This window comes from Mustela putorius, unplaced genomic scaffold (assembly GCF_011764305.1).
Source record: "Mustela putorius furo isolate JIRA1106 unplaced genomic scaffold, ASM1176430v1.1 tig00000407_pilon_pilon_pilon, whole genome shotgun sequence".
Taxonomy (NCBI): Eukaryota; Metazoa; Chordata; class Mammalia; order Carnivora; family Mustelidae; genus Mustela; species Mustela putorius.
This window is the reverse complement of record NW_025421373.1, coordinates 13506357-13613827: the sequence shown is the minus strand read 5'-3', so window position 1 is coordinate 13613827 and position 107471 is coordinate 13506357. Positions and strand designations below refer to the sequence as shown.

Here is a 107471-nt window from a genome sequence, read left to right as displayed (position 1 = left end):
GAGAAAGACACTCAGATTCTAACTTGAGCAAAATTGGATGGAATGATAGCAGAATGGGTTAGGGTGTTGAGGGAAGTTCAGAGGCTTTCCTGAGGTTACCAACTCGTTGGTAGCAAAACAAGGACTAGAATCCAAGTTTCCTGCCACTCATTCCAGTACTCTATATCATACTAAGTTAACTTTTCTTTAGGAATTCCTGTCAATAGTATTACATCTGCATCACACAGACACTACATAGATCTATTTCGTGCTTAGGAGCCCAATTTTCAGGAGCAGTCAAATATTAATTTTGAGGCTTTAAACAAGGGCAGCAAATGCAAATGCCTTCAAAGCCAGGAAGTGAAAGATGGGTGAGAATCAAGCTTTATGATCAAGAGAATGGGAAGGAGGGCCCTTTTGATGCACTCACAGGGTTCATCACCCCTAAATGCATTCAGAGTTGATTTTAAAAATATTTTTAATCGCTTGCCTGCCAATTAGGACACATTTATATGCAGTGTACCAAATCCTGCTAATGAGATGCAAATATGTTTGCTAACACCCATTAAAAAGAAACAACAGGCCGAAAATAGAGTCATTTTTCTTCTGCTAATAACTTCCTTGTCCTGTACCACTTCTGCCTATAATTTTGCACAACATTTTATTTGTCAGATGAGATGCTGCCTGATCCATGAAGCTTTGAATAAAACCAATTAGATCTTTAAATATACTTGTTGAAATTTTTTCTTTAACATACCTTATTTTGCCTTTGAGCATAACCAAAAGATAAGCAAGTTTGTTCAAGGACTCTACTGTGGTTCAGCCACTTAATGAAAGTGGCAATGTGTTTCTAATTGCAAAAATATTTATATGTGAAATAGAAGTCAAAATTTTATTCCATAAACAAAGGGCCAAAAGAATGCCATGCTTAGGGACTCCTGGGCTGCTCGGTCAGTTAAGTTCCGAGTCTTGATTTTAGCTCCGGTCATGATCTCAGGGTCATGAGGTAGAACCCTACGATCTCAGGGTTATGAGGTAAAGCACTACATGCTGAGCATGGAGCCCACCTGAGATTCTCTGTCTCCTCTCCCTCTGCCCCTCCCCCATATCCACCTCCCCCCACTCCCTTGTGTACTCCCTTTAAAAAAAAAAAAAAAAAAAAAACAGGAAGGCCAATGATGATGAAATACTGTGATCCAGGAATTATAGCTAATCCAACCTTTCACAAATAAAATCCAAATAAATTAATTGGATTATCTTGACTGATACATTTATTGTTCCCTTGAGATCCATGTCAGGAACCCTCAACCTCATTACCCAAGGAACAGACAACAGAAAGAGGAAGAAAAGGATGACCACAAAGTAGAAGCTTCCAGTGATGTATGAACATGTGGGTATTCAACAAAAACCAATGGGAAAAAAATGGTTTCATAGAAAGAACTATTTTGTTTCTGTTTCCAGAAATTGCTTAATGCTTAAAGAAAATATTTATTTTGTTTATGTTTCATCTGGGAAGCCATTCAGCTTAAATTTTTCTTGGCAGTTTTGTAATTTATAAATGCATTAATATAGAATCAAATTTGGCAGGATATCAGTATAATGCACTTTTGACAAATTCCCTGATAGTCTTTTATATGCTTAATTTTTGAAAATGTATTTAATGAAAGGATAAAGATCCATCCATTATGTAACCCACAAAACAAAAGAGTTAAATAAGAATGAAATATCTTGAAAACATATGACCCATAGGACAGTCATATCAAGTTAACATCTCAGATATCTTACTATCATTTTTGTATCTACGATTTTTGTAACATTTCATTTATTTATTTACTTTTGACTCTCAAAGTATCTGTTGTAACTTTATTTATTTACTTCCCTACTTCTTCATAAAGGTAGACAATTTGGTTAATCTATTTCTTCCCGTATTTTGTTATAAACAACACTTTAATGAGACTATGTGAAGATGACTGTTTCTTTCCACCTGCTGACAAAAAAATGGACATCAAAAATATTGTTGTGCATGTAGAATATCAATTGTTGACTTTGCAACAGTTCATAGGAAAAAATCTGAGGCTTTTAGGTGATGGCAATCTTAATGTGAGCCAACACTGTAATCATTACTCCGTTTCTGCAGTTACCATTGTTACCATTGATAATAATTACACTTCTTCTAATCAAGGTAGTATTATAAGATTACCCATTAAATAAAAACTTCATTATAAATGCATAACAGTGATAAACAAATTTTTTGCATATATTTTTAAAGTTGTATTTGTGCTTAAACTGATCTTAACCAGATATTCATGAACCAGAAAAAGAATTAAGTCTGGATTAGGCCTGAATACCTACTGAACTTCAGGATAGAACCAGAACAAATATCTAGATCAATTTCTAGATGGCTGATTAGAAACTATAATACCGCATACATTTTAGACAACTAGAGTCTAAATGAATACAGAGATGAGCAAAGAAGTCTTGCCATGAGCAAAGTCTTTTTTTAAAAAGCTCACCCTATATAGAGAGAGCAACTACATTTGAGATTCCAAACTTGGGTCAAGCTAACCTGCTGGCTTAGAAAATAAATCTTTGCTATTCTCCCAGCATAATAGATCCATGTTATCAAAATAAGGTCTGGTTCCACAATGAGGATTCCAGCATACGGGTAAAGGCAAGTGTGAAATACTAAGAAAGAGACATGTGCATAGCAAAAGAGAAAGAAAACACAGACAAATATATGTACTTATACACATAAATCCTACACAAGAGAAACTTACAAATAAAAATTCCAAAACACATGAGAGGATGTGAAGCAAGGGGAACCATCTTATACTGTTGATTGGGAATGCAAACTGGTGCAGCCACTCTGGAACACAGTATGGAGGGTCCTCAAAACATTAAAAATAGAACTTCCTCATGACCCAGCAATTGCACTACTAAGGATTTATCCAAAGGATACAAAAATGCTGATTCAAAGGGGGATATGCACCCCAATGTTTATAACAGCATTCCCAACAATAGTCAAATTTTGGAAAGAGCCCAAATGTCCACCAACTGATGAATGAATAAAGAAGGGGTGTGTGTGTATGTGTGGTGTGGTGTGGTGTGTGTGTGTATAATGGAATATTAATTAACCATCAAAAAGAATGATATCCTGTCATTTAAGATGACATGGATGGAACTAGAGGATATTATGCTAAGTGAAACAAGTCAGAGAAAAACAAATACCATATGATTTCACTCATGTGGAATTTAAGAAACAAAACAGATGAACATAGGGAAAGGGAAAGAAAAATAAGATTAAAAACAGAGAGGGAGGCAAATGATAAGAGACTCTTAACTAGAGAGAATGAACTGAGGGTTGTTGGAGGCGAGGGGGGGATGAGCCAAATGGTTGATGGGCATTAAGGAGGGTACTTGTGATGAGCACTGGGTGTTGTGTGTAAGTCAGGAACTACTAAATTCTGCTCCTGAAAATGATAGTATGCTATATGTTAAGTAACATGAATTTAAATAAAAATCTGGAAAAACTAGTAAAAAAAAAAAAAAGATATACAGATGGCAAGTAAGCATATGAAAAGATACTCCACATAATGTATCATCAAGGAAATGCAAATTAAAACAAGATAGCACTACATACCTATTAGAATGGCCCAAATCCAGAACACTGATGACACCAAATGCCGGCAAGGATATAGAGCAAGAGGAACTCTCATTCATTGCTGGTGGGAATACAAATTGGCACAGCCACTTGGGAAGATGGTTTGGCAGTTTATTACAAAGCTAAACATATGCTTCCTATACACAATCCAGCAATCTCAAAGGAGTTAAAAATTTATGTCCATGCAAAATTCTGCACACAGGTGTTTATAGCAGCTTTATGCATAACTGCCAAAACCTGGAAGCAATCAAGATGTCCTTCAGTAGGCAAATTGACAAATCAAAGAAGTGGAAACAGTGAAAGAAGCCAATCTGAAAAGGCTCCACACTGTATATTTTCCAACAACATGACATTCTGGAAAGGACAAAACTATAGACACAGTGGAAGGATCAGTGGCTACTGGGATCAGGGGAGTGGGAAGGTAGATGAACAGGCAGAGCACATTTTTAGAGAAGTAAAAATACTCTGTATGGTATTATAATGATAGGCCCATGCTATCACACATTTGTCCAAACCCATAGAATATGCAACACTAAGGTGACTCTAAGGTAAACTGGGTAGATTTGGGCGATTAAACATCAATGTAAATATATCCTTGGTTTTAAAAAAAATTAAATTAAATAAAAAGCATACATAAGAAAAATAAATATCATAAAGCTCACAAAACAGGAGGCATTACTTTGATATTATCCAAAATAATATCAAATATTAAAAGATTCTAAGGACTTTAAAATCTCCATAGAAAAAAATTTTTTAAAAATCTCCATAGAGATGAAGAGGAGAAGAAGCAGGAGGATAGTAATATTAGTAACAATATCAACAACAAAATAATAGCTGCTCAGAAATACTGAGCACTTCTGTCACTATTCTAAAGTGGACTTTACTACAGCAAATCAATGAGAAAAATAAAGGGGGAAATTGCCATTTTTACCTGACCCCCCATTAACCCAATAAAAGGTCTGCTTAACTTCTCAACCTCTTGACTTCAGATTCCTCAAATACCTCAAGAGGGGAAAAAGAAAAAAAAAGATTATACCAAATGCTGAACATTCTTCTGTGAACTCCTACTTTCTCCCCTGAGGCTTGCTCTCATATCTATAAGGCAAAATCAATAAATAATAAATAATTAGGTAGCAAAAACAGGAAGACGTGAATCACAGTAAATAGGGCTAGAGGAAAACTTATAAAAATGAAAAATACAATCACAAATAAGAAAAAACAGACTAAGTATCAAACTGATGAGAGAATTGGCAAATCGGAGGACAGGAGTTAAGAATTTACCTAGAACAAAATGTGGAGCATAACAAAAAATAAAAACTTTAAAAATATTGTATACAGAGAATAGCTCCTGACACAATATTAACAGATAAGAAGCTCTGACATGTACCTAATAATTGTTCTAAAATCGAAGAATAGAGAACATGGCTAATGATTTCCCCGAATTAAAGGAAGACGGGAATTATCAGAAAGCAGACCTGTGATCCCACGATAGAACAAATCCAAACAAGCCCACACCTAGAAACTTTTAAGATTGCTATTTCCACAGCTCTGAACACAGCTCTGAGGGTCTCGTGTGGGAGGTCTGTTTCTGGCAATGGTGATGCAGTTTTTCTCAAATGAAACTTCCAACTGAGAACAGCTAGGACATCTGGATGATTTGTTCACAGAATTTGTAGAAAAGCATCAGAACAAGGATCTCTCATACCCAGACCCAGGCAGAGGACAGAGGCCGGAGAAGTGAGTGCCTCTTTGTAAGGTATTTGCCAGCTCAGAAAATGGCAGCAGACAGGTTGAGAAGCTGAGTAAAACCTTATAACAGGGAAGTTTGCACAAGTTGAGTTCCGAGACCATAGGAAAATAGAGACCCTGATAAATATCCCAAGCTTTCGGTTGAGCTTTTAAGAGCTACACCCTAAGAATAATCTGAATTAGACCACATGGAGATCCATCATGGTCAAGAGGCTGAAAAGCAAAAAACAGAAAAAAAGTCTTGAATGCTGTTAAGCAGAAGAAAAAAAAAATCCTTCAGGAGCATCAATTAACCTTCAAGTTGACTCCTAAACAGAAATAAGGGAAGCCAATGATGTAATATTTAGAGTCGTAAAGGACAGGAAGAGAACACCTGCTAATCTAGAATTCTACAGCAAAAATATCTTCTGAAAATGAAGGTGATATAAAAATATTTTCCAAGAATTGAGCATTAGCAGATGTGCCTTGAAAGAAATAACAAATGTTTTCTTTAGCTAGAAAGAACATGATTGAGGTGACAAGGCTAATATGTGGGTAAATGAATATGGACTACATAATCATGTGCATGAGGATTAAAATAAAATATGAAGAAAAATGAAGAGAAAACATATGAAAATACCATTACATACTTTGAGAAAAGGATCAATGAGGTTAAAATGTCCTAAGCCCCTGAGAACCTGAGTGGCTCAATTGGTTAAGCAACAGCCTTCGGCTCAGGTCATGATCCTGGAGTCCCAGGATCAAGTCCCACATCAGGCTCTCTGCTCATCAGGGAACCGGCTTCTCTCTTTGCCCCTCGCCTCTTTCATGCCTGCTCTCTCTCTCAAATTAAAAAAAAAAAAAAAAAAAAAGTCCTAAGGTCCAGAGAGTGGTAAAGGTATTAATTTTTATATTAAGTGATTTCAGGATACAGATTATAACCTCTAAATCTATACTAATTAATAGTAAAAAAAAAAAAAGCATATACTAACAAGGCAATGGAGGTGCAATGATTAAAAATATAATGTAGAGACAATCAAAAGGGGCAAAAATGAATCAAGAAAAAAAGACAAGGACAACAAAAGGCTAATCACAAGATAAATTTAAAAGCCTATCAAGAATTTCATTGAATAAAAAACAACTATATTGTGTCAGTTTGGGTCCCCCAGAAAGCAGGCACCAAGAAGAATGAGAGGTACGCAAGACTCCATGGCAAAAATAAAAGGGGAGAGGAAAGGAGAGTGTGGAGGGAATCTGCTCACACTACGGATCTGACACCTGTGAAGACCTCCCGAGAAGGTCTCAGCCGGGCTGAGATGGGGCCCAGAACCCTCTGCCCAGTTCCCGAGTCACACCGTGGACAGAAGAGGCTCAGCTCTGGTACCCCTGCCTCACTTATCCATGCCTGGGAGCGGACCAGCCAAAGAATGACCTTAGGCTAAGTGCGGTGACCCATCCCAAAGGAGTAGAGGTTGTCTGCTAATGACGATCCTTGCAGCAGCTTCTCTCTTAAAGAAAGATCTGAACAATATACCTGTGAGATACCACAGTTCGCCATTCATCCCGCCTCGATATACATCTCACACGTTCAAAGAGCAGCTCCTGCGTGCCTTCATTCCTGAGGTTAACTCTGTTCTTAACATTAATCTGGAGGAAGCAGAAGAAAAGGCAGCCTCTGACTCCTAAACAGAAATAAGGGAAGCCAATGATGTAAATATTAGAGTCTTAACATTATTCTGAATCTGAGGCCACATCTTGTGCTCGTTGCGTTCCTCCTTCACCATCCATTTTTTTCGCCCTGAGTAAACTCCACACCCAGCATGGAGCCAAAAGTGGGGCTTGAACTCACAACCCCAAGATCAACACCTGAGCTGAGATCAAGAGTCAGAGGCTTAATGGAGCCCAAGGCTCCCCTCACCATCCATTTGCAATTCCCCTCCCCATCAGCGATCATCTGCAGGTTTTTTTTTTTTTAATTTCTTTTCAGTTTAACAGTATTCATTGTTTTTTGCACCACACCCAGTGCTCCATGCAATCCACACCCTCTCTAATACCCACCACTTGGTTCCCCCAACCTCCCATCCCCTGCCCCTTCAAAATCCTCAAATTGTTATTCAGAGTCTCTCATGGTTCACCTCCCCTTCCAATTTCCCTCAACTCCCTTCTCCTCTCCATCTCCCCTTGTCCTCCATGCTATTTGTTATGCTCCACAAATAAGTGAAACCATATGATAATTGACTCTGCTTGACTTATTTCACTCAGCATAATCTCTTCCAGTCCTTTCCATGTTGCTACAAAAGTTGGGTATTCATCCTTTCTGATGGAGGCATAATACTCCATAGTGTACATGGACCACATCTTCCTTATCCATTCGTCCGTTGAAGGGCATCTTGGTTCTTTCCGCAGTTTGGTGACCGTGGCCATTGCTGCTATAAACATTGGGGTATAGATGGCTCTTCTTTTCACTCCATCTGTTTCTTTGGGGTAAATACCCAGTAGTTCATCTGAAGGTTTTAGTTTTTACCTGCTAATAGGACCCATTCCTGAGAGGCCTGAGACCCTGGTAATCAGACCTTCCTCCACAGGTAAATGTATTAATTTACATTATACTCTAAGGACTTACTGACAATGTTGCTGCATTTGTTCACTCACAGCTGTAGTAATCAGGTAAGGGAGTAAAAACCAGACCCAGTTGGATCCCTGGCACCCTCCATGTGTTTCTCCTGCCCCTAGGGTATATAAAAGCAGCCCCACTTAATCAGTCTTGGAGGGTTCACTTCGAGCTCTACTGTCTCAATGCTGGACGGCATTCTGTCCCCTCTGGCTTTCGATGTAGCAGGTCTCACAGAACCCAGGTCATCATAGGAAATGAGGGGTGCACAGTCACTTTGTCCCCATGCTCAATTCTTCCACCAGGACTCAGGCACTCTCCAGGAGCTTTTTTCTCAAAAACATGTATAATTCTACACCATACATGGCTCGGTCTTGCTCCACCATACCAAAGGCACCTGTTCTAATTCTTCCAGTGAGGCTTGCAAACTCCATGATGAATTTTTTTTTTTTTCACCTCAGACACATATTTCAATGACATGGTGTTGACTGGATTATATGGCCAAGGATCAAGAGTTGACAGCTTTCCGTGTTAGTGTATGAGGGCTGAAGCACAAATGCAAGGTATCAAATACACTGCTTCCCAACGCTGAGGAGGGCCACTGGCCTTGGGCAGCAATCTCTCTTGGACTTGGGGATATTCTGACATATCCCTGACTACATCCTCTACGAACTTTTCTGAGCTGTCATATCTCTGCAAACATGTGTTTCTCTCTCACCTGCTGGAGAACCTGAGTCTCTCACGTGGTAGTTATCTATTGCTTGTCCTGCGCAACATGGTCCAGGAGCTCAAGATCTCTGAACTAGGTGATGATAGGAGGCAGGAGAGTTAACATGGCCTTGGGGCAAAACTTGGAATGAATTGTTGTCCACGTGGATGCAAATTATTTCTATCTTATTGAAAATGGAAGAGAACACATTTGCCAAATAAAAGGCCACATAGAATATACCTGAGACATTATTACTCTGCCCTCCCAAAGATACCACATCTGGCTGGCAGTTGCAACTGGGACAGCTCCCTGGATGAGAGTGAGCAAGTCCACATTCACTAGCATCCATCAGGTTTCTGCAAAGGTCAGGCTGTCTAATTAGAGGGATATGAGAGGAACCACTACCTGTGGATATTTATTTAAGTATTTAAAGATTTTATTTATTTATTTGGGAGAGAGAATGAATGGGGGGAGAGGCAGAGGAAGAAGCATGCTCAGCAGGGAGTCTGATTTGAGATTCAGTCCCAGGACCTGAGATCATGATCTGAATTGAAGGCAAACACTTAATGGACTAAGCCACCCAAGCACCCCTCCCCGTGGATATTTAGATCTTTAAATTTGACACAAATATTTATACCCCGTTCCCCAGGATTGTCTTATATTTAATATCTCATCTGCATCTTAACATGGCTTCAGAGTCTAACATTTGTCCTTCCCCACCATTGTAGCTCTTAACCCACAGGCTAAAAACTCAATGTGAGGATTACTCCAGCTGCCAAGGGTGTCAATTCCAACAATATACTCAGTGACAAGGAAAAGACCCATTGTAGGGTAGGCTTGGGCCAGGACTCAATTATTACCTAGCTCCTATGTGTCTCCGCTCTCACAGAGGGGCTCCAATGAGGCTCTATGTCAACTCAGACCCTGTGTCCTATAATCCTCAAAATATTTTGACATCCTTATTTCCCCAGTGTACAGTAACCCGGGTGAATGGCTCTCAGTCTCACTAGGGAAGGACTGGAGGTATTTTTCACAGGATAAATTTGCTGTGGCATTGCAAGCTCCTTCCTTTTGACCTGGCCATCCTGTGACTCATTGAATTCCAGATCTGAAAATTGGCTGAGCAAGGGATCATAATGACATTTTATTGGGCCACTGTCCCCTCTTGCTCCTGTACTCTTTCCCTCTTCTGATGGTGGCTGTAAACAACATTCTCAGTGGCTGCCCTTCTTGGCCATAATTGGTGGCCTTAATGAATGGAGTGTCCCACATAATACAATTTTCCAGGGGGCTGCTGACCTCACATAATATATCTATTCTGAGATGCTTACTTTCCTCAGTCTTTTTGCTTTCTCTAGAAACTGCCTCAGCAACTCAAGCATTTCAGTTTCATTCAGTGTGGGCTACTAATTTCTCATTACCCCATTCCCTGGGGTCCTTGCCAGGGTGTTAAAGCTCTCCTAAACCACTGAATTCTTGCTTCTGTTGTCTCACATTCCAACCACTAGAAACAATTACCCTAAGAAATAACCCTTGAAAACTGAAAAGATTTCAGATACAAACTAAAATACTTACAACTTAAATAATATGATACCATTGATTTTCTTTAAATATTCAAAGAAAAAAGGAAAATCAAGTGTTATGCATGGAGAAGGCTAGATAAAATTAGAATGCCAGGATGTTGGTAAGAACCAAAGCTGTGGGCATGGCTGGCTCAGTAGGTAGAGCGTACGACTCTTGATCTCAGGGTTGCCAGGTTTGAGCCCATGTTGGTTGTAGAGATTACTTAAACAACAACAATGACGACATGAGAAATGAAGCTGGTTGATAGACTCACAAGGATATGTGTGTGTTTCTTATTACATATTCTCTTCTTTGTGTATATTTGAAAATTTCATTTAAAAAAAATAAACACCAAAAGGAAATTAAAGAATGCCAGATCTTTTATTTTCCCTTGGAGTTTCAAGGAGACAACATTTTTAGATATTTTATGCAAGATAGAAAGGAACGTTTAAATGTAATAAGGTTGGACAACATGAAATGAGAAAGCAAAGGAAGAGAAGAGAAGGAGGAGGAGAAAGGGGAAGGAAGAAGGAAAGAGGCAAGAAGGGGTATCTTACTAGAATAGGGGTGGTGGGGATCAAGACTTAACTGTCACTTACCCCCCCCCCACCCAACCAACATTTCCTTTTGGACAGGGCCGCAGTGTCGGAATCATGTGGCTGGACCAGATGTTGTGTAAGAGGACTCTTTGAAATCTCCTAGGTGGCTACATGGTCTCGGGTAGATGAGAGACTGGGGTCCTGGAATGCCCAACAGCCTCAAGCACGTTGCCTTCAAGATACCATGCCCATGCTGAAGATGGGATGTAACTCCCTTTGCATAAGGGGTTCTAACAGGCAGTCAGGGTTGAGGTCCACCAGATTAGGAGATGAAGGTGTAGACCCTGTCCTTCATAGGTAGGCTGCCTTGGATCATGATTGGGAGCATTGTTTTGGAGTCAGATGGCCTTGTGTTCTGGTCATGTACCTGTTGTGGGCCTCACTCCTCTTCGCTGTGAAATGGAAACAGCCATGCCTACCTTGTGAAGGTGTGAGGGGTGAACCTAATACAAGTCACTGTGTTTGGAAAGCTTCTCGGGTGCTGCTTCCTAGATAAGTGTCCCTTGGAGGTAGCTGTTGTTATTTTACAAAAGGTTGTTGGGGCCAGAAAAGCCTTCCCATCCCAGAGAAATAAATCTCTAATCATGAACTAGTGTCACAGATGAGTAGAGATCTCTGGGGATTTTCATAGGAACCCTCAGCTTCTACAGGAGGAGACTCTCGTCTGCATGGTTATAAGTGTGGCCTCCCCCCTTTCCACAGCTGCCTGTATCAGGTTATAAAAAGGGACATTCATAAATGTATGAGAAAATGAAAATCAAGAGCACAATGAAAAACAAACATACCTCATATTGTTAGAAAAAATTAAATCTGACAATACCGACTGTAGGGAACACTTATCAATGGGATCATTTATATGCATCTGCTGGGGTGTAATTAAGACATTTGAGGAAATACTTTGGAATTATATTGTATAGTTGAGCAGCCAGATACTCTACTATCTAACAAGTCTACTTCTAAGAGTATAACCAATACAGATTCTTGCACATTTTGCATGAGGTCATGGGAAAAGTTCACGTTATTTCTAAGTTATCATAGCAAAAAAATGGAAATAGCCAGAGTGTAAAAAAAATTCATTGTAGAAAATTTGGATAATATGACAAACTAAAGAATAAACTATAATTACATCATCCTCAGTGTTTTTTTTTATAATACTATAATACTATGCATGCGCTTTTTCATTCTATCCTTTTGATTTCACATATAAGCTGATATTAAGTTGGAATGCACAGTTCAACCACTTCAGTTACTAAAACATTGAAACATTTCCATAGTGGCTAGAAATGGTTGCTGTCCCAAGCTTTCCATATACCTATCCTGAGTTTGCCTTGGCTTCCACCCCTAGGACCCTTAGACACCCTCATATTCTGAAACTAAAGGAATATGGGTGACACTGCCAGAGGCTTCCAGAAACTCTATGCTAGCTTAGTGCACCCAATTGTACATATTAGCACTAGTGCTATACCAGTTATTTACAGTTATTACCGTGTCATTAATTTTTTAAATAATTATAATGTCTATGTTGTGATGAAGCCATAATTTATTCAATTATCTCCTTATTGAAAAGGTTTTTTTAGAAGATTTTATTTACTTATTTGAAAGTGAGAGAGAGATAGTTGAGCATGGGAAGGAGCAGAGGAAGCGGGAGAGAATCTCTAGCAGATTCCCTGCTGAGCCAGGAGTCCGAAGTGGGGCTTGATCTCACCACCCCAAGGTCATGACCTGAGTCAAAATGAGTCAAAAGAGTTGGATGCTTAACCAGCTGAGCCTCCCATTTGCCCCCCAAAATTGGGGGCTTTAAGATAAAATATTTAAAAATATTTTTATTTTATAAGTATCACTGTGATGATAATTTTATTCATAAATAAATTTCTTATTTATGAAATCTGGACTAGGTCATATAAGGATGAATAATGCTAAAGCCCTCAGTATACAGTGCCTAATCTTGGTAACTTTTTAAATTGAGTTGACTTGAAAGAAATAAACAAGGAACACCAAAGACCCAAAGGTTCTAAAAATGTAAAAGCACACCAGAATGAGGATTTTGAAGGCAGCTAAAAGGCATAGGTACAGCACTTGAACATTTTAAAAGAACTTTCTCATGTATTGTTTCCTTTGATACTCAAAACAACTCCATAGGAGTTATAGGACAGATATTCCCATTAGTAACTTCTCCAAACAGTTAGTTATTAATTTATAGAGTTAAGACTAAGTCAGACCTGTGGATGCAAATGCACTCTTCGTATTCCTCAGTTTTCAATTTTATATAATATTGTATATGTACACTAATTAATACTAATCCCTCTTATTGGATGTTGCTGAAATTCTACTCTCATCTTTGTGCATAACTTTGATTTTACCAAAAAAAAAAAAAAAAAAAAAAAAGCCGCTCAGATCTCATTCTGACTTTAACCAGATAATGGCTATACTCTGCTCAAAGTCAGGTGACCTCCATCCCACGCTCATAAATATACTCCAATGGCTGATGAGATTAAACAAACAGACGGATAATTTTCCTCTCTAATATAATAAAAGTGATTATATCACTTCTACTCAGTTAGGAGGAAATAAAAATTTCAGTGCCTTAAGAAAGGAAAATGTGATAAATAGGCTTAATGACCCTGGCAGAGAGGAGATATATTCCCAGAGTTGTTTTTTTCAGTTTGAATAGAACGTCCATTGGGGCTTATCCTTCCATTCTGCGTCACCAACACAAACTGGCATCCTTTCCTAGCCAAAGCCTATATTCCTTAGCACTGAGACTATCCCCTCTAGAAAATGGTGTTTGTTTGTTTGTTTGTTTGTTTGTTTGTTTGAGGGGAATCTGATGCACCTTTGACAATTCTGCCCTGACAACAAATTTGTTTCCATCCAGTTCTGTGATGTCAATTTGGTTTCAAACACCTCACCTCATGTACCCTCAGCGGACAGCATCTCCCTGTTATTTTAGACTTCAGTCTGCTGCAGGCTCAGAGCTCACCCTGGTGTGTCTGTAATTCATGTTTATTTTTAGAGTTATGCGACTTTCATTAGAAATCACAAATCTATCTTAACCCAGCTTAGACTCTTGTTCTGACAAAAATGTTCATGCCAGGAGAGTTTCAATGAGGAGGCTTTGAAAAATAATTGAAGGAGCTCTTCCTGGGGAGGTTTGATGATGGTGGGATGTGTTCATGGGTCTCCCTCATGCGGAATTAAAAGAGCTCTTCGAGGTATTTGATTTATGCCACCAAACAATATCAAGTGAGGGCTCCTTTAAAGATAGAGATTCCAAAATGCTTTTGATAAATAAACCACAGCCACATAAAGCCAAATGAAAAGATACTGGAAAGAAAGCATGTTTGAAGAGAAAAGGACTAACATTCATTAAGTGCCCACCAGGTTCCAAGTACTTTCTGTGACACAGGAAATAGGTATTGTGACTGTCCCTATTTTATTTTATTTTTATTTTTTTAAAAGATTTTATTTATTCATTTGAGAGAAAGAGAAAGAGAGAGAAGGAGTAGGGAGACGGGCAGAGGCAGTGGGAGAAGCTGATTCCCGGCTGAGCAGGAATCCCCATGTGTGGCTCCATCGCAGAACCAGAGAACATGACCTGAGCTGAAGGCAGAGGCTTAACTGACTAAGCCACCCAGGCAGCCCCACTATCCCCATTTTAGAGTTGACAAAACTGAGAAAATAAAGAGCACAGCCAGGATGTAAATCCAAGTCTGTTTAAATTTCAAAAACCATTGATTTTTGTAGCGCGCATCCTGAATGAGAGTATGATCAACCTTCTAGAGGTAGATTGCATTAAGATCCCCAATTTGTCACTGCTTTCTGCATACACGCTCTTTGCCGTGTAAGCTTCTAATACCCTCTCACTGCAGGCAGAATAAGGCTCCATCTCAAATCTAGTCCCAACCACGTGACTTGCGTTGGCCAATGGGATATTAATAGATGGAATAAAGCAAGAGGTGGAAAGTGTTTACTTGAAATCATTTGCTTGATTGGGCTTGGCCTCTTTTACCACCACCAGCCCAGGGGGAGGAGGAGAAACCTACAAAACAAATCCACCCCGCTGGGATCAGCTGAACCCAGCAAGTTGCAGGCACAGGAGTGAATGTAGCCAAGAATGGCAGAACGCCCTGCCAAGTCTAGTCACTCCCTGCCAAATTCAGCTACCCCAAGCCAATCCGCAGATCTGTGCAAGCAAATCCTGTTGTTTTAAAACACTGATCTATGGGATGATTTGTTACAAAACAGCGTTGTGACAATAGCTGACCAATCTACCCCCATACCTTGTCCCAGCATGGAGCAGGAAATGGGTTGTGTTTTTCTTTTTAATCCTACAATTGTGAACCCTACAAAAGATTGAATGTTTCTTCTATGCACAATGAAGGAAAACCTTTTGGTCAAAGGATTAATCCTAGGAATATTCTGTAAGAGCTCTTGAAATATTAAAATGTCAGCCACAGTACACATGGAAGCAATATCTAAGTCCCAAGATCACCAGCTGGTTGGCTTCGGAGAATATAACCCCATTCCAGGGACAAAGGGGACATTTTTTTAAATAAACATACAATGTATTATTAGCACCAGGGGTACATGTCTGTGAATCACCAGGTTTACACACCTCACAGCACTCATTATAGCACATACCCTCTCCAATGTCCATAACCCCACCGCCCTCTCCTCTCCTGCCCCCAGCCACCCTGTTTGTTTTGTGACATTAAGAGTCTCTTATGATTTGTCTCCCTCCCCATCCCATCTTGTTTCATTTATTCTTTTCCTACACCCAAAATCCCCCATGTTGCATCTCTACTTCCTCATATCAGGGAGATCATATAATAGTTGTCTTTCTCCGATTGACTTATTTCGCTAAGCATAATACCCTCTAGTTCCATCCACATCATCACAAATGGTAAAATTTCATTTCTTTTGATGGCTGCATAGTATTCCAATGCATATATACTACATCTTCTTTATCCATTCATCTGTTGGTGGACATCTAGGCTCTTTCCATAGTTTGGCTATTGTGGACATTGCTGCTATAAACATTCAGTGCACGTGCCCCTTCGGATCACTACTTTTGTATCTTTAGGGCAAATAACCAGTCGTGCTATTGCTGGGTTGTAAGGTAGCTTTATTTTCAAGTTTTTGAGGAAAATCCATGCCGTTTTCCAGAGTGGTTGCACCAGCTTGCATTCCCACCAACAGTGTAGGAGAGTTAAAGGGGACATGTTTTTAAGAGACACAGGCAAGCGGACACTCCCAAGGGAGAGAACATATAAAAATGTCAATCTATGAAAATTACACTGTAACATAACTGATAGATGCAAAAAAAAAAAAAAAAACCAGATAAAGTTTAACTAGTTTTGTCTTTTATTCCTACAATTTCATAGAGAATCTCTCTTCCCCTAAAGAACTTACTTAATTCTCACAGAAGAGGGAAAAAAAAGACAGCATGAAAATAAATAGATCAGTTATAAGTTCATCTTCCTGTGTTGCTTGATATGACCTTGTCCTACCACTCAGGGCATGCTTCTGTCTCACCTGTTCCTGAGAGCCTCTAGTCCACTTGTTCGAATAAGACTTTTTTACTATATAACAAACTTTTACCCATGCTGGGAGGCTCAGCTCCAATTCTTGCTCTTCAATAAAAAGCTCCATAAACTATTCTTTCTAACCTAATGACTTGCCACCAGCCAAAAATGATCTCTGCCCTACAGTTCTCTCCTGGAAATTTATTTGCATTTAAAAAAAATAGCTCTTAACACTTCACAGTTGGGTTTTGAGGAATTTTATGCATTTTGACCCCTCTGCTAAGCAACAAGTCATAAACTGAACTGCCTCCACAGGTCAGAGAGGGGTGATGCCTGGGTGGCTCAGTCAGATAAGCAAGTGTCTGTCTGCCTTCGTCTCAGGTCTTGACCCCGGGGTTTTGGGATCGAGTCCCACGGCGGGCTCCTTGCTCAGTGGGAAGCCTGCTTCTCCCTCTGCCTGCCACTCCCCATGCTTGTGCTCACTCTCTCTCTCTCTGACAAATAAATAAGTAAAATCTTTAAAAAAAAAAAAAAAAAGAAAAGAAAAGAAAAAGAAAAAAAAAGAAAGCACAAAACATTCTGATAACTAAGTTTGGCTCACAGGTCTGTAGGCTACAACATCCCTTACTGGGCATTTTTTGAGGGTCATTCATGGTGAGTGCACTTCCATTTAAACTTCCTGTCCCCCATAATGATGACATCTGATATTATCCATTGCAGAGTAAAAAATAAATAAATAAATAAATAAATAAATAAAACTAATTTTTTACTTGACAATAATCTGTCACTTTATATCAAATCTCTTCTTAAAAATAAAAACCTCTTGTCCAGAGTCAGTTTACGGGGAGGTCAATCTATAAGGTCTTCTTTGTCATCACTAAGATAAATTAACTCATGTTGCCACATCTCCTTCCTTACATCAACCCTACAAAAGTAGACAGCACACTTGAGGAGAATTTTGAAAACATTCCTCCCAGAACAGACTTAACTCTTTGGAGCTGTCTGGACCAAACAGGAGCGGTCTCATTGGGCAACAAATTGATCCAGATTGTTAAATCTGAGTAAGTGAAGATGTTATGCCCAGAGTTTCTTTCTTTCCATGTGGGTTTTGTTTGGCTTTCCTGGTTGGTACAAAGACTTGCTGGTATCTATGACAGGCTCTTCCCCAAAGCTCTTCTGCCATCCCTAGAAGAGACCCTTCTTCTCAAGACAAACATGAGGCACCCCCCATCCCCACATTCCAGCTCCCAGGAGGAGAACGAAACAGAGCTCAGCCTCCTTTCCTTCTAAAGGCATGACCAAGAAGCTCTACAGAACTGTGGTTACAAAAAATAAACCTTTTAGAATTTCTTTAAAAAAAAAAAAAAAGGGAAGAGCCCAGGAGCCCAGGCAAGGACAACTGCCAAGGACATACAATCTTCACAGAGAGCATCCCAGAGCTCCAGAGAAGGAATGTTCAATACAGGGTTGTACAGGCTTTTTGCTAGATGAAGAGTTAGAATCACCACTACTAAGGACATTTTATTTTGTGCTTTTGGTATGTACCAGGTCACAGGCTATGAGAACAAAACTTAGGGAGACTTGGATCTTTAGTTTGAAATATTTCTTTTAGTTTATTTGCTAACGAAGCAGATATACAATGTGTGCTACGTGAGGGCAGGAATGGAGTCCCTGCTTTGAAGTTCAGTAGGTCACTCTCACCTTGATAAAAGTAGAACTTCCCAGGGAGCCTAGGAGCAGGGCCCACAGACATTAAAAGTTGAAAACTTCCTTTATCAGCCTCTCTGCTCACATCCTACTCTCCAGAGTATTGTCACATGGTTCCTTAGTGGAAAAGAAAGCTGGGGAATGTATCCGTTTAAAAAAAAAAGATTTATTTATTTACTTGACATAGAGAGAGAAAGAGAGCAAGTGCACAAGCAGGGGGAGTAGCAGACTCCCTGCTGAGCAGGGAGCCTGATGCAGGACTCGATCCCAGAACCCTGGGATCATGACCTGAGCTCAGGGCAGATACTTTTTTTTTTAAGATTTTATTTATTATTTGACAGACAGAGATCACAGGTAGGCAGAGAGGCAGGCAGAGAGAGAGGGAGGAAGCAGGCTCCCTGCTGAGCAGAGAGCCCGATGCGGGACTCGATCCCGGGACCCTGAGATCATGACCTGAGCCGAAGGCAGAGGCTTTAACCCACTGAGCCACCCTGCAGAATATATTCTTTAAAGATCTATTGCTACTCAGCTAAAGCTTCAAATACTACAACAGAAGAGAAAATGTATTTAAGAGACAACTCAGAGTCTCTGTAATATAGAGCGAGAGGGAAACATTTTGACAAGTTTTAAAGCATTGATCCACTTTCGTCAATACATGTGAGCTGATAAGTAAATATGTCTCTACATAGTTTGTGTTTTTTTTTTAAAATAAAAACCACTCCCCCCCCTTACTTCCACTAAGTAAATATTGAAGAAAGGTATTTGGAGAAAAAGAAAATTTAAGACAAGACCATAGTTTAAGACTACCTGAAATGGCCAAAGGATTTGACCCAGCCTTTTCCTTGCTAACCACATGATTAGTATTGGGTAAACTTCATTTTGAAATGAAAGGGGGTGAACTTCACACGTGAGATGCAGGCAGAAGATCTATATTTATTCAATAAGTGGTTAGTGGTTATCTAGTGAGGGGCCATAGCAAGGCATGGAGGATGGAAATGGATAGGGAAGCATGCCTGGTGCTCGTCTCCGTGGAGAGAAGACAGACATCAGTCACAATCACACAAATAGAAGTGTGATTACGAAGGGATAGACATGCAGTCAAAGTGGACACAGAGCGCAGGGCAGTACCCTGGCCATGGGGATATGAACATAAACAAGCGCTTGGGGCACACAAGAGACTTCTCCTTTCACACTCTCTCCCCAACTCCATGTCTCTTTGTGTATCTTTCATTTTAAGGAGAGACCCAAGGGGTTCCCCCGAGAACATGCTACCCAGAAAGGTAGCTTATTAGCTTCCAGGCACCAAAGCTACACCTCTCATCGAACTCTGTTGATACAGCAATTAACTTTTATTCTAGTCTAGTTTTCTACCAAAGAATCCATACAGCCTGTGTGAGTAATAGAAAATAGTTCAGGGATGCGTTTGTCTCAAACCATGCTCTCTGCTTATCTCGTGGAAGTCTTATTGAGTGTCCAAAATGATAATTGATCTCATTAAAAGCATCCCAACAGTCAGGGCTCAGCAGAAATTGAGGAGGTGCTGGGAAATTGCCATTGCTCTGCCAAGATGCTGGGTCTAAATTTAAAAAGGCAGGTTTTCCCTGATAGGAGACTGAGGGACAAAATAAAGTAACACCTCTGGATTATCTATTATCCAGTATTTTTGAGAGAGCTGTGGTTTTTATTTTCGTTACACACACAGATTTTTGAAATTTTATCATTACTATACCGTGACTACTCCTTTTACAACGTCCCACTCAAGGCCCCCTGCCTTCTAATTGCCCCCTTTGCTCTCTGCTGCCTCCTCCACTACATCCAGATGCCCCAGGATAACATTCACTCCATTCTCATCTCTGCCTTCAAGCTCCCAGAAGTACCCTGTTCTTATTCTACTCCCCAGTGTTCAGCAAAAATAACACAATTTTTAAATACTCAATTAATTCCGTTTTCTAATACAGGAACACCTGCTGGTTTTAATAAGAAAAATAGCAAAGGGGATTATTCCTGAAGTCAGGAGATGAAATGGCCAGGTCCATGGAAGACTTGGCCTCATCAACAGTAAAGTAGAGTTGAGAACAGCTATCCTTCTTTACCTTGTGGGCTTTGGATGAGACGAAGTATATGAAAACATTTTGGAGAAGACAGCACTCTTATCTAGGAGCCCAACATGAGAGAATAGAAATGTCTTTGGATGTGAGATGTCTTAAAGACGCTGAAAATCTTATGTTCTTAACTTTACTCCTCCCTCAAATCTCAATATAACCTAGTTTATCATGATCAAGAAGTTTGCACTTTCATTGTTGTTCTTTTAGATTGAGTATTGGGTCTCCAAAAGTCCCTCTGACATTACACGGATCTATGCAGTATTGGTAACAACTGAACCTCAAGGGTAGACCCAAGGAGAAGGTTATCAGGATATTCCATTCTGTTCTTGTCAAATGGATGAAATACCTTAGAGAAAGAAATCCAACATGAGTAAATTTGGACTGAAGAGAAGAAATTCAAGTTTGAACTGAAACAGAACTATTTATGTGCTTGGGTAGAACACAGGAGGATAGAAATTAGGATTGGTTCCAGACGGGAAATGTGAAGGCAAGTAGTTTAGAGAAATTCCATCTCTTATACCACATGACTTAAACTAGACAAGAACCAAGTTTGTATATAAAAACTAACTTTCTTTCCACAACCTTTTCATCATATCCTCTGTGAGGCTCAGTTCCCTTATTTGGGAAATGAGAAGTAATGCTCACCTTATAGTTCTGTTGAAGATTAGATTCTAAAATAATGAAAAGCAATTAGATACAGTATCTTGAATTTTATTGAGCACATACTCAATAAATACCTTCTTTCCCTTGTACTACCTGTGAAAATTTACTGTTTGAGGGTTTTATCAGGAGTGTAGAAGGAAGAATTAGCATAAAGGGAATAAAGCAATTTTAAATTCTCCCTTTGGTGGGATTTTTCCTCCCTTCTCTGGGAACTAGAAGGCCTAGGAAGTTCATGTACCTGGTTCATGCAATAAAGGAGAAACCAAAGAAGAGAAGAAGCAGCAAGGGACCCTAAACATTGTGTAGAAATATTCAGAACTCATGGGTGATAAGGCAAGCATGCCTGAAAGAACATAGGACTTTCAGGGCTACGCTGGAAGGGAGCAAGCAGATACAGGAAAGTGATCCAACTACTGGTGGAAGGTTCAAGGTTATCAAGAAAAAGAGATAAGTCAGGATGACCCATTTCAGTGCACTGGGAGAAATTGCAGCTGTGGTCCTGAACCTACCCTCAATCTTTAAGAAATTTGAAAGAATGAGAGAAATGGCAAAACAACACAAATATTGCAGAAAGAAAAAGTCTTAATTTGCAAAAAGGAGAGAGAGGTGGATATTGTGAACTATAATTTAATACCCCCAAAATAGTTAAGGTGGATTGGTAAATATATAATTAATAAGCTCTTGGAAAAGAAAGATATGATTGCCAAGAATCCTTCTGAATCTCTCTGAATAGCCTTGATTGATATGATTCTTAGACTCATTAAGAATACATAAAGGGTATGCTTTTATTTTGACTGAGCCCTTAACAAAAACCCTTTCAGTGGTGTAGTCAAGAGAGAGCACCATGTGAGGATACTTACAGAAAAATCTCTATCCTTATTGAGGATCAGTGCTCAAATAGCTTGTTCCTCAGTGAGAGTAAGGACAGAATAGTCTAGGGCTTACCTACGGATTTTAACCCCTGCTTGATCTTTCTTGCCCTGTCTGTCCCACCCTGAGAAATGGACTTTCCATGTCCTTCCAGTATGCCACCTTGAACCAGTCCCCTTTTCCCAAGCCAATCTTGAATCAAAGGATACACGGAAAACTTTCCTGCCCCAGAATACAGGGACTTTGAATTGAGTGGAAATTCTAGTGCTACTCCCCAGAGATCACTTCCTTAGTCTCAAATCCTGGGGAAAATGATTCTTTTACTCACTGTCTTAGTTCAGGCTGCTCTCACAAAGTACAATAGGCTGGAGAGTTTACAGACCAAAAAAAATTTTACTTCTCACAATTCTGGAAGCTGGGAAATCTGACATCAAGGCGTCAGCATGATCAGGTTTTGGTGAGGGCACTCTTCCAGGTTGCAGATGGCCACCTTCTTGTTGTATCCTCAGATGGCAGATGTAGGAAGAGAGAACTCTCTGGAGTCTCTTTTATAAGGCCACTAATTACATCCCTGACCTAATTATCTAATTTCTAACAATCTGAGTTGTGTCAAAATGGAAGAGTTTATGTGAAGGTAGTAGAGTCCTTTCCCCTGGTAGTTTTCTGGCAGAGGCTGAGTCGCCAAATGCTAAGAACTGGAAGGAGGATGGCGGGGGGCAGTCTATAGTAGAGAATGTATCAACCTGTAGGACCACCTAACAGTGCCTTCAATTATAAGATTCTGTCATCTACCCATACTGTTCCACCACTTACCAAAAGAAAGACAGAGATTTCACAGGCATTAGAAAAATAGTCAGATAAGCCTGATACTCCTCCTGCAGTGGAGAAATCTGTACCTAAAACAGTGCAGTCAGCACAAACTGAGACAAAATGGCTCTTGTAAAAATTGTTAATTCAATCGCTTAAATAAAACTGTCTAAGCGTGCATATGGTACTCATTTAATAAATCTTTTAAAGTGACACTTCCTGACAGCAAGGGAAATATTTGGGTGCCAACTTCAGAACCACAAATCTGTCTAAATACTATAACTTGTAAAGGAGATGCTTTGCCAATATATAAAGCAAATATCACACACACACACACACACACACTTACTTTTTAAAATATTCTTCCTTATCATGTGTAAGTTTGCCTTTCTAAGGCAAGTGTTTATAGCTGAAATCACATGGTATTGCTGTTTTTAACCATACTTTTTTTTCTTTTCCTTAGTACAATTTTTTTTCTACTACATCAATGTTTTATAAATAGGAGTAAATTAATTACTTTAATAGAGCCCACGTGTTGTTAAGTCATGGTGGTTAGTAGACTTTGCTTTGTGTTAACCTTGAAACCATATATAATATAATGATTGCATGACCACTGAGATGACCAAATATATTTATCATCTACATCTGGTCTTCATCCATGGTTCTTAGTTCACAACTCCCAAAACCCTTGGAATTTCCTAGGTGTTGAGTGTGATAAAAGTGACTTTGCTATGTTATTGAGATAACTTGGGGTGTGGGATGCTGGTTGCCATTACAGACCACCTTGTGATTAGAGGGTTGGAATTCTCAGTCCACTCGAAAGATCTCCAGAGAGGGGAGAGGAGCTGGAGATTGAGTCCAATCACCAGTGATAAATGATTTAATCAACCGTGCCAATGTAATGAAAATTCATAGAAATCTAAAAAGCCAGGGCTGGAAGAGCTTCTGGGTTGGTGCTTACATGGAGATGCTGCAGGATTGGTGTGCCTGAAGAGGACATGGAAGTTCTGTGTTCTTTCCCCCGTCCTACCCTATATGCATCTCTTCTATCAATGATCTAGTAAGTAAAATGTTTCTCTGAGTTCTGTGAACCACTTTAGGAAATTAATAGAACCTGAGAAGGAGCTTGCGGAAACCTCTGATCTAGAGCTGATCTGTAGCCAGTTGGTCAGAAACCCAGGTGATAAAACTCCAGCTTCTGACTGACATCTAAAGTTAGGGGTTGGGGAGCAGGGTCTTGGGGGACTGAGCCCTTTTCCTATGAAATCGGATGTTATATCTGGATAGTTCAAGAATTGACTTGAATTCTTGGACTCTGTTAGTGTCCAAGAACTGCTTGCTGGTTGGACAAGCGCCCCCACTCAACAACACACACACACACACACACACACACACACACACACACATCAGAACAAAAGACCATATTTAGAATTTATTTGATTCCACCAAAAGCAAATATATCCCTAATAGCATGAGTCAGTTATGCAGATGTTATTGACTGTTCAGTTAGGATACAGAAAAGATTTAGTTAGGATACATCATTCTTTATACAGAAATCAAATTTATAAAATCCCAATTAAAACCCGGAGATTAAAAGAAACCTAAGAGGATATCAACTAATTGCAATGGATAAACCATGACTGGTTCACACTAACGCAAATGAACTAAAAAAAAAAAAATGATACCGTGAGGAAATTAAACTCTGAATATTTGATGATATCAGGAAATTATTGTTAATTTTTAAGTATAATGATAGTACTGTGCTTACTTTTTCTTTAAAGACTCCTGAATCTTTAGTTTTTAGAAAATCATTCTAAAATATTTGTGAATGAAATCATGCAATGTCTGGGATTTGCTTTTAAACAATCGACAAATGGGGAAACAGAAGGGGTTATAGAGGAAAGAGGACGAAGTCTGACTTGATAATTATTGAAACTGTTGATGAAAACACACATGAGCATTCATTATACAATCATCTCTACTTTTATAAATGTCTGGTATTTTCCATATTTTTAAAATAAAAACAAATCTTATTTAGACATTTCTCTTTTCTCTGCCAAGTCCTTCTTCAACTTTCAGCTACCATATTTTCCTGTTTTACTTCATTTTCTATTTCCTGTATTCTCTTAAGCAATTCAACTCTCAACAGAAAAACAAAAGCCTTGAAGCTAACCACGCCCAGCCCTTTAAAGAACACATTAAAGATTATGAATTACGCTCAGAGTCTATCCCTTGAGATCTTGGATTCAAGCCAAAACATCCGTTTAATCATCTAATCTAATTGCAATTCTCCTTGTATATCATCACACTGGAATTTTTTAAACAAAGAAAATATATTACCATAAGTGTTGTCATCTCAACAGCATTACAATATATGCGTGTGTGCGTGCGTGTGTCCATGCGCGTGTGCGTGCATGTGTGCGTGCGTGGGTGCCAGTTTATCTCTTCATGTGTGCTCAAGAGGCACAAAGCCTAAGTCAGTAAGAGTGGAAAAATTAATGATTTTGAGAGCTTCTGAAATAAATTAAATTAAATAATAAAGTGAAAAGTGGACTAAACCAAACAAATGAGGACAATGATATGAGGTATAGTCTCCATGTGAATTTATCTGTTTTTATCTAACTTATCTAATTTTATCGTCTTGCCTTCACTTTTTTTTTTCAGGTTTTTTTTAAATTTATTTTTTATTTATTTTCAGCATAACAGTATTCATTACTTTTGCACCACACCCAGTGCTCCATGCAATCCGTGCCCTCTATAATACCCACCACCTGGTACCCTGATCTCCCCCTGCCCCGCCCCTTCAAAACCCTCAGATTGTTTTTCAGAGTCCATAGTCTCTCATGGTTCACCTCCCCTTCCAATTTCCCTCCAACTCCCTTCTCCTCTCTCTCCCCCATGTCCTCCATGCTATTTGTTATGCTCCACCAATAAGTGAAACCATATGATAATTGACTCTCTCTGCTTGACTTATTTCACTCAGCATTTTATTCACTATTTATGATTTACATAAAGCCAGCTCACAAACACAGAAGGAAAATGTTATCAAACATAGGAAATAAATAGCTCCATCGGGCTCCCACAGATCTCCAGTCATATTGGAGTTCATAGCAATATTGCCTACCCTTAAATATCGGGAACATAATTTTTTTTGTTGACTTTTGTTCTGGCAGACACTTGGGAGTATCTATTTAAAAGATCCTTATAATTATGATTAGTGAAAAGAAAGTCAGTTATCATATGGTTTCACTTATTTATGGAGCATAAGGAATAGCATGGAAGACATTAAGAGAAGAAAAATGAAGGGGAGGATACCAGAGGGGGAGATGAACCATAAGAGACTACAGACTCCAAGAAACCAACGGAGGGTTTTAAAAACGGGGTGGGGGGGGGAATGGGTGAGCCTGGTGATGGGTATTAAGGAGGGCACGTATTGCATGGAGCACTGGGTGTTATACACAAACAGTGAATCATGGAACACTACATCAAAAACTAATGATGTACAGCATAATGACTAACATTAAAAAAAAAATCCTCATCCCTTTCTTACCTGTCTTCCTCTACTGAGAGGGCATGGAAGCTAAAATACATAACTTCCCAGACTCTACTGCAGTGCAGAATGGCCAAATTCTTACCAATTAAATATGATTGGGAGTCACTGTGAATGCCTTCTCTTCTCAAATTTAAAATGTAAAGTCTTACATGCAGAAAGCTTTGTACTCTTCTACCTTTTTCGTTCCTGGAAGGCAAACATGAGGTCTAGAGGTAGAACAAGGCCATCGTGCTCTTAAGAGATCAAAAACACATGCTAAAGATAGTAAAGTAGGAAAGAAAGAACTTAGACCCAGAACGACACTGCTGAACAGATGCTTTAGTTCTGGCTTCCTGTCTCCAAACGGATTTTCATATACGAACAACAGAACATTATGTATTAAAGCTAATGTTAAGAGGGTTTTCTGGGTTTCTGCTTTGTTGTTTATTTGTTTGTTTTGCAAGGAAACATATTCCTAACTTATACCCTCATGTTCCCGGGAGGAAGTGCATGGCAGCCATTCACAACACAGAAAAACATAAATACATTTAAGAACGTTGGCAGACTTTTGCTTCTGGCAAAGATGTAGTGACAGGGATTGGATTTACCTTTCCACCTAAATTAAGTAAAAGAACAGACATAATATAAGACAAAACAGTTTTCAGACACTGAACACCTGTTCATGCAGGACACTGGTCTCTAAGAGAGGGGGAAAATAGGAAGTTGGCTCCAGTGACTGCCCAACTTTAGTTCCTAGATATGGAGCTAGATGTCCAGGCGGGCAAGGTGGATAGAGTCATTATGGCAGACCACCAGGCGGAGTGAGGGGGTGGTTGGCCATCAGGGGTGAAGGGTAGGAAGGGGGCAAGCTGCCAATAGAAAAAGCTCTGGGATCTGCAGAGTATTGACCTCCAGTCTGCAGCTGAGTGCTGAAAAAGGTACACATACGGGGAGAGCAGAGACTGGGGAACAAACCATGCAAAAGAATCAAAGCAATGATCCCCAAAGTCCACCCAGAACTAGGGATAATCTGTATTTCAAGTTGTGGTAAACTTCACAACTTGTGGGACAGCAGATAATACTCAGAAGACTATCACCTCAGTATTAGGGCCCAAGTAGACCTTCATTAAGGTTTTTTGGTCCTCATAATTACAAGACATAAAAGCGAGCTCAGAAAGGATCAAGATATTCTCCAGTAACTTAGATGTGTCCCAGAACAAAGCTCAAAAATATTCAGCACCCAATAAAATGTAATTCACAATGTCTGACATCCAATGAAAAAAAATCAAAGCAGAAAAATATAATCAATGAGAGGCATAAAAAGAATCAATAAATAGAAACAGATGTAGAAATTACATACTTTACGTTGTCAACACCAGAGAACTCAGTATATTTGCTTTTATAAAATTAACACACTACCAAGAAGCAGGATTTAGAGAATATCATTTTATGAAATATAATACAAAAGACAGAAATGCTGAAGAAGTAATTAACATGTAATTAACAATTCAGCAAGTAACAATTAGACTGATTATATTATCAGTATGATTATTTCATAAAGAGTCGTGGAAGGGGTGCCTGGGTAGCTCAGGTCAGTTAAGTGTCTGCCTTCCAGGTCACGATCTCAGGGTCCTAGGATGGAGACCTGAAACCAGCTCCCTGCTCAGTGGGGACACGGCTTGTCCCTCTGCCTCTCCCCCAGCTTGTGCTCTCTCTCTCTCTCTCTCTCAAATAAATATATAAAATCTTTTTTAAAATGCGGGGGGAAGTCCTGTAAGAACACTTTCTCTTAAAATCAGAAACCATGATATTCTTTTTTTTTTAAGATTTTTTTTTTTTTAATTTATTTAAGAGGGAGAACACTTGCAGGGGAAGCCGCAGAGGAAGAGAGAGAAGCAGACCCCTTGCTGAACAGTGAGCCTGAGCAGGGCTCAATCCCAGGACCCCAGGATCATGACCTGAGCCAAAGTCAGATGATTAACCAAATGAGCCACCAAGGCGCACCAGAAACCATGCTCTTAAGGCCATGATAGACAGAATGCAGCTGGAATAATTTAGTCTGTTTTTTTTTTTTTTTATTAAGCTGTAAATGCAAGAAGAACAGGAGTGATGCAAACAAAACAACAAATAACAATAGTTTGGTGCAAATTTAGTGCAATAATTTAGTGAAAACTCAGTACAACAACTTCCTCTCTCATATCCCTTTTACAGAAGGCAAGATGGAACTGAGGCTTACAGGAAGTAACGTAATTGCTAAGCATCTCTAGTACCTCTATCTACTTTTCTGCTTTAGTGAGCACAAAATGCTGACATGGGCTCCAGGTTCGTCTCCTGGAACTTCTGGGCTCTTCTCTTTGCACTGTGGAAGCAGATGAAGAATTACATATATTTTTTTTAATATTTTATTTATTTATTTGACACAGAGAGAGAGAGATCACAAGCAGGAAAAGAGGCAGGCAGAGAGAGAGGAGGAAGCAGGCTCCTGGCTGAGCAGAGAGCCCGATGCGGGGCTTGATCCAGGACCCTGGGATCATGACCAGAGCTGAAGGCAGAGGCTTTAACCCACTGAACCACCCAGGCGCCCCAAGAATTATATATATTAACACTAGGGCCAGTGATCAAATCATGTTTTGTTTTTCAATCCTTGATCCAGATTGTGATCTTACGATTTGCCTCCTTTTGTTGATTCCAACAAAAATCCCTGTTCATATTTGACTGCTACTGGTAACTGGACATTTTATTATTTGAAACTTCACCTAACATTTTACCATCACTTCTTGAATAAAATGTTGTTGAACAGTTTCATTTAATGTGTTTTTATAAAACTCATTGAATATGGAGGATTCTAAAAATCTCTAAGAGTAACATGAAAATACTCACAATTTATGGCACTTCTAGAGGCTGTCGAAACCACCAAAATCATTAATTAGAAATGCAACTTGACGGTCATCAAAAGGCAAGAGAGAAGGGTTTCTTTCTTTAAAAAAAAAAAAAAAAAAGGTAAGAGATTTTTCTTTCTAAATGTAAGATAATCACCTAGAGGTAATAAATTGCCTTTTAATCCTTAAAAATAAATACTGATGGCTGTTTCTTCTAAGATTTATTTATTCAGGCACTTATGGGGCCCAAGTAATTTATTATGAAAAGCTGAGAGAATGAATGTATCCTACTTTGTATAACCTATCAACCACTAAAGCTGAATTCCTCAATCAAAAAAATGACGTTCACAGTAGCATGACCTGAGCATCTAAGAGGTAATTGACAGTTAAAAGCTAGACCTTCTAAAGAGAAAAGCTAAATGAGCTCCAGAACACAGAAAGCTATACCCGAGATGCCAGGCCACTAGGGAGGGTCTTCAGAGGTCAAGGGCTCCTATTGCTTCTCTCACTACTCAAATTATGAAGCAAGTCTGTGTTCTTCTCCCAACACCTGTCGGTAACAAAGCTAGAAATATCTAACATGAGGGGTATTTGGGAAACAATTTGCTAGAAAATTACTTGTCTCCAAGGGCTTCATTATCTATCGCTTGAGAATGAAACCATTTTATAAATCTCTCTGAAAACTCCCTCTCTAGCTTAAATTCTTAAGCTCCTTCTGAATTGCTGAAAAGAGGACTTTTTAAAATTTTTTAAAAGATTTTATTCATTTATTGGACAGAGAGAGAGAGAGTACACGCAAGCAGGAGGAGCAGTGGGACAACAGGAAGAAGCAGGCTCCCCCTGTGAGCAAGGAGCTGATGTGGGGCTCCATCCCAAGACCCAGAGATCATGACCTGAACCAGAGGCAGATGCTTGACTGACTGAGCCACCAGGTACCCCCTGAGGGGATGACTTTAAAACCATAATTTCAAAAATGCAGCCTGCTGAGTAAAATAACTACAGGTAGGAAAAGCAAAGAAGGGTAAGAGAGACCAGAGGAAAAGAGAGAAGAGAAGAGGAGGAGACAGTGGACAGGGAGGAGACAGGAGGGGAGTCGAGAGAAAGGAGGAAGTGAGAGGCCACTCACAGCATAAGAATGGTAAATCTGTGTAAAACTGGCATCCAATACCTCTTGCTTTTTATGCACCAGAGTGTAAGGGGTTAGGCTTATGTCTAAAAACTGACTGGGAAAAAAAGTTGGGGGGCCTAATTTCATTTTAAATACATTTTACGAAATCTAATACTTCATTAAAGAATAAAAGGATTCATGTCAAAGTTCAAAGGAATTGTACTCTAAAACCATTAAAACCACAAAAATGTAAAGTTCTATAAATTTTAATATTAGATAGATTGGCTGATAGATAGATATTGTCCCTTTGCTTTATATTTTGCCTTTACAGCCTTATTAATGTTCCTGTCTGATAATACCTCATCTGGGAGCATGGTGGTTCTGGGATTAGGTAGTATCACTCGTCAAGTTAGATTGAAAGGGAAGGGTACCATACAGCCAGGAAGACTCCTCAGTTGTTTAGCAAGCTAAATTTGAATTCCCTTGCAAACAGAGATCTAGAAAAAATAGTCCATTAGTTAGCAAAATGTCATCCTACTAACTTTGAGAATCAGTGCTTAGCATGCTCCTAGGGCTTACGAGACCCATACTTGGGTCTATATTCAAACCCATATTTGTTAACCTAGTGTAAAGAGAAAAATAGGAAATAATGGGGAAATGAAACAAGATGTCCTCAGGAAAATGGAATAGAAATGATAGCAAATCTGTTGTTTTAAAGTTTGACTTTTTAAAATCTATCTGCAATATTGCTTTATGAAAAGAGAGATCAACAGGTGAATTTGCTTTATCTGAAGGAATATTTGGCAAAAAGATGTGTTTTGATTGCTCCAATAAATTACAAAGTCAGTATAAATCAATCATCTCCTAACCTCCCTAATCTCTACAAAATCAAGGAAAACTGGTATACAGACATTCAGGAAAATCATTTGCTACCATTCACAAAAAGAGTAAGAAATTGATTATAGCAATTATCTGAATAGCTAGTTTTTCTTATTATTGATTTTATTGCACATTGTTCTTTAAGATTCTAAAAGCATGTAATTTGCAGTGTCATTTTTCCTACAAGACATTAAGAGTTTCAGCCTACCTCAATACCTCTTGGATCCACCAGTTCTCACCCTATTCTTCAAAGGTGAGCAAATCACGGCACTGGAGGTGAGAAGCTCCTCTTCTTGCCCAACCAAAATGAACACCCTTCAAATCACTGCTAAATTTTCTATTATGCCCTAGTGGGTTATTGGGCAATGAGCTTAGACAGTGTTTCTCAGACTTTATTGAGCCCCGGAATCACTAGGGGGCTCATTAAAAATACAGATTTCTGCCCCTCATTCTAATTTACTAGGCCTGGGGTGGACCTGGGAGCAGACATTTTAAATAAAGACACCAGGTGATTCCTGTCACCAGGCACTAATGGACACAATCTGGAAAATAGTAATGCTGACTTGAGAATGTTCTTAACCAGCAGCCTGCTGAGGTCCTCTATAATAAATACAATGCAAAATAATCTGTCTGTAAAAACAATGATGAATTCAAAGATTTAGTTGGAAGTATTTGACCTATGAATCTGAAATAAGCTTCACCAAAGGAGGGGAAGATAACTGGAAGAGGAGTCACAGATGAGAATCGTCACAAGCCCCTTCCCTTGGCCCCTTTCACACCTAGACTTATAGACTCCTTGCACTCCCTTCCCTAACACCTGCCACATTAAGATCCAGTCAGTCCTGGCATACATTGAAAATTGTGGTCATATAGATTTAGAGTTGGGGCATTGGGACCAGATTTAGGTCCATACTAGTAAAGCTGAAAACATGATGTCAAAGAGGTGTGGATAGAAAATGATTTGAAAACAAGAAGAGAGAATGGAATCAAAGGAAAAAGCCTGAGCCTGGAGTGAGGCCAAGACCCGGACCGAGTGAATGGAGGAAGGAAAGTGGGGAACAGGACGGGGTGGCAGAGAAAGCTTTTGCTTTGCTGCTGTCAGTTGGACATTCTATTCAACTGCCCCTGGTGGGCATTCCGGTCCACTGAGCATGCCCAGTTTGTGTGACTGACTTTCACCAAGTAGAACAATCACCAAGATCACCATAAAGGCTTTACCAACACCAGGCCAGTAAAGTGACCACTGAAAACCATTCCCAAATTTGTGATCAATGGACCCAAGTTTAGGGAGAGGAACTCCTTTGGTCTACAAAAATGCTTTGAGTCCCAGTCTCTAATTTCTTCCTTCTCAGATACTCTGGTCTCCACCCAAGGGACAATATTCGGTGAGATGCAGCCATTTTGTTGGTCAGCAGGAGCTCAGAAGCAAGAAAATGTCATAGTGGTAGAATACAGCGTCATCCTTCTCAGTAGCAGCCCATCGCTGGAAGCTTCCAGATCGTTGTGCCAATCAAGTGGAGGAGGGACTTTCCTTTAGAGAGCCTTATGTGAACATTTTGTGAGAAACTTGTCAACTTGCTTGTTCAATTTTTTAGCCATACTATTTCTGATACTTAGGTGCTGTCTCTTAGAGAGCCTGAAACAGCCAAGACATGACTCAGGACATGGAGGAAACTGTAGGTGAGCATCATGGGATCCTGAGGAGCTAAGTGTTTTGTCTATGTTTTGTCTATGTGATCACATGTCTATGTGGAATGGGGGATGGTGTGAGTCATTGTGGAGGGTCTGTACAACTGAAAGTGTTATAAAAAGTTATGCTAAAGTACGATTATTTCTCTCTACTTCCCCTTTTATTCCAAAATAATAAATCGTATTGACTGTAAAGGGGCAGTGATAGACTAGAGCCTGAGAGATGATCATGCCTTACTTTCTTTAAAAATATATAGTCTACATGAAGAGCAAGTACCTACAACACAAAGAAAGACAGTCTTTTATTTACTCTTAAATACTGGAATGGTCCTTTGGAAATATTTTCCCCTAATTTTCAAGCATGTTGCCTATCTGCTTTGCCAAAAAAAGATTGTGCTAAAGGGATCTGTGGCTTGATTTGGAGACTCACCTCCAAGGGTTTCTCTCTTACCAATTTGCCATGTGGCCTGAATTGCTCAATTCCTTTGACTCACATGTTTTTTTTCAGTTTTCTGATGAGAGTTATTCAAATACAAATATGCCTGGAAAGTGCAAGTCAAACTAATTTAGATCATTATCAGAAAACAGAAGGTTCCATTAGCTTGGGACCAGAAGAGGGACTTGGCAAGACCAGAAGGTTAGATGGAGAGAAACAGAGGTAGACAGACTGTGGAAAAGTACAGAGGAGGTGCTGAGGAGGAAATGAAAGTAAACAGCTATATCACACCATTGTCTTCTCATGCTCAGGTAGGGTAGAAGGGTTTCAACTCATGGCATCTGAGAACTGCACCTTGGTAGAGAGGATATATAGGGTGATACCTACATGACAGGAGGGATAAATAGAAATGTAACATTTTTTTTTAATATTTACTTATTTGTTTGAGATAGAGAAAGCACAAGTGAGGGTTGGGGGCCAGAGGAGAGAGAGAAGCAGACTCTCTGCTGAGCAGGGAGACCAATGTGGGGCTCCATCTCAGGACCGTGCAATCATGACCTGACCCGAAGGCAAATGCTTTGCTGACTAAGCTACCCAGGTGCACCAGAATGTAGCATCTTTTATCTTCCCCTTCCCCTTTAATTCAGGTTTTGAAAAAATATACAAAATATCTGTTATTTGCAAGTATGTCAAGCATATAAAATATGAATAAAACTTAGCTCCTGTCATCAGAGAGCTGACAGTCAAGAAGAAGGAGGGTCTGGGACAAAAGAGAGAGAAACAGAGAAGCAAGAGAAAAAAAAATTTCTGTAACTCTTGCATAGGAATTATAGGAGAGACTTAATTCTTCTTTTTCTGTACATTTTAGAGACTTTGGGAGATATTAACCTCACTCTAGGCATGCTGAACGTGGAAGATAATATTAGCAAGGTAAGGAAAATCTGTTTTCCATTTACTTTTCCTAGTGCAATTATTGCAACATTTCATATTCCTCTTTCTTTGCCTTGACTTCTTTTCTCTCTGGCTTCATACACAGCATTCAATCTTTCAAAAAGTAGTTATAATGGAAGTCATTGTCATGTTTAAACAATGATATTTGGCATTTGAGGAATCATAGTATCCAATTCTGGAAGTTAGCTCAAGAATACTCTTTTCTACAACCTGATACGGAAAGATGTGGAAAGAGGGGGAGGCCATACTTATAACCATAAGAGTCTCCTCCTGTAGAAGCTGCGGGTTCCTATGACAGGCCCCAAAGATCTCCACTACTCATCTGTGATGCTAGTCCACAGTTAGAGATTTATTTCTCTGGGATGGGAGGGCTTTTCTGGCCCCAACAACCTTTTGTAAAATAACAACAGCTACCTCCAAGGGACACTTATCTAGGAAGGAGCACCCGAGAAGCTTTCCAAACACAGTGACTTGTATTATGTTCACCCCCCATACCTCCATGAGGTAGGCATGGCTGTTTCCATTTCACAGCAAAGAGGAGTAAGACCCACAACAGGTACATGACTAGAGCACAAGGTCGTCTGAGTTCAAAACAATGCTCCCAATCATGATCCAAGGCAGCCTCCCTATGAAGGACAGGGTCTACACCTTCATCTCCTAATCTGGTAGACCTCAACCCCGACTGCCTGTTAGAACCCCTTGTGCAAAGGGAGTTACTTCCCATCTTCAGCATGGGCATGGTACCTTGAAGGCAACGTGCTTGAGGCTGTTGGGCATTCCAGGACCCCAGTCTCTCATCTACCCGAGACCATGTAGCCACCTATGAGATTTCAAAGAGTCCTCTTACACAACATCTGGTCCAGCCCCATGATTCCAACACTGCGGTCCTGTCCAAAAGAATTCACAAGTTTCTTTCTATAAGGCATGAATAAAGCCAAGGACTTATAAACCTCCCTTAGGATCCAGTTTCAGAGCTTATCAGCCTCTTTGGGAATCACAGTGTGTTTCTTAATAACATAGTCACTTCCCAGTGGTAGGAGCAACGGTCTGGGTAATGAGCATTTCCATTCCCCTGAGTGCCCTACGACTTGAAAGCGACTTTCAAGACTGATACGTTAGGTAGCCTGCTTCCAACTTCAGTTAGATTTTGTCATAGTAATGTAGACAGGTTAAAATAGTTTTCAGAAAGAACTTTGTTTTATGTATAAGCTTTTGTGTCCTAAAGCTGCATATTATGTTCAGGAAGCCCTGATTAAGATGCATTAAAATCCCCCAATCAGGAGAGCACGAGCTGTGACGAGCACCAGGTGTTATACAAAACTGATAAATGATTGGACGCTACATATGAAATGAATGACGGTATGCTAGTTGGCTGACTGAATTTAAATTTTAAAAAGATGTATAAAATCCATTGTGTAGCAGAAACACATTGCTCAGTTTGATGGTGTTAATCATTTGCACTTCGTTTGAATCCTTTAGTTTTGCAACTCAGATTCTGTGTATACACTTGTATGTTCACAGGAAGACATTTATAGTCATCTCACTTCCGTTATTCAGAATAGTGACATCTTGGATGATGCAATCGTCCAACGGTTGATTTATTATGCTTCTAAGGACATGAGAGACAACAATGTAAGTTTGATTCTTAATGATAAATCAATACCAGGGTCGCAACTGGTCTTTAAGTGACCCAAATGCACCCATGTAGATATTTACAAGCTTTTCCTACGTTACTGCCTGAATTGCAAGTCACTTTCATTTGTTTCTTCATGATAACTTGGGTATTATTACAATACTGATTATCCCTTCATAGATAAGGAAACTACAACAAAGTTAAAAAAAAAAGACTTTAGTGATAATATTATCCATTCCAGTTTTAGATGAGCATGTTGATGTTTGGAGAGATTTTTTTCAAAGTAACTAGAACCCAATTTTCTTGCTTTCCATATATAAATTATTATCTCTCATGTGCCTACTTAGCTACCTATGCTAGGAATTGTATCAGAAAAATTATTTGTAGACATAATTTGAGTTTTAAGGTGTTTTCTTCCAGAAAGGATGTTTACCTGCCAAGGGTACTAACAATTTATGATTAATTTCAGGCCTTGAGATTTGGAGGAGGGGGGCACTTCTGTGATTCCAAGTTGGACTACAGTACATGGAGGGCCAAGCAAACCTTTCATTTAAATGCAGCCTTTTGGAGCCTTAGGCTAAAAGATAAGAAGTGGGATGACCAGGGTCGCACCATTTGTTGGTCTCAAATTCAGTCTATTCTCCCAAAATACTGCACAGGAGTCTCAAATATAGGACTGACATCTATGGATTTCCAATCATTTCCAGATCTTAACTTAGTAATTCATTCCACCTTATATTGTGATGTTTTGTGAGTATATTTTCTAATAGCTTGTCCAGCTCTTTTGATTGTCTTCAGCAGGAGATTCGATCAAACTTACCTAGTTCAGCACTACCAAAAACAGAAGTTCCTCCAAATATCTCCTCTATCCAAGATAACTGGATCAGAACAATATGAAAACCCAAAGTCCAGACTCCCTGTCCCATTTCCCTTTCTCAATACCCTTCAGGCCTTCAGCCACAGTGATTCCTCATTAACACAAAAAACATAGATCCTGTGTTCATAGTGCCCGATCAATTCGCAAGAAAATGTATTTTGACCTTACGTTTACAAGAACCTTAGTAAAACCTGGTTTTAAAGTTCACTAAAGTTACCTCTGCTGGACAGCTACTGACCCTCACCTTAGAGACTTTCTGCCCTGGGTTTGGAACAGCCTGTTCTGTCCCTATCCCAAAGCATTTGGGGGGAACTTAGAATATTACCTAGACCATCACCTCTCTGCAAACTCCCTCTGCTCTTCCTCCAGTTGTTATTGTTGTCTCCTTTTTCCTCCTCAGATCCTCAGAGAAACCAGAATGCTGGCTGGTGAGGTGTTGGTGTCTCTTGCTGCGCACGATTTCAACTCTGTGATGTATGAAATACAGAGTAACTTCAGGATCCTGGAGCTCCCGGATGAATTCATCGTGCTTGCTCTGGCTGAACTGGCGACCAGCTATGGTACGGAGGGAAGACTCTCCACATTTTCCTGGGAAGTATCCACCCTGACTAACCGTCTAAAACCAGATGGGTGCAAACAGCAGAAAGGAGAGCATTCTTCCCTTCTGCCATGCTCAAGAGCATCGACAGTGGGATTTAGGTGGTTGTTTCTGAGCACAGATGAACCTGCTGATGCACCATTAGTCCATGCTGCTCTCTATTTGGCTGAACCCTCCCATCCTCACCATCCCTTTGATCTGGCTTTGTGTTTGCAAAAGCCCTTTTTCCACAAGGCCTCTTCTGCAAACCACTGAACACTTACATGAAGTATGTAAGAGTTTATTAGGATTATTTTTCTATACCACTTTATTTAACAGATATTTATTTATGTATATATTTAGTTAGTTTGTTTGTTATTTTTATTTATTTAGATTTTTTTATTGAGTATCTATTGCCTGGGCTAGGCCCTGGGAATGCAGCCAAGTTCTGGTGGGAGAGATGGACATTAATCCAACAATTATCCAAACAGGCAATTGCTACAAACAACAGGTACAGCTAGAACCTTCTTTTAAATCAACCACTCCTTGCATGTACTGTAGTCCAACTTGGAATCACAGAAGTGCCCCCTCCTCCAATTCTTTAACTACAGTCAGGCCTTATGGCCAAAGAAGGGGTCCAGGAGAATATCTTCCTGCAGCACCTCACCTGTCTCCCCAAAACAGCTTTGACATGCTCCTTGCTGACGTGGAGAACCACAGAACTCTCCAGTGTGAGAGGATAATGGTTTTCTCCTCTTGTGCCCCTCTTGGCAGTGTCCCAGAGTATCCCCTTCATGATGATGACCCTGCTAACCATGCAAACCATGCTCAGGCTGGCCGAAGAGGAGAAGATGAAGGGAGTTTTCTGTATTGGTGGGTATTCTTTGTTATGACCAGACTATGAATTGAGCAAATGTTTTATTTTTCTTTTTTTTTTTTTAGATTTTCTTTATTTATTTGACAGAAAGAGATCACAAGTAGGCAGAGAGGCAGGCAGGCAGAGGGAGAGGGGGAAGCAGGCTCCCCACTGAGCAGAGAGCCTAATGTGGGGCTTGATTCCAGGACCCTGAGACCATGACCTGAGCCGAAGGCAGAGGCTTAATCCACTAGCCATCCACGCACCCATTATTTTTCCTTTTACTCTAGTTTTGTTCTATTCGCTAATAATAATAGCTACCATTTACTGAGTGCCTACCACATGGAAGTTTCTCTGCAAGGACTTGTCTCTCTCAGTCCTCAAGCAATTATAATTCTCTCTGTCTCAACTCTCAAAGCAAGGTAAGTACTATTACCCCCTCCCCCCATCATTTTACAGATGAGAAACAGAGAGTCATGGAAATTAAGCAATTTCCTTAAAGTGGTGACTGTCAGTGAAATGGAGAGGTGGATGTGACTGAGGTCTATACACTTTCCACTGCCTTATATAGCCTCCATTTCTACTAGCCTCCTTCTTTAATTGGATCACACTCTTCCCACAATGGTTCTGGGAGCTCACCAGTTCTTAGCAGTAGGCCAAATGTTGGCATCGATGTATAATGCAATGTTGTAATAAAGATAAGTAATCAACCTAATCAAAGTACAAGCACTCATAAAATTAAGGAAAACAGGTAAGCAAACCATGGGTCACAATTTCCATCTACCCCAAAATTGAAATACATCCAGAGTAACGAAGAGTCTGCAGAGAAGAAAATGGCCCTGGAATTTGCAGGGAAAAAAAAACATGTACAGCACAGTGAGAGGCTTCTTGGTTGAGTCTGGAGATCTGGGCTCCTCTCCTTGATCATCCTCTGAACCATCCTCTCTCAATCTCATTTTCACATCTAAACACATTAAATAAAGGGATTGCTAGGATCCCTCTCCCCTCTAAAGCCCTCTAACACTATGATTTTGTAATATTTAAAAGGCTGTGCTGTCAGGAATGTCATCTTTACCTCTCAACCAAGACTTGTGTGTTCTGTTTTGGCCATTTCTTTTCTGCCCTGTATGGAAGCAATATTTATATCTGGTATATCATGAGAATGTACTATGTGCCTGAATACTGCCTTGGGTATTTTAAGATTATTATTTCCTTTAACCTCACAGCAACCCCATTAGGTAAGTAACATTTTTCCTTTGTTTTACTGATGAGAAAATTGAGGCATAGAAATTTAAGAGCTTGCCTGCAGTCATACAGCTGGTGTATGGCAGAGCCAGGATTTGAACTATGACAGTCTGGCTCAAGAACTTGAGCAATTATACTAGATTAGCCCACTTTTCAATACTTTTTATTTTTCCTACTTACTATCACAGCTAACACTGTGTTCTTGCAAATAAACTTTGGTGCTTGTAATAGCATTTCTAACTGCAATATCAATAACCCAATAGGGAAAAGGAAATAAAACTAGAACTCATCACAGCATCAAAAAAGGATTCTCTGCCTTTGTGTTATAAAGTTATCTAGTGCCCTTTGGTCTTAAAGCAACTTTTGCCTGGCTACCACTAAAGAATAGGTATATAATTTCATAGTCATCCATCCGTCTATCTAGCTATTCATTTAATCAGCCAATAAGCAGACATCCTGCTCATTGCTTCAGATACTGTCAAGAGATAAGACATCCTTTCCCTCATGTTGATTTTGGCCAGTACAAGACAAGCGCGCACACACACACACACACACACAAGATTATGACAATGTATAGCAGAAGATTATCAGTTGGAAAGGAATATGAATGAGTCAATACATGGCCAGCTCTAAGGTACTGAGGGTCTTTCCAGAGTATTTTTTGCATATGAAGAGTATTTTTTGCATATGAAGAGTAAACTATGACTTTTCTTCATCATCTAGTGAAACAAGAGAGCTGAAGGAACAAATAATATTATTTAATACACTTGATGCAAATATGGGCTCGTGGTCCAAATGATATTTTTGCAAGCCCAACATTTTTTATTTTATTGAAGTGAAACAGACCCTTGGAAAAACATACCAATCAGAAGTGTACAGGTTGATGTGTTGTCACAAAATGAACTTACTTGTATGACCACCACTCAGGTCAAGAAGTGGGAGATTACTAATAACCCAGAAGCCCACCTCATCCTGCCAATCATCATGATCTCTATCCTTTCTAAGAGTAACCACAAGCCTGACTTCTAACACCATAGCTTAGTTTCACCTATTGTGAAATTCATACATGCTGTTGTGTGAAGCTGTCTGTGTTCACTTCTGTCTACTATTACATGTCTATACTACAGTTTGTCCATTCTACTTCCTGACGGACATTTTTCTGTTTTCTGTTTGAGACTATGACCCACCCCCCAAAGTGAATATGAACATTCTAGTACAAGTTTTTTAGTGCCTATATGTTTGTGTATCTAACCAACTGCATACTTAGGAGTGGAATTTCTGGGTCATAAGGAATATATATTCAATCTTTTCTAAAGTGTTTGTACCAGTTCACACTCCCCTCAGCCGTACTTGAAAACACCAGCTGCACCTTAGTCTTACCAACATTGACGTTGTCTGAAATTTTAGGAATTCTATATCGTTTGTTGTATTATCTCATTATGGTTTTAACTTACATTTCACTAATGTGGCTGAATACTTTTTATATGTTTATTTGGTACAGTCATATAACATTTTATAGAAACTATCACACATTTGTTAATGATCAGTACACTCTTCTCAAAGTATTTTATGGGCCCTCCCATCTTGGTATTTTTCTCAGTCTGTGATTGTTTTTAAAATGCAGCCCTTGAGAAGTTCAGCAAAGCCATTTACAAATATGTCAACCACTGGAGAGACTTTCCCTATCCAAGATTGGATGCCAACCGACTATCTGACAAGATCTTCATGCTGTTCCGGTATATAATGGAGAAGTGGGCCCCCATTACCTCGCCCATCCAAGTGAGTGGGGGCCTTGGCATGCCCCAAGAGAGCTCTCCTTCCATGCTACTTCAACTTCCTCCCCTTTTTGACATGATCATTAATCTCAGTTGTTTGGAAAGCTATGAGTTGTGTTTTTATCAGGTTTATCAACACTTTTGTTTTTCCTGTTTCAAATCACTATTTATTCATTTTTAAGCTAATATTTATTGTGTCCCCATGACATGCCAGGCACTGTCCCCCCACCCTGGAGAGACAGCAGGGATTGAAAGACCAAAATCCCCAACTCTTGTGGAACTGACATTCCAGTATGTAGAAAGAACAATGACTAACTAGAGATGCGTAAAATAAAGAGAAATTCAGTATTTCATGTCTTATAACCCATATTTGGGCTGAGTCACTCTTTAGGAAAAACAAGAGCCAACAAAAATCTCCCATGTCTAGGAAGATGACAATGAAATAAAATATCTAAAGGACATGCATGACTACTTCAAAAGATTGATATGCCTTGTGCAGAAGACATTACAAAGGGTGTGCACATGGTATCCCATGCCTATCTTGCTTAATCAGTATAATTTTTAAATGGAGAGTAAATTACATCCTATTTAGGTCTTTTATTCCTATATTTAAAAGATGTAGCACTTTTCTTCTCTAGCTTAGTTTCTTTTCTATACTTTAAGCTACCAAAACATTTATTTTTTTTAACACACTGCTGAGGTAGTTAAATCATTAGCAAACTTGGAACTTTTAAAATATCCTGTAAAAGTCTTTTCTTTAAGGCACCTGAAAAACACAATTCAATACAAATCCTCCAAGTACTTTCCTAGCTTCCCACAGAAAGAGTTAGATAAGTGACAAGAAAGTGCACACAGTAATGAGGGAACAGAGAGAGAGAGAAGCACTTAAATCCTGTGGCGAGTAGTGCAAAGGCCGTGACATTGAAACTGAGCTTGCAGCCTATAAAGATGTTCACCCAAGCAAAAGGCATTCCCTAAAGAGGCCATAAAAGTTGCTGAAGCAGACGCTGGAGACAGGATAACATGCACACTTGAGTGAGTCCAGTAGAAGAGAGGGAAGGGGAGAAGAGAACGGAGATATAAAGAAGCAGAAACAAATAAAACCAGGAAAGATTTTGGTCTTAGTCACATAATGATGAGTCTTGAATGCTACACAGGAGTTTGGATATATATATATATATATATATATATATATATATATATATATATATAAGAAATAATAAACATTTGGAGGGTTCTAAGCAAAGAGAATGAGATCTTAGAAACTAAGAAAGGAATAATTTTCAAGAAGCAAAAGGAGATGTTACAGTGCTCAAGCAAGAATAATCTTGAAAGGAGACCATTGCTTGGAATTGTCCAACTGCTCAGAAGAATCATCCAGCTGACACACGGTTGAGTGAAATAAATGGTTGTTATTCTGAACCACTAAGTTCTGAGATGGTTTGATAGACAACAAAACTTAGTTGACAGAAAAAAAAAATTCATCACCTAATATTATGTAGAAAAGCAGAATATAGAACAGTATATTAAAGAATGGTGTCAGTTTTTTAAAAATTAAAATGTATAGAGGAAACGTAGGGAAGAATAAGTAAAATTAATTTAAAAAATATTAAAGTACACCAAAGAATGATTATCTATGGATACTGTCGGCAATGTGAATACTGTGTTTTCTTCTTCATAACTTTTGTGATTTCTAAATTTTTCCAGTCAACCTATTTACATTTATATTTTACACTTGTTTGTTTTTTATATCAGCAGAAGCCAGAGTGGACTGAAGAGTAAATGAGAGGTGGGAAGTAGAGATGGCAAACGTAGACCTCTCTTTCAGAAAATTTTGCTTTTTGTTTGTTTGTTTGTTTCAAGTTTTTATTTAAATTCTAGTTAACATATAGTGTAATATTGGTTTCATAGGTAGAATTTAGTGATCACATAATTTTTTGGAAAAAAGAAAGAAACAGAATTGGGGTCAGAGTGATTTGGAATTGAAGAGTTTTTTAATATAAGGGAAATTTTCAACTTATTAGTATATTGAAAGAAAGTGACTAGTGGACTAGTGGAGAAAGTCACTCCACTAGTGACTAGTGGAGAAAGGTTAAAGAAATAGGAAGGGGACAAATATGGAAATGAGTATCAGTAGAGATACAGATGTAGACAGAGCTAAAAATACAAACATAACTATAACTGCTTCGTGCAATGATTTTAACCTAAACATTTTTCAAAGAATTCTTTCTTGGTTGGAAGCAGTGAGGAAAATTGTGTGGGCTGTCTAAAGCTCCAGGTATTCTGAGAACTGTACAAAAAGCTCAGTGAAGTCTTAGACGTGGTATTCGTTGGCTGCCTCTGCAGACTTTGGCCATCGTTAAGGCACACGGCCCCACGGTGAGCCTGCTGCTTCATCGGGAAGATCTCTGTGACTATGCCCTGGACCAGGTACCCTGGCTCCTGAACCAGTATAAAGACAAAGAGATTGATTTCCACGTCACTCAGGTAAGAGCCACACCCTCAGGGAACCGATTCAGAGAGTCTATCCACAACCATCCTGGAAGACAGTAAGTCTCCAGAGGTCCTAAGGAACTGAGATACTGGTTTGGGCAGTTGAACTTAAATACTTTTTGAGAAACATGAGGTAGAGAAGAGGTGGGCATAGCTGGGTGATGGAATATCCAAAAAAGGGATTAAGAATTTTCTTTTCAAGTTGCTCAGACACTGACTAAGGCAGGGGGTTCAGAATCACTGAAGAAAATTGTGACCACAGGAAGGTTATAGGTTTGTTCTCCTCACAAAAACCGTAATTATTTGTCTTCCACATCCTGTGCTGCTGCTTCATGGGCAGCCTCCAACTAACCTTTAAGAGCTTCCATTCCAGAGTCTAAAACAAATACTGACCGCGGTGGTCCTTTATGACACTGCCCTTCCAAAGGGCTTGAGAAAGACCATCTTTATCAGTTTACTCCACCAGGTAAGAAAACCCTGCTGTCAGATCTGATTCATTTCCTCTGGTTTTCTGTTTTTAACATCTGCCGCCTGATTCTTCTTTCTCACTCAGGTGTGCAGAGTTCCAGAGCCTCCTGTAAAGGAAAATGAAATTGAAGCTTCAAGCTGTTTCCTCATTCTAGGTAGGACCTAGCAACCAGAGGGTTTTTAACAAAAATGTCTCGCAGCGATGATGACAACTGTGATGAAGGATGTGCAAACTGTCGCACACACAGACACACACACACACACACACACACACACACAATTCTTTCAACTCATGGTATCCTGTGCCTCTTCCTACCCTTCCAGTCCCAAGAGAAGCACAACAGATAGATAACCAATCACCCTGGTTTGCCTGGAACTAATGGACTTCCAGGGATAAAACGTTCAGTTCTAAAACCAGAAAATTTCCATACACATTTTGAGAATTAACCCCTTTATCAAATACATGGTTGGTAAATATTTTCCCCATCCCATCTGTTGCTTTTTCATTTTGTTAATGGTTTTTGTGGGGGGTTTTCTGCCGAGCAAAAGATTTTTGGTTTGATACAGTCTTGCTTATTTTTGTCTTTGGTGCTTCTACTTTTAGTGTCAAATCCAAAAAAATCATTGCCAAGACCGATGTCAAGGAGCTCACCACCTATGTTTTCTTCCAGGAGTTTTATGGTTTCAGGTCTTACTCTCGTGTCTTTATTCTGATTTGATTTTTGTATATGGTATAAGGTAGGGATCTAGATTCACTCTTTTGCATGTGGCTGTCCATTTCCCAGCATCATTTATTGAAGAGACTATCCTTGCACTGTTATGTATTTTTGACTCCTTTGTCAAAAATTAATGGACTACATATGCATGAATTTATTTCTGGGCAAACCAAGGTGAGCTGGCAATCCTAGGGATAGGAAATGCTTTTTTCCTTGGTATTTGAGCCTATTTCAAACTGTGTCAAACCCAAAGTCACGCCATTTCTCCCTCATCATCTCTTAATATACATTCCTTGTCTCCCTCTCACTCTCTTCTTCACTCTTTCCCCTTCCTTCTTGTTCTCACATCACAATCCCACCCACTGTCTAGTTGAAATACCTGGTGCAGGTCATAAAGGAGGCACCAAGTTCTTGGAGTCAGCATACAAATTATGTTCCAACATAGACCCTGAAAAGTAAGGACCAGAGCAATCCCATACCTCCCATACCTCTACCTCCACCTTCCCCAAAATATGTCATTTCTACTACTTCACTGCATTACCTTTCTATTATGTTCTAGTTATTCCCTATTATGTTCTAGTTTTTCCTATGTTTCTATTCTATCCTCTGTTTTATGCACACCCTATTACCTGCTTCACTCAATCTCTAATAGTTCAAAACCAAACCACTTTCTTCCAATCAGGCCTTTTCTCTTTCTTCCCTGCTTCCTGCCTTACCTTGTAGCTCCCCAGCTTCCGAGCTGGTGAAGCATCACTCCAGTCTCCGCCTCCATGTTCACAAGTTGTCCTCCCTGTGTCTCCTCTCCTTTTCTCATCTCATACTGAATTAGGGCCCACCCTAATAACCTCATCTTAATTTGATTCCATCTATTAAAAAAAAAAACTAACTTCCAAATATTTATACGTATTCCATATTTATATGTATGAACAGATGTGGACCTAGGTATATAAATCTCTCTGAGTGACCAAACTGCTTAATTTTGTGATACTAAAGATGCACTGATGTAATAAAATCTAGTACCAACCAAAGAGTGACTTTGAAAATCTCCATGGAATTCTGCTTTTCCCGTTCACAAGTGTTTTATCAAAGGTGAAAATGAGTTCTTATGACTCCAGTATTTCTTAAACCTGCAGCCCATTCCAACCCTGCAGACCTGATGGAATTTTTTGATGAACAAATGAGGAATAATAATGAAACCATTCGAATGGGAATTTTGACTTTGTTAAGATCGGCTATCAATGCTGAGGGTAAGCAAGGAAATGAAGCCAGAGTGGTTTATTTTGTCCCAAGAAGGAAACTGAAGCCTATGCATTCGCTAACTTTATTCTATGTCTTTGGGGTGTTTGTAGTACAATCTACTACTCTAAGATTCTATTTTATTTGAGAGGGAGAGAAAAAGAGGGTGTGAAAGCATGGGGGGAGGGGCAGAGGGATAGGGAAAAGCAGACTCCCCACTGAGCAGGGAGCCTGATGAGGAATTCGATCCCAAGACTCTGAGCTCTTGACCTGAGCTGAAGGGAGACACTCAACTGACTGAGGCACTCGGTGCCCCTATAAGCCACTACATTTTCAGTTTCCTCTCTTCTTTTCAGTTACCTCTTCTTTCGTGATACTTATGGATATATGTAGGTAAGAAGAAGTAGAATTCTTGAAAATCAAATTTAAAATCTAGAAGATCTAGTAGGCTGGCCAAGTGGCCCAATAAATAGATGGAGGTGGGAGGAATGCACAATATTCTAGAGATTAGTGCATTTAGAAAACAGCAGAATTTAATGAAATATCATATTTCATTAATTCCAAAAAGCACACATTTTCATGATATTGGAATGCATCTCATAATTGATAGCATCTTTAATTATAATAAGCCACTACTAGCTTTTTTGGTACAATATAAAATAGTGGTATCTCATAAGATTGATGATATCTTGGATTCAATAAAATATGAGAATTCCTTTTTATCCTATATTATAATAGTTCAAAAAATTTAAAAAATTCAGTTATCCCTGAGATTTACTGAAGAATCAGAAGACAAGAAATATGAAGTAGTCTCACAAAATTTAAAACTAATCTGTGGACGTGATGTGTGGAGTCCACTTTTGAACCTAACATTTTAGACAAGATGAAACCTAATATAATATGGAGCAAAGAGAGCAATAAATATCTTTCAAAAACTGAAAAAGAAGAGAGGTGCCCAAGTGGTTCACTGGGTTAAGGTCTGCCTTCAGCTCAGGTCATGATCCCAGGGTCCTTGGATCAAGTGCCATTTTGTCGGGGGGGTCCCTACTCAGTGAGGAGTCTGCTTCTCCCTTCTCTTCTGCACCAACCCCCCTGCTCATGCACTCTCACACTCTCTCTCTAATAAATTAATAAAGTCTTTTTTTAAAAAATGGAGAAGAGGGTAAGAGGAAATTGAATAACATAAAATGTTATGGACAAAAGACTTTGCAATTATGTGCCATAACTCTAATGGGTTTTCATCAATCCTAGAACAGACTGTACTCCTACTGAACCTGGCCTCTTAATTTCTCTCCCTGTCCTTCAGAACCCAAGTTGCGGGATCACATCACTTCAATTGAAAGAACAGTCAAAGTTGTCATGGGTGACCTCAATATAAAAGTAAGAGAAATAATGGGGACTTTGATTTTGTTGATGGTAGTTTTAGGAATTAATGAAATGGTTTTGATTCTTTAAGAGTCTACTTTAATGATGAATCACAGGCCTGTACCACTGAAACAAATAATACACTATATGTTAATGAAATTATTTTTTTTTAAAAAGAATCTACTTTAAGATTGCTTTATAAAGAGCTCAAGGATGAATTCTAATTTTAATAGAAATCAATCTTTCCCCAAAAGATAAACTATATCAAGGTAAAGTTCTAAATTACATTCAGTTCAAGAGCTTCTCAGTAGAAAAAAAGATTTTTGCCCAGAGCATCACACTGCTACTCTCTTTAAATGGTTTAAAAATTGCTAATTATATAAATAATGTACCTTCCTACAAAAAATAATAACCCCTAAGTATGTTTTGTTTTTGTTTTTGTTTTAGCTTAGATATCTTATTTTCCAACTAGGGAAATCTAAAGCAAATCTTGCACATATATTGCACAATATTTCCTGATTATTTGATTAAAGTAGTCCATATTAGAAAAGATATATAACTTGTACTAGAATGAACAAAAAAATAGAAATTACTGCATTTTTTTATTAAAACCATATTTTGTTTGGATCAAAGCCCTATACAGAAACCAATGAAAAGAAGAAAACTCCCCTATGAGACTTTTATCTGTAATGACTATAACAAAAGTTAAGCAATAAATAACAGTAATTATGCTAAGTGGAATAAATCAGAGAAAGACAAATATATGATTTCACTCATAGGTGGAATTTGAGAAACAAAACAGGTGAACACAGGGGAAAGAAAAGAGAGAGAGAGAAGCAAACCATAAAACAGACTCTTAAGGATAGAGAACAAACTGAGGGTTGCTAGAGGAGAGGTGGGTGGGGAATGGGTTAAATAGGTGACGGTCATGGCGCCTGGGTGGCTCAGTGGGTTAAGCCGCTGCCTTCGGCTCAGGTCATGATCTCAGGGTCCTGGGATCGAGTCCCGCATCGGGCTCTCTGCTCAGCAGGGAGCCTGCTTCCTCCTCTCTCTCTGCCTGCCTCTCTGCCTACTTGTGATCTCTCTGTCAAATAAATAAATAAAATCTTAAAAAAAAAAAAAATAGGTGACGGTCATCAAGAAGGGCACGAGGCATTATACGTAAGTGATGAATCGCTAAATTCTACTCCTGAAACTAATATTATACTATATGTTAACTAACTAGAATTTAAATTAAAAATTGAAACAAAAATAAATACATAAGACATAATAACTTTTTTAAATTAAAAATTTTAAAAACAGTGATGTAATTATAGATAAAAGCTCAGACCAGGAAATGGCCAAGCCAATCAAAAAATGATTAAAAGAGTTTAGGGTAAAGTGAAAGAGGACAGAAACTTTAAGGAAGTCTAATTCCCCAGGCAAAAATAGAGAATTATAATTTTTTCCCCCTCATTTAGGTAGACTACTGGTGTATTTATGCTATTTACTACTTTGTGGCCCTACCTCCCTATTCAAAATTATTCTTTTTTTCCAACTCTCCATTATAAGACCCATTCAGTAAAGAATTAGATCTGAGGGGCACCTGGGTGGCTCAGTGGGTTAAGCCTCTGCCTTCAGCTCAGGTCATGATCTCAGGGTCCTGGGATTGAGCCCCACATCGGGCTCTCTGCTCAGTAGGGAGCATGCTTCCCAACCCCACCCCACCTCCGCCTGCCTTTCTGCCTGCTTGTGATCTCTGTCTGTCAAATAAATAAATAAAATCTTAAAAAAAAAAAAAAAGAATTAGATCTGAGTTTTCTATCCTCCAGGGAAGCAATCCAATAAACAAACTTAAATATTTAAAAATTATAGTACAGGTTCATAATCTCTTGTTCTAATCCCTGGGGTCAGATATATTTCAGAATTTACAACCATCCTGATTTTAGAAAGACATTACTGTGACTGTAGCCACAATCAAAGTCATTAATATCTCTGCAAGAAAATATGTGCAGATCTACACTACACAGATTAAGTAAAGACTACAAACAGTTTTCAAATAGTTGAGTTGGGTTTTGCCACCTAATGAGTTAGGGCCAGACTCATGAAACAAAATTCCAGCATCCAGAGTTTTTTGGGTTTTGAAATTATAGATGAAGGATTATAGATGTAGAGTTCATTGTGCTATTGTTCATTGAGAATTTTAAAAGCAAGACAGTGTTTTAACCCATAATACCAACATTTCATAATGTACCGTAACAGAACATATGTCCTGGGAGCAAAGGAGAATAATTTTTGGTTAAAGAAGGCATTTCCTGTAACCCTTAAGTCATAAGCTATAGCTGGCTTCCTGCTCCATCTATGTGAGTCCCACCATTCAACGGATACTCCTTTTCGGGAAGGTTCTCACAAATGATCCATAAAAGTTAAAGAATAGGAGAAGCTAAATTATTGTTCTGCCCAATGCAGTAAAATGCTGCAAATGCATTTTTTTGATTCTAGGTGAGGAATTCCACTCTCCTCCTCATTCAAACCATGTGTGAGAAATGCTTCATTGAAGCCCGGGAAGGATGGCCACTGATTGAATATATCTTCTCCCAGTTTGCCATGTCCAACAAGAACCTGGTATGAAGAGGGTGCAGCTTTGAAAGCTACCCTGTAACAAGGGCAGTTAACTAGGGCTCAATTCAATGACTAATTTAGAACTTCTATTTCAGTCTTATCACTTTTATCAATAAATTTTTCAGCCTCTAGCCTTCTGAGTTCTCTTTCACTGGTATCACTTAGAGCTTATGATAAATTCGAGGTAGGTGAAATCATGGTTTTTCCCAGAGGAGGCAATCTATCCTCAAAACCTTGAGGCAGGGGTGGAGAAAGTGAATTACTTCTGAGAAAACAGAAGACGTCCATACTTGCCAAATGGGGGTTAACTTCCTAAAAAGCATGTACGTAAGATGGGGATCTTAGTAAGTCCATGATAGCCGAAATCACAGTCCACTCCACTAAGAGGCTGTGTCTTTGAAAATTTTGCACCCGAGACAATAGCAAAGGCCTGAGAGAGAGAGGGAATGTCCGTAGTTCAAGGACCATCACAATTTTTGCTTTTCTGCTTTATCCAGCAGTGTCTGTTCCAACCAATTCCTCCAAGGTGCACTTTAAAACAGAAGTTAAGTACTGAAGACCAAAACTGCTGGGTTCCATGAGCCCCTTGAGTGGCTGTATTGTCCTCCCCAGAGTCTGAGAGCACATCCAAGTAAGGTCAGAGGGAACCAGCAGGAAGGATTATTAACAGGTCTCCTGTTTCATCTTTCTTAAAGGAAAAACCAATGAAACCTAACTCCCATGAGATTGAAAAGGGAGAGGAATCTGTCCGGGAAACAAGCCTCGAGGTCTTAAAAACCCTAGACCCACTGGTCATTGGAATGCCCCAGGTAAGTGGTCTTCTGTCACGACTGACAGTTACTTGGATCATCTCTCCAAAGCTCTGCCCATTTAGGAGTAAAAACATGAATTAGTCCTTCATGTGCTGTCATCAGCTTTTTGATGCTCTGATTCAGTGAAGTACATTGCAATGCTCAGTGCCCAGAATAGAGTAGTTCCTCAAAAGCACCTCTTATTCCCCTAGCATACCTAGACATATCGTCAAGTGGTGAGTAGAGATTCTAATTCAGTGAATGCTAAACTTTCCCCATTCATCTGGGAAGGTGTTGAAAGCACACATTCTCGGGCCACAGCTGACACTTGAAAATAATCTATACCTTAATGGGAGGAGCCTTGGAATCTGTATTTTTCCCAAGCAAAATAACCTGAGAGAAAGGATTGAATGGCCAGAAATGCATGGCATGGACAAGAGATAAGCAACAGACCAGTTTAAATGGATCAGAGGCTTCATCTAGGATGGCATTTTAAGGTGTGATTCTTGGATTGATTATCTAAGGTATTTATTTAAAACATAGATGTCCAGGCCATATCCCACATCCACTGAATCAGCATTCTGTGCATAGGGCCCATGAATCTGCATGCAAACACGTCCCAATATATCTGCTACATACTAAAGATTGAAACATTTCCATGTAAAAGCAAATAATGAAAAGAAGTGTAGGACCAGACTCCTGTGGGCCTGAAATGCCAAAGTCCTACCTTGTGACTGATGAGCCATTCAAAATGTTAAGCAAGTGCTAAATATAAATATAAAATAACTGTGAGAGATCAGTGGATTTACATAGGAGCAGACTAAATGGAAAGAGAGTGAGCACGAGATCAGATGTAACTCCCAGGAACTGGGCAGCGTCATGAGAGTAGGAAGGAAATATGGAAGGGCATGGAAGATCTTATAATGAAAAAAAAAAAAAAAAGACAGGGCTTGGTGATTAAATCTGGATGGCAAGACAAAGGGAAGGGTCCATGTTGACCCCAAGGTTTCCACGAGGACAAGGGAGTTTTCCAGAGAATACAAAACGGACTGACTAAAGAAAACAAGTGTTGCCAGAACTCCAGAGCAATAAGGTCAGCACCTAGAGCAGCCCATTCACTATCCATCCCCAGTCATTCTCTCTGAGCAACACACTCCAGTCTTGGGGTTTGGGGACATACGCGACTTATTGTGGGTTGCCACACTGACAAAGGACTTGGTGACCCTTGGTGAGTGGAGCCCAGGTGTACTAGACTTCCTTCCTGCACTGCCTAGAACAGTTCTTCACAAGAAAGAATTGTCCTGCCCCAAATTCCAGCAGCAAACCCATGCAGACATGCTGAGTAACACTCACTACAACCAACACCTGAACACGAATGTGTACATGAATGTGAACATGAATGCAGAGATTTCATTTTGATTTGGCCTGAAGAGCAAAAAAAATAACAGGTGAGAGAACATGCTCTTCATCAGAGGGAGAAATCATGGACAAATCCGAAATCTTTGCATCTTGCCTTGTTTTCCCCAGGTGCTGTGGCCAAGAGTCCTTACTTTTGTAGTTCCTGCAGAATATACAGGGACTCTGAACTACCTGTTTAATATCATCAGAAGCTTGATTATGGCAGAAGAGAGGAAGAAGAATGATGCCAAGGAGTCAACAGCACTTGTCATCTCCACCGGAGCTGGTGTGTGCATACAAAAACAAAGCAAAACACTTCTTTTATGCAAGGCTCATTTCCGGAATGGCTATAGTGCTTTGCTTATATACTCAACCCCAATCTGAATTCTCTAGCCCCCACAGCAATAATGGAAACCACTTTCTCTTTCCAGTGAAACTTCCTTTGCCCCAGCAGCTACTGGCCAGACTTCTGGTGAGTGAGTTATGAATAACTAATATGGGAGAAATTTAGGCCAATATAGATCATTCAGTTCTAAATAAATCTCAATAAAGATTACACAGCAAGTCCAAACCAAAAGAAACACTAAAATGGCATAATAAATGTCCTGCTACACTAATGACACTCATTAAAATTATTGGCAAGATTATCTTCTCGCTCTGAAATGCTCGTTAAACTTAATTTATTATTTTAAAATAAGCATAGACTGAATTTGATTCCCAAGTGCCATTCAAATAAATTCCACATCTATTATTTAGATTTCCTTCTTTCCTTTTCCTTCCTATATGTAGCATTTGCTCAGATACCATTTCCACGTGTCTTTATTTGATCAATATATGTAACTAAGTGTTGGTACCTTCTATTTATTTTTGCTTGATGGTTTCTATGTATTTTTTCCCCTTTATCCTCAGATGCAAATTGGGGGGGGGCGGTTGTTTAAGTATTAGCTTTGCTCTAAAATAAGAAATAGGGGGCGCCTGGGTGGCTCAGTGGGTTAAGCCTCTACCTTCGGCTCAGGTCATGATCTCAGGGTCCTGGGACGGAGACCCGCATCAGGCTCTCTGCTCAGCAGGGAGCCTGCTCTCCCCCACCCACCTATTTGTGATCTCTGTCTTGTCAAATATATAAATAAAACCTTTTAAAAAAATAAGTAAGAAATAGACTGACGTTTGGTTGAGAGATGGTCTAATGTAGGAATCAAGGGCATCCAGGACAGCGATAAAAGGAAAAGGCAGGTGGACCTTTTAAATACCCCTGCAGTTGATTAACTTTTTATCTTCCATTTTTCAGGTAATATCTATGCTTGCCAGTTTAGGGAAATTATGTGGGGCTGGTGCAATAGGACTTTTGAAGATACTGCCTGAGATAATTCACCCCAAGTTGGTAAACCTGTGGAAAACACGTTTTCCTGAGCTCCTGCAGCCTCTGGAAGGTACAAGGGAGTGGAATCAGGTCTTTATCGAAAGAGGCAAGAGCATAAAGAAATGAGGCACCACTTCTCTGCCTGAGGTTCATTTGAGGCGATTAAAACAATGAACTTGATGTGCAAAGTAGACAGCTATATTTTTTCCTTGATTCCTTATGTTCTAATTCTCTACCACATATTTGTACTACAGGAGGATCCAGTGGGTAATATTCTTAGCAGAAACTTTTACTTTTGCTCTGGTCTTTTTCTTCTATTTAGACAAACTCCCTTTTGGTATTGTTCTAAAAAGTCATTACTATTTATGTTAGAAAATTAAAATATGGTCATTACAGTAGTTACTGTTGAAGTTAACCAAAAATAAACCTAGATTTGTAACCTGGACTGAAGACTTTTTCCTGTCTGATTAGCACTTGAAGTTGGCAACATAGTAAATTTCATCTGAAATAGTCATCCTCTGTAAAGCTTAAAGTGGGGCTTCAGCATTCACTGGGGACCTGGCAAGGGAGAAACAGAGTCCTGACTTTATTTTCTATTTCTATTTTCTGTTTTTAATTTCTATTTCTAGGAAAGAACACTAGCATCGTGCTATGGGAAACCATGCTGCTTCAGGTAAGGGTAGCTTCGAGACTAATTGTTGATGATTGGATGATAAAAATCAGCTAGAGTCACACATCTTAACTAAAAATATCCAGATACCCAAGGTCAGTAAACAACGTTTCTTTTCCTTAGGAAAAGAACTAGAATGTTAGAAGTGATTGCTTAAGAATTACAGTCTCTACATCACCATAATTTGAACAATAATCTTTAGTCTTTGAGTTGGTTAAGAGTTAAGATAGTATTGAAGATTTGGGGGTGCCTGGGTGGCTCAGTGGATTAAGCCTCAGCCTTTGCTCAGGTCATGACCTCAGGGTCCTGGGATCGAGCTCCGCATCGGGCTCTCTGCTCTGCAGGGAGCCTGCCTCCCCCTCTCTCTCTGCCTGCCTCTCTGCCTACTTTTGATCTCTCTCTCACTGTCAAGTAAATAAATAAAAATCTTTAAAAAAAAAAAAAAGATAGTATTGAAGATTTCACCTACTCATATTTTCCCCTGTACCTATCTTAAATCTTCTCTAATTTCTAGTTTTTCCTCTCCTTATAATTGCATTCTTTTGCCATTTAAATAAACACAAATTAACATCATTTCCACTTCTGTGCTTCTAAATACAGCTCTGTTTCCTCACCTTTCTGCTTCTCACTGTGTCTTTTCCTGATTTCTAAAAACCAAAGAGCCACATTAGACCATTTCTCTAGAAAAAAAGAAAATCCATAAAATTTCTGAACTTTGGCAACCAGTTTGCAACCAGTTACAAAGATCCAAAAATCCCCAAAATGGTAAAGTGCAAGTAGGAGCCGGACATTGGTTCTACAGAGAGGATTTTGATTTCAGGAGACTACAGGAGGTCAAGGAGCCCACAGAAAGGGATCTTTTAACCTAGCATGGTCTCAGTTCATAAGCTTTACATAGAAATTAACTATGACTTCTTAAAAATGTCAAGTTTTAGTGACTTTTCCTCATCACCTGCATGTTCCATTACTGCCCCTTCCAGAATCAGAGTCTCTAAGATGGTTTCCTGAGAACTGGTATGTTTTAAAGACTCTCACAAATGATCCTTACCCAATATGAGATTTGAAAGTAGCTGCTCTACTTTTCTGGTCTTTAATTCTAGGATCTACCTCTCTTCCTGTATTCATGCTTCTTTTATCATCTCCCTTCTCTTTTTCAAAATTCCTACCTTATTTTCCCCAGTTACCATTTTAAAGTAACTATTCCAACTAGGAAGAAAAGTTCTCTCTCTAGAGGGAAGCCTCAAGAACATTCTTTTCCCTCTTCCAATCTTGAGTGTATTTCTATTTAGCCTTCTCCCAAAACTGTTTGCATGTACCTCCTTCTTTCAGACTTCCAAGGCTGTTTAATTTCTTCTCTTCAAAGGGCCCACTCACTGAATGAGTTCCTTAGAGAATACCTAGAAATCTTCATGGGCTTTGACACCGAAAGTCCTTTTCTAAACTTAAAGTTGGGAAAATACAGGAAAAATAATGGACTTCAGAAATTGCAATGGATTTTGTCCTCCAAAAAGACAAAAACACCTTTTTATGTATTGTTCAGTGAAGAAGGAAATAGGTTCAGATGGCTGACTGAGGCCTTGGCTCAGAACAATTGGTGAAACTAGGAATGTTTTGTTACTAGAGTTGAAGTTAGCAAAATGTACTTGCACATTTAATTGGTTCTTCAAGACATTTTAACTCTTTATTCCAAAAATGTCCTTTTTCTTTTAGTATGTAGCAAAACAAACTAACATTGACAAATAAAGCTTTTCCAAATATGTTTAAAACTTGAAAATTGTTGGGTGCCTGGATGGCTCAGTGGGTTAAAGCCTCTGCTTTTCAGCTCAGGTCATGATCTCAGGGTCCTGGGATGGAGCCCTGCCTCAGGCTCTCTGCTCAGCAGGAAGCCTGCTTCCCCTACTCCTCTCTCTCTGCCTGCCTCTCTGCCTACTTGTGACCTCTGTCTGTCAAATAAATAATAAATTTTTTTAAAAATCTAAAAAAAAAACCTTGAAAAATGTTAACTTCAATTTAAGTTTCAAAGTGGATTAATTTCTATTTTAAGACTGGGTAATTTTTACATAAGAGGGAAAAGGAAGGCACTTACATGGAGTTTGTTCTACCTTCTGAGTAACTTGTTCTTATTGGAAATTCAGAACATAACAGCATATAGCTATTAAAATAAATAAAGAGAAGGGTGCCTGGCTGGCTCAGTTGGAGGAGAATGTGACTCTTGATCTCAGGGTTATGAGTTCAAGCCCTACATTGTGTGTAGAGATTACTAAAACTAAATAAATAAATAAACTTATAAAATAAGAGGGAAAGTTCCCTCTTACTTAATAAGAAGGGAAATAACGAGGTTTTTTTTTTAATGGGAAAAGGAATAATCTCATTTACTATATATTTATACTTTAAAAATTAGGTAACAGGAAAGTACTAAGAAAGCACACTAAGCAGTTGTATTCATATCTAACTTCCACTTCCTGCAACAGTTACTCAAAGAATCTTTATGGAAGATCAGTGACGTAGCTTGGACCATTCAACTGAGTCGAGATTTCAAGGAGCAAATGGGCAGTTACAGCAACACCTCCCTTGAGAAGGTTGGTTTTTCAACTAAGGCACTTACTTTCTACCTTATAACCTAACATGGCTGCTCAACTTCCAATTTGTCTACCACCAAAAAGAAGGAGAAATCACTAGGAAAAAAAAATGCTACCTTCTCTTCACCTTGCATTTAACCAAAAATTACTCATAGGACGGCACCTGTCTACAAGGAAACCTGAGTAATATAGTGCCTTTAAGATAGATATGTACTTGGCTGAAATTTAGGTGTTCTGTTTTAGCGAAGGGAAAAAAGTAGATAATGAAGACAAATAGTGGTCCCTGTCACAGCACTGATTTAATGTCAGTTTATTATATTTTTTAAGATTCTATTTATTTATTTGACAGACAGAGATCACAAATAGGCAGAGAGGCAGGCAGAGAGAGAGAAGGAGAGGAGGAAGCAGGCTCCCAGCTGAGCAGAGAGCCCGATTCGGGGCTCGATCCCAGGACCCTGGGACCATGACCTGAGCCGAAGGCAGAGGCTTAACCTACTGAGCCACTCAGGCACCCCTAATGCCAGTTTATATCTTGGTTTCCGCTGGGCCAGTTTTGTGATGCTGGCTACGAGAAACAATCTACTACAATTTAACAAAAACTGAGAGCTAAAAGAATGCTCAAAGGCCAGCTGTCTCCTTCCTCTGTCCCCAGATGGCTTCTACCTAACCCTCTGCATTGGAGCCATTCATTCTAAAAGGGGTTTGGATCCAGCTTCTGCGGTTTACTGTGTATGTAAGTGTAACAAAGTTACTTAACCTCTCTAGACCCTCGGTATATTCATCTAAAATGGAAATTATACCAGGCTCTGAAGATTGAGGTGATTTAAGGGTTCAAAAAGAAAAAGTATATAAAGTCACTAGTGAAGTAAGTACCTAGCCGAAGACTTGTGCTCAATAAAAAGTAGATCAAGGTTATCATTATGATTCTAACATTTCTCTTTTTTTTTTCCTGGAAAAAACATTTCCTAACTCATCAAATCTAGTATTAAGTGTCTGTTCTAACAAATTATTTATTATCAACTTTCAACTCTCCTATGCAATATTCAAAATTCCTCTCACTGGTTGATTCTCTAATTTGGTAGAGTAGTGATTCTCCAAATGGGTCTATCAAGCCTGAAGACATGCTCTTCAAGAGAATTTGGTGAGCAATGCCTCATCTTCTCATATACAAACTAGACTTATGCATCTCATGTAATACCATCCGTCCAACAGCTTCCAGATTCCTGAGATGGGTCCAAAGTCATGTTGATATGGATAGGCAGAGCAATTCAAGCAGTGAACTGCTTAAATGATTTTCAGTCATTATACTTAACAACAGGAAAGTAAGAGTGTGACAGTTAACTTTAGCTGCATTGCAAACTACACCTAGGGGCTTAAAGCAATAGCTACCTACTTAGTTTATAAGTTTGCAGGTTGACAGTGTGGGCTGAACTCAGCTGGGCAGCCATTTGGTCTTAACTACTCCCACTGGCATATACTGGGGTTTGGCTGGTCTGCCATGATCTCAACTAGGTCACCTTGTTTCCGTTCCTTGTGGTCTCTCCTCCTCCAGTTGGCCAGCCCAGGCTTGCTCTCATGATTGTGGCCATGAAGTATACAAGGTCTCTTGAGGTCTAGGTTCAGAAGAGGCACCCTGTTACTTCTGCCACTTTCTGTGGGCCAAAGCAAATCACCAGGCCAACCCAGATTGGAGGAGTGGCAAAATAGACTATACTAATAGGAGGAGCTGCAAACTCTCATAGTAAGGAGGCATGGATAGAGGTGAGATAGAAAGGCTCTGGCTGTTTTTGCAATTGACCACATTTTTTCCCAGTTCTGGGTTCCTGATTTCAGAAATTCCTCTCCAAGTCTCAAAGGAGGAATGCACGATACACTGAATCTGACCAACATCAGCAGAGAAGCAACAGCTCTCATCAGTATGGAGGAAGGGGAGGCACTGAGGCCAACTCTTTACACAAAAGTCCCCTTCATAACACTGGGATTTTTTCCTGCGACTTAGGACTTTTCCAGACTCTCTTGTACTGCCTCCAACGTGGAGTTAAACAGACTCTAGCAACTTTAACCCTAATTAATATTTACTCCTATGCAGTACACAGTTTTTCTCATCATAGTTTACATTGTCACGGGGGCCTTTTGCCTGGAAATCCAAGAGTGCAATGGGTGCTGCCTCATCAGGTTCTTATCCGGGCAGTTGTTCCTCCTGTTCTGTTACCTCATGCACACCGCTCACCCCTAGCTGCACTGATCTGTACAATTTCTCCTGAATGGACTAACTAAACTCTACTGGTGGCTACCAGGTTTTCCTTTCCTCCTGTGCCATAGATTCTTTCTGATCCATAATGACCACTCAACCACTACAATCCTTTAAGCCCTGCAGAGTCCTTGGAATAAGCCTGCACCTGGCCAATTTTTTCTCCTGTGTGTGACCAGATGGACATTTTAAATAAGGAGATGACAATTTGATATTATACAGCTACAAATGATTTGAGTCTTAGAAAACAAATTAGGTGAACCATGAGAGACTATGGACTCTGAAAAACAATCTGAGGGTTTTGAAGGGGTGGGGGTGGGAGTTTGGGGGAACCAGGTGGTGTGTATTAGAGAGGGCATGGATTGCATGGAATGCTGGGTGTGGTGCAAAAACAATGAATACTGTTATGCTGAAAAGAAATTTTTAAAAATTTAAAAATTTAAAAATTTTTAAAAAAGAAAACAAATTAGGACTTCATGACCTCATTTTTCTAGCCATATGGCAAGTCTCTTCTCTTGTAAATATTTTCTTTGTATCTTACTTCCACAAGACTATAGATCTTTTCTATATGTAACACACACATGTATACACACATGTACATACACGTATTTACATCCAGGTATATGTTGTGGTGTTTAAACAGATGCCACTCTTGTGCTACCCCGTTCCCTCAGCCTTACTTCTAAATCTTGTATGGCTTGTAATGAAAGAGAAGAGGAAGCCATGTCTGTTCTGCTCACCTTTTCTACATCTGGATATTACAGAGGTATCCATATTGGGGCTTGCTTAATGAATCCAACATTCTCATCAACTCTAAGGGATGTGGAAGCCACAGAACGATTTCCCACATACTCTCTTGTCAGTGTTCTTTCATTGGGAGTTTTCCTTCCCCAGTTCACTCAGAGTCCCTTACTAAAGACACAACTTGTATGTAAACGTTCCTGTATGGCATTTCTCCTTCACCTGAACACCATGCTATAGCACTTCTGGACAACTCACCCTACTCCTGAGAGAGCGATAATAGTAGAGATGGCAAAGTATTATTTTTAAAACTATTATAGGTTAAATTTCCTAAATAAAATAAGTTAATATACTTCGGAGGTTGAGAATATCTGATGACATCATCTTCAAATAATCTTATTTTAATTCCCATGTGTATCTAAAATCATTTGTTGAACATTTATTAACTACCAGGGACTATACACTGAGAGTGACCATAAAACCCTCTGTTGTGGAGAACTGAAATGCTGAGCCCAAAAACAAACAAGAAAATTGAACGTTACAATAGAGAGTAAAAGGTATTATCATGGCTCAGCATAAGGCCTAGAGGAATAGGAAAGAGCACTGGTAAGGACAGTCTTGCCGGGGAGGGGTGGCGGGGAGAAAATACTTTCAGGAAGAGATAATACTAGAAGTACATGTTTATTAAGTAGCTAAATTTCCTTCCTTTGGATGACTGTTTTAACACTTTCCAATTTTCATTGGAGTTTTTCTTTCCAGTCCTTACCATGCTATTGCTTATCTTTTGTCTTCTAGAAATTCCTTTGGAAAGCCTTGGGAACCACCTTAGCATCCTGCCAAGATATAGACTTTGTAAGCTCACAGATTAAGGAATTTCTGATTGCTCCCAACCAACTGGGGGATCAGCGACAGGTGGGACCCCTTTCTCTCAATATCCTCGTATGATGATGGTAATTAATTCCATCCGGAAAGCCACTGGCAGGTCTTATGACAATGTCTTACTTACCAAGAATCCATGGATACATTCAAAATAATCCAACAGAATTTATCAGAAAAACGGTGCTTCCCTGTTTAAATGTCAATGCTTCATTATTTTTTTTATTTTAATTCCAGTATATTTATCATACAGTGTTATATTAGTTTCAAGTGTATAACGTAGTGCTCATCATGATGTGTACTCTTAAACCCCTTTACCTATGGAACCACAAAAGATCCCAAACAGCCAAAGCAATCTTGAAAAAGAAAAGCAAAGCTGGAGGTATCACAATTTTCAGACTTCAAGTTATATTATAAAGCTGTAGTGCTCAAGACAGTAGGGTATTGGCCCAAGAATAGACCACACACACATCAATAGAACAGAATTGACTACCCACAATTATATGATCTATTAATCTTTGACAAAGAAGAAAAAATATCCAATAGAAAAAAGACAGTTTCTTGAAAAAATGGTGTTGGGAAAACTGGACAGCAACATGCAAACGAATAAGAGTAGACCATTTTTTTTTTACACCATACACAAAATAAATTCAAAATGAATTAAAGACCTAAATGTGAGACAGGAAACCATTAAAATCCTAGAAGAGAACACAACCAGTAACCTCTTTGACATAAGCTGTAGAAACTTCTTACCAGATATGCCTCCTGAGGCAAGGGCAACAAACGCAAAAATACACTTTAGGGCTTCATCAGAATGAAAAGCTTCTGCACAGTGAAGGGAACAGTCAAGAAAACTAAAAAGCAATCTACAGAATGGGAGAAGATATTTGCAAATAACATATCCGGTAATCGGTTAGTATCCAAAATATATAAAGAACTTACAGAACTCAACACCCTCAACACCCCAAAACACAAATAATCCAGTTACAAAATAGGCAGAAGACATGAATAGACATTTTTTCAAAGAGGACATAGAGATGGCCAACCTCCCCTCTGGTAGCCTTTGGTTTGTTCTGTATAGTGAAGAGTCTGTTTTTTGGTTTGTCTCTCTCTCTCCCTCTCTCTTTTTTCCCTCTTGGTTCATTTGTTCATTTGTTTTGTTTTGCTTCTTAAGTTCTACATTTGGGTGAAAAGATATGGTGTTTGTCTTTCTCTGACTGACTTATTTCACTTAGTATTATACTTGCTAGCTCCATCCATGTTGTTGCAAATTTGAAAGATTTCATTCTTTTTTTTATAGCTGCGTAGTATTTCATTATATATGTATATATACATATATATTTTTCCCCCACAACTTCTTTATCTGTTTATCTACAAATGGACACTTGGGCTGCTTCCATAATTTAACTATTATAGATACAGCTGCTATAAACATAAGGGTGCATATATCCTTTCAAATTAGTGTTTTTGTATTCTTTGGAAAAATACCCAGTAGTGCAATTAGTGGATCATAGGGTAGTTCTGTTTTCCTTTTCTTAAAAATTTGATTTAGACATTTATTGATCACAGCATTATTTATTATAGTGGAAGTGTCCAACAGTGAAGGGAGGGTTATAATAAATATGGTGTATCATCCATGGAATACTACACAATCATCAGAAGTCATGTTTTTGAAAATTGTTTAGCAATATGGAAAAGTACTTTTAATATTAAATGAAAAACATGAGGATACAAAGCTGAATATAGAAAGTGATCCTAATTTTTATAATTATAAAAACTGGAAGGAAATATGCCAAAATATTTAATAGTCATTATGTTTGGGTGGAAGATTCTGGATGATTTTGGTTTTTTATTAATTTTCTTTGATTTATATTTTCCAAATTCTATATCTGAATATATGTGGGTGGGGGAGGAGTTGGAAAGAGTTAAAATGTTCTGCTTTCCAGACATTTTTTATCAAGAAGTGGGTTCTGTTTGATGTTAATGTGAAAAGTTTTCAGGAAACAACTTCTGTATCCAACTCTAATTGGATAATGATTCTTTGCTAAAAGTGCAATAGAGTGTAGCTATTGTGAAACTATATTCAGAAAAGAACTGTTTGTTATCTTTCATATCATTGATGGATAGATTTTAGCAGAAGTTCTAACTTCTTACTTTTTACTTAGTATGTTGTTATTTTTTTCTCTTTTTTTTTCTTTTCAAGTTTTTATTTAAATTCTAGTTAGTTAACACATATGGTAAAATTGGTTTCAGGTGTAGAATTTAGTGATTAATCACTTACATGTAACACCCAATACTTATCACAATACTCATTTAGCCCATTCCCTACCTACCTACCTCCATCAACCCTCAGTTTGTTCTCTATCATTACAAGTCTCTTATGATTTGCTTCCCTCTCTCTTTTTCTTCCTTCTCATATGTTCATCTGTTTTATTTCTTGAATTCCATGTATGATTGAAATCATATGGTATTTGTCTTTTTCTGATGGACTTATTTCACTTAGCATAATACACTCTAGTTCCATCCACATCATTGCAAATGGGAAGATTTCATTCTTTCTGTGGTTAAGTAAATATTATAATACATATTCTTTAACCATTCATCAGTCAATGGACATTTGGGCTCTTTCCATAACTTAGCTACTGTTGATAATGATGCTATAAACATCAGAGTGGTGTGTCCCTTCAAATCTATGTTTTTGTATCCTTTGGGTAAATACCCAGTAGTGCAATTGCTGGGTCATGGGGTACTTCTATTTTTAACTTTTTGAGGAAACTCCATACTGTTTTTCAGAGTAACTGCACCAATTGCATTCCCATCGATGATGTAAGAGCGTTCCCCTTTCTCCACATTCTTGCCAACTCTTGTTTCTTGTGGTTGTGATTTTTGTCATCTGATAAGTGTGAGGTGGTATCACATTGTAGTTTTGATTTGCACTTCCCTGACTATTGATGAGTGATGTTGAACATCATTTCATGTGTTTGTTGATCATCTGTATGTCTTCTTTGCAGAAAAGTCTGTTCGTGACTTTTGTCCATTTTTAATTGGATATCTGTTTTTTGGTTGTAGAGTTCTATAAGTTCCTTATATATTTTGGATAATAACCCCTTATCAGATATGTCATTCGCTAATATCTTCTCCCATTCTGTGGGTTGTCTTTTAGTTGTATTGATGCTTTCCTTTGTTGTGCAGAAATTTTTATTTTTATGTAGTCCTAATAGTTTATTTTTGCATTTGTTTCCCTTGCCTCAGGAGGCATAGGCAGAAAATGTTAAGGCCAATATCAGAGAAACTATTGCCTTTGCTCTTTTTTTTTAGGATTTTTATAGTTTCAAGGCCCACATTTAAGTCTTTAATCCATCTTGGGTTATTTTTGTGTATGGTGTAAGAAAGTGGTCCAGTTTCATTCTTTTATATGTAGCTTTCTAGTTGTTCCAGCACCATTCTTGCCTCCTTTGTCAAAAGATTAATTGACCTTATAATTATGTCCCTATTTGAATATATTTGTATATATTTGTATATTTTTACATATGTTCAGTTAACCAACATAAAGTACCTCATTAGTTTTTGATGGGATGTTCAACAATTACTTAGTTGCATATAACACCCAGTACTCATCACAATCCCTGCCCTCATTAATACCCATCACCCAATTACCTCATCCCCTAAGCCCCTTCCCTTCTGTAACCCTCAGTTCAGTTCCCAGAGTCCAGAGTCTCTCATGGTTTGTCTCCCTCTCTGGTTTCTTCCCATTCAGTTTTCCCTCCCTTCCCCTGTGGCCCTTGTGCTATTCCTTATCTTCCATATATGAATGAAACTATATGGCAATTGTCTTTCTCTGCTTGACTTATTTCACTTAGCATAATCCCCTCCTTAGTTTCTCTTTCTGCTATTTCATTATTACTGTACAAAAATAAACCAATTTCTGTATACCAGTTTTGTATCCTGTGACCTTACTGAATGTATTTATCAGTTCTACTAGGTTTTTGGTAATCTTTAGGACTTTCTATACATAATATCATATCATCTGCAAATGGTGAAAGTTTCACTGCTTTCTTATCAACTTGGGTGCATTTTATTTCTTTTTCTTGCCTGATTGCTGTGGTTAGGATTTCTAGTACTTTGTTGAATAAAAGTGAGAGTGGTGAGAGTGGTGAGAGTGAACATTCCTATCTTGTTCCTGATCTTAGGGGAAAAGCTCTCAGTTTTTCACCATTGAGTATGTTATTAGCTGTGGGTTTTTCATACATGGTCTTATTATGTTGAGGTATGTTCCCTCTAAACAACCTTGCTGAGGGTTTTTATCATGAATGGATGTTGTGCTTTGTCAAATATTTTTTCTGCATCTATTGAAATGATTATATGGTTTTTACCCCTTTGTTGATATGGTGTATCATGTTGACTGATTTTTGAATATTGAACCAGCATCCTCATATTAATATTTCATTTATTTAACCAGATTTGTAAAAATATTGCAAAATGAATTTTAATTATCCTTAATAAATATTTTTGATATATTTTGACTTTTTAACTTAAACATATGATCATAAATTTCAAAATCATTGACTTTACAACCTGAAAATAACCTTACATACCATGGATTTTCAACATAGAGAAAACATAAGCCTAACCTGGGGAGCTTTTTCAAAGCCCTTTTGCCATTTCCTACCCTAGCTAGGCTGCACAATGTTTGCAAATGTGGAGGAAAGGAGTGTATGTATTTAAAAAATAAAGAATAAATTAAAAGAAAAATTACCAGGGCTAATAAAGACCACCTAGTATTAAAAAAAAAAAAGCCTGTGGTATATTTTGCTATACATTCTCCTCAGAAATTTTGAGATGTTTACACGATCCTTTTTTTTATATTAAATGTTCAGAAACCAGTAGACTTACTGAATTTTTGAAACTGTTTTTTTATTATGTTATTTATTTTCTCCTTGTCAGATGTTCTGTTATCTTATTGCTCTTGGCAATTTTTTTAACACCTTTTTCCCCATCTTGTTTGAAACTCTCCTTCCCACACAGTCCAATGACTTGCTCCCTCATTTATTTCAGAACACTGCTCAATGTCACCCCTGTTTATGAAGCCTTCTCCATCTGCCCTATTTAATTGAGAACTCCCCCTAAACTGCAGCAGTTATTCTCTTTCCTTGTTTCCCATAACTCCATAGCATGTGTCACCCTCAAAGTACTATATATTTACATGTTTACTGAATCTATGTGTTTATTTAATGCTACTTCCCTGTCACTTCCTCTGGTTGTGTGCACCACAAGGATGGGGAGTTTGGTGTGTGTTCACTGTTGCGTCCCAAGCACCTAGAAGAGTGGCTGACACATAACAGGTGCTCCATAAATATTTTTTGAATAAATGAATGGTTAAACTCAAAATTCCTATCTTTTCTGACTTTAGGGAATAACATCTATTTTAGGATGCTGTGCTGAGAGCCACTTGGATACTGTTTTAAAAGTTCTTAAAACATTCCAAGATCGGGAAAAGTTTTTCATGAATCGATGTAAGGTAAAAAGACTAACCTTCTCTTCCAAAGCTTTTGGTCACAGCAAGGGGAAAACACACTGATTCCTTCAGTGAACATCCTTTTCCATATCATACTTGTCCCTGTCCCCAGGTCTTTATTTCAGGTGAGAACTTCCCAAGCCTGGACCCTATAGAATGACCAGCTGTCTAGCAGATCTCCTCCAGTTTCTGTCACTAGTGCTGACCTGGAAGGTCCTAATGAGTTCTTTGTGTGCCTCGGTTTGTTCCTCTACCAGCCATTCAGGCCTCATGGCCAGTTTCCACTATGTACACTGCACTACCCCTGAAGAAAAGGGATTTAATAAATAAAAAATAACCCAAGCTTTCTCACAGGGATCTCTTTTAAAGCCCAAGAGAGCCACAACACAGTCCCAGGTGTTTAAATTTGACAAGCAAGAATATCAGTTTTAAACTAATTTTCAATCATCCCAGTCCCATTTCTTAAACCCTGTAGTGGTTCATAGAATTAGGAAGCAACATGGAGGAAAGGAAACACCTTCAGTCATAGCTTTCATGTCTCTCTTTCAGGGTATTTTTTCTGGGAAAAAGAGCCTGACCAAGACTGATGTCATGGTAATCTATGGCGCTGTGGCCCTCCATGCTCCCAAGGGTCAACTCCTCACCAGGCTCGATCAAGACATTGTTTCCCAAGTCCTCTTTCTTTATGGCCAGTGCTCTCAGGTAACGGTGAGCACAGGGTGCCTCGATTTCCAGGCTAGGGGTCCCAAACCTTGGAAGGGCTCACCTCTTGGGAATATTCATGCTCAAAGGATACAGGCCAAAGGCAAGATAGCATCTGGTATGTTTGGAAGATGAGAACAGAACAGAACAGAAAAATTCATTATGAAACAGGGTCAGGTAATTTGTTTCTTTTCTAAGGTCTTGGGTAGTTCATGGCCTATGATACCTTCCTAGATCAAGTACCCATAGTGTTCTCCCCCAAGTTTGAACTTAAAATAATTACTCCAGTACACTTTAGAGCAGCTATTTCATTACTTTTCTGTTATAGTCTCTGAAATGTTACTAATGGTGGTTGTATAACTTTTTACGTGGTATAGATAAACCACCCAAAACAGTGCCTCACAAATAAGAAGTGCAATACATGTATTTTTAAACAAATAAGAATACATCATTAATTAACCTACCCATGCTGTACCATTTCACACCCCGGCCAACACACACATTCATAACAGTCACCCTGACTGTCCTCCATGTTCCTCAAACATGCCAGGAATATTCCTGCCTCAGAACCCCACAACTGAATTGGAATTCATCTGATCCTTTCTGTCCCCTGTAGTACTTCTTATATATTTAATAAAGTGCTTTAGATATATTGTCAACTTGGCCATTTTGCTGAGTAGTACCAGGTTAGCCACCTAAAAATCACCCTGGGTTCAAGTTTGAAATACAGCTTCCCAGAGCCATTTCTCAGGGAGATTGATTCAGTAGGTCTGGGTTGGAATCTGACATCTGTATTTTTAGGAGATTTAGAAGTGATTCTTATCCATCCGGAAGCTTTTACTGATTATGTGCACATCTGCTCCCCCATTAGTTTGTCAACACCTTGATGTTATAGATTGTACCTTATGCTCCCTTATCTCCGCTTCTTGCTCTCCACACCCCACCTGTTTGATAAATCTGTTCTTGACATGTATTCATGTGTGTATGTGATAAGAATTGAATCATAAGGAACTTGTGATATCACAGATATAAGTACATGCTAGTGGGAGGGAATAGGTCAGTGATCCTCACACTTCAGTTGTCTGAGAATGACCTAGAACCCTGTTAAAGACAGAGATCCCTAATGAATCCCAGTCTTCAGAGATGGATCTCTGAATCTGTATTTTTAATATGCCCCCCAAAAGGTGATTCTGATGTACCCAAAATTTAATAAGCAAAACATAGTTGAAAAAGATGGTTTGTGTTACATTAGTTTTAGTCAATCATTGAGGCAAATTATGATAAAAAGACAAGAGGAAACAAGATATAGATGTTTTAGATAAGGATGACTGTACACTTTCAAGGTACAGTCAGTTCTTCCATAGCACAACATATACACAAGACAGAAGAAGAAAAAACACAGGGATTATGAAGAAAATGGGGGAGGGGCACAACATTCAAAAACCCCACCAATGACATATAAAAAATATGAATCTGATTTTATTTTTTAAAATATTTTACTTTTTTATTTGAGAGAGAGATAGCTAGAGAGAGCATGAGCAGGGTGTGGGGGGTGGAGAAGGAAAGGCAGGCCCCCCATGGAGCAGAGAGCCCAACACAGGACTTGATCCCAGGCCCCTGGAATCATGACCTGATCCTAAGGCAGGTGCCCCGGCATCTAATTTTGAAGACCATCTAAGAAATACAGAAACACTACAAAAAAAAAAATATATATATATGGCACTTTTCTTGAAAAACACCTGAATTCACTTGGGAAAGTGATGAGTTATTGTGAAATGCTCATGGGAAGAAAGGTCATCTGAAATCAGCTAGAATGTCAGATTTGAATGGGAAGCAGCTCATAACACGGTAAACTGAATCAACTGACATGTTTGAGGTGTTCATGTGGCTATTCCTACACGAGTCAGTTCAACTAGCTCATCTTCTTCTGTCATGGACAAAACTGTGCATAAGCAAACACAAAATTTAGAATATACTAGAAGTATTCACATATCAATTTCAATGAGACAAATTTCCTTTTTCAAGGCAAGCATCCCAGCAGAACTGACTGTATCCCAGTTCCAAAGTCAGCTGCCCTATTAACTTTCATTTTACAGCTTTTCACTGCTCCTTCTGCCAAGAGTCTCTACTCTTCTTCTTACCAAAGTCTGGTAGAACCTCTTTAAATCATAAGGCTTGAAACCCAAAGGCTTGATTTCTTTATGCGGCTTTCTATAGATTAGACTTCCCTGGGGGAAAAGTCTGCCAATGTACAGGGTCTCTCTTTGGAAATGGGGGAGGATGCAAACAGCCCCTGCCCTTTAGGAAGACTCAGTGTCCTGCTTAGCTGTTGTTTTCAGGTTGGGGGTGGGTCTTCTTCCTGGAGGAGGGAACTCTAACTGCTGCTCTAGTATCTGCTTTTGCCTTTGGTTTTTCAGGTTCTGGGCGTGTCTGTGATGAGCAAGGTATGCAATATATTTGATATACTTGAATACATAACGTGCTTCCTGGAAATGCAGTAGCACAGATGTCCTCTTGGTTTGATTCCAGAGGAAAGGATCCTGATATATGACTAATCAATCTGATCCTGAAGCCAGGATCCCTGAGCCTAATCTAAGACAGAACAGAGAGCTATATTTGGTTCTAGGTGGTTTGAGAGCTGTACTGAACCTGGAGCAGTGTTCTTAGATCCATGCACCCACCAGAAGACCATAAAATCAATCTAACAGCTCGAATAGATCACAACCAGCAAACTTTTGTGGTGAAATAAGAGAAATAGAAGAGTACATTACATTTAGCAACAAGAAGTACCATAAAACTTTCATTTCAGTTATTATACATATATGTTCACATACATATATTGCATGTAAATACGGAGTGGACTTGTAAACTGTTTCTTACAGCTTGTGTAGTTAATGGTTCAAATGTTTGAAAGCCACTGCTGTAGATAACCTCGATCTTTGGGGGACAGGGGTGGGGGGTGAGAGTAGAATTTGACCTTGGTTTTTAACTTCCCTGCAACTTTGACCCTAGACTGAGGTAGAAATAGCTAAAGAAGAGAGATTCCCATTTCTCCCTGGGCACAAAGTTCAACCCTAGGTCAAGAACTGAGTTTATAGAACCAAGTATGGAACCCAGGACTTTGGTTTACACTGTGAATCATTTTGCTTTAGGACATGGATCTGCAAATGAGTTTCACAAGAACTGTCACTGAGATTGGTATTGCTGTCCACGATGCTGAGGATCAGGGATTCAAGTTCTCCTACAAAGAGGTGCTGCTGGGTTACATGCTGGTAAGTGTGCAGAGAGGACATGGGCAAGGTCTTGAAAAGTCTGTTTCCAAGAGTCAGAGCTGTCTTTTTTAAATGGGTACAGTACACCAGTTCCAGGTAACAGATCTCTCCCATTATATGGACCAAGGGCACCTAACAGCCCAATGGGGCTGCAGCTGCATCTGGAAACTCCCCACATCCTTTCTAGAATATTTCACCCCTTTGTGTTGCAGGACTTCATCAGGGATGAGCCCCTGGACTCCCTAGCTAGCCCTGTTCGGTGGAAAGCCTTAATCGCCATCAGATACCTCAGGTAGAGAAGTTTTCTTGCTCTCATTGAAAAAAAAAAATTTCCTCCCCAAGATCCTCTTTCTGATCAACTGACTTATCAATCAGTGAATACTCCAGTGTACTACCCTCCCCCAAATGAACACAATTTATCAATGGTTGGTTGGGTTTGGGTTTGGTTTTTGGTTTTTTTTTTTTTTTCCAAATAGAGGCTTTTTCCCTCTTTTTTTTTTAATTTAATTATTTTTCAGTGTTCCAAAATTCATTGTCTATGCACCACATCCAGTGCTCCATGTAGTATGTGCCCTCCTTAATACCCACCACCAGGCTCACCCAACTCCCCCACCTCCTCCCTCCAAAACCCTAAGTTTGTCTCTCAGAGTTCACAGTCTCTCATGGTTTGTCTCCCCCTCCAATATTCCCTCTTCTCAAACTTACAGGACTGACTGAGAGGCCAACCCTTCAAAGACTAAAAGGGATAATGAACTCAGAGGAGTCACATTTATTGATACATGAGAATTGAAGTTTCTGTGCAGAAGGAAATTTTAATATTCCTATTAAAAATTATGAAAGCCCTAATCATATTTTAGTTGGTTAGTAGCACTAAACCTGCAGGAGGAAATGATTTTAACCAAATTTTTAAAATAATATTTTCTCCCTGCAGTAAAAGTAATATAAACTCATTGTTAGAACTTGGAAACTCTAAAAACTTTTTAAAAAATAATAAAAGTCACCCCTTATTTTCAACATTTTGATTCTATGGTAAATGTAATTGTTAATCTCCTTTTTGATTGTTCATTGTTAATAGAAAACACAACTGATTTGTGTATACTGATTTTGTATCCTACATTATTCAATTTGTTTAATTTTTGTGAACTTTACGGTTTTCTACATATAAGATCATGTCATCTGCAAACAGAGATCGTTTTACTTCTTCCTTTCCAATCTAGATGGATTTTATTTCTTTTTCTTGCCCTATAGCTCTGAATAGGACTTCCAGTATTATGTTGAATAAAGGTAGCAAAAAACAAGCATCTTTATCTTGTTCCTGATCTTAGATTTTTCTCTAAATCTTAGGGGAATAATTTACAGTCATTGACCATTGATAGATATTATCTATAGGCTTTTCTTATATGGCCTTTATTATACTGAGGTAACAAACACCATTTTTTTAAAGATTTTATTTATTTATTTGAGAGAGAGAGAGAGCATGAGAGGAGAGAGGTCAGCGGGAGAAGCAGACTCCCTGCCAAGCAGGCAGCCTGATGTGGGACTCAATCCTGGGACTCCAGGATCACGACCTGAGCCGAAGGCAGTCACTTAACCACCTGAGCCACCCAGGAACCCACAAACACCATTTTTTTAAAAAGATTTTACTCATTTTATTTGATAGACAGAGATCACAAGTAGGCAGAGAGGCAGGCAGAGAGAGAGAGGAGGAAGCAGGCTCCCTGCTGAGCAGAGAACCCGATGCAGGGCTCAATCCCAAGACCCTGGGATAATGACCTGCTCGGAAGGCAGAGGCTTTAACCCACTGAGCCACCCAGGCGCCCCAGCACAAACACCATTTTTAATGGCTGCTTAATAACTTATTGTATAGTATGTCTCATATTACTTAACCAACCACCTTTTATTATATTTTGTCAGTTTTTGTATATTTTATATATATTTGTCAGTTTTCAGTAATATTTTGGTGAACACTTCTGTGCAAAAAAGTGCTCTCTGAACTTTTGATTATAAAAGCTGACAATTTGGTTCAATAAATATTATTCAGTGTCATCCACGTATCAGGCGTGGAGCTAGATTTAAAAAAGATAATCATTAATTAAATATGGCCTTGCCTACCAGGTAAAATAGATGCAAGACATACCCACTGAATTTCTCTAAAATGCAGTAAGAAGCAACGTAAGGGAAGGCACAGATTGCCGTGTTTACAAAGACGAATGAAGTTTGAAGGAAGCTCAAATAATAAATCTTGAAGATGAATTAAGAATTACTAGGCTCTAACACAGTGTTGTCCAGTAAAACTAGAATGCAAGTCACATATGTCATTTAAAATATTCTAGCAGTCACTTTTAAAAGAGTAAAAAAGAGACCAAGTAATTTTAATAATTATTTTCCTTCATTAATTACACTTAATATATTCAGTAGATCATCTTTTCAACATGTATTTGTTATTTTAAAATGCAGTGAGATACTTTACATGATTTTTCACACTAATTCTCCACAATCCATCGTGTTTTAGAACTATAGCATGTCTTAATTCAAACTAGCCACACTCAGGTGTTGGATAACAACGTGTTGCTAGTGGCTACTCTCCTTTGGACCAAACACCTATAGAACTTGCAAAGTGATCTCTAATGACTGAAAACCAATCAATGTTTGCCCGGGCCATTGTGAAGGAAGAGATGAGCTGCAAAGGGGCATAAGGAAAAATGTGGGTGTTCTCTATTGATTATAGTGGTGATTTCATGGGTGTGAAACTCATTTAACTGCATACTTTAAATGGATGCAGCTTGTTGTGCATGAATTATATAAATTGATTTTTATATAAATCAATTTATATAAAATTGATTTTTTTAAAGTCAGCCAGACAGTAAAGATGAAAATACTATCCAGCTTGTATCAACATATTAACACTTTTGATAGACCTATCCCAGCTGGTACTGACTTTTACTCCCCTGTGAGAGAACCAGTTTCCCCCTTCTCTAACCATGTCATCATTTTTTTAATTTCATTTTATTTTATTTCTTTTCAGTGTTCCAAAATTCATTTTTTATGCACCACACCCAGTGCTCCATGCAATACGTGCCCTCCATAATACCCATCACCAGGCTCACCCAGCCCCCCACTCCCTCCCCTCCAAAACCCTCAGTTTATTTCTCAGAGTCCACAGTCTCTCATGGTTTGTCTCCCCCTCCATTTTCTCCCAACTCTCTTCTCCTCTCCATCTCCCAATGTCCTCCATGTTATTCCTTATGCTCCACAAGTAAGTGAAACCATGTGGTAAATGACTGTCTCTGCTTGACTTATTTCACTCAGCATAATCTCTTCCAGTCCCATCCATGTTGATACAAAAGTTGGGTATTCGTCCTTTCTGATGGAGACATAATACTCCGTTGTATATATGGACCATATCTTCTTTATCCATTCAACCACTGAAGGGCATCTTGGTTCTTTCCCCAGTTTGGCAACTGTGGCCATTGCTGCTATGAATATTGGGGTACAGATGGCCCTTCTTTTCACTGCATCTGTATCTTTGGGGTAAATATCCAGTAGTGCAATTACAGGGTCATAGGATAGCTCTATTTTTAATTTCTTGAGGAATCTCCACACTGTTTTCCAAAGTGGCTGTACCAACTTGCATTCCCACCAACAGTGTAAGAGGGTTCCCCTTTCTCCACATCCTCTCCAACACATGTTGTTTCCTGTCTTGCTAATTTTGGCCATTCTAACTGGTGTAAGGTGGTATCTCAATGTAGCTTTGATTTGAATCTCCCTGATGGCTAATGATGATGAACATTTTTTCATGTGTCTGTTAGCCATTTGTATGTCTTCTTTGGAGAAGTGTCTGTTCATGTCTTCTGCCCAATTTTTGAAGTGATTATTTGTTTTGTGTGTGTTGAGTTTGAGGTGTTCTTTATAGATATTGGATATCAGCCCTTTGTCTGTAATGTCATTTGCAAATATCTTCTCCCATTCTGTGGGTTGCCTCTTTGTTTTGTTGACTGTTTCTTTTGCTGTGCAGAAGCTTTTCATCTTGACCACAGCAACTCTTTCAAGATATGTCTCTGAAGGCAAAGGAAACAAAAGCAAAAATGAACTTTTGGGACTTCACCATGTCATCATTTTAAATTTCTTTGCTACTTACCTCCTTAGTGCACTAGGCAGTGTGCCAGTCTCATAAATTTCTGTAGCAATTTGATAGCTGACAAGTGGTAGTGTATTGTCCTGATTTACATTTACTAAATAATACATGGGGATTTTCATGTTTATTAAACATTTGCATTTTTCCAAGTTATGTCTAGGTTTGTTCTTATCCTCATGATGTTTATAGTAAATGACTGAAAGAAAGGAATAAGGAGAGGAAGGAAGGAAAGGGAGGGAGGAAGTGAGTGGAAGTGGAGGAAGAGTCCAGCCACTTTACTATAGGTACATTCAGTATGTGTGATGCTACTTATAACATGAGAAATCATATGAAATTGACAAAACTGCTCCAAACTTAGAATCTCCCCCAACACAAACATACACACACACACAAAACCCACAAACGCTAGAAAAAATAAGTAGGTTAATGTTATCACAGATCATATAATAAAGGACTGAGTAACACAACGCTAATGATGATTGTTTATTACTCTAAAAAAATTAGAAATGAGGTGTGTTGACTATGTGCAATAGTACAGTACAGTACCTCTCCCTACTTCTGTCCCCACTCCCCTCAAGATTCCAACATGTCAGTAAGCATATCTGACCACTCAGATATGGTTGGCAAGGAACTCTTCTGGGCTGCGTTTTGTTTATCATCTTAATACCTATCCCTCCACATTGTTCTCATTTCAGTAAACTGAAACCTCAGCTCCCACTCAATGACCACCTAAATATTCTTGAAGAAAATATTCGCAGGCTGCTTCCCCTTCCACCTCTGGAAAAACTCAAAGATGAAGGCGAGACAGACAAGGACAAGGAGCACATCAATGTATGTAGGGGTGAGGCCTGAGGAGACTCGAGAGCTACAGTGGGACTCCACCCTCCAGCCTCAGCCTGCTGCTCATGCTCACATTGGATTTCAGTTCCTCTATGAACGATCCATGGATGCCCTAGGAAGGCTGCTGAGGACCATGATGTGGGATAATGTGAAAGCAGAGGACTGCCAAGAAATGTTCAATGTGAGTAGGGCCGTTGCTCAAACTGATTCCCACATTCCCTTGTCTGTGCTGCAGAACAGCCCTCCAGAATCTACCTCATCCTCTTCACAGGGAGATGTCCAGCCTGACCCATTTAACCCATCGCATAGGGCCAGTCCACTTAAGAATTGTTTGTGGGAGGTGAGCACCCTATTTCAGAAGAGACAGAGCACAAGAGGCAGAAGAATGGGAATGAGTGACTATGACGAGTACTAAGGAAAGAACATTTATTCTTTGACCAACAGCTTCTCCGAATGTGGCTTGTTTCACAAAAAGATTGGGAAAGAGAAAGAGCCTTCCAGATCACTGCAAAAGTGCTGACAAACGATGTTGAGGTAAGTCGACCCCTGGAATGAATAGATTTCATCGCTTGCAAACACAGGGATCTCAAGGGTTCTAGAATCCAAAGTCCCTGCATGCCGGAGCTCTAGTCCCAGAATGGGGTGCTTCCCAGAAAAGAACATAAGAGGAAACTCCTAACCCCAGGGGGTGGGAAGCACACCAGGATTAAACTATTTGGTTGCTTTTACAAGCTCCCAGACTCACTTTTCCAGTGCCTTTAAAGGGAAGGTTCACAATTCAATTTCATCCTAAGGACCTTTCAGGGAAAAACAAGGGACTTCACGTTCAGTGTTGCTGGGACTATCCTGGGATGTCGGCAAGCCACCCCGTCACTTTGGCGGTCTCCTTTATCCTGCAGGCACCAGAGGACTTTAAAATCGGCTCCCTCCTCGGCCTCCTGGCTCCTCACTCCTGTGACACCCTGCCCACCATCCGGCAAGCAGCCGCTAGCTCCACTATTGGTCTGTTCTGTATAAAAGGTGAGGGAAAGATGAGAAACCCACAAATGAGAGAAGATACCTGTTTTCTTTTATTCTCGGTTTTACTCCTTGTGTCTCTGTGTCCCTCTCTCTCCCCAGTTCAGCCATTTCTGTGTTCCAATGCCTTAATTATGCCACAGAATTTGTCTCTCTTTTGGATCTTTTTTCTCCAATGGCTCTGTTTTTCTATTTTTAAAAATAAAGATAATAACACCAAAACATTATAAAAGTCCATTGAGATAGGTAAAACTACTGTGATTCAAATCACTGAGCACTTGGGGGTACTAGCAATGCTTCCTCTATCACGTGGATTTCTTCAGGAGGAAACTGCACTAGTATTTTACGATGCTAAGTGATTCTCAAAGTCCTCTAAGAAGGACAAACCTGTGGAGGTTTTTCCAGCTTCCAGAACAGGACCTCGTCTATTCTCCAAGTATAGGTGGAGTGACAATATCAGGAAATGTAAGGAATTTTTAAACCTCAGTCTCAGGCTGAGACCGACAAATCAGGGCCTTGGTCCCAGTTAAATCAGAAGATGCTTCCCTGAAAATGGCCCTGCAGGGCGCATGTGCATTTCTGTGCAGCCAGGAACACTGGTCTAGGCTTAGTGCCATTTCACACCTGTGTTCCACTCCTCTTTCTTTTAGGGATTCAGAAGATGCTTATTAAGTTCTTTCTATGTGTCAACCACTTCTTTGATGCTGGAAGCACAGAGATATTACTATTCTAAAATTCACATAAGAAAAGCATATTAGGGGCACCTGGGTGGTTCAGTTGTTAAGCGTCTGCCTTCAGCTCAGGTTGTGATCCTGGGGTCCTGGGATCACAGTGGGCTCCCTGCTCAATGGGAAGCTTACTTCTGCCTCTCCCACTCCCCCTGCTTGTGTTCCCTCTCTCACTGTGTCTCTCTCTCTCAAATCAATAAAATTCTCTTTAAAAAAAAAGTTTAAGAATAAAAGAAAGAAAGAAAAGTATATTAACGCCAAAAGGTGGGATTTGGTTGAGGGGGTGGGAGTGGTTGGTTAGTTGGTTGAAAAGAAAAGGAAAAAAAAACTATTCAGCAGAATGAAAATGGGTATGAAAGTCCTTTGGGATATGGGAAGATAATTCAGTAAGGGTATATGCTTGCACCAAGCCAGAAAATAAAAAATAAGTAAGGCCATCCTAGTAAGAAAAGAAATGTGCCAGGGAGGAACTTCAGAGGAAGAGAGGAATTTCAATTCTATTATTGCTCTACCTACTCTTCCTTTAGCATCCTTTATTTTCCTGAAACAAGCAAAATTTCCTGAAACATGCAAAATTCAGGTTCTCAAATATTCTTTGTTAATAAGAAATCCCATACTTCATTATTTATTTTAACTCTTTTCCTTGATGGATCAAATAGCATGGCAGAGGGTATGATTATTAAATACCTGCTAAATACAAGTAACTAGTGGGATGCTAAATTAAATACCCATTTAAAACTCAGTTTTCAGATGAGTGAGCTGAGGGTAAGAAATTTACCAGCTGCAGAAAGTAGTAGAGCAAGGCTATGAACCCAGGTCTCTCTAACTGCCAAGTCCTTCTATGCTCTACTGGGCTGGACTGCCTTCCACAGAAAGGTTCAGGTATTAGTTTCCACGGTTACCCTCCATTCAAACAACAAAGAGAAAATTGTTACTGTTTAGGTCTGAGTTTATTAATTGGTTTCTAAAATCAGTTACAACGTTGCTGATGTTCTTGTTGCAATAGTTACCTTCCCACTTCCATTTTTCCAGAAGTGGCCTACTGCTCAAGGGAACTCCCAACAGAGACAGCAGTACAGCAGAACAGTGAGAGCCTAGGCTTTGGTGCCAGGCAGACTAGGCTTCAAATTCGGACTCTCCTATTTTTAGTCTCTGGATAGCTGTAGCCAAGTGGCTTTATAGCTCTCAGCCTCAGCTTTCTTGTCTGCAAAATCAGGAGCGTCTACCTCAGATAATGTTTATGAGTAATAAACGAGATCATGGTATGCAGAGGATTCAGCCCCGTACCAGCAAGCAGAAACTGCTCAATCCGTGTTTGCTCTAGTGCCCAGCTTTTCATCAGACAGGCTTTCATGCATGGGTTAAAAGCATCCAGCAGCTGAATTAGGGTCATATCAAAGAAGAGCCAACCTCTTTAACCCTATCAGGTCTTTGAACTCTTGCATCTGTCTCCCCTTGTGGATTTCAGGCACCCACCCGGAGGTGGAAAGACTGCAGAGTCTGCAGGAAGGGCTGCAGTGTGATGACGTACAGGTCCAGATCAAGATTTCTTCTAAAATAGCGAAGGTAATAGATACGGAGGACTGGTCAAGGGATGGAAAGATGATTCTGGGTTGATTCCCAAATGAGTAGGCTGTGGACGCTCCACTACAAGGAGAGCGAAGTCTAGGCATTGCTTGTTCCTGGGTCCATGTGCCTAGTCTACACCTGCTGTGGATCATTTCATACTCTGAGGAAATCTATGAACCAAGCACCCATCTTGAGGATGAAGGAGGCAGTGTGGTGGAGTGGAAGGTACAGGGGCTTTGGGGTCTATCAGATGATGCTGTGTGCACTTGCTTGAAGCCCGTTCTCCTCATTTCAAAAAAAAAAAAAAAAAGTACATAACCTACCTCTCAGAGTTGTTCTGAGGATTGGTCAATGAAGTCATTCATTTATTTAATCACTTATTCATTCACCTACTATGCCCTATACACCTACCATGTACCAGACTTTGTTCTAGCCTCTAAGAATAGAAAAAGACAAAAGGCCTGCCCTCAGTCATTACGACTGTGTACTTACAGAGAGAAGTGAACTGTTGTGAAGACAGAGTGTCTCTTACTAATTTATAAAAGCCCCTTCTGAACCCATGGTGTCTCTGCAAGAAGGAACATGATCAGACTTGCATTTCCAAAGGGTCATCTGGCTATTATGTTCAGACTACGATACAGGTCCAGCAAGAGTGAAATTAATCAGTTTAGAGGAAACTACAAGAATCCAGGTGTGAGACTAGGTGGCTTGGACTAAGGAGGCAGCAGCAGAGATGATAAGAAGGTGACCAGAATAAGGGAGAGAAGTCACTTGGGGTGGGTTGGGGGAGAACAGGAGGCACATTATGTCAAATACCTAAGAAAGTGTCTGATGCATAGCAGGTTCTCAAAAACATGAGCCCACCTCCTTCTTTTCTTCCTAAACCATCATCCATCCCAATGTGAGGGGAAAACAACAACAAAAACAACATAACAAAACAAAAACAAAAAACAAAAAAACAGATAACCATTGAGTTTGGAGCCCAGGCAAGCATTTGGTGTTACATAGAGCACATGTGGCAGTCTAGTCCTTTGATCTTGGAATCAAAATGACTCAGAAACTGGTTGAGACATGAAAAGGGATGAATTTCCTTCCAAGAACTGTTCAACCAAATATCAGCCATCGGGCCACTTAATGCAGAGAGAAGTCAGTTGTGAATAGCAATGTTTTCATACCTACAAACTCATAATCGTGACCATCTTGCTTAGTTAAAGCCCCAGACAATGTCCCTGGAATTCATTCAAGTGGTCAACTTTTCACCTGCCTACCTTTTCATTAGCACGTATGCATACGCACACACACACAGACACACACACTCATGTTCACACACACTCATGTTCACACACACTCATACTCACACACTGCTATCACCCCTTCTGTAAGTTTCTTATACTTAGAGACCAAAATTGCCAAGTTTTTATTTTCCTCACCTTTTGTTGAGTAGTCTTAATTTTGAAACATGGAAAAGCAAAAAGACAGAACTCATAATAATTCATAGTTACATGGATATTGTGATCTGCCTAGTATTGAACATGGCAGTTAGTACCTAGTGATCTATTTTCCTAAATTCTCAAGGCTTAGCTATTCTGGTAGAAGCAAGACATATCTCTGTGATATATGAAATGTATGTGAAAGTAATTTATATCATATAAATTGTATTATAAACCATATACATTATTTTTCCCTTGTGGAGTACACTATAACTTTGAAGTCTGGAGAAGAAATTGCCTCAGTAGTCTTGGGATGCAATAAATATAAAATGATAAAACGGCAACTCTAGAAAAAAGTCTGCCTAGAGTTGCAGGGTAATGTCTGTCTGTTTTTGTATTTTCTGTAGGTTCTATGTCCTAGTCATGGGTTAGCCGTTTGGAAATTCCAGTGGTTTCTACCAATCTCCTAAAACAGTAGCAGCATTTTGAATTAGTGTATGTAGAGGTGGTTGATAACATGAATCTTTCTGGGTACATTCTCAGATTGTCAGTAAACTCATCCCAGTTGAAGAAATCCTACTGTTCCTGGAGGAAACCCTGGATGGTCTGGAGAGCCTTAACTCCGCCTGTACCCAGGCGTGTGGTATATGGATGATCACGGTCCTGAAGGAGCAGGGAGCCGCTTTGGAAGAACAGGTGAACTGCCAGCCAGTTTGGCCACAGAACTGACCTCTAACACTTCTGAGATGCCATGCTGGTGGTCACTTCTCAGTTTGTCCTCTGCTGGATAACGGGCACGAGCACGCACGGCCTCGGAGTCCTCCACAGAGACCCAAGTTGTGTACTAACAACCCGGCTCATGTTGAGTGCCTGCCCCAATCTGTTTCAGTTTTCTTCTAGTCTGTGACTTTAAAAAAACCAAAAAACAATAAACAAACAAACAAACAAAAAAACCTTGCCCAACTGTCACTCTCTGGCCAGAGACAGCAGCTCTGAACAAGGACATTTGGGTTCTGGAAAACTGGATTGTTAGATCTTAAGGAGGATGGTGGCCATGTGGATTCCCTTGGGGTTGACCACTAAGGATCAGTAGAGTTTCTAATCCCACTGCCACTCTTCAAGCTACTCTTCCACAGAACTGTAGGGTTGGTTTTCTGGTAAGGACGACTGTCATTGGAGAGCTGACTGGGGGAAAGTCCTCAATACTTGCTCCCAGCTGGAGAGTTAGGCAGTGTGAAGAAGACTTGAGTTCAGGAAGCTTGGTTAAAAGCTCCAAATGGAGATGCTCTATCCTCTTTCTTGAGGTCAGAAGCAGAATTCAAGTAATTCAAAGATTAATAAAAAGGAAGAGAATCTTTAACTCAATGAAATCATCTCAAGGGGAATTGTTGAAAGTTATGGTCCCCATATCCCAGGGTTGGTCACCTTAAATTATTCTCTAACATATGGCCTTTAGAAATAATTTCTGTGTTAATTACTCTCCAATCTGTTTTTTCAAAAACATTTATTTTTTTCAAGATTTATTTATTTCAGAGAGAGAGAAAGAGCACACAAGTCGGGGGAGAGCAGAGGGAGAGAATCCCCAAGCAGACTCCCCTCTAGGCACAGAGCCCAATGACTCGATCCCACGACCCTGACTGAGATCATGACCTGAGCTGAAACCAGGAGTCAGACCCCCAACTGACTGAGCTACCCAGGCGCCCCCAGAAACATTTATTGAGTACATACTAATGGCAGGCACTAGGCTAGGCATGAGAGAACCAAAGGCTTATAAATCTGGAATGTCGTTGTATTTGTGTGTTCAGCACAAAAAGGGGGAAATAGGGACATAAATTCTGTCCTAACATCATTGAGATGGGACTCTGTGGTAATCATATTTGCCAGATATTTGTTTAAGGAATTAATTCAGGGGAAATGTTATGTTTTTCCTAAAAATGTCTATCCAAAATAAATAAGAGAAGTATCTGCTAGAAGCAAAGTTCCTTTAGCTGAGAGACTTGCTGTCCTCCACAGCTAAAATCCAAATGTATAACATCATTTCCTACTGCCCGGAGATTAACATGCAAATTTGGAAGGGACACCGTCAGTGTTCTCTAGGATCTGGCTTCATATTTTCTATCAAATTATCTTCTTTTATCACCCTCATTTTCTTTGCGTTTCAAACTGGACCATTCTCCTATTCCAGAAATCTTTGCCATATTCGCTCGGTCCCGTGCTCTCCTGTTATTTTGTTACATAGATTTGTTTTTAAGAGCAGTTTTAGGTTCACAGCAAAATTGAGCAGATAGCCATATACCTCCTCTCCCCACACGCATGCCTCCTCCCTCACTATCAACACCCCACAAATGTAGTCCATTTGTACTACATTACAAATGTAATTTGTAATTTGTGATACACTACAAATGTAGTCCATTTGTTACAATCAGTGAACCTACATTGACACATCCTTATCACCCCAAATCCATAGTTTCTGCTAAGGTTCACTGTTGGCCTTGACAAACGTATAATTGCATGTATCCAGCATTGCATTAGCACACAGTTTCACTGCTCTAAAAATCTTCCATGCTTCATCTATTCTCATGCTTTTTTATTTTACATCTTTATCTGTATTCTTCTTCCTGATGAGAATGATTTTCCCCTACCATCTCCCCCTTGCCCTTTTTAAATTAGTTTTTTATTTTTTATTCACATATAGTGTATTATTAGCTGCAGTCCACCTTGCCTTTCAAAATTGTTGTTTATCCTTCAAGACTCAGACCATATGTCCCTCCACAGTGACCTCAGTTACTTCTGGATTCCCCTATCAGTTCAGTGAACCTCCCGTAGATCACTGGCCATATGCTGCCTTGTGCGCAGACCTTCGGGTGTAGGGCTAACTTTCTTTTTTTTTTTTTTTTAAGATTATTTATTTATTTGACAGACAGAGATCACAAGTAGGCAGAGAGGCAAGCAGAGAGAGAGGGGGAAGGAGGCTCCCTGCTGAGTAGAGAGTCCAATGTGGGGCTTGGTCCCAGGACCCTGGGATCATGACCTGAGCCAAAGGCAGAGGCTTTAACCCACTGAGCCACCCAGGGGCCCCACTAACATTCTTTATTAGAAAACTGATTCCTTCTGAGAAAGGGTCACATCTTACTCATCTTTGGTAAATTCCCCACGATCCCTAGCACAATATTTGATCTAATGCAACCTTTCACTAAATATTTACTACATCGATTTAAGAATAAATACCCAATATAGCTACAAAACCCCTGAGTAAGAGACAGGCCATGCATAGAATTGATGATTATTTTTACCTGGTTTATAATTCATCAACCGCCCATGAATAATACGCTGACTACATGTGTCCTAAGCCGCTCATGTAGAGGAAAAAAACGGCAACTTCCTGTTTGATTTGTTTGTGTTTTTTTTTCCCTTTAGCTGTTGGAGATCTTGATCATGATTTACCATCACATGCCAGTCCTCAGGCAAAAGGAGGAAAGTTTCCAGTTCATGCTGGAAGCCGTCTCTCAGATCGCCAGCTTTCACACGGAGGCAGTCGTCGCCAACCTTTTACAGAAACCTCTGCCCTTCGACAGGTAGATGCTAACTGAGCTGCTCTGGTCTCCCAGGAAGGTCTAATCTGCATTGCGGAAGAATTTGTGGTTTAAGAGAAGGAAAACAAAAACAAAGGTTGAGAACATCTCACCTAAACAATCATTTCAAAAACGGTGCTTGAATCACAAAGCATGTTTTTTCCAAGTGTTTTTCATATACTATCCTCATTAAATGATGAGATTTTTTTTTAAATACACTATAGGAATAAATGAGTATTAGAAAATGAGTATTTCTCCTTTTTCTGGTCACCTAGAATACACTTAGCTTAGAGGTTTCTGCTTTAACAGACATCAACAAACCTCAGTCACACATGTCCAGAATGCTGGACTGTTAAAGAGCACATCCTTCTTATCTCTAGGCATGTTAGCATCTCCATCTGTCCCTTGAAATTTTGATTAGTCATACTGTGGTTTTAGAGGGGAACAGATGAAAACACTAATATTCCAAAGAGTTGTTTCTTATCAGCTTCCTGCCTTACCACCCTAGGGATGCAAAGACATTGTGGAAGGCTCTGGCTGAGAACATAGTCTCCAATGGTAAACTCTTAAGAGCCTTAACAGACAAACTTGAGAATGAATTAGAAGATGACACGGCCGGGACGGAAGCGATTTCAGTGAGTCGGACAACACCCCATCACACGCCTGGTAGAGCGTCCCCCTCCGTGGTCTGTCCCCACCTGGAGCTTAGTGATTGTAGCACTAATGATATAATGATACTTCTTCCCCTCTCATACCCTGACTTTAAACCAGCTCCATCTTAAAATTGGACAAGTATGGCCCTAATTTTGTCTGTGGCTGTCCCTTCTGGAACCAAATTTCTCATCATCCCAAAGAAAATCCATGTACCTTTATTTCCAAATTTGTCTTCAAGATATCCAAAAGGCATCCTTTTGAAAGACCTCAGTGTTGGAAAAGGTTTCATTTAACCTGACTTCGGCCCCCTGGAATTTGGAGCTGACCAACATGGCAGTCCTGAGAGAGAAACACATTCTGAGTCGAGAATTTTCCAGACAAATACATCCTCTCTTCTCTGGTTATTTTTATTCTTGTTTTGCCCATGCTTTGCTTTGTTTTTACAATGAGTGTGGTCAACCTGGAGAGCAATCCGCTGGGGAGAAGAATGAACTTGAAGATCAGGCCAGGGAGATGTTCCGGGTGGAAAGGAACCTGCTTGACCTCGGGGTCCTCTCTCCCCCCAGGTGGCCTGTGCTATGTATGAAGTGGTATCAACAGGCACCCCCATCACCAGCTTGTACCCGGAGCTGTTCACTCTTCTCCTGAAGCTGGTCAGCTGCACACTGGGCCAGACAATGCCCATTTCCACCTGGAGCCACAGGCGGCGGGTAATGCAGCAGGGAGAAAGGCAGCAGACCGCAGACCCCTGCAGGTACGTGTCCGGGCCGAGGGCCCTCCCCAGCTGCCGGGGTCCCAGACACTAGACAAGGGGCTCTGGAAGTCAAGGCCTATATACCATTGGCTACGGCCTCCACTACCCAGGAGGAAACAAGGCTCCACTGACCTTGAGCCCTCGTGCTCTTCTTCCCTGAGCCAGGCCCCCCGTGTCGCGGCCCAGAACCATCCCAGAACGATGACGTGCTTCCCTAGAGCTTTGTCTCCCTTGTTTTCTCTCACGGAGACCCTTCTAAGAAAGCCGGGATTCCATACTCTCCAAGGCCACCAAGAGAAGGAGAAAAATAAAAATCAACACCACATTTTATCCAACTGAAGATGTCACCCATGGAAGGAAGCAAAATTATTTTGTGTATTATTGAAAAAGAAAGAATCCCAACCAAGCCATGACCCCATGCTTTCTTATACTTTCAAAGTTTGCTATATATGTACTCCCAGAGCTCTTTTAGAGTGATTAGGTATAGGTTTTTATCCTCTATTGCAAGGCTCTGTTTCCCTGTCCTGTTGCATAACTTTTTATCCTGGTGTCAAATCAACCTGCTGAAAGACATTCCACGCAGCATCGAGGTCCAGCACACATTGTTCCATTAATAGATGTCACTTCACTACAGGGACAGTAAGTTAAAGGACCGTGCTCCCATCCAGGCCTGCACCGTGCCTGTGTGGGCCCGGCTGACTCCAGCACGCCCACCCTCCGGTCGCCACACACCATCCAGGGCAAGAGGCTGCCTGGTTCCAGCAGGCTATTTTAGAATCCTCAAAAGAGAGGACTTTGGGGAGGGTGTGTGCTCTGGGGAGTGCTGTGAAGTGTGTAAACCTGGCGATTCACAGACCTGTACCCCTGGGGATAAAAATACATTATATGTTTATAAAAAAAATTTTTTTTTAATTTTAATTAAATTTTAAATAATCTAATTTAATTTAATTTAAAAAAATAAAAGAGAGAGAGAAGAGTTTGCCCTTTCCACCCCTGGGGCTTTCTTTCCCCATGAGAGGTTAACGAGTGTCTGTGGCATTTTCCTTACTGGTTCAGATGGTCTCCGTGTCCCCTCTGACCCCAAATTAAAGTGTGAGATCGGGCAGTGGGTTTTCCCCCTTTCACAGTGTCCCTACATCCAGGAGTGAGGGAGCCTTATGGGGAACAGACAGAGCGAACTTAGGGACTCACAATTCCCTGCGTGGGGTTAGCTTACTTTTATGCGGCCGACTGTCTCCTTCAGGCTCTCGACGGTGACTCTGAAGTGTGTGCAAGCCCAAGCCATGAAAGAAGGTCTTGCCAAGGAATCTGATGAGGGGGACAACTTATGGACCCTCCTAAGAAGTCCCAGGACCCACCATGTGGGAGTGTGCGCACTGGCCAGGTAATAGGCGGGCCTTCTAGAACTGGACACGAAGGAGAACACTCAGAATTGAGCAAAAATGCAGTGGAGGCAGCTTCACTGGGAGCAGAGGACTCACCAAGGATTTATAGCCCAGGAGGGAAAAAGAGGGAAGAAGAAGCAGAAGGAGGTGGGAAGAGATGGTGGGAGCAGCCCAGACCCCACCACTCCCCCACAAAATAGAGCGATGCAGCAACAGTGTCAGGAAAGCTGCACCTGAATGGGGCACTTGGATAAGCTATTTGCAATGTAAGCATTCGTGCCTTTTCATCAAACCTCCCTTTTTAGATCATTTATTTTCCTGAGAGAGAAATAGACCCAAGCTTCCTCCATTGTTTAGAAAGAAAAAAGTGCTACAACTGGAGGCTTGCGTTTTCTAGGAGCATGGCACTGTGGCAGCGTGAGCTCATGCTGGACATCATGGAGCAACTGTTCTCATCCCTGACCTCCTCCTCGGAGAACTACCGCATCACCGGCACAGCTTTCTTCTCTGAGGCAAGAGAGATCAGCCATGCCCCTGCTCGGCAGGCCCTCTGGGTCCCTCAGGGTCAAGAGTTCAGTGGGAGCTCGAACCACAGAAGAGGGCCCTTCACGGAAGCTTTGGGGGTGGAGAGATCCAGCCACCGCCAGAAATATGGTGCCCAAGCAGGGACTGAAAGAGGAAGAAAAAGAACCCGCCCCCAACCTCTTCCATTGCTCAGGTCTGCAGAAACCAACCCTCCCAGGACAGAGAAGCCTGGAGAATTAACTACAACAGGGACAAAACAAAAAGTACTCAATAGGCATATTATCATCACCTCATACCCTGGCACAAAAGTTGTCCCAGCCGACCCAGAGAAGGAACACTGTCGCTAACCCGTTTTCCCATTTTTCCATTAGATTAGAAAACCTCTTCTTAACTAGGTATCGTGGTTCTTGTCACCATGTAGCCTTGACCCATGGGCTGCTCACATCTAGAGAGTAGCTTCTGCAACACTTGCTGATTGACCCGGGGGTTCCCTCCTCCCCTCCATGAGTGGGTGGACCCCACTTTTTCATCATAGTTGTGATGCACTTGTCACTGTCCTGGAGGGAGGCCACTCCTTCCACTAAAGGGGCGAAGTGGTTGTTTTCAGCTCATGAAGGAGCCCATCCTTTGGAAGCACGGCAGTCTACGGGAAGTGCTGATCCTCATGGACCAGAGCGCCTGGGACTCCAACGCCACGCTGAGGCAAATGGCCATCCGAGGGCTTGGTAACACAGCTTCTGGAGCCCCTCACAAGGTACAAGGAACATGGGGCTGGGGGACATTTAAGTAGAGTTTAAAATAATGATTAACTAACCCACACCTCGTGGTTACCTAGAAATTCAGTAAGAATCCTAATATATTGTTACAGTGGTGTTTCTCGGGTAGAAAAACCCGGGACCCTAACCAAATTCTAATTTCCTTGCTGAGAGCCCCCTACCCTCGTCCACCTGCACGTAGAAAGGTTTTCGAGATTAAGAGACCTTATTTCAAAATAGGTGAAGAAGCATAAGCAGATAATATTAGAATCTATCATCAGAGGCCTGTACCACTTGGCCCGCACTGAAGTCGTCTGTGAAAGCTTGAAGGCTCTAAAAAAGATCCTGGAGCTGCTCACAGACCGAGACGTGAGCTTCTACTTCAAAGAGATAGTGCTGCAAACGAGAACCTTCTTTGAAGACGTAAGTGAGCCTGTTCAGGAATCTTCCCTCCCCAGAAGTGAGCGAACAGAAAGGTTCAGGTAGTGTGTGTAGCGGGCAATGTCGTGTCCCATCTGGATTCCTCGGCCTTCTCCTGTGTGTCCCCTGCTGCCTTCCTGGGTCTGCCTCTGCCTGAGGGTCCTCTTTGGCTGGGGAATCAGGATGCCTCTGAGCAGGGAGGAGCAGACGTGTTGGGGGAGAACCCTCAAACAATAAGAAACCCGAGCTTGCAGATAAACTCCCCAGCTTCCTCCCCTGACAGAAAGATTGAGCCCCACTTGCCCATCAGAGAAATACACTCTTTAATATTCCCTTTTTGGGGCTTTCCCCTCTTCCCTTATTCCCATAGATTATGACAATACTCAACAGAGAGCAGGGCCCTTGTCACCTCCAATGCTCTTCTCCACTTCCAAGATTCAAAGTTTCAAATGCTCGTGTGGTTCTTTAATCTGGGAGTCAGGATACACCACAGCCTGAGGGCCAAACCCTGCCCAGAGCATCTTTTCATAAATTAAGTTTAATGCGCACAGCCATGCTACTCGGTGACGTGTTGTCTATGGCTGCTTTCACACTTCATCTGCAGAGTTGATCAGTTGTCACAGAAACCATATGGCCCCCAAAGTCTAAATTATTTACTGTCTGGCCTTTTACAGAGAAATCTTCTGTAAAACCCTCAATCTAGTCAATAACCTAGAAATCAATTTCAAAAAAAAAAAGATCCATCAGTGACTCTCGACAGAGGAAGGTCATCTTCCTTCATGCCTTCCAGAAAACTAGACTTTATTATTTATTTTTGGTTTATTCATTGTCATCAGTGTAAAAATCTATTTCCCCTCCAACTTATCTATTTTTGTGACTGAAACCTGTTTCCTCGTGTTGTGTTGTCAGAGGAGATGGAAAACTGCTGGTTTCCTCCTCTTCAACATTAAGGCTTGATTCAATTACCTTTCTACCTTCCAGTCTCCAGACTGAAAAGTCTTCATTTCCTCCACTCTTCATCATAAACCTAATTTTTCAGCTCTTTAAATATTTTACAAGCCAGCCACTGTGTTGTGTCTCCCGATGTGGCCTGCACACCACTGAATAAGACCTAAAGAAAAATTACCTCTCAGGTCTGATTTTTTCCCATTTATCCACTGCAATTTTTTTTTTTTTTTTTTAAATCTTGGCCTTTCTTCTTGACTCCTTGGCAATTTTTTCACCATGGAGGCCTCTAGATTTTAATCTGCAATATATGCCCACAGTCAATAATTCTGCAGGTGTGCATTTTTCAGTTTCCATTATTTCATTCCTAACCTAATCGTGGCCTTTGAAAGCAGCTTTCTGCTTGTTTCCAGCTACTTTCTCGAAAGTATCAACATTCCTTTTAATTCTCATCTGGTCCTCAAAACTGCTTACATGGCTCCCACTCAACATAGTATCTTCTGTAAAATAACAAAGATGTTCTTTTCTTCATTACACAGATGATTGACGGCAACAAAGGGCTGAAGTCACCCCCACAGAGCTCCCCCCCCGCCCCCCATCTGTTAGCTTCCTGGGGTTCTTGTGGATCCAGTGAGGAGAGATCGCTTGAATCTGAAGTCTTGTCAGGTTGTTAGATTAGAACTTTGTCAACCTCAGGAGGTATCAGTTTCATCGTATTTGTATCAAAGCAAAGTTTGGTAAAAACTTAGGACTTAGTAATGACATGCTATTCATTCTCTGCTAATGCTCTCTTCCCACAAATAAATTTAACTATACTTTATGAAACTTTGCCCCAAGAGTTTTCTATAGATTAAGCATGCAATTCTGTAATTGCCCAGTTTCTCCTCTCCTCCCTTTCTTTCAATATTTAAGCACTTTCTTGGAATTCTCAAACATGGTGACACTTCAGTGAAATGGTAGAACAGAAAATATGGCTGCCACCCCACGCGCCAGGCCTTCTTCCATCCTGTCTCTGCACTGACCCCGAAGTCACCTTCCTGTGTGTGACTCCATTTTCTCAACTCGAAACAAGGACATTAAACTCTAGTCTCGCCACCAGAAAACACAACTGGTTTGCTGCTTCTTTTCTGCTTTTTCCTATCATTCCTTGACCTATCTTAGGTCCTATCATTTGATTTCAAAAAATTTAAAAGAGTTTGAAAAAAAGTAAATAGCTTTCTACCATTTTGGTGTTTTATAATTGGTTTGTCTTCTTTTTCTAACAAGAGACCTTTAGGGGTGCCTTCAGCGTCAAGTCATGATCCCTGGGTCCTGGGATCAAGCTCTGTATTGGGCTCCCTACTCAGTAAAGAGCCTGCCTCTCTCTTTCTCTCTCTCTCTCTCTCTCTGCCAAATAAATAATCATTTTTTAAAAATAAAATAAAATAAAAAGAGACATTTCAAGGCACCTAGCTGGCTTAGTCAGTAGAGCAGCATGCAACTCTTTGGATGTGGAGATTCCTTAAAAATAAAATCTTTTCTAAATAAATAAATAAATGGGGGTGCCTGGGTGGCTCAGTTGGTTAATCATCCAGCTCTTGGTTTCGGCTCAGGTCATGATCTTAGGGTCGTTGAGACTGGACTCTGAATGTGGCTTCATGCTCAATAGGAAGTCTGCTTGAGATTCACACCATTTCTCTCTCCCTTCTGCTCTGTCCCTACCCTACTCTCGAATACTCATGCTCTCACTCACAGATAAATTAATTAATTAATTAATAGTCTTTTAAAATAAATAAATGACATTTTAAAAATATACCCTGGGGCACCTGGGTGGCTCAGTGGTTTAAGCCTCTGCCTTCAGCTCAGATCATGATCTCAGGGTCCTGGGATAGAGCCCCGCATCGGGCTCTCTGCTCAGCGGGGAGCCTGCTTCCCTTCCTCTTTCTCTGCCTACCTCTCTGCTTACTTGTGATCTCTGTCACTGTCAAATAAATAAATAAAATCTTTAAAAAAAATATATATATATATATATATACCCTGACCTCATTCCTCATACTTTTAAACATTTCTACTTCTGTTGCTTCCATTATATGAGGCCATGTCTCATGTATTCATTTAACTTTTCTGGCTTTATCCCAACCAGCCGTCTTTGTTTTTTTCTGGAAAATCTTTATTAACTTCCTTTTTTATGACATTTCTGTTTGTGTGCCCATTTCTGACACATTCTACCCTGTCATCAAAATCAATACAACTCTCTTTTCTTTTCCTCATATTCCTGGGGATGCTTTTCATTGGCCCTTTTTTTGTTGCTAATCCGAGATAATATTCTGCTACTCAGGATGACTTCTCTCTTCATCCCTCAGCCTTTATATGGGAATTTTAAACTAGTTTGCTAGACCTAGAAGCACAAAAAAAAAAAAGAAAGAAAAACCCCCAGCAAACCCATCCGTGTTTGTTAGAACTCTGAATGGTTTCAGCAAAGTGTCTGGGGTAACAGGCGGCCATCTTTCTCCACCACCTCACCCTTTGGTTCTTAAAAATCACCCCTACCATCCTGGACAACAAGCAAGAAAGTTCCAGAATTTCACATAGGCCAGCATCGGGATAGGCACTTGTTTGTTCATTCTCTGTGTCTCAGAACCAGAGCCCAAATTTCTGAGCTGCCTTAACCCCATTCAAAAGTATTTGGGATCTTAGATAAGAGCCCTGGGCCTTGGGCAATTTAGATTAGAAGCCCAGAATCCTAGGTCAGTGATAGGTCAGTGACTCCGGCATGCTAATTTGCATAAAATACACAATAAGCAGGAACTCAACCCGACCTCTTGCTGCCAGTACTCCCTGTTTACCCTTCCTCTGATCTGTTTCCCTAGTAGCTACTCAAGGACAGGAACCAAGTTTCCGCTCTAGAGCATCACTTAAACCCCAGACCCATGGTCATTTAAACTCACAGTGGGAGCGCACAACTGCTAGGAATGGAGGAACATTCTTGGCACACATAGAGGTTGTGACAAGAGCATACCAGCGCCTTCGTCACAGCCTCCCTTTCCTGATGTGGTACAGGGCAGGTTGGGTGATGGGTGTGACCGGGGACTCTCTGGGAATGGCCTGTAAGGGGGGACTCACCCACGACATGCCTCTGTCACCACAGGAGCAGGATGATGTGAGACTGACTGCCATCTTCTTATTTGAGAATCTGGCATCCCTAACAGGAAGAAGGTGGAAGATATTTTTTGCGGAAGAAATAAAAAAGAGCATGATTTCATTCCTTCTCCACCTCTGGGATCCCAATCCCAAGATCGGAGCTGTAAGTGGCCTCTGCACAGACACCTTTACCTCCTCCTCCCCGCATAGCCAACAAGTGCCAGTAAGTCTGGTCTAGCTGTTCCGGAAGCCAGATCTGAAGCCACCTCTCTCAACCAAACCCGAAGATTGCTTCTTCAATCCTAGGTTCTTTCTTGCCTGGTCTCTCTGTCAGAGATTGAAACTAGGAAGGTGTCAACCTTGAACTTAAACCCCAAGCATCACTGGTGCCCACTGCCCCCCTCCCACCACTAGGCGGCATCCTTCCCCTCCCGTAGAGGATCCATCCTTCTAGACGGTGACTTGGAACACTGTTTCTTAGGCTTGCCGAGATGTCCTGATCATCTGCATCCCTTTCCTGGGCCTTCAGGAACTCTATGGGGTGTTAGATCATCTCCTTGATGGTCAGGATCTACCAAGGGCCAGGGATTTCTACAGGCAATTCTGCGTGAAACTGGTGAGTGTGTTGTAAATGCTGCCTGTAAACGCACAGCCCAGAATCCAGGCAAATTCCAGAAAGGCAAACAACACAGCAAGGGATCTGTGGCCACAGTCAGAGCTGGTTTGGAAGGATAGCAACAATTCTTGGTGTCCTGTCCCATTACCCTCCCCTCTTTCCCAAGTCCTGAGTGGGATCTGTTCTCCGAGATTCTTGAAATACACCTGTTGATTAGTCCCACAAGGCCCAGTACTGTTCTTTTCTTTTCTCACTCTTCTTTTAAGATTGATATTTACTTGAGAGAGAGAGAAAGCACAGAAGGGAGGGAAAAAAAGGAGGAGGAGAGAGAACCTTGGACCCTGTGCTGAGTGCAGAACCTGACACGGGGCTCCATCCCTCGACCCTGATATCAGGACCTGAGCTGAAAACCAAGAGTCAGTCGCTGATCCAACCGCACCCCCCCCCAGGCGCCCCTCAGTGCTTTTCTGATAACCATAATCATAACCATAAGACATCTTCTAGTAGAATAATTAATGGCTATGTGAGTGTTCATAGCCTTTTAGTTTCCTTTTGGAGGACCTACCAGATGCCAAATTCCATGATGGGTCACTTCCCAGTTGTTCTCTTTGTAATATGTATCTCTTTTAGGCAAAGAAAAACCAGGAAATCCTGTGGATCCTCCACACACACTCATTCACCTTCTTCAGCAGCAACTGGGAGATGATCCGGAGCGCTGCCGTCAAACTCACAGGTGAGGGCACATCCACTCTCCCTACGCAGGTGAGTCTGCTCCTTCCCGTCTAGTCTTGCTTCAACGGGAAACTATTCCACCATGAACACAGGCATGACTGGGATGACAACAACCAAAAAATGCAAGAAAGGAATTCGTCTTGTGTCTTGGAATATCTTCCCACAAAGGAACCTGTGCATATGAAAACCTGTAGCATCTTCTGACTTCCCAATACCTCCTCTCCTCCCATTAGCCCCTCCCCCTTCATGGGCCCTCCACGCCTCTTCTGGTTCCAAGTCATCACCCCTTCTTTTGCTCAAGTCTTTGCCCCCAGCCTGCTGCCATGCCTGAATGCTTCCTTTGCATCATCCCTTAACATAAGCCATAGTAAACCTTCTAAGCTCAGTTGAAGCTGAGAGCTTTACTAGCTACATGACACAAATGGAAAATGTGTTGGTGAGGAGACCAGGAGATCTTGGCTCCGCTCTGTGATTCTGGACACTTCACTTAACCTCTCTGTGTTATCTCTTTGTCCGATCTACGAAATAAAAGAGGAACGTAAGTGAATCCCTGAGGATCCTTCTATTATGAAATTCTAAATTTTATCATGACGCTTATCCCAACTTATCCAGTCTACTTTGAACAGACCTACTCTCTTGGCCACCTTTAAGACTGAGTTAAAAACCTAAGGATTTTTTATTGGATCATATGAACAATCACTCCATCTATACTGTAAACCGTCTGAAGACAATGATCCTATCTTGCGCACGTTTGAAACCCAGACCAAAACTGGCATCCCCCGGGAGGACACCGCGCAACCTTTCCCCAGTACACATTGGGTGAGGGACCACTTTCAGACATGGCACTCAAGGCCCAGGAGACATCACCCTGGCATTGTTCTGGGGTCACAAAAAGACTCACAGAACTTGCTCACTCACTAGCCAGACCACTTAACTTCTGACCAGGTGCAGAGTCTGACCGAACACACTTTTCATGGCCTCTTCCTCTATAATGAAATTAGTATTTTTTTTCCCTTGTTGATTTTAGATGCCATTGTTCTCAATTTGACCAACCAATATGTGCAGTTATTAGACAAAGAACAACTGACCACACGTGAGTACCAACCCTAGTTTCTGATAGCACGTTGTTCAAGACATGTCTTTGAGAAAGAAAAGTTAATGCTGCACCAAGTTCCCTGTTAGCCCAGATACTGAAAATCCTAGTACCTCATGACTGTCTCTGATGCTCCCTAGATCCTGGAATTTCTCCCGAGAATAAAACAAGCCCCAACCCCAGCCCTTTGCAGGCATCATTCCCAACAGACTGTTGTTTTCTGGTTGCCTGTAAACCTACTGATTACTAGGTCAAGATCTTCTCTCCTGCTCTTTGACTGTTAAAATAGATTCTCAGCTTGCAGAGTTAAACCCTATCCATTGGGATAGAACATAAGCCTGGGGGCCCCAGCTCCACATAGAGCTTGACGTGGAGCCTCACGCCGTGACATAGCTTGCGCCTCGCCTTTCTTCGTTCACTGAACTCCGCGTTCGTCCTGTTTCAGGGCTCCAAGCACTTCGGCAAGACCCCTGCGTCAGCGTCCAGAGAGCAGCCGAAGCTGCCTTGCAGACCCTCCTGAGAAGGTGTAAAGAGCTAAGCATCCTTCTGTAAACCATCAAGAAATAAACAGCCGGGCTTCTCCTACAGCTGACTCCTGTCTTCATCCTCGCAACCTACAAACTGGCAGCATCTTGAGGAAAGAGACGGTGCCTAGCCTGGGGAGCTTTAAGTGATGGTATATTCCTTACCCTCTAGGGTCTCCCTGCCGACTTCCATTAGTAAAACGTAAATCCCACAAATTCACTTGAGCGATAACCTGTGATTTGTGTCGTGCCGGCCACACAGCTTTGTGAAGGTTACCCCTCTATCTTGGGAAGCTTATGTCCCAGCAGATCTCAGAAAAATGACAGAAGCTGAAACAATTCCGCCATTAAGGAGAGGGCCACCGTTATTTCCACACAGAACCCTGTCCTTTATTATCTCTGCAGCCTTGAATTACTGCCCACACTCTTCACTTTCTAAAAAGCAGTCTTATGATAAACTTTAACCTGTGTGTTCTTTCTCGGGCTGTAATTTCTGTGTCGAGACTATGTCAGGTGCTTTTTCTACAAAAAACCCACACCTACATTGTATTAAATCTCATAGTTTCCTTTCTATTGTTATCCCAGAACATTCCTTCCTCTGAATGGCAGGTGTGCATGGGTGTGTTTGGAGAGGGGGGAGTGTTTGAGTGTGTGTGTGTGTGTGTGTGTGTGTGTGTGTGAGAGAGAGAGAGAGAGAGAGAGAGAACATGGATGTGTTAACCTTCCTCACAACATTTGAATCATAACTCCCCACTCTTTTTCCCAATGCCTACATGAAAGTTCACATACATGAAATTATATACATAACAAGAAGCTTCCAACACAGAGGCTGGCCCTTGTTGAAGACCACCACCATCACCATCATTCATTAGCAATATTATTAATCCGGTGCATTCCTTTATACATTCCTATTACCTATATTTTAACATCTGCATTCACAACCTCTTTGGGGAACACCTTTTGTTCCTACAAGACCTGCTAGGGACCAAATGAATCTTTTGGGTCCAAGAATATGAATTGAGTCCATTTATTCCTTCACTTAACAAATATTGAGTGCTTAAAATTTATAGGGCACTATTCTAGCCATCAGGGCTATGACTATGATGAAAATACACAAAAATCCTACCGTTATGGAACTTAGAGGCTACGAACTCCATGTATAAATTGCAGAGGATGAAGCCAGTCTCCTGGATGGCCCCCCCATGATTCCTGCATCTGGTATTCATCTAATCCTCTCCCGCAATGAATAAAAATGACTTGTGTGATCAGTACAATATTTCAGAAATTACAAAATGTGGACTTCTGAGGTAAGGTTATAAATGGTATCGAATTCTCTTGAATCACTCTGGGAGAAGCCAGCTGTCATGTAAGGGAAACACTCAAGCAGTCCAAAAAGAGCTCCATGTGGCAAAGAACGGATGCCTCCTACAAACAACCAGAGCTAACTTGCTAGGTATGTTCATGTGCTCATCTTGGAAATGGATCCATGACCCCCCAGTCTGAAAGTCTTCAAACGATGAAAGCCATCGTTTGACACATGACTGGATTGTGAGATAAAATACAGAAGGCCCAATTAAATTTGAATTTCAGGTGAACCATGCATATTTTTTAGTTAAGTATGAGATTATTACACTGAAAAAAATTTATTGTTTATATAAAATTAAAATTTAACTGAGCATCTTGTATTTGTATTTGCTATGTCTGGCAACCCTACTTCAATCTAATGGGAGTCCTGAGCCAGAATCACTTAACTGAACTAAGGAATTCTTGAACCACAAAACTATATGAGATAGTAAGTCTTTGTTGTTTTAAGCTGCTAAGTTTTGGGGTAATTTTCTGTGCCCCAGTGGGTAACTATTACACAAAGAGTCCATGATACCTCCAAAGTTGTATACAAATTTCTGTATAATTGTGTAGGTGCATTTTCAGGGTAATGGCTTTCATTAAATTCTTAATGGAGTCCGAAGCTATTCCCAAGCATAACATATATGAAACAGAGCAAGAAAAAGAAAGTGATAGCTATGGGTTTAGTCGGCCTTTTTTGGCAGGTTATCTCAAGTCAAAAGCCTTTCAAAATAACACTGTCCACTAGAACTTTCTGCAGTGATGGATACATTCTGTATCTGCACTGACTAATATGGTAGCCACTAACCACATATGACGACTGAGATCTTGAAATGTAGCTTCTCTGTCTGAGGAATTAACATTTTAAGTTTAAGTACCCATATGTAGCTAGTAGCCACAGTATTACACAAGAGAGTTTCCAAAATGGGGCAAAGAATCCTAAGAGAAATTGAGCTGAACACCTCAGAACTATAGGACATTCTCAACAATGAGTATAAATCGACTGACACAGGACATTGTCTGATACTAATTTATATATCTCCACTATTACTCTGCATCCCTCCTACCATCCAACAGAGAGCTTTCCTCATCACTGATTGATAGAAATTAGGTAGAATGCAGTATTAATAGTGTTCCATGATGACAGATGGGAGCTACACTTGTAGTAAGCACAGTACAACATATAGACTTGTTGAATCACTGTTGCACACCTGAAACTAAAGTACCATTGTGTGTCAACTGTACTTCAACTTAAAAATAAAAGAAACTATGTAGAACAGCCACATGAAACCCACATTGCCACTGAAACTTTATCTGTCTAAACCCTAATCTTAGAAGGATTCTTTCTTGACAAGAATACCCAACACATTTTTTTTAAGATTTTATTTATTTCTTTGTACTTTAATTTCCACATCTGTAAAATTAGGATAATAATATCTACTTCAAGGTGCTGTTGTGGAGATTAAATGTATTCATATATGTGTAAAACAGTTAGAAACCTGGCCCAAGATCATGGTTAAGTAAATGTTACCTATGCCATATAAATATTAATAACATGAACAAGTGTATCATTAGACTCACAAATACTAATGTAAACTCAGCAACTGATTTTCCCACCTCTGTGGGGCCTTGTTCCTGGCCCTGTGCATGTTGCTGCCCTCCTTGGGAGGCTGAAAAGGAAGCTGCCCCCAACCCCCAAGCACCCAACACCCCCTCCTCCAGTCAGAAGATCCCAGCTTGGCAGCTGGTTCTCCTGCTGTGGCTGCCTCAGAGTCCTTGCAGTACACATCAAAGCCTTCCTGATTGCTCTCACATCACACTAGCCACTGGCTCAGTGGCAGGAAAAGTTTAGATCTCTTCACTCTCCCCAACAATTATAGCTATTAATCCCTCCCTCACAGAGTTGTCCCCAGCCTGCCTTGAAGCCTCTCTTGCCAGTCAGTCCTCCAACAGGTTCCTCTCTGTGGTTCAAACACATGCGTATCACCCATGGGAGAAACACTTCTGGAAGGTCTTGGGGAAATTTGAGTTACAGAGGAAAAGCATGTTGAAGAGCCACTGAAGAAATTGACAGATTCCTCACTCCTGTTGCTTGCCTCACAATTATTTAGACAAATAATCATTTTTAAACTCGTGTTTACTTTAGGCTAGAAATGCTTAATGAGCTAGCACTTCTTTAAAGGGCTCAAAAGCACTTGTTTTGCAATTCAGTACTCTTGCTCTTTGACCCAACAGTGAGAGCCAGGGCTCTGCTGGTAAATCAGGGACATTTAGCTTGGCTGACCCTGCTAAAACTGTTTTACCAGAAAAGAGGAGAACAAAGATCACAGATGAGAAGAAAGAAATGGGTTTCCAGGGAAAGAAGCCAGGGGAATTGCTTAATTGGCATTGTCCCTGTACAGCCCTAGTTTTAAAGGATAAACTACAAGACTAGATTCCAGAAGAATCCGGAACCCTCAAGAAACTCTGAGATTGTAACAAAAATTTTCTTATAGCATTTTTTAATTACTAGATTTAGCCCCCAACCCCACCAATATCCTTCAGATTACCTAAGTATGTCACAAGACAATACATGGTCCATTGAACATGGTAAGAACGTGTGAGCTGATCAAGAGACTTTCGTCTAGGGCCCTGACAGAGAGCAACTTTCTGACGAGCAATTTTATCTGGCTGCACTCTGGGAATTATTTCTTAGAATTTCTCTTTCTTACTCATTTTTTGCAGGTTATCTCTAAAACTGAGACAGTAAAAAACATATTGAGTCAAGACCAATCTAAGGGGAAGACAATGGGATTCATTACAAAAATGTGTGTGTGTGTGTGTGTGTGTGTGTGTGTAAAATGGCCAAGTCACGATGTGAAAAATGGCATTTGCTTCTTACTTCTTCTTTATCAAACTTTATTTACCCAACAAAACATCCTTACTTATTTGTAGTCCTTCTGGACAAACTGTCCTGGATTTTATATATTGAATTATGTGGTTATCCTGAAAGCAAGATAAATTTGGAGAACACAATTTTAGAAATATATGTGACTCATAGCTTCTTTTTCAATTTGGGAGCCACCAAAAAACACAAGATAAGAAATCCTTCTGCACTACCTACCACTTCCTCCAAATATTCTCAGAGGTAAATCCTGAGGATTAAATTGACCAATGCCCTAAGACCTTCTTAACTACACAGTGGTCAAAAAGAGGGCTTGGAGTTGGAGAGCCTGGAGAATTGCTTATCTGTCTGAAAGGTTAGCTAGGACTCGTTTAATTTTTTAGAGAGAGTAGAGGGGGAATAAGAATTTTTTGTTAGAGGTGCCTGGGGGGCTCAGTCAGTTAAGTACATACCTTTGGCTCGGGTTATGATCTCAGGATCTTGGGATCAAGCTCCACATAGGGCTCCCTGCTCAGCAGGGAGTCTGCCTGTCCCTCTGTCTCTGCCATCTGCCCCACCACCACTTGCCCCTTGGCTCGTGCTCTCTTTCATCATCATCTCTCTCTCTCTCTCAAATAAATATATAAAATTTAAAAAAAAGACAACAACAAGGAATTTATCTTTACCCTGATCCCAGTGAAATCATAATAAAATCTTTAATTACTCCACATCCAACCTTTGGAGGTTCTGCTCAGGTCTGTGAATGAGGGTAGATAGGCTTATGGGTATGGCCATTATATAGTCTATGACATTCTAACAAAGATAGAATGAAACCCCATCTGACTATAGCAGGATGGTTTTATTAAGAAATAAAAATGGCAGAATACCTGAGAGGCTCAGTTGTTAAACGTCTGCCTTTGGCTCAGATCATGATCCTAGGGTCCTGGGATCAAGTCCCACATCGGGCTCCCTGCTCAGAGAGAGGTCTGCTTCTTCCACTTCCACTCCTCCTGCTTGTATTCCATCTCTCACTATCTCTGGCTCTCTTTCTGTCAAATAAATAAATAAAATCTTAAAAAAATAAAATAAAAATGGCTAAGTGGCAAAGAGCTATTGAATGACAAACCAAATTATACTGTATGTGGAAGATAATGAGTGGCCAGAAGAAATTCTTAATCAAGGCAGTAAAATGATAAAATCAGTACTTTAGCATGTGACTAACAGAGTAGATAAACTGGTAAATCAGAGAGTAGTGATAGGTTTTTGGACTAAGGAAATATTATAAGAATAAATGACAGGGACATTTACTAGTAAGGAGATTGAATTAGTAATAAAAAACCTGCCAACAAACAAAAGTCCAGGACCAGACAGCTTCACTGTTGAATTATACCAAACATTTAAAGAATTAACACTAATCCTTTCAAACTTCTCCAAAAAATATAGAAAAGAAGGGAACACTTCCAAACTCATTTTATGAACCCAGAATTACTCTGATACCAAACCCAGAACGGAAGACACAGGAAAATTGCAGACCCTGATGAATGCAGATGTGAAAATCTTCAACAAAATATTGACAAACGAAATGCAAGCACATTGAAAGGACCCTACACCGTGATCAAATGGAATTTGTCATAATTTAGTTCCCAGGGATCTCAATCACCTTTCTCTTCTATATCACACCAGCTCATTGCATTGAAGACAATACACTGATTGGACCAAATTTAAAAGAAATAGCAGCTATTCTAGACTTCCTGATAGGACATTTGCATATCAGAGGGTGGGACACAAATCTGACTAAATTCAGGAACCTCAGTGAAATTTTTAGGATGCCAGTGTCTAAGCATGTCAAGATACTCTCTATCTGAGGTGAAGGATGGGTTGTTGCATCTGGCCCCTCCTACCAACCAAGAAAGGCACAATGCCTACTGGACCTCTTTGAATTTTAGAGGCAACATATTCCTCAGTTGGGTATGTTACTCCAGTCCACTCACGGACTTCCAGTGTTGAGTGAATCATAGGATAAGAAAAGGTTCTCAGCAGATCCGGGCTGGTCTGAAGCTGCTGTGCTCATGGGCCGAGATCCAACACATCCAGGGGTGCTTGAAGTGTTGGTGGCAGATAGAAGTGCTGTTTAGAGCATTTGGCAGGACCCTATAGGGCAATCCCGTCTAGGGCCTTAGGATTTTGAAATAAATCCCTGCCATTCTCCACAAATAACTACTTTCCTATTGAGAAAGCATTCTTGGGCTGTTAGTAGGCCTTAGTAGAGCCTGAATGCTTAATCAGGGACCCCCAAGTTACCATGCAACGTGAGCTGCCCATCATTAACTGGATATTATCTGACACCCCAAGCCATAAAGTTGGGCATGCACAGCAGCACTCCATCGTCAAATAGAAGTGATCAGGCCCAAGCAGGTCCTAAAGGTACAAGTTACGTGAGGAAGTAACCCAAACTATCCTTATTCAGCTACACTGCTTTCTGTGTCTCAGTGTGCACCTGTGGCCTCATGGGGATTTTCCCACTGATCAGTTGATGGAGGAAGAGAAAACTCAGGCCTGGTTTCAGATAGTTCTGTGCAATAGGCAGTCACCACACAACTAGAATTTATACGAGGGGTTTCTGCATCTATTGTTTGCATATGGTAGATAGTGCAACTTCTTAACCTCCACAATCACTGAGACAACTCCTTATAATAAATATATAATATACATATATTTTAGATCAAGAGAGAGAGATAGGTTCTCTTTCTCTGGAGAGCCCTAATACACTCTACTTATCTAAGTCCTACTTACATAGGTTTCTTTTATACTAGTCAGAGGAAGATTGGAATAGCTATATGAGACAAAGTAGACTTCAACACAAAGAATACATCAGAGATAAAGAGACTTTTCATGGCAATAAATGGGTCACGTCATCAAGAGGACATAATGACCCTGAAAGTTTATGTACCTAATAACAGAGTTTTAAATTAGATGAAGCAGATACTGATAGAATTGAAAGGAGGAGATAAGTCCACATAGTTGGAGATGTCAGCACTCTCAATAACGGATAGAACAACCTGACTGAACATCAACAAGGTTATAGGAGACTTGAACAAGACCATCAACCAACCTGACCTTATTGACATGTGTGGTACACGCCACTGACCAGCAGAATGCAACTTCCTTTCAAGTATACATTGATTATTCACCAGATAGATCATATGCTGGGCCCCAAATCAAATCTCTGTAAATTGAAAAGGACTGAAATCATATAAAGCAGATTCTATTAGCTGCAATGGTACTGAACTAGAAATCAATAACAGAAAGATATCTTAAAGTCTCCAAAATATTTAGAAGGTTAAGTATTATTTAATAATATAAGCCAGTGTTTAGTAAAGCTCCATATGCTCAAGGTCAAATTTTAACAGTCCCATTTTCAGTGCATATACGCTTAGGCCCACTCAAACACATACACACCCATATACACAGTATAGATTAAACGAGCACTGGAGCTCCAAAAATTTGTTTCAATCCATTTTAAAAGATCGGTTTGAGAAATTCATCATTTTTATACAGCTGAGTCTTTTTGAACAGTTACAGAAGTTAACTACTGACTTTTTATTTCAGCAAAAAAAAAAAAAATCTAATCCTGAATGTTGGTTTATTTTGAATGGGACAAGTATAGCAAAAATTTTAGAATCTGTTAAGGTTTTATATCAATGAAAAGTACTATTACCATCTGTAACACATCAGTATAGTGGTTAAGAATATGATTAACTTAACCAAAGGGCTTGGATTTGAATCCTGGTTCTTGCATTTGCTGTGTGAAGTTCACTAAATTTCTTTGTTTCTCCATGCCACCACGCCTTCATTTCTAAAATGAAGCTAATTACTGTACTTATTCCTAGTGTTGTTAAACTGATTAAATGAGTTAATATCTATAAAGTTCTCACAGCAAGGACTGGCACTAATAAGCAACACAGAAGTTTTAGGTTTAAATATTAATGTTGCTCTTTTCTGGGATTCAGATCTTTGCATTCCACATCCCAAGATTGGGTTCCAACATTCCTTCTCAGAAGAGATCATATGTCCTAGTCTGAGTTGCTTAGAACCCATATTGGGCATCTGAAGCACTGCCATGATAATATGAGAGAAAAATTTCTCCCACAATATGCAGAGAAAATATCTCTGGCTCAATAAATTTATTTTGATATCTTTGCATTACCTGCCAAGATTGTAAAAGGTCAAGCTCAAAGCAACACATTTGACCATTAATCACATCACAGTACCTCATGGTCTCTGTCATGGGCTAAATGTATCCCCTCAAAATTTGTATGTCGAAACCCTAAACCCCAATATGATGGCATTTGGAGATGAAGCCTTTGAGAGGTAACTATGTTTAGATGAGGTCAGAGTTCATACAGTAGAACTCCCATAGTGGGATTAGTTCCTTCATAAGGAAAAAACGAGACCAGGTAAGGGCACAGCAAGAAAATAGCCGCTGACAACCAGGAAGAGAACCTTCCTTACCAGACATCCAGGCTGCAAGGACCTTAATCTTGGACTTCCTACCCTCCAGAACTGTGAAAAGTAAATGTTTGGTTGGCTAATTTTTAATTTTTTTAAGTTTACTTACTTAGTTTCAAGTAATCTCTACACCCAAGGTGGGACTCAAGCTACAACCCCAAGATTGAGTCACATGCTCTACCAGTTGAGCCAGCCAGGCACTTCCAAATATTTATTGTTTCAGCCACCAGGCCATGATATTTCATTATAGCTGCCAGAACTGACTAAAGTCTTGTTCTTTCTCTCAACAAAATGGGAGAGAATGTTCATCATAGGGTCATAATTCCCAGTCTGCGTCCAAGGGAACTGTCAACAGCAGCCACTTCTACTGCTAAAGTAGGAGCATCAATCTCATAATAAACCAGCATTCCAAGATGAACTTTCCCAGAATCTAGGCTTGTATGTCAATATTTAGACTTGGGAATTTCCAAGTTTCTTGCTTAACTCCTCTGCCTTGTTCTCTACCATGATTTTCAACAGCAAGCCTCTTCACCCTTAATCAATATTCCACAGGGACAGTGAGAGGAAATCTGCCATCTTTATTCAAAAGACAAAAAAGAAGAGAAATAAAAGGGACATACTTCCATGCCACAAAAGACAAAGCACACCCCTTTAAGGCTAAGTTAGTATTTCAGGATACCAGCCCCTACAGGTGTAGCAAGAGGCCCCATCCCACAGCTCATTACCTCTCCCAAGTCTGGCAAGACACAACTCAAACAACAACCACACATCTACAGCACAGAAAAAAGGCCAGCACTGCAGTGAGACAAGTAAGCGCTCCCCTAGGAAGCCATTTCCAGACTAGGTCTTCTGCTAACTAACTAGGTGACTATAGAAAAATTACTATATTGGGGCACCTGGGAGGCTCAGTCGTTTAAGCATCTGCCTTTGGCTCAAGTCATAATTTCAGGGTTCTGGGATGGAGCCCCACATCAGGCTTCCCAGTCCCTCTCCTCCCCCTGCTCAATGACTTTTGCTCTCTTTCTCTCCCATTCTCTCTCTCAAATAAATAAATAAAAACTTTTTAAAAAATAGAAAAAGAAAAATGACTATAAAATGAACATTTTATTGAGCCAATGTACTGAGCCACAGGAGGCACAGAACCCTCTCAGACAAGTCCCTATCCTTACCAGTCTGGAGGAAGTTTGGGGGCAAGATCTCCTCAAAGGTGCCTTTCTCTCACTTCTAATGAATTCTGTGCACCATGTCCATAGTAGAAAGGCAATAACCATATTCTTAAGAGACTCGAGTTACTTTAGAGGACTCCTTATCGTTATACCAAAGTATTTAATGCCATAGGGCTGTAATCGTACAGTTAGTATGCTTGTCCAGTTTGACATACACCTAACCTCAGGAATTCCTCTTAACGCTCAGTATTTCTGCGGAGAAGGGTTTTCAGACTTGGAGTTCAGTTGGAGCCCTTTATTAAATACTGTCCTAATGTACTTGTGGGTTGCATATAGTCTAATAATACACCAATGCAGAGCCTTTAGTGTTGATCACTTTCTTTTGAGGTTTCTGGGAATTTTTTCTTTGATGAGAAAATTTCATTTCATGATTACAGAAAATTTCTTGACCTCTCTGTGTTCCTAGCCGACTTGATCAGTTGATTATTATATGATGGACACTCATTCTACGGCACATAGGCTTTGTGCCTTGGGTCGATGCATCTCTGTCCTAAACATCATTGATCTGCATACATAAGGGTGCCCCCCACTCCGGATCTTCAGTACAAGTCTCCTCCCCCAAGGATGCGTGCAAATAACTATGATAACAGGGCAGTGCTTTCTGTTTGTCCTTTCACAGGAAATTGTCCTCAGCCTGCGAATCAAAAATAACATTTTATTGTCTTTCTTCTCCTACCCACCTAGTCACCATCAGCCCCTTTCTTCTCAAACAACGACACTCTTTCTATCTGGTCTTGTTAACCCTTGGCTTAAAAAAAGCAAATTTCCCTATGTGATTGATGTTTTTAGTGTAAATCTGGAGCTTTGTCTGACAGGAATAAATAAAAAGACAAATTGTAAGTGCTTTGGTTGTCACGGCAGGGAGTCCTATCATGCCATCAAGCTTTCTTGTCCCCAAATGTGTGAGCTGCCTGAAAGACCAAGGTAATTGAAAGGCATGCATATACCTCTGGTTTCTCAGATATTAACGGAAATTGCCTCCTACTGTGGTTGCTTTCTGGCTCAGTGTTCTGAAAGAGAAACAGGTCATTCCATTTCTAGCACAAGTATTGAATGCACTTTAGTCCATCAAGAAGGAAAAATCTCCATGCACTGGGAGGTAGAAAGACAATGTGACTGCTGGTTCTGCTAACTCTGTACTGAAAATGACTCTCTCTCTCTCTCTCTCTCTTATTTTCTCTTATCTTGTCCCTCCTCCGTCTCTCTCTTCTACCTCAGAAAAAGAGTAGGTAGAGCCGGTACACCTGAACACTTACTTCATTTCCTACCCAAAGTATGTAACATCTTAGTTTATCTTCAAGTTTATGATGACCTCCTCCACCAGCTATCAGAAATAATCCAAATGCCCTTGGTGGGTTAGTGAGTGAGTGAGTGTGTGGGTATAAGAAATTTTGGTGCCCATAGAACGAAAATATAGAACAGATGATAAGCTATGGGGTTCAAAATATTCATTAACACAGACAATTATTATTATTAATCTTATATAATATTATTACTTAATTATATCCTATTAATTAATATATAATATTAATACACATAACCAAAAGGTAAAGGCATATAACAACTTGTTTTTGGCAATGCTGGGTACACCATCTACCCAGCACCGATAGCTCAGAGTGACTACTTAACAACAAAATGGGTTCACAATTCTCATATGAAGCTGAGATTAGCTATGACATTTCCAGCGCGTGTTGGGGGGGGGGGTCAGATTAAATGGTTAGCTGGCTAGGTGCCAGGTAACTCAGAGTTCCAGGGGTCGTTTGTCAGGCATTTCTTCTTGCCACTCCATACCCCCACTATACCACACCTAAACATAAGAACCTTCCCTCTGTTTCAAGGGATTACAAGTGTCCCAGATTGTTGGGGGGGGGAGGGGGAGTGGCCTGGATGGGGTTCACCAAATCTCACGGCATTGATAACCAGCACTTCTGTCCGTCAGTTATTAGGAAATGTGTGAAGTGTCACAAGAAGTTACTTTCCGTTTTGTCTTATTTTATTTCTCCCTCCCTTCCCTTATGATTCTGTTTTGTTTCGTAAATTCCATGTCTGAGTGAAATCATATGCTAATAAGGAGGGCACGTGATGTAATAAGCACTGGGTGTTCTCCACAACTGATGAATCACTGAACCACCTCTGAAACTAATAATACACTACATGTTAATTAGTTGAATTTAAATAAAATAATAATTTTTAAAAATACACTCTTCGGAGTGATTAAAAGATCTTCCAGAGCAGCTTCTCTGTTCAGCTGACTTGCTGTGTCCCTTTAAATTGTGAACGATGACTTGTGGAAGTGGCTTTGTTCCCATGTAGTTCCCAGAAGCTTGTGATGGTTAATGCACCAACCAATTCCCTCCTCCTCCTCTGTCCCCCACTAGGTCCAGACAACTTCAACTTCAACTATTTCTGTCTTCTCCTCCAAAGTTATATCCCATTCTAACCCAGAGGACCCTCACCTGCCCGAGGCAGTGGGAAGGGCAAGCAGGGGAAATTCTCACACTTCCTCCCGCATTTGCTACACAGTCAATTTTCCTGTATAAACAGTCCTCCTGTCTTCCATCAAAGTCTTCTCTTTAGACGCTCAAAAGCCTATTTTCAAAGTTTCAAAACATTTTAGAAGACTTAGTGTTGAAAGTTACTTTCTCCTTGCAGACTCACTGCAATGATTCTAGTTCTTTTACAAGCAACGGTGAAGATCTTTAACTAGAGGAAAGGTC

At 40.1% G+C, this 107471-nt stretch overlaps 1 protein-coding gene and 1 long non-coding RNA gene across 5 annotated transcripts; one reads left to right on the top strand and one right to left on the bottom strand.

The window, feature by feature from the left end:
- Positions 1 to 28123: 28123 nt before the first annotated feature.
- Positions 28124 to 32018, bottom strand: LOC123391949. Its single transcript, XR_006606634.1, has 3 exons — positions 31134 to 32018; positions 28940 to 29036; positions 28124 to 28418 (listed from the first exon to the last, which is right to left on the bottom strand). It is a non-coding gene; the product is annotated as an uncharacterized LOC123391949 (long non-coding RNA).
- Positions 32019 to 32085: 67 nt separating this feature from the next.
- MROH2B (maestro heat like repeat family member 2B) lies at positions 32086 to 95373 on the top strand. Of its 4 annotated transcripts, XM_004737958.2 has the most exons (44): positions 32086 to 32605; positions 33123 to 33361; positions 33919 to 33980; positions 35523 to 35633; positions 36912 to 37071; positions 37863 to 37961; positions 40814 to 40968; positions 43311 to 43451; positions 43831 to 43923; positions 44011 to 44080; positions 45775 to 45888; positions 47184 to 47257; positions 49724 to 49846; positions 50539 to 50652; positions 52162 to 52318; positions 52464 to 52504; positions 53321 to 53462; positions 54022 to 54065; positions 56534 to 56641; positions 60429 to 60545; positions 65920 to 66027; positions 66574 to 66726; positions 69144 to 69170; positions 69879 to 69998; positions 70211 to 70290; positions 74829 to 74964; positions 75059 to 75154; positions 75245 to 75313; positions 75418 to 75507; positions 75873 to 75993; positions 78187 to 78284; positions 80261 to 80413; positions 83135 to 83292; positions 83798 to 83924; positions 84510 to 84697; positions 85941 to 86081; positions 86480 to 86594; positions 87215 to 87361; positions 87603 to 87785; positions 91855 to 92010; positions 92329 to 92463; positions 93094 to 93196; positions 94223 to 94288; positions 94734 to 95373. In XM_004737958.2, the coding sequence occupies exons 3-44, from the start codon at positions 33951 to 33953 to the stop codon at positions 94838 to 94840; spliced, it is 4770 nt and encodes a 1589-aa protein (XP_004738015.2). In that variant the 5' UTR covers positions 32086 to 32605; positions 33123 to 33361; positions 33919 to 33950; the 3' UTR covers positions 94841 to 95373. The 4 variants fall into 4 exon arrangements, 3 of the variants coding, with proteins under 3 accessions (XP_004738015.2, XP_004738014.2, XP_004738016.2); XM_004737957.2 differs by lacking the exon at positions 33123 to 33361; XM_004737959.2 differs by lacking the exons at positions 33123 to 33361; positions 75245 to 75313.
- The last annotated feature ends 12098 nt before the right edge of the window (positions 95374 to 107471 follow it).

Bases quoted from the DNA above. Each gene is read 5' to 3' on its own strand.
- MROH2B (XM_004737957.2), top strand. From the start codon at position 32,578: ATGACTCAGGACATGGAGGAAACTGTAG. The intron at 56,642-60,428 runs GTTGGTTTTTCA...TTTGTCTTCTAG, and splicing joins GCAACACCTCCCTTGAGAAG to AAATTCCTTTGGAAAGCCTT. The intron at 66,727-69,143 runs GTAACGGTGAGC...TTGGTTTTTCAG, and splicing joins TTTATGGCCAGTGCTCTCAG to GTTCTGGGCGTGTCTGTGAT.